The 117,462-nt window shown below is 41.2% G+C and overlaps 1 protein-coding gene across 4 annotated transcripts; it reads left to right on the top strand.

The window, feature by feature from the left end:
* Window positions 1–11,020: 11,020 nt before the first annotated feature.
* FGD3 (FYVE, RhoGEF and PH domain containing 3) lies at window positions 11,021–108,737 on the top strand. Of its 4 annotated transcripts, none has more exons than XM_041399600.1 (20): window positions 11,021–11,311; window positions 37,316–37,363; window positions 62,775–62,945; window positions 67,212–67,380; window positions 68,366–68,963; window positions 75,486–75,575; window positions 76,756–76,892; window positions 78,183–78,339; window positions 82,304–82,442; window positions 83,206–83,264; window positions 84,824–84,970; window positions 85,617–85,709; window positions 87,412–87,491; window positions 87,896–87,926; window positions 88,396–88,497; window positions 92,712–92,774; window positions 97,085–97,207; window positions 99,635–99,787; window positions 101,344–101,481; window positions 107,755–108,737. In XM_041399600.1, exons 1-20 carry the CDS (start codon window positions 11,176–11,178, stop codon window positions 107,977–107,979), a joined length of 2,859 nt encoding a protein of 952 aa, XP_041255534.1. In that variant the 5' UTR covers window positions 11,021–11,175; the 3' UTR covers window positions 107,980–108,737. The 4 variants fall into 4 exon arrangements, with proteins under 4 accessions (XP_041255534.1, XP_041255533.1, XP_041255536.1 ...); XM_041399599.1 differs by having other exon boundaries at window positions 101,341–101,481; XM_041399602.1 differs by lacking the exon at window positions 37,316–37,363 and having other exon boundaries at window positions 101,341–101,481.
* Window positions 108,738–117,462: the final 8,725 nt, after the last annotated feature.

The raw sequence follows: 117,462 nt of genomic DNA, 5'->3' as shown, positions 1-117,462 counted from the left end.
ATGAAAACATTCGTTTCTTTGACGCTTTTCTGTATAGAAAAATCCCCTCCCTAAGCCCGGGGGGAGATGTTGCCTGTGCAGAGATGGAGGGTGGGTTCAGCATTCCAGCTGCAGATGTGGCTGGAGTTGTCTCTGGGAGAGGAATGTGCCAGCAAATGTCACACTCTTGCTTGCTATGGAGTCAGTAATCCAGCAGTGAGCCTTTGTTTCTTGTAAGTGAGGCTTGAAAACAAGTTGTTTGCTTCCCAAAAGAGGACCAGGACAGATTTCTGGATGTACCGAGATGCCTAAAGATCAGAAACTTGGAAGTTCCCAGGTACCTGGTTTTGTGGGATGAAGGTAATGAAAATTAAGACTGAGGTGCTTTTTGGAGATCCCATTAGATAACATGGGAAAATTCAGCTAGACAAATAATTACAGTAGTTAGAGTTTTAAAAATATATTCACATTCTTGTGTTTTTTTAAAGGCTGATGTAGTAGATGGACCTACAGGATCAGGAAAAGGTGTTTTTGCATCCAAGAACTTTGAAGAAACAATTAAAAACAATAAAGATCACCTCTGGGAGCTCATAACTAAGAAAAGTGCTAATTAATGTGATTATTCTGAGTGTGTAATTATTTTTGAGTGCTATTTTGAATGTTTATCTATAAAAGTTTCAAGCAAACATTCATTAGTCATTGTTGGGAAAATCACTCGTACTCAAACCACTCAAAAGATAGCTTCATGTGTCTTTTCCCAGGAAAGGAGGGGAGGATACTGCTTCCCAGTGCAAGTTTCCCCAAGAAGGAAGTAATCACAGCTGAGGAGGGGATGTTTTTCCTTATCCTTACTGGTATCTCAGAGGTAACCTGAGAGCTGATCTGCCCCCTTACCTTACCCAGCCCTGTCACTTTGGGATGTGTTGCTCCTGAACTAAGCCATCAGATTTGATAGTTATCAAGTGAAAGTGTTGTAAAATGCCCTAGGTTCAGCAACTGTTAAAACACTCAAAAACCCCAGGAAAGCCAACTAACAAGCTGGATCTGGTTCTAGATTTTAGAGTACTTCTGAAGCAATACACTGTGTGGGAGCAGTGTAATGAAAGCTGAGTTTTGTGACTGTGTTGGAGAAAACCTGAGAAAAATTTTAAAATTTAGACCAAATCTACACTGATATCTAATTAGCACAATGTGTTACTTGCAGTTGAAAGTTACGTACATGAGCAAAGCTTGAGTTAGCTAGGTGTAAATGAGGTGAGTTTAAGGCAGACTGAAGTGAGTTAGTGCATGTCCAGACCTCCCATCAACCTCCTGAGAATAAGAATTTAACTAAGCTGAAAATTACTTTCAGGGTAAACCCCCCCAAATACTGTAGCTTTTGACTGAATCAAGTGTCATATTAGAAGTACACTGTGTGTAGCCAGATATGCACCTGTGTGACTATCTTTATGTTGCAAGAATTTTCAACAATTTTATGTATTTGAAGCATCTCTGATGTTACTTTTAAAAGAAATATCAGCAGGTGGACATTTGGGCTCTGAATGTCCTAGGCTAAAATACTGTAGCAGGCTTAACAGGCATATTCCATACAGGCAAACTTCCATACTGATGATTTAGTATATGGTTTTAAAGCAATCATAGGAGGAAGAAAATATGTTAAAAGAGTGAAACTTCTAAAAATCAATTTTCACTAGTAATTACACAATCCAATCTCAATAACACCATTTAAATTATTTTTTTTAACTGATAATTTCTGCTTTTCAAACAGTAATCTATTTGAGGAATTACAATTCTCCATTTTTAAGGAGAGAATAAGAAACAATTCATTTAACTATATGCTTCTTCATATTGCTTGACATAGTTTCTCATATATCTTTTCCACAAAACCTTACTCTCTATTTTTTACACAGAAATTTTCAGTTCAGCATTGTCTCAGCATGATGCATGCTAACTCAAATTTAGCGAAAACACTCAATTTGGTGGTTCAGTAATAACAAACATTTTCCCCTTAATTTTTGGTGATGAGACTGCTACCACCTATGACAGTTATTTCTAATTATATTGACTAAACATTCAGGCAGCTTCTACCAATCCCAAACGCTGCTTAGCTTTTGTTCCTCTGTGGTTTCTACTCTGGAATTCAAATTAATGCCACTCAAAGCTTTATCAAGGGATAAAGAATTAAATATTTGATCCAGCAGTGAAACATCAGCTTCCTGCTGTTTCCAGATGAACAACAAACCTTTATTGAGCCCTGTATCAGAGCCCTGGAGCTGGAGCAGAAACTTATCTCTTGTTTAGCAGCCAGATGTCTCCTTCAGGGAGCAGAAGACTGACATGCCATGCACACTGTTGGAGGGAGGTTTTATCATGTGATCTTATCTGGCTCTAAGAAGTAAAATTACCCTGCCTTATTAAGGTGGGAAAAACGTTAATTCTTTTTTAGCCGGTAATCAAGAGGTTGTTTAGTAACAGGTCTCAAAAAAACTGAGATTCAGTTTGTAAAAGTAAGTTCCTTGTGGTTTTGTTTTTTCTCCATAGGGATAGAATTCCCAGCTACCAGCTCTCACCAGTACACATAATTACCCAGTTGCTGAATGTCCAGAGCAACTCCCCTTGGAAGTCAGCTTGGAGAAATAACATTGACTGTGGTCTGCATGAAGGAAGGAGAATCCGTGGTGGGAGTTGAAAAATAGTAAGAAACATAAAAGGGATGTGGCCCTTACGCCTGAACATGCAGAATATAATTATTGGCAGCTGTGTGGAATCAGGGAGCAGTTCTGGCAAAGAACACGAGATGGCAGTGCCAGACAGGGCCAGAGAGAGACACAGAGAGCCAGACAGGGCCAGACAGAACCAAAGAGGGCCAGACAGAGCCAGGCAGGCCTGACAGAGCCAGACAGGTCCGGAGAGAGCCAGGCAGGACCAGGCAGCACCAGCCAGCAGGACTCATCAGCTCACAGGACCTTCTGCTACTTCAAGGAAAATGGGAGCTGAGAGCAGATCAAAGCTGGTCACACTTCTACACTAAGAGATTTGCCTTTTGTCTCAAGAATCCTCCCCTTCACCCTGCCCTTCTCCCTTTTGTTCAGGTTTGCCATGGTTACCCATGGTTTTGTACAGCTCACCTTGGATATATTGCTTGCTCTTTCAGCTAGTCACTGGCTTGGCAGCTGAAGAGTATGAAGCTTTATGGATGGATACCAGTGCTGCATCACATGACAGACAATAAATGGAGCCACAATTGTGAAGAAGTTGGTTTTTGGTTTGGTTTTTTTTTTTTAATTGCTCTGGTAACCCAGTTCACTTACAGAGTATTCACCATTTGTCCGTCACCATAACTATAATAATAGTTATTCACCATAACTATTCTGGGCTTGCGCAGGATCTGTTGTGCATAGAACTTGCCCTGCTTGTTAATTTCAGTGCCTAGTAGGAATGGGTTGGGGCAGCAAAAGCTGTCTTCAGCTGTGTGTTAGGTCACAGGTTTGACAGGTTGACAGCTACCGAGAGTTCGGTCTGCACCTTCCCCTTTGCCCATCCATGACCCCAAGTCTAAGAGCACTGCTTCAATCAGCGTGGCCAAGGTTGGATCCCAGCTGAGTCCAGCAGCCAGTGGCCAGGCTGGGAGATGTGGCTACCTATAAGTGAGCACTTCTGCATATTCTCAGCTCACCGCTCACTGGCACTGCCAGCTTGCAGTGGGGGCTTTGTGAAAGGTAAGAAACCAGGCAGGCAATGCTGAGTCCTGCAGCAGACATCATCCTATTGCACAGAGAGGAACAAAGCTAAAATTACTGAAATCAATCAAAAGTCTCATTATGTAAGAGATAACATGGCCACATACATGCCACATACATGCCTAGTTTCATTACTTTAGGCAGTTTTGCTGCCAAGAGCTGATGTGGAAACTACAATAATAAGTCCCAGTGGCACAGCTGCCAAAATTGGTGTAATTTCTCACTAGCAGATCAACCTGCTACATGAAAAGTAGTAAATAATTATATTATTTAATCAACAATTAAAGGTTCATAGCACGCCTGAAAATATTTGATTTCTCTCAGAGATTTGAAGGAACTCCACCAGAAACTCCACTCTTGGACCTTCAGTTCATCTCCAATTGTATTTTTTGATGTGTGAGTGAGGTCACATGGTGGAACAGTTGCTGCTGGCGGAAATGTATTTAAGCCTCACAAACGGATTGCTAGTGAAGACCACACTACTTAAAGCCTGCCTTTGCTCATCAAAGTGGCATCTAAGAAAATTTAAGTATGAAGACAAACAGTCTAACATCTCCTGTCTATTAAGTATATTCAAAATGTCTACACAAGGTAAAAACTAAATCTAGTATATATTTTGGGAGATAAATATCTAGAAATAAAAGTGCTTTGGTTAAAAAGCCACTCACAGATTGTGACTTCCAAGGAAGTTCAGGCTTTATATAATTGTACACATATAGATACATATATGTGTATATATACATGGGTTGGAATTAGATGATCTTTAAGATTACTTCCAACCCAAATAATTTTATGAGTCTGTGATTTTAAAAACTTTCTTTTTGAAAAAGTCACCTAAGGTTTTTGTGCTGATCTATCATACCCAATACATTCTGTGTGAGGGTTGGCCCACTGACTCCTTGAAGACAGGAGATGCAAACTGACTGCTTAAATAAATGAGGTTTACTGATCTGCTTTCCTGGGTACAGATGTGACATGATATCTCCCAAGTGACAGAAAACAGACGTGTCATTGCAGGGCAAAAGCTGTATGTAGACCTTTCCCTCCGCCTCTGCTTTATGACTGCTAAGCCCAGCCCAGGCTAGGCAGGACTGTGATCACCCCGGGCTGCTCCAAGGGCTGCAGGGGTGGCTCATGACACTATTGCAATCACCAAGATCCTGTTAACACATAGACCAGCCAGGTCTGTGAGTAGAGCAATTGGTGATGGTGTGAAACTTTATGAGAACCTTTGAGTAGTTTCATGAAGAGTCATAGAGGATCTGTTTTCAAAAAGTATACATTTATTTCTGGATAATTTAATAATAGATTACAGAAATATTGTACTAACCATTTTGCTTTGGGTTTTTTTCAGAGTTAAGTTTTACTAAATATTTTGGCTTCAACTAATTTGCTTGATCACCCTTCAGTAATGGAGTAATTCCATAATTGATGAAATGTACATAGAGTAACAAAAAAAAAAAGAGATGAGAACTCTTTTATCAGAATTCAAAATAAGTCAGTGTTTGTTTCTGAACCCAGATCAGCAGTGACTAGGGTGACAAAAATCAAGTGCTGTAATTCCCTCTTTCTGTTTAAAAGCTATAGCTTATGTCTGCCTGACCATTGTGGCATGCATTAGAAACCAACATTTCTGGAGTAAATTTCTAATCTAGTGGTGCCCAGGAAAAAACAGTATTCCCCTCTCCTGTTTGAGATTCCATTTTTAGTACCTTTCTAATCAAAGCAGCAATCTGACAGAATCTCAGTTTGGTTGATTGCAGGGTACTGAAAATCTTGGGTAAAATCTGCAATGCCTTTTAGATTATTTAATTTCTGAAAGGGCTTAACTCTAATTCTGCTCTTTGTTAAAAGCATTTAGGTACCTCTTTTTCCTTTTGAATAATGAGATTTGTGTTCCTGGAAGTCACTGATTGCAAAACATCACCCTTGATGCATGATTCAGTTCTTAAAACACACCTTGTTTTTGAAGGTAATGCAAAAGTCAGTGTTATTTAAAAGTGTTTAGTTGAATGGCAACAAGCTATAGCTCCTCATTTACTTTATAATGTGATACAAGAATAAATTATGAACATGGACCTGAAAGGATCTTCTGGGTCACTGAGTTCACCCCCACTGCTGCAAATTAATATGCACATCTGACAAGTCTACAGCTTTAAGTAATCCAACATATAAATGCAAACCCACAGTAAACAGAACCTAATCTCTACACTGAGGTTTCTATAACACTATTGTACTCTGTCATGAGTTCAGCCCTGGTATTCTGGTAACAGCCAGTGGAGAGACACTGACTGAACAGGTGAGGATTCTGGTGTCTGTCACACATTGTCTTGGTTTAGGACAAATTAGGGGAAATCTCTAAAAGGGAGCCCTTTAAAAAAAAACCTTCAACCACTTCTCTCTTAATACTGGGTTTGGGAAGGAATTCTTCGGAGGAGCACAGTGGAAAACAAAACTTATTTATTAACAAATAACAAAAGAACACTCCCCAATACAAGAAAAGAAAAGAAAACCAGGCAGTGCTGTGGAGGGCGTTGAGCTTCTCTCGCAGACTCCGGGGGTCCTGGACGTCCCAGGTCAGATCCGGAGCCGGTCCAGTATCTTCGGGGGGAGGGTAAGAAAGAGGGAACCAAAGAAAAAGGAAAAAAAAAACCAGCGTAGAAAGCAGAAAGCGGCAAAAAAGCAGCTAGCAGCCGAGGCAGGAGCAAGCAAGCAAGCAAGCCAGCCAAGCCAAACAGCCAAAAGCAAAAGCCAAGGTGCCTGGTCACACTCACACCCCTCCCTCCCGCCCCGCCGTGGCAAGACGGCCGGGGGAGGAGAAGGCGCAGCTGCCAGACACAACACACGATATTGGGATAAAGGCTGTCACCCCACGACACACATGTTGGCTGTTAGCTAGTGGTCAGCAACACCTCCTCATCCTCATCATCCTCGCCAGTGAGGATGGACAGTCACACATCGAGTGTAACCTTTCTGGTCAACATATTATGAGTCCCCCAATGATCCACCCTCATTTTATACCCCAGAGACAGAAGTGAATGAATCCACCACCCTCGTATTGTATCTCATTGGTTCTTTTTTTGTCAAGCAATGGCCACAGGATTACAGTTTTCCCCAGCCCAGTGTTTAAAAGGTGAAGAATGGCTCTTGTGCCTCCTTGGACATAGAGGACATTTTCAGTTGTGAAGATCGGGCTTCAAAAACAGCTGGTGCACTGATCATTCATTACCTGTTGTATGAACCTAATTCTGGTTCAGAGACCCCAGACAACAACTCTTAGGTGTATTACCTTGGAAAGATCTGAATCAATTTAAATTAATTAAAAAAAAAAAAAAGAAAAAAAAAAAAAAAAAAAAAAAAAAAAAAAAAAAAAAAAAAAAAAAAAAAAAAAAAAAAAACACCAAAACCCACAAAACTGTTAAGTCAGGTTTAAATAATACTAGTGATATTAGAAAGTCCAGGACTGGAAATGCCTCATTGCTAAGAAAAATTAACATTCAAGCCTCAGTAAATATTTATGTTCAACTACCTCATGATGTGCAGCTAAAATACTATTCCACTCTGCTATAAAAAATGTCATGCCAGAGTTTAAAGCCTGCTACAGGACTTGCATCCCAAATGGAGGGCAGCTTTACTTTTATCTGCAATTCCTTATTCTGTGGGGGTTTTTTTTCTGGATTCTTGGCTGCTGTGGTAAAAGGGGTTGGTGAATATGGAATAGACTTGCTTTTGCCTAAGATATCATTAAAAAAACACAAACAAACCAAAACCCAAACCCTACCACAGTAGAGTTTTGGCTTAAATAAATTTGCCCTTGAAAACTAGCTTTGATCAATCATTTCTTTCTGACATTTTTTTATTTTTCCAAATTTAAAAGCAACAGAATAAGTTTCAGTGCTGCCATAAAATTTATTTGTTTTTATTGCATTTTCTGGTTTAGTCTAATTGTAAATGACTAATAAAGCAGTTCTGCTTTATCTGCAAGTGCAAAGACCCAGCCTCAAATTCATGAGAATGACATTGCACAACTACTCCAAAGATGTCACAGTAATCTTCAAATCTTCATTTTCACATGAAAAATAGTCTTCAGAAAAGGAAGAATCTCCAATCAAAATTCCAAGATTTTAAATAAGGACTCTGCACAAAGGAACTCTGTGTTGGCCATGGAGTGTCATGTGCAAAAGCACATGAGGGTCACCCCGAGGATCATGTGATCCGGAGCAAAACACAACGTGCATCTCCTACAGCAAAAGCATGTCAGAAAAACCCCATGTATTTGCAAAGCCTTGGCTTTTTGGTCTCCAATGTCTTATTAAATCTAGAAGAGGTTATTCTTGCCCTCGTTAAATCTATCTTTCCTGGACATGCAGTGGTAATCCTCATTGAACTGCAAAGCCTACCATGAAGATGATTTACTTTGTATTGAGAGAGCTCATCTTGTAACAGAATTTTAATGCAATATGACAGGCAAGTTTTTTTTTATTTTTGGAGAAAAAGAATATCTTATGAACTTTGCTAACCACTCACTGCATTTATTGGCCCTTTACTCTTACCCTTGCACACATGTCCATTAGAAACCATGGGATTGAAAACAATTAAAACTAGCCCAAGGACCATATTCAATGACATTGTCCAGTGCTTTAAAGCTTAAAGAAGCTTTAAGCCCATTGTACTGCGCCCAAAATAGAAATCCCAGCTAAGATTTAATAAAACAAAGACCTTCAGGTCCTCAGTGAGGTCCAGTTCACTGCAGGAGGTTTCCAATGAATTTCTAGTCTATTTAAGAGAATCTTCAATTTCTTTAAGACTAACACTGTGAATGGCAGAAATGACAGAAATATTGACATGCATGTTACCAGCATAATAGACTTGTTTCTATTATGACTTCCTTCATAAGACATGAAGGAAAACAGCTCAGGTAATTTCTTCTTTCTTCTAACCTAACTGAGACAGGTTAGAAGAAAAGGGCTTTATAGAGCTATAGGACTTTATAGAGGATATATATCTGCTGCCTACAAATCAGTGAAAGGTGGCATCCCATGCTTGTTACTCAAGAGTCACAAACTGTGCTGTAATTGATCCCAGGCACATTTTGCTCCTCACAGTTTTAAAGGATTGCATGCTTCTTAATTCAGGTGGGAAGAAAGCTCCAGATTCAGGGGAGGTGTCCCAGCAATTTCTTTTGCTTTCCCAAATCTGCTCTGTTTTGCTCTTTTTCTGGCAGTGTCAGACCACCTTATTCTTAGCTTTTATTCCTTCCAATCCCTATCAGAGCTGCAAAGCAGAGCCCTTCTTTTCTTTGTTAGTTATCTGCTGAAACTTCTCTCTGGGACCACACAACTTGCCTTGGTTGGAGACAAGGCTTATTTCCCGGCTGTAAAGAAACTGACACTGCCCTCTGTTACAATTTTGCTGGTCAAAAGCAACGGCTACAACTTGCTTAAATTCTTAACTCACGCCAGAACAACTTAACTGATTCTAGTCAGAGAAACAAATGCTGCCGATGCCCAGACTGTAGATACTGAGTGCCTAAAATGAAAAATGACCCAATTATCTGGAAAAAAACAACCCAAAAACCAAACCAAGCCAAAATGCTGGCTAGGGTAGGGAAAGAGTTGGACAGGATATAAATAGGCAATTTTAAGGGATGCTGGTTATTTGCTGTTCTTGTGCTGTATCTAACAACTTTAAATGCTTAAAATAAAGCTTGTCTCAGCTTCACACTTTATAGCATGGACCTTGCTTACATGAGAGCAAAGAACCTGGGAAATTTCCAACAATTTTTAAGTTTCTGCTGCTCTATCTCCATTATACCTGATGACCATGCAGCAATGACTGGTGAGCTTGGCTCTGTTCTGGTGAAAGTGCTATAGAGAAGACCCACTTCATTGTCCTAAAGGACAGGACTAATCTAAGAGAGCCATATCCATTTTTACAGTAATAAATTTCTGAAATAATTTGTTGTGCATTAAATTTGTTTATGTATATTAATGCTTTAAGGTAGGATTTGAAAAGTAACAGGTTGGATTTTCAAAGTGACAAAAACATCCAGATTGGTTCATCACTGCTGAATCTGCTTTCTTACTCTGGATTATCTAGACCCTATTCATAGAGTTGATCTAGAACAGCTACTACTTTTATTCTGGAGTGATTAGTCCACAGCAATTATTTCTGGAAGTGTAACTGCAAAACTGTGTTTCCATTCCACCACACCACTGAAGCGCTCAGCAGTATATTTCCACACTAATGCCTGCATCGACATTGGATATTACAGGGGGAAGGTAAAGAGCAATGATGAGCTACAGGGTAATAAAAAATAGATGGAAGCCCAACACAGATAACTTTTCATTTTATTGCTTTGCTTGTTTTTTTCCTGAAGGTAAATGCCTTTGTGAAGACCATTTTACATGTCTTTTGCTTTCAGAGATAGATTGCTTGATAGGTACTTTTGTTTTTCTCTGTATTATTTACTCCTTGAGATGAGAAGCTGGGAAATCTCAGAAAGCTCTCCTTTAAAAATGTGCCTCACCTGAAGCTCCACCTCCTCTGTGGAAGGAGCACTTCACCAGGGCTACAAAAGAGAGCATCACTCTCCAACTGTGCTGCAATCAATCCCTCCTACCTACAGCATCCTACTCCCTGTCCAGGCACAGAGTAGCGAGTCAGGTGGGCCTTTGGTTGACTATTTAAGAAGCTCTTGTTTTTTGGAACGGTTCTGGGAGCTGGGAAGAGGCTGGCAGGGTTTGGTCCCCTCAGACAAAATTCGTATCTGAATTGATCTCTGATGCACACATGGAAGAACAGGTCAGCCAGAGAAGCCATGCACAACCCGGGGTCTCTCCTGGGCCTCGGCATGTGTCCCACAGCCTCCCCCAGCAGCTGCACCGAGAAGCTTTTGGCTCCAAGGGCAACAGCCGGCGTAGAGCCTGTAGCCCTTAGGTTTCCCTTTCTATTCCTTGTGACGTGATTTTGAGCTTCGCCACGGGTTCGTCCACTTTCTTACCTAAGGGACTCATAAACACCTTCCCTGTGGCATGCGAACGATGAGGAGCTTGCTCCTGCATCCCGGAGCTCACCGGTTCGCTTGTGGGGGGAGCGGGATGCCCCCGGTTAGCCCAGGACGGGACTGGCTCAGCGGGAGCTCCTCGCAGAGCTGCCCAGGGGCCACGCAAGCGGCCGGCGTTGCTTCCCCAGGGTCGGGCGGGAAGGGGGCAGGAAAGGGTGTTTTCTCCCCTCCCCTTGGCCCCCGCTCCCGGCCTTAGGGAGGGGCCAGCCCCGGCGGTGCGCCCTTTCCCCGCCGCTGTCCCCGGGCCGGGCGCAGCACCTGGTCCCCTGGCAGCCGGGGCGGCCCCTCCGGCGTGTCCCGTTGCCGCTCGGGTCGGGCCGGGGCGGGGGCGCATCCCGCCTCCGCCGCCTTCAGGGGCGCCGCGTCTCGCTGGCCGCGCCTCATGGCGCGATGCAGCTGCAGTGGGAGGGAGAGGAAACCCACCCCCCTCGCCCGGCGGCCGCCTTTGTAACAGCCCGGCCCAGCTCGGCGCGCAGCGGCTCGGGGAGCGCCGGAGCGCCGCGGCGGGAGCAGATGGAGCCGGAGGGTAAGGCTACGCCCAGCCCCCAGCGCCCCGGCCGCGATTTCGAGGGAGCCCCGCTCTGGCCCGCCGAGCTCTCGGTGGAGGCTGCGGCGGCCGCGGGGAGCCGGGCCGGGAGCGAGGCGGCGCAGCGGTTCCGGCGGGCCGCGGGGGTCTCTGCGGCGCGGGCGGGGAGGCTTGTTCCCGGGCCGGCCCCGCTCCAGGTGTGCGGGCCCCCCGCCGCCGCCGCCTCCCTTCCCTGCCCTCCCCTCGCCGGCTGGCGGGCGGGCGCGGTCCCGCCGGCTCTGCTGGCGCCAGGGCCCCGCTCCGCCCGCGCCCTCGGCGGGGAGCCCGGGGTCGGGCCGCGGGGAGGCGGGGGCCCAGCGGAGCAGCTCGCATGGACGCGGGGGCGCGCTCGACCAACTTTCTTTCTTTAATTGATTTTTTTTCTTTTCGTTCCCTGCCCCCGCGAGCGGCTGGCGCGGTTCTGATGCAAACCCGTGGCCCGGGGGGCCGGCCCGCCCTGCCCTCCCCAGGTTGGACACTGGGCAGCGGGCTGGCTGCCCTACCCACAGCCGCCCAGCGCCAGCTGCGGGCTCACCCCGAGCTGCCCCGCACACACACCCTGGAGCCGGCGTCCCTGTGCAGCTCACAATGGCCAGAGAATCCATGTTTGAGTAAATGCAGCACTGAGCTGTCTAAACATGTTTTTAGTTCTCCTAAAACCACACAAAATCAGTTCTGTTAAACATTCATTTCATTAAGACTGCTATTAACTGTAGAGATCAAATTTATTTCCTGCCAATCCATATTTCACAGGCACTTATGAAATGCTGAGGGTTTTTTTCCCTCTCTCCTTTTTAAATACCTTTTGGAACTGTTAGTACTCTAAACATAAACCATTTCCAGTTGCAAATTGGAAATCTCGGAACCATAATGATCTGTTATGTTTAGTTGGCTGTCTCTGTAAAACCAGCATTCTCATGGAAAAACAAAACAAAACAACCCCAAAAAACAGAATCAAGAAAGGAAGGGGGCAAAAAAGCCCAAAAACCCTTTATGAGATTTATGTTTAGAAAACTGGCCGCATGCATCGTAGCTGTTTTTTAAACCTCAGTACCTATGTCACATTTTCCGTTCCAAATATTAGGAGTGATGTAACTATGTTAAAAGGATATACTCTACTTTCCATTGCAAGCTTTAGGGAATTTTAACACAAAGGAAAATAGCTCCACAACATAAAAGAATCTTGCAGTGCCTGATACACAGCGGCACCAAGGAATGGGAGAGACTATTGGCAATTGTTAATGACCAGAATTGGTTTTGTTGAGAAGCATGCAGAATGGAAAGGGGTTATGTATGGCAACAAATACATCAAAAAAAGGATTCTTGCATTCTTTAGAAGAAGTTTGTCTTTCAGAGAAAGCTGTTTTTCACGATGCTAGGAGGATGTTTTAGAGTTCATACTCTGTTTAGCAGAGCTCTGTTTATAATATCCCTTGAAATAAGCAAGCTGGGTTATTCCTGATTTAGCTCATTTGTGACCCCATTGGTTATGTTGTAAGTGTTCTTACCTTAATAATGCTAAAGAAAAATTATAAAAATGAAATTGAGTTTGAAGGAACTCCTTTTAAAGAAATAAATTCTTGTTTTTAAAAAGTGGAAGTTTTCTGCCCTGCTTTTACTACAAAAGCTGGATCAACCTAGGAAAGATTATGGTGAGTTGCAGAGCTGCTGAAGTTCCCCACCTGCCCTGGATCCAGAGATAGTCAGGCAATCTGACTTCTGGCACTTCCTGAACTCTTTGCGTACCAATCTTCAGTACATTAATTTTTAGAGGCTGGTCCTCCCATACGGTTTGGAGCCTGCAGGAGCTGAAATGCCCATGTTATCAGCCTCCTGCTCTGTCAGTGAAAGAGCCAGGGCTCTCATGTCAGTTGTTTGTAGATTGCAGCACAAGCAGTACGTAATTGCAATGTCACTTGCTTGTAGATTAGTGCAATATGTGTCCTTCTGTATGTGTGTGTTTGTAATTTTCTTGAGTGTGGTGCATCTCACTGAAGAGCATCAACCAGTGAGCTTTACTCCTCTTTTCAGAGTCAGGGGACTCAGATTGTGGTGATATAAGGGAAATATGTAGAGCTTGCTTGCTCTTGTGGCTCTGATCTGATGTGCCCTACTTGCATAGTCCTGGCTGTAATCATTCTTGAATGGAGCTGGAATTGCTGTTGTTCAGTCACATTTGGCACAGCTTTCTGCATTTAAATGTCTAAAGCTCTTGCTGAAAGTGGAGCCAGGACTTTCTCTTTCCGGAGGGCCTTTGCCTCTTGCCGACTGTGCAGATCTGAGCCTGTCAGGTATCTTCCACAGAAGTAGGGAAGATGGAGTTGATACTGCGTTGCCCTTTCCTTAAGGAAATCCAGTGTTGTGTACTAACGCTACAGAAATACTGACCAACAGAATTCTTGTGGGTGTCTACCCAACTCCCAACATTGGCTGAGGTGACAATGTAGGACAAGATCGGGACTGCAGAGTGTATTTGGTCTTGGAGTGTCTCAGAAGTGCAAGAGAGAATATTACATTCAAAACACTAAAAGCAGTAGATTCATAGTGATGATGGTCCCCATGGCTTTTTGAGTGGGATGAGCTTCTGTAGTGATCCAGAATGAGGAAGACTGCCTTAGGTCAGTGGTAGTGGAAGTGGGATGTTGAAACCTTGTGACACCAGGAGCGACAGGCTTGGGAAGTCAGAATCCCAGGTGATGATTTTTCAGTTGTGCATTGTTTGCACTGCAGTGTTTTCAAGACAGTTTTTGTTACTGGGTTTTTGAAAGTATTCCAATGATTTTATACTCAGAGTTCCCTGATCAGGTTCAACGTGTTTGGTTTTGAGGAAGCTTTGTTCTCAAACAAGCTATGTGAGGTAGAGTGGTGTGGGCAGTGCTACTCTCTGAAATATGACCTAAAGACCAACTATTTCCTACTGGTTTTCAATAAAAAATGTACAGCTAACTTCTTCAGGAAGTTTTGGGAGCAGCCCTATCTTCCCATGTGTCTGTAAGCTTAAAAAACACTGAATGTTCCTAACTGAAGTGTGTCTGTTCCTGCTGACCGAGCTCAATAATTATAGATGCATGGGTTTTTTTGCAGATTGTCTAGTCATTTTTTTAGGGATCTTGATAAGATTATTGGAGATCAATAATGGTCCTGCTTTGGTCAGTGAGTGTGACCAAGAGGTCTGTGTGAGAATTGAAAGGGCAGGGAGTGTACATGCAGCAATGATGTGATTAATGCTTTATTCCTCTGACTGCGCACTGGTTTCTACTAAAGCGATGAACTTCTGAAATGCTTTTGAGTAAGATTAATTTTCTTCTTCAAACTGTTTTGTTGAAATTTACATTTTAATTTTTAAATTTAAATTTTTCATTTACCAAAAACTCAATTTGAAACCAAAAGAGGTGACTGGTAAAACCTAAGTAATTAATATTTCTAGCTCCCTGGATACAGGTATTGTGTTAGACATTTGAACCATTGATTGTGTAGATGTTAGCTTGTTTGAGTTGAGTGAACAGTGGCAGGTCAAAATCAGTAATAACTACTGTAGTATCCATTTGTATTGTCATTATCAGATTTTAATGTGAAATTTGATGTTTCACTTGAGAGACTGCAATGACTTGCGATTCTTACACAGTGATGAATATTGATACTCTTGAAAATATGTGTCTTGTTCCAAATACTCTGACCTAGCTGAAAGTTCCTTTTAAGTAAAAAATAATGTGACTTCATATATTCCTCAGATGGGGGAACAGAGCATATGACATAACCTGAGCTAGGATGGACTTGGACATGAGTGAGAGAGAGGAGGGGGAAAGTAGGAGGGAGCATCATTGAAGTCCTTTCCATGATGTGACTGCTCTTGAGCCATGCTGCATACCCATCATCAGCTCTCAGGGCTCCGATTTTTTTTGTCTTCTGCCAACCTGTTTGAACACCCTGTTGAGAGCTGAGCCTGGCACCCTCAAGCACATGACCCCAGGCCTCCATGGTGAAAATCCATGTGAAATTGAAAATAGATGTCTGCAGCTCAGTGTTGCTTTCTCTGGAGCACTTGGGAGGCAGTCAAGTCACAGCATGGAACTTTGGCTGGTTTGGAGGTTATGAGTCGTGAAATTTGAGACGCCTTTGTTGGTGGAACAATAGTGAGGTATACTGGAAAGTACTTCCAGGAGAAGCACTTTTTTCCCTCTCCCTCTTGTCTACCCCCTCCCATTCACAGCCAGCTCCTAAAAGCAAGGGTTGTTATAACTTGATTTACATTTTACACTTTGCAGCATTTTAAAATTTTGTGGGTCTCTGGATTTTATTTCACAGTTTGTGGCTGCTCATTCTATCTGTACTGACTATAGTTAAGAGTTCCTGATATTACAATACCGAGTGTTTGCTTTACCTGGGTACCCAGTGAGTGCTGTGCCAGCCTGTGCAGAGAAGATGTGCTGGTACAGGGTGTCCCTGCTGGCGATGCCAATGGGAGTGATAGCCTCATGCTCATCTCCACTCCCTTGGTGGTGTGGCCATTAATTTTTCTGGCAGTGGTCACCATGTCCTTCTGTGAGAAATACCCAGTTCTGCAGTTGTGGTGGGGCTTCTCAGGGTTAACTTGTTGAGTGTAAGTGGCATTATTTAAAGCACATTACCTCTGTAGTTCCTGACCACTACCTCACAAAATGCTGTTCTCCCTGCCTTTTCTTCTGGTTTTACTGACTTCTGTTACTTTTTGTGTTGTTCTGTGAAACAGTTTATTGGTATTACCTACTTCCTTGTTTTCTGGGTTGCACTTTTCTTGCTATTTGTCTGGGGTTAAGACCCTTGTGTGGGACACAAAGCCAATGATTTAACTGCTGTGGGAGGGCTAGGTGAAGAATTGAGGTGGAAGGCTGAGAAGCTGAGGTTGTTGCCATAGCATAATCTCAGTCATGCCATACAAGACTCCCTGCAGGATCCTTGTGGGGCTCATCAACTCCTCATGTATAGTCCTTCCATTAACAGAGGGACTGTGAAGCCAGGCTGTTTGAATAACCTTTCAGGTATGGGCATGATACTTTTGTCCTTCAGTCTTTCTTTTCTCCCTCTTAGTATAATTAATTTTGTGGTTATGGACTCTAAAAACCAACAGCTCTTCCACAGATAACTGTCAGCATAAAAAAGTTGCAGGAGTGCTAAAATTGGATTTTTCTCCTTTGTTGAGGAGGTTGGTAGTGCTTGAATGATGTAATGTGTATTAATGGTAGCGCTAGTAAATTTGGCTTCACTGTCACATGGCATCCCCAAGAGGCATTGCTGATCCCTCTCTGTGCTCGTGGTTAGGGACCAACAGCCTGAGAAGGATGTTTTGTGTCTCAAAGAAATATGTCACGTGTTACCAGCTTTGGTGTCTTAAATGCTGGTGACTTTTTAGAGAGCTTAGAGTTACTGGAGGCAAGAATAACCGTTTCTAAATTTTAAAATTTCATAGGCCTCTAGAGTACATTTAAATGTGCTGGAAATATTGATAGCTATTCAGAGGGCATTCTTGAGGTTGGGTCAGAAGCAGTCATTGAGCAGTGAATAGAGTCATGTAGAATTAATGGTCTTCAAATCTCTTGATTTTTTTTTTTTTTTCTAGTCATAGTAAAAAAGCATATTTTGGGATGACAGAACCTTCAAGGTGCTAGCAGAGACAGAGCAGACCACTGGCCATTGCTGTGAGAGGTGAGCTTTGAAAAGTTTTAGGTCCTCACTCATTTCAGCATGGCCATAAGGAATTACTTTACTGTAATTGCATTTTAAAATCCTGAAATGTCCCCTTTTGAAAGATTGTTCTAGTTCTTTATTTCTTCTTTATTATCGAACTTGATCCTGCCTCACAGAAATTCTTTTGTTTAATGACTAATCAAGGAGAGAGCATTTTTATGCTGGACTATTGAATGAATCAATTACATATGCAATTTGTCATTTTTCTCTGTTGAAGCATTTTGAGTAATCTCCACTGAAGTACACAGAAACACTGCTAAAAGTGTAGTACCTTTACAGGTAAGTTTTGGTACTCATTGAGCTGGTTAATTAATGTGGATGGCTAAAACACTAATAGAGAGTCCAAAGCTGACACTGGTTAGATGTCAGCCTGTTTTTGGAAGCCCAACCTCCTTGGGATGGAGCATTTGGATACAGTGTGTGCAAACAGCATACACATCTCTACATGGCATCATGGCAATCTGGATGGAGATTTTTGGAGGATACCAGTCTTCATGTTAAAGGATCTAATTTCTAAAAGTCTGATGAACCCAGCAGTCCCAGTATGTTTTGAAAGACAGGGTGACATCTAAATATCACTTGGATGTTGGAGGATTCTCCTCTTAATTTTATACTTCTGAAAAACAGGCAGGTGTCTAACTATAATGAAGGAATTTAACACTGGGCTCTAGTTTTCTTAAACTCTTGACCTCTTTTTATTCTTTCTTCTTGGGCTTGCAGGCTCTGAGCAGAAATTCTGTATTGGTAATTTAACCCTGAGCAAATATGTACATTCATGAGATTCTTGCTACTTCAGTAATCATTTTGAGCCTTGAGGTTGGAACAGGGTGAAAGTTAATGTACCAAACACTGGGGCAAGGAACTGTGAAAGGAAGAACAAAGAAGCCTCCAAACATGGGTTTACCATGTTTGATATGAATCACTTGCTAAGTGTAATTTGGTTGTTACTTCCAGAATGAGATCTACAGAGATACTGTGTTTTCTGCCACTGGCCCTATATGTCTGATGGGGGCTTGTGATTTGAATTTCACCCACAGCTTTAAGAAGCTGAATAAAACTGTTTGTGTAAAAACTGAAGGGAATGAAGAAGTAGAATAGAAGAATGAGATAGAAAAGAAGGAAAAAGTGAGTACACTGCAAAAAAATCTCATAGGGGTGTAGGAAGAGATTTTGAAGAAAGAAGGTTTTAAAGTCAAAATTAATAAGTAATCTGAATTTTGTAAAAAAGGAAACCTGTACAAAACGCTCTGGGAGATTAACCTGTGGGCACTGCAGAAGTAAGGGAAAAGTTCTCCAGGGTAACACCAACAGTGAGCCGAATAGATGCGGTACAGGAAGGAGTGATCTCTCTGCAGACCAGTGAATGAAAATACCACCAGATCTCAGCTTCCTGTGGGTTTGGTTTTTTTCCCTAGATTTTGCTGTTTCAATCCAGCATCATGCCCTGTGCTGGCTGCAGTGTTTCTGGGAAAGACAGGGGATGAGAGTGTATTCAGTTCTCAAACCTTTGGGGGAGAAATACGCGAAGTTCCTCATGGAGGCTCTTGGTAGAGGATGGAGCTTCCTCATACGAGCCCACCTTGGCTACACCTTTTGAAATGTGTTTGGAGCCCCAGGGATTTGGTAGTGGTGTCAACCACTGCAGCTCCATGCTGCTGCTGGTGAGGTGCACACAGCTGCAGGGCTGTGTGCCAGCTGCATGGGATAGCTGAACACATAACCCAGTGCAAGCTGGGCATTGTATTCCTTCTTAAATTGGATGGAAAAGGGGATTGTGCTCCCATAGGTAAAACTGTGCCGTTGGTTGATGTGATTGTACTGGAGCTGTGACTGAACCTACGAAAACTGACAGTGATTAAGGCCCAGCTCCCAGGCTGTAGTAGTGTACATCTTGGAACTCTTAGGGATTTGTATTGAAGTAACATATATAGTTTTTCTAATTTTTTTTCTTCCCATTTTTTCCTTGTTTGTTGAATATCTGCACAGCCCCTGACTGGGGGTAGATGAATTTTGCCTGGAGGAAACTTCAGCCTTTCCTATTTCCTTTTGGACTGAGGTGTGCCACTTCTGTGAATTGCTCTTACTGGCTGTGGGAGTCATCCATACAGAGTGAAGTTTCCTCGTGCTGCCTGCTGAGCTCTCCTGGATCTGTTTTACTAATTGCTATTGAAATTCTTACAGTCTGTTTCTTGGCTGTAGAAATGCAGGGCCAGATATCAACACTGGGGGGAGAAGTCCCCTTCTAATTGTTGCGTGGTCGAGAAATGCATTTCTTAAAATTTTTTTCATCTTATGCAAATACATGCCTTGCTTTGCCATTTCTAATTTACTGTTGGAAGTGCAAGTGTTCCCAGCTAGGGGAGAGTAAGATTTCCTCAAAATAATAAAATAAAAATAGTAATTTAAGAAGATCCTGTCTCATCCTTACTGTGTGGAGTTGTTGGAACTGGGTCTTTGGTTGGAGTTATGGTTGCTTGGTCTTGATGGCTGTGCAGTCAAAAAAGGTGCTTCTCTTGGAATGCAGAACAGATGCTTTTCTTATTCACTTGAAAGGATAGTCTGGTGTTTTATTGTTATTTTCCAGACCACACAAGTCCTATAAGTTATTTTTAAAAGTGCTAATCCTCTTAGGACAAAGAAATTTTGAGGATAGGAGAGCTGCTGTGTTACTTGTCCATCTACTTCGGGGTTCTGGCCACAGACCGAAAACTTTTGTAGCAAATGGCTATGGAATAACTGGCAGCAAGAGGTGGTTGTATTATTTCTTTTCTTCCCCCTACTCTCAATTGTTTAAAAATTCCATTGTGTCTTAAAGCTGGAGGGTTCATTGACTCACAGAATTAATGGCCTCCATGGAAATTGAAATTTTCTTATGGCTGGTGACAGAATTTCTAGTTCTTCAGAACAACTCTGTATACAGAGTTGTGCCACTGTTTAACTTGTATGTTTGAAGTGTTAAAATGTTGTATCATGACAATATATCATGAGGGTGCGGGGAGGATCCACCCCACACCTCTGTGCAAAGTATTGAATTTTGGGTTTGAGCTGATTTATTCAAAGCTGTAAGGCACCCGCAGGTGAGTGTAGGTGCACAGTGTGCACTGTTTTATTGCTCCCTTTTCTCTACTCCCTCTTTGTTAGATTAGGTTTCATCATGGAGAATTGAGGAGGATCTTGCTGAATGATTTTTGATGACAGCAGAGCCTCTATAGGGTGGCGGTTTCCTCTCTTTTCTATGGAGGGTCAGAAACCCAGGAGTCATAGGTGTAATTTGAGAGAGGCTTGGTGAAATGTTCTTAAAAATCTTAAACCATGAGAACACAGGTTTTAAACTTGGCTGTTTGATTCCCCTACATCTGCTTTTGCACCTGTATTGCTTGAGTCTCCCATCCACAAAGGTATTGGCTGCTACGACTATATTCCAAATTTGCCAAATGCATTAGATTTTCCTGTCTCCTGCTTCCTGATCTGTTCCATCAGCTTTATTGGATGTACATCAAACTCCTGTTGAGTCCTGGTCATCCGTTTGTCCCACTTCAAAGTGTCTGAGGCATCCTCGATTACTGCTGATGTGGCTCAGCATCAACATAGCACTGGTTTTTTGTCTTTTTTTTTCCCCCTCATTTCCAACTATTCTTGGTCTCTTCCCTCTGACATATTCAGCTCTGAGTGACACAGTTCTGTGGAAGCTCCAGGATATTCCCGATGACATCTTTTCCCAAAACGTTTCTGCTGTGACATCTGCTTGGCTGACTTATAAAAATTAATAAACCCTGAGTTACTGCAGTTTGAGCTGAACTTAACCTTGGTCTTCAGATCCTTCTGGAGACCAGGTTACAAAAATGCACATTTTTGTGCATTACTTTCAGCTCTCTAAAACTTTTAGTTTTATATCCAAAAGTTATTGAGGTTTAGATGGATTGTGTTTGTGGAGTTATGATAACTCTGTGCTGCTGTTTCCCTGATTTTTAATTTTATTTCATTTTATTCCCACCCCCCACTGAATTTATGTTCCTCTATCTTGTGATGGAAGAAGCGATCTTATGTATTAAATGAGACTTTTAAATGAGCATGTAATCTCTTGGTGTAGCTTGAAGAATTCTGGGTGTGGTGATATGATAAATAATAAAATTCATCATCGCTGTCATGCCTTAGTACCATGCATCCCACAGGGAATCCCTTCAGTCACCTGCTGAGGAGGTGCTTGGCACTAAAAGCTGATTTTTTATTTCACCAGGTAGTGGGGAAAATAAGATGAGACTTAATCTAATATCCATTTGATTAGTAAATCAATATATTGATCTATCTTTTGAAATGCATTAAAGATGTTTAAATTACATGTGCCTTAATTTCTAAAAATACTGCAGAATCATCATTTGCAGTAAAGGTCTTAAAATTCTTTGTTATGAAATAAAATTGTTTTTTCTTTTTAAAATGTTAGTAAGAGTTTTCAAAGGGAGCATAGTTACAGAAGTGGGAGTAGTTTGAATATGACTCTGTAACTTCTGTTTTGTTTTCTTTGTTTTTTTAAGACTTGACAATCAAATGGTGGTTTAAGGATTTTTAAAGTTGATGCTGGGGATTTGCAGTGGTGTTCCCTTGCTGAGAAGGCTTGTGGCAGACCTTCAAATCCAAATCCTTATTTTTCAGTCTGGTGTAGTGAAGATTACTGTCATTTATTTAACTTAGAGTAGGCTTTTCAGCAACTTTGGTGTTAAAAGACACAACCCAAAGAAATTTTATAGTTTTTCCCTTGAAAATTCTGCTTCCAGATAGATTCATTGGAGGGAGGTCGCACTTCCTGGGATTAACACAGGCTGGAGCAATATAAAGCCTTGTCTGAACAGAGTAGGCAGAGCTTTGCCTGGGTATTGCTTCCTAGATGTCTTCTAATGTCAGTGGGTAACCAGTAAAGGACTAGAGCTGATCAGCCAGATTGCATGCCCAGAGTATCCCAGAGAACGGGAATCTGTTGGCAAAATGCTTATCCAAAAGGGAGCCTGAACTGAAAATATGGTAACATCCAACTTACTGATAGATTTATAATCCGAGTTCTGCTTAAAATGATGTGTCTTAATTATATGTATTTTTAGGCTGTGTTACAGCTGGGTAATAGACTTGTGTAAATGTGTCTACTGAATGAATATGTCATTAATGTCCAGAATAAAATAAATGTAATTAACAAGATTTTTCTTCACAAGGACTGCATTTATCAAATAGGTTTGTCTTTTCTGTGTTAGCAACCTGGTCTAGTGGAAAGTGTCCCTGCCCATAGCCGGGGATTGGAATGTGGTGGTCTTTAAGGTCCCTTCCAATGCAAACCATATGTGATTCTGTAATTCTATGAATATGCAGAAACTGGATGTAGATTGTTATACTTCCTTGTTTTGGCTCTGACTTGTAGTGGGTTTAGTTTTCAGTGATGAAAATGTGTTGCTGCATCTTTAGCTGATTCTTCAGCTGACTCTGAATTTGTCCCCAGGCCCTGCACCCGGCTGGCCTATTCAAGATGTGGTGTTGAGTCTCCATTTCCACTTGCTGATATTGATTAAACTGTAGCGCCCAATTTTTTTCCCACTTCCTTTTGGAATACATGAAATGCATTTTTAAGAGCTGGATGTCGCAGTTGCAGGATTTGAACTAGTTTGTTTAAACAAAAAAACCCCACAAAAACTGGAAGTCTGTATTTTTTTCTACATTGTTATTTTTAGGTTTATTTAATGACAGTCATGATAGAGGCTGATTTATGCAGGATTTGAAGTGTAGCTCAGCTGTGGATTTCTACAGCAATTTATAGAAAGCATAGAAATGTTTGTAGAGGCTAGATAGTGACAGTGTTTGGTTCTGTTGTTTGGCTGAAATATGCAGTGTACTCGTTAAAGATATTGATATCTCTGGTCTCTTACTTGGAGTTAACCTAGCTAGGTCAGTGTTGCTCCTCTCTGTCAATCCCCCACATTGTATCTGTTCTGATTTTCTGGTTTTGTTGATTACTGATATTAAATCTAATATTTTTTTTTTGTCTAGGATTTTGTCTTGTAGGGTTGGGATTTTTTTTTAAGTAATTGCTTTTTGAGAGCAATCAGGAGTACAGCTTCCTTCTTTCTAGTTTTTTTCAGTGCTGACAATTGTCTCCTGAATGTTAGATCTGAGCTGACAGATCCACTCCATCATGTAGACCTGCTTCTGAATACATTCCTGACACACTGAGTAATCCAGAAAGTTAATGCAAACACCTCCAGTTTCTTCCTTCCCTCAGCTTCTGTCCTACTGACCATGTAGAAAAAGCTATTTGTGTCTAGATTTGATTAGTTTCCCTGTGCTAATCTCCAAATTCGGAGCACTCTAATCTCTCTTCTGCTAAAACAACTTGCGGGTAGTCAGCTCCTTCCTTTTTGGGGCTGTCCTTGTAAACTCAGCTGGGGTTTAGCCAATGGCTAAGGGTCTTCTGGCTGGGAAGATACAGAATCTTTGTTACAAGTATTGTTTGGGGGTGTTTTTCTTGTTTTTGTTGGGGGATTTGTGGGGTTTTTTTGTTGGAAGATGATGTTGTGGTTAGTTTTGTTTGATTTTTTGTTTGGGGTCTTTCTTTTGTTTGTTTGGTTTGGTTATTTTGTTTGCTTGGGATTTTTTTGAGTGTGTTTGGTTTTTAAGAAGACCTTCAAAAACAACATTATGTGTTGTATACATGCTGGAATAGCTCCATCCCAGTGAAGGCAAACAGCAGACCCTTGGCAGTATGAGCTCAGCTTTAGTTTCCATTATATATTATTTGATCCTTGGATGGACTTTCCACTAGAAAAGAAGCATTGTCTTCTGAGTTCAGACAGGCTAACCCACTATTAAAAGTTGACTTGCAGTGTTTGTAAATGTGGGCACACCATAGTTTTATATAATGTAGCCAGGATTGTTATAAATAGTGACACGTTTTCTGCTCTTTGTCGACATGCTTAGTTTCATGGTGTCATGGCTTGGGAATGGTACTCCCCAGCTAAGTGTTCCCACCAAGACTCTCCAAGCCATGCTCCACTTGCTCTCTCCCTTGTGGCAGCTGGATAGGAGAATTGGAGGCACAGCAGATAAAGATCCTGAGTTGAGAGAAGATCAATTTACTGAAAACAGCAATGAGGTTAGAAAATTAGCAGTAAAGGCAACAATAGTAATACAGAATGAACAGGAAAGAGGTCAACAATTCATGTGCTCATCACCATGCAGGACCCTTGACAATACCTGACCACACCATGCTGTGCCACCTGGAAGGGACCCCTTCTGCCATCCTGGAAAATGATGTGAAGTGGTGCAGAATAACCTCTGGGCTCTACAGTAAAAATTAACCCTGTCCTGGCTAGAACCCAGGACAAGTGTTCTTTTTGGGATGACACTTCAGAAACAAGCAGTGACACTTGAGGTTTTTAGTGCTGTAGTCAGCCTGCAATACTAAGCAGACCCCGTATAGCAGAGGAAAAATATGTTTCTAGTTAGGGAAAAAAAATATTCTTCTGAGTTCATGGGGTTTCAGTATATTCCCTTGTAGATTCAGCTTTGTAAGAAAATGGATATTTATTTTCTCCAGATTTAGGTCCCAAGTATGCTCAGAGATCTGAACCAAATGTAGAGTTCCCTAAAAGTCATGTTATGAGTATTCTTCATATTCAAATGTTGGGTAATCTCCTCACATTGTCTTTAAAAGTGTTTGAGGATACAGATTGTAAAGTAATTTTAGTTTAAGATCTGGGGTGCTTAACAATTGAGGAATCTCTTCAACATGTCAATGTCATTAGGAAAAAGCCCAGACTATTCTAAATAGTTCTTCTATTATCTTTTCCACTCTCTATTTACAGGCTTGATAGAAGTTTTATTGTTTATGTGGCATGATTTTGGTCCATAAGAGCAGGAAATGACAGGAAAAAGAAATGTTTACTGCCTGTTCCACCACTCTGTTCCAATAGGAAAACAAAAGTAGGAACAAAATTTTGCTTTTCCCCCGTTTCATCTTCCTCTTTGTCAGAGGGGGTGTGTTTGTTACAATGGAAATTGATTGAATTTCCTTTTGTGCTTCAGCTTGTGAAGCACATGGGTCCATCCAGAACCACTAGATTTCTTTCAGTTTGGGAGATTAGTAAAAAATTGCAGCAGTCAGAGAAAGGTATCTCATTCTTGAGGTAAATATAAGATGTTTAGTGATCAGTGGCTCAGGCAGTTACCTGAGGGCAAGGGAAAAATATGATGCTGAAAAGTGGGGGAATTTGGGTTCTGCCAAAGAAAACAGCTTTGTAATGGTCTTATTAATTAGCGAATAGTCTAAACTGTTGTCTCTGCAGAGTTCTGGGGGTCCTGCAGTCACGGTGGTAACAGAGGTTGTCTTGGCTTCTTATAATGGCTGATTAGGTTTCAGAGCTGTTCAGCAGTCAGTGCTCTGCTGGTGTTACAGGAAACCCCTAATTGCTAATATTGCCAGGAATGCTCCCCTGCCCCCCTCCCCCGTTACAAACTTGAGTTGCTACTGTACTGGCAGACAGCAGTCTTGGCACCAACACCAAAGGCAAAATTAGAAGGAGGAGTGTTTAAGGAATCTGTAAGATGTATGTCAGGAAAAGATTCCTTTAGCTAGAAGCTGGTGTCATGGTGGCTTTACATCTTTTTGTATTGGATAAAGTGGCATTTGATGGAGTCATCAGAAGACCACAGATCTCCTTCACTGGAAAAAGTGGGTGCTGTAGGAAACTCAAGATATAGCCCTGCTAATTCTTGTAAATCTCTCAGCTTCTTTCCATGCTCCTAAACACAGGGTTTGCAATCCCTAATTGGGAATGAGGACTGCTCACTGAAGTGGCTTTACTTGGCACTGTGGTAAGACATTCTGATGCCTTGAGCTGTAACACAGCTTAATTTTGGCACTGTTGCTGCCCTGCAGTTTGTGGAGGAGAGCTCCTCTTACTATATATGAAGAGTTTTTATTCTGCTAGGACTAATAGCAAGATCATATTTACATTGGAGCACCAGGGGTAAATGCATAGTATATTGCAGTAAACTGATTTAAAAAAAATAATAACTGCATTAACCTCTTTAGCTACCTAGAGTATTTTTAGATTTCACCCAAAACAACTGGGCATGGAACTAGGAGGTTACTGAGAGGTAAGGTGCTGCTTTAGTGTTCTAGCTTTCTCTGCATTAGGCAGACCATGTTTTGCACTTGGTTGCTTGAGGATTTCTAATCAGGAGAATCAGGAGCTTGTCCTGTTTCAAGTACTGACTTACACTGTATAATTGAAACAACTGACTTTTAGGTGTTAGTATACAGTGCTTACACTTTGACTGAATCAGCTACTTCTGAATTGAGCTTTGAGGTAATGCTTTTTGGACTTTGTGTGCTTAGTTGGACCTCAAACAGCAGTTGAGAAAGTCAAGAAGAGGATTGGCTTTGTTTCCTCTGACCTCCTGAAGCTTTTTGTCTCTTCCATAATTCATCTTGGTCAGTTGAAGACTTTATTTGGAGTCTGCAAAAAACAGGATTCGGTTATTTGAGCTGTCTGGAAAACCCTGTTGGACTTGGATCAGCTTTAAGGCTACCCAAAAGCTTGGGCTGGATATCTAGGCTAGTGTGTTGCTAGCAAGACATCTCTTGGCATGAAGAACTGGTGGTGTTTTGGATAAACTTTAAGGTTTCAGCTTGATCCAGAGTGCACAGATACACAGTCTCCCTTGCAGCTGGATGGATTCTCTCCATCTGTAGCACTGGCGTTTATTAGTGGCAACTGTGACTTGGGATGCAGAGACTAACAGTCTCTTACCAACCTTTTCTTAGTGAATGCTGCCTGTTAGAAATTCCTTATGAGAAGTCTGCTCTCACTTTCTTCTGGCAAGACTGGACTTGGTGTTGCCCTCTCTCTTGTGTCAGTTTTGGAGGAAGACTGTATTTGGCTTGTAAAGGAGGAGTATAAACAATTCTTGGAGTATTTCTGTTTCTGATTCAGGAGTGGGAAGCAGTTATAGTGGACATTGTTCCTTTTAGGATGTATTCTTAGTTTTTGGTATTTAGTGGTAGATTTTGCTTAGGTAAGATGTTTACTTTGAGGTTAAAAATATCGAGGAAAGGAAGAATAGCTTGTATTTGCTACGTCTACATCAGCCCGTGGAATTGGATCTCTGGAAGGAAGGTGATGCTGAGGATCACCATCTGCCCTGGGTGAAGGGCTTTTAGATCAGCTCACAGTAGGCCCTGAAAGACAGCTGCTGCTCTGTGCTTGACACACTCACTGGATGCCTGTGCCCTTGAGAGAGAGCAGGTCATGTGCTCCCAGGCCATGCTTGGCTACAAACCAAAACACAGTAGTATGGAGTGAGATGGGAGATGATAGCTTCAAAGGAGCCCTCTGGCTGGCACTAAAATGGGGATGGTGACACATCCCTTGTCAGCCCCTGGAAAACCTGCACAGTGGAGTTTGACAGCCAGCTGGGTGGGGCCATGACTCAAGGCCCAAACTGAGCCTTGGCCACTCTTCTCTTTGATCCCACGCAGGAAAGAAGTGTCAGAGAGCAGATTAATTCTGTGTCTGTAAGGTGTTCTTTGCTCACCATGTTGACTTTGGATAGTGATGAAATTGATGGAATCTGACTGCATAACACAGAACAACCCAGTCTAACACAGAACTCAGCCACTAGACCCAAAAAATAAAGTAGGAGAACCTCAATCCATCCTTCTCCTTCTGGTTTGATGGCAGTGACAGCAAGAGATGCCCAGAGCCTGGAGATGGATCACAGGTCAGCAGGAGAGCACCTGAAGGACAGTGCAAAGCAATTCCAACCACTCCAGCCAGTAGATAGGCTTCACTAGGATCCAGCTTAAATTCCTCTATGCACATTAATACAGCATGGAAAATAAACAAGAGGAATTAAAAGCGTACAGTCCTATGATTGTACCAGCTGGGGCTGGAGCTATGCTGAGAGAACTGGGGGTGTTCAAACTGGGGAAGAGAAGGCTCTTGGGAGACCTTAGAGCCCCTTGCAGTGCCTAAAGAATCCGTAAGAGATTTAGTGTGGGACTTTGGAAAAGGACCTGGAGTGACAGTGACAGTAAATGGCTTCCCACTGCAGAGGGCAGGGTTAGTTTAGATTTTGGAAAGAAATTCTTGGCTGTGAGAGTGCTGAGGCCCTGGCACAAGTTGCCCGGAGAAGCTGGGGCTGCCCCTGGATCCCTGGAAGTGTCCAAGGTCATGTTGGACAGGGCTTGGAGCACTCTGGGATAGTGGAAGATGTCCCTGCCCATGGCAGGAACATCTTGTTGAAATGAAATAATCTTTAAAATGCCATTGAGGCCAAATCATTCTAGGACCTTGACAAAAAAAGCCATGCTGTGGAGGCTGGGCTGCCTTCTCTGACAATGGGCTTCTGCTGCGATTTCAAACAATTAAAACTTGCTTTACTGCCATCAGTAGCCATGACCATGACCTTCCACAATAAGCGATGAAATTGTTTGAAATGTCAGGAAGATGCTGCTGTTTTTTCTGCTTCCTAAGTTGATCAACACTTTTCTTCTTCTTACAAACTGGAGTGTTTCCTGGAGGTGTGTGCCCTATTGATTTTTTTATCAAGATCGCTAAATATGTTTCAAAATCAATATCTTTAAAGTAATATGTTCATTGGAAGGGGGATTACTTTCAAAACTGAAGCATTAAAACTGATAGAGAATAATTTTGTGGTGATCCTGGCAATGGCTCTTTTCTGTTTTGGTTTTTTTTTTGGGTATTTTTGGGGGGTTTTTTTTGTGGTTTTTTTTTGGGGGGGGGCGGGGGGTTTGTTTTTTGGGTTTGGTGGTTTGTGGTTTTTTTTGTTGTTGTTTTTTATTTGTTTTGTGGTTTTTCATTTGTTTGTTTGGGTTTGGTTTTTTAAAATTTTATTCTTTGTCTCCAGGAGCTTCATTAGTAGGAGTTTCTTGTAATCTATCTTTTTCTTCTTGGCTCAGTCTCTTACTTATCTTTAGTGATGATAAAGGAGATGTCTGTTTTAAAATCATGATATCAGAGCTGATTAATGTTGGTTGAGAGAGAAGCACAGGATATATCTTTCAAAGGTACAGAAAGAAATAGGAAGTTTGATTTCTAGTTAAATATTTGCTTTTTTATTTAAAGGTTTGCAGCATCCCTGTTTGCCTTGATTAAGGCATCTGATTTTTGATTCCTTCTTTGATTTTTTTTTTTTCTGGATGAGGAAAAATAGCTTGACATTTTACCCAAGGTGACAGATTTCCTTTAAAGCTCCAGTTCTAGATTCAGGTAGTCAATTATGGATCTCAGATTAGATTAAAAAAAAAAAACGAAATAAATATTTGACTGAGATTTTTCAATGTCTTTGTTGGAGGCATACAGTTTTTTAGACAGTAATTTGTGTTTCCCAAATTTCAGAGGCAAGGTCCACCAAATACCTAGATATGTTATAAGAATCTTATGGCTGATTTTCTAAATACTTGCACCTGGCAGAGGTTTGGACTTCTATTCTTTGCATCTCTGAGGCCATAGATTGTCTCTGTTTAGTGTGGGAGGGAGGGTACCTGCAGTTTAGTTCATTTATTTTTTTCTCCCTAGCAAAATTTTTTTGTGTGAGATTCTTTGGTGCAGTTCTGAGTCAATCCAGCAGATGACACTTGATGCTTAAGGAGGACAACATGAGTGGTCCTGCATGAAAAATTCTGCATTCCCATGTTGATTTAGAAAAAAATTCAGAACATCTTATTTCTAAAATGTTTTCATTTGGTACTTGTAAATTTTGGGGGGTGTGTATAAGTGATACTCCCCATCCCTGGGAGTGTTCAGGGCCAGGCTGGACAGGGCTTGGAGCAACCTGGGATAGTGGAAGGTGTTCCTGCCCATGGCAGGGTATGGGATGAGATGAACCTTGAGGGCCCTTCCATGATTCTATACTCTTGTTTAATGAGAGGCTACTGGTGGGAGTAAAGACCTTCAGGAGGGTGTTTTCTTACCCTGTTAAAGTCATCAGAATGTGAGTAGTTTTAATATCCATTTGTGTGGTGAAGCTCTGGTGCCTTTGCAGGTTTTACCACAATATTGACTGCAATTACAAATTCAAGCTGGGATTTTGCAGGCCATAGTTTACAGGCCATGGTGTATGCATTTGTTGTGTTCTTTGCTGCCCTCCCTCTTCCCTTACCATCTGTTCCCCAAATCTTTTATTTTTCACTTTCACTCTTTTTTCACAACTTTTCTTATAATGTTCATGGTCAACCCTTTTGTTCTCTACAGTTTTGTCTCAAAAGCCCATGAAGTAATTAGATCAAAACCATAAGGCAGTAACTGAGACAAATGGAGCTTTTAAACTGTGTTCAGAAGAGATTTGAAATTGAACAAGGGGAGGTTTATGCATCCCTAATTAGAGGCAAAGCTGCGTGAGCATGACAGATTTATTGATGATAAACCTCAGTCCTGTTTAAACATCTGTTGAAGCCCCACTTAATAAGTAATAGCAGATTATTGCTGCCTCAGATGCAGTTCCTGGGTGCCTGTGGGACTCTGGAGGAACTGCGTTGTGGTGTGTTTGCAGGACCAGTCCCAACAATCCTGGGGCTCTGTCTGCTGTGCAAGGTTTTCTACAAGTGTCCAGAAAATTGTCTTTCTTAAAATCGACTTGTTTCATTCAAAAAAAAAAAAAAAAAAAAAAAAAAAAAAAAAAAAAAAACCAAAAAAAACCCCAAAAAAACCCCCAAAACCCCCCCAAAAAAAAAAAAAAAAAAAAAAAACAACAAAACCAAAAACACACCCAAAAAAACCCCACAAACCCACCACAACAACAACAACAAAAAACAAAAACAAAAAACCCAAAACAAACAAACAAAAAACCAAAAAAAACCCAAAACAAAAAACCCACAACAAACCATCCAGAATATTCTCAAGGTGTTTTACTGAAGGGGGCAAAAGATGCATAAAAATTATTTTCTTTTGGATTAAAGAGGATCTGAACAGCTCTTAAAGGCAGGCAGAAGACTCTAATGTTTCAAGGGCAACAAAATATTTATCTTAGTATGAACGTGAAATTACTTGTGTGGAAAATCACGTTTTATAGGTCGAGGAAGAGTGGGGTGGGACATCAGTCACAGAATGGTTCAGTGCGGCTCTGTTTTAGTGCAGTTGACATTAACTGAGGGCATGGGTGGTTTGTTTGCCTCCATTTGCACACATTTTCTCACTGTGGGAAACGTGGGAATTGATTGGAAGTAGTGGTCTGCCTTTTCTATCTTAACTTGTGCCCTACTTTTTTTTCTGTAGTCCAACAGGTCCAAGTTTCATAATCAGTACAGTAGTTGTCCACCTTTTTTGTACAGAGATCCTCATTTTTCATATTCATTTAACTTGGAAGGATGTTTCCTTGACAAAATGTGGGGCTTTTTGAGCCAAGAGTGCATTGCCAAATGTTTGTCTAAAGGATGTCACTAGTATGGAGGGAACAAATGATAACCATCCCAAGTCCAGACCTCTTGGCAGCAAGCTACAACAAAGAGCTTTTTGGACTGTCTTGTGCCAAACATTTAAACCTGTGTGAGAGGCTGTGCTTAAAAGAATGACATTCAAACCAGAAGCCCTGGTGCCATAAAATAGGCAACTTAGTGCAAGACAAATGCATTGTGACCTTGTTCCTCAAGCCAGGGTGCAGTTTCATGGCTATTTGAAAAATCAAAGGACTAAAGTAAATCTTCCTTCTGAAGGTACTGAGCTAGTTCTGTGTCCAGAGTATCTCAGACCACTCTCTGGTCACAGAGCAGTGCTCTCCAAATTGCCATGCTCAATGCCCAAAATAGCAGCTGGCAAAATTCAAAGCTGAGTCTCTTGATTTGTAGTTCTTTCTCTGGGTCCCTTCACCAAAAGCTTGCAAAATCTCAGCTGGGAGGAGTTTGAATGTCTGTAATTAATATATTGTTTCATGTGAATGGAAATGTTACTTCATTAAGTGCTTTGGGAATTTTTGGGGGGTTTTGAAAAACACCTATTTTATATTAATATTATTATTAAGCCTGATTAATTATGATTGAACACATTCCAAAATCCAAGATGAGAGCTCTAAAAACTACAGGCTTGAATTTATTTGAATTTTGCAGATCTTTGTACGGGCACTGATTTTGGATCAATGCAATACTGAAACTAGCAGAATTTTTTTTCTTCTTTTTTTAGATATATAAAAAAAAATTGTATCTATAAAGCTTTAACTTTTCCTTTGGTGTGGAGTGAGATGCATGGGTTTGCCATGTCAAGCAAGTGTGCTGCTGGTTCCTGGCAAGGAAACAAGGGCATTTGTACCTCTTAAGCCTGGTAGAGGAACGACCAATTGAATGAATTGTAACCGTTTTCTTTACAGCAAAGGATAAATTGAAAGGCAAAATTAAACAAAAATACTTTTGCTTTGTTTTTCATGAAAGCATGCATATGTACAACTAATTACAAAAGCTGCAGAATAAAGCTTCGAGTGTTAAAGCTTTTTTCATAAACCAGAAGTAGACCAATAGTCCATGTGAAAATTGCTGATATAATCACAGGCTCTTTGTTACTGTGCAAATTTCTGCATAGTATTTTGTCTTAACCATTTTTAGTGTTTCTGAATAAATTTGGAAACTAAGTAAGAGAAAGAAGGACCGACCCTTGGTGGTCCAGTTGTATGTTTGAGTAGAGGAAAGCAGTATAGCATTCTGCCTGCTCCAGCAGGAGATGCTGTGCTGAACCCAAAAGAAGCCCAGTGGGGAAGTCTGGTTTTTGCCTGTGCTGAGCACTGCTGAGGCTGTGCTTCAAATCCTGGGCTCAGTTTTGGGCTCCACCTTGAGAGTCTGGAGTGTGCCAGGAAAGAGAGCAGAGCTGGGGAAGGTCTGGAGCACTGGGGGCGGCTGAGGGAGCTGGGGGGAGTAAAGGAGGGTTAGGGAGACTTTGTCTCTCTCCACAACTCCCTGACAGGAAGGGGGCAGCCAGAGGTGGATCATGATCTGCTCCCAGGGAACAAGGGACAGGACAACAGGAAATGACCTCTTCCCCACCAGGGAAGATTTAGATTGACTATTAGGGAAAAGTTCCTTCACTGAAAGTGAAGCATTGGATAGGCTGCCCAGGGCAGTGGTGGAGTCACCATCCCTGGAAGTATTAAAAAAATGTTGCTGTTGGCCCTTGAGGACATGGTTTAATGGTGAACATGATGATGCTGGGTTGGCAGTTGGACTTCATGATCTCCAGGTCTTTTCTGACCTTACTGATTCCATGATTGCAGGGTTCTGTTACCCTTAGTCATGAAGAATAGATGCTAACTCAATGAATCCTTACACTTTTTTTTTTTTTTTTTGGTCTAAGGCTGCTGTATTATGGAATTTGGATGGGAATTGGCCCTTGTTTTGGACATCCCATATTTACATTATAGATCGTTATGGAAATACAGTTTCTGTTCTGGATAGTGTTACTTTGATATAAATCCTTATATGAGCCCACCTGACTCTTTCCATGTGCTAACAAGTATCTTTAAAAACAATTTTTAATGGGCTTCTGAAAATCAGTCCTAGGCACTTCTACTTGTGGAAGACAAAATCTTTGATCTATTAAACCTTGTATGGCAGCAGTGGCATGACCCTGTTTCAGTGTGCCATGAAAAGGATTTACATTCTTTGAAAAACTTGAGGTTTTGCTTGGAAGAACTGATTTAGCTGATTTCTTTCAAATACGCCTACTGCTCAGTGCAACTGAATCCATATGGGATACTACTCTTCTTTTTACTGCTTCTTGCATGAAATGATACTAACTTCTCTGCATGGTGTCAGTCTCTCTGTGCTTCTTCCCTTTTTTTTTTTTTTCCCCCTGCAGAATTGCACATTCTGTTTACATTGGGCTGTGACTAATGTACAGATTTGCTTTCTGTAGTGCCAGTGATGTTCTGCCAGTGTTTTAGTAGGGGATTCCCACAAGAATTCCCCTGCCTTTCCCATGTGGAGGAGTTGTGTGCACCAAGAACACATGTATTTCAGTTATTTACTTTGTGGAGTGGGAGAACAAAGGCTCCTATTCACTTCTTTTTGTTTGAAACAATACTACCAGCTCACTAACCAGTGCTGAAAAGAGCCCTGTCCCAGGAGTTGGGTAGGACACTGGCCAGGAGTCCATGCTACACTTCTGTTCCTGCTGTGAAACCTTGCCAACACTTAACTTTTTTATTTTTTTAAAAATTTTCTTTCATTTTCAAGCATTCTTCATTTGAACCGTGAACAAAGCCTGTTTTTAATAAGTATTTGTGCAGTGCCTATCTTGATGGGCTCTGCTTTCTTTTGGGATTCTTGGGTGCCTTTGTAGGAATAATAAAATTATAAACAGCCAATGGGCCAACAAGCTGCTATCAAAGCCCTGGTGTTCCACATCCCTGAGCTTCCAAAAAACTGTGAAATCCCTAGAAATGCAGACAGCAAGTTGCCTACTTGCTCACATATTCAGCTAATTGCAGAGATTTATTCTCCTCACTGATGACTTCAGAATGTCACGGACCTGAGCACAGTGTGCTGCTCTTGTGCACTGTCTGCTATGAGAGCAGTGATAGGGATTTTGGGAAGAAAATTGTTCAGTGATGTTATTTGTGGATAGATTTATATTAATATTTTTTCTTAAAGAGATGATACATAAAATTAATCATGAACAATTACTGTAACATTAGCAAACTGTGCCTCCTTAAGTTTGAAGTTACTAAAGGGAGTGGTTGTCGAGGTGTATATGTGTACATATATATATATGTATAGTGTATGGATGCATATATACATGTATTAAAAATTAAGAATTACATATAAAAAATTAAGAATAATTGGCCTGGCTCCTGCTCTTACTAAAGCTGTGTGGTGTTATGCACCATTCAGAGCATACAACTGTTGTTCCCCTTGCACAAAGACTACCTTTGTTTTTTGGGTGAAGTCATGGTCTATTTTAAACCTCGTGTTTTAATAATGAAGTTCACTGTAAACTGAAGGAAATGAGACCATGAGATTTTGTTCTGATAAAAACCAAACTGGAACGTGCAAAGTCAATCGTGAATAAACGTGCATGTCATAGTTTATGGTTTCTGCTTTCGAGTCTGGTTCCTCTTTTCCAAATGTTTTGGAAGAAATATACAGCTCCCATCAGTGACCTCATACAAATAAGTTCTATTTACTTTCAAAGCATTTTCTGACTATGAAAATAAAATAAAAGTGGGAAAAGGCACTTCACACCTCTCATATTTGTTTGACAGATTTCATTGAGTTGAACTTCCAGCTTCCTCTGTTCCCCACTTCATGCTGGCTCGGTTCTGGGTTTTCTCCTGGTGTGATTCCAGAGCAAAACACTCTGGGGACATGCAGCCTGAGGATGAAACTCAGAAGTGTTGTGCTTAAAGGAATGGTCAGCACTGCCTGTCTGTTGTCAGTGATGATAATAGTAATTATAACATATTATTAGGGAAATTTAATGCACTTATTGAATATGTGGTATGAAATGGATCAAAGGTCTCTGAAGACCCATTTTCTAGCTTTATTGAGGAGTGGTTTTTTTTGTTGTTGTTTTAGTAGAAAAATTACCCAGTTTAAGTAGCTGAAGTTATTTGGGTGTTTAAACTTTTTTTGGCACCATTTAGAACATGTAAGTAATTTAAACCTCTCTCTTTATTTTTACTGCAGGTCTTAATGCAGGGAGTTTCCAAAATAAGTTTCAGAAATTTGTATGACCAGAGCAAAAATTTCTGTTTAGTTTGTTTAAGACTAAAGGAGCAAAGATATTGAGTTCTTAAAGGAATAATATTTTGGCAGCAGAGGTGATTGACAGCAGAACTACTTCCATTTTCTCAGAAGTTATTTGGTTTTCAAAAGCTTGTCTTGCAACAGAACACTGATAAAATCCCCTTACTGTCTTAATGCCTTTAAGGTAACTCCTAGTGGATTGGAATGATCAAGCTTTAAAGCTGCAGTGCCCCTGTAGTGATTGCACATGCAGGGTGAAATAATAGTTAATAAACACTGTTTCAAATAGCATTTTAAAATTGATATTTATAGGAGCCAGGGTCTGTAGGGTAGCACCTATATACCTTATTAGTGCATATAAGGAATTTTTCTGCTACCATATGAGAAGGAAATGCCGGGTGTTAGCAGAGATGGCATTTAAAATGTTGAAAATTCAAGGAGAATTATTAAAAGTCATCTTTTGAAAAATCACTTCCCTTTCCTTTCAGGTGACTTGGACTAGGTTGAAATATATGGCAAACTTGTGCAGCTCACAAAAGTACTTTGAGTGTTCTGCCTTCCTAATTAGTTAGCTCTGCACAGGAGAAAATTATAAAAATACATATTGCAAACGACAGCGTGTCCCCAGATGTAACTGGGACCTCTATAAATCTCCATTTCCATGGGCAGGTGTACCACTTCACCTTTAGTGGTGTTATTTGGGAACCAGATAACATGATGCACTTGTGCAGCTCTTAGACAGATTAGTAATTGTATGTATTTTTATTGGTTATTTAAAAGATATTATTCCATTAAAAAGAAAAAAGCCTCTTTTGCTTGCTCCACTGTGGCTTGAGTGATTCATTGCATCTTCTTAGTTTGTTTTATTTTGTTTCATTTTGGTGCATGCAGCTAGTGAAAGTATGAATATACAGCAATGCAAGTGTCTGCATCAGATGTTGCAGTAAGGCAAGCTGACTTTTGTTTCATTGGCAGATGAATGCAGTTGTCAGAACACGAAAAATTAGGTAAACAAATAATAGATATCAACTTGTTCCCAGTTTTTCTGGGTACATTATTTGAAATGATAGTTTATCCTTAACAATGTCTTCTTCTTAGTTTGGGGTTTTTTTTGTAATTTTATATCTGTTCTTCCAATAAGAGGTTATCATTCATCTAAAAGCTACCATCAACCATGAGATCAACTCTTCATTTCTTTGCACATGCAGTGTTCTGATAAAAAGCTTCAATAAGATTACAGGAGGATCATGTAATAATGAATAGCCAGTCATTTGTCAGTTTTGTTCTGTTTATGTTTTTGCAATAAAAGACTGAAGTCTGTTTTTCCCCTCAGCTTTGCACATCTGATACCTTGCCTTGTTATTAGGAGATGAGGTATGACTTTTTTGATGTGTGTGTTCCTCTCCTGGAGCACAATGGTTTTAGCCACATAATCACAGAAATGTTGGCTGGTCAGTCTGTTGCTATTTAGCTGTTAGAAAGTCTAAAACAGTGATGCTTTTTTGTTTGTTCAGGGTGGCTTCAAAGAAATCTCCTGGCTGCCCTTTCCAAGACATACCTGGGTATGTACGATACATATAGAAAACAATCTATTCTTGACTTTTAATAATCAATATATGCTCTCCCTGCAATTTCTTGGCCTTCTGCTCAGCCTCACTGTATACCTTTGTCTCTCCCTAGTAGGTGCCTATTAAAGAAAAGAATAATCAATCTGAGCTGCTCCCTGGTCTTGTTGATCTTCCCTGGTAGTTGATGGTGTGGCTTTTAATCTGGTTTCCTGAGTAAGTGAGGTTTATGCATTGTGCTTTCTGTCCCTTCTTGCTCCTCAGGCTCATTTCAGAGTGGTCAATAGAAGGGGTAAGGAACTAAACAATATTTTTTTTTTTCCTTTTCCTTTCTGTTTTTCCCTAAAATTTATTAGACAGATAGACTGGTTTCTAGAGAGGAGACAAGTGGGCAGAAGCATCAGGATGACAGCTGCCAGCTGGACAGTGGACATGAGTTGCTCTGGACTAGCCCCATCCTGCACTGCTTGGTGCCTGCTGGAGCTGGGAGAGGGGCACAGTGGAAAGCTGGCATGGTGTGAGGCGATGTGGCTAGAAACATGTAAGCCCATGCCAGGCGAGCCCTGCAGAGCTGCTCTGTGATTTTGGGTTGCTCTGGTTTCTGTTTGGATTTTTAAGCCGTTTCAGCCTTTCCCCATTGCTTGTGTGTAGCAGCTAGCGTTTTATAGCGCTTTGCTGTGTTTGCATTGGCAGATTTAATTCTGCTCTTCCTTGACTTTCTGTATGAAGTGAGATTTTGCTGTGATTGAAATTTTGCTGTTGGCAGTTATAAAGACATGATGGCGAGGCCACCTGGAGGAACATGGGAAAGCATGGAGAGTTGTACTGTGTGATCTGGGTCAGGTGTGATCAGCAAAACTGATTTTTATTGTGATATCACAAAATCAGGTTTGTGTTTTATTGGTATTAGGGTTTTTGATTTGTGGCCTTGTAAAGAAATGTTGAACTCCTATTTGGCTGAGGAACACAGGTGGAAATAATGGGTTGGACTGTTTGCTCTCTGCTTCACAGGGAAATGGGCCTTCCCTCAGGTCCAGGAGGGGTTTCTCCACTCCTGGGCTGGCAGTGTGTGTTCTAGGGATTTTATATGTGTAAATGTAATGTATTAGTTCATCTTACTGCTGTGATATGTTGCAAAAAACATGTTTTCATATTTTTTTTCTTTCTCTCAATTCAGATTGGGGGGGGAAAATTGCTGCAAGTGAGAGAGGAGTCAGAAAGGGACCTAGTCTAGGTTAATTCTCAAACCAGTTCTCCCGTGGTCCCACTTGGGTAGAAGATATCAGCCATTTCTCTTGGGGCACTGGGACCTCAGTGGTGTCTCCTTTTCTATGGCGTGGGGCTGGAGAGATGAGGGAGCTCCAGGGAGCAGGCAGCCACGTGGGGGCTGGCTGGAGCAGCTGTGGTGCAGCCAAAGCCTGACAGATTTTTTCCAGCCTTGTGCCCAGCTGGCTTTTAATTGCTCTCACAGTGTCTCCACCCTGGCTTTACTCTGTCCTTTTATATGGCCTATAACTTGCTTACTTCCTCCTTTTTGGCTTAACTTCCTAAACAAGCCCATTGGAAATGATAAGTAAATAAATGGTGGATGTTGAAGTGGATTGCCTTTAGCTGCTGTTCTTTGAAATCAAAGTGATCTTTGTGTTGGTGCAGGCTTCTTGGTATCCTCTGCAGAGAGGCTGAGGAGGTAGGAGGTCTGGCTAGTGTGCCAAGGTGGAGCTCTCTATTAATTAACTACTGTTACAAAACTTTTTCTGTGTGTTCAGAGACAGTGCTTGGAGAATTTTTTGATGTGCAAAATTAAATTACATTGGTAATAGTCATTGGTGAACTGATGACTGTGGAAGTTGCTTTGTTTTGTGGCAAATATTGGACAGTGAGTATTGCACTTTGGTTGGAGCACTATGTTAATGTCACTGTAGTGAGCAGCTCTTACCTCTTTCTGAGGCTGGAAAAGACCTCCAAGATCATCAAGTCCAACCTTTGACTGAATCCTATGATGGCCACTAAACCATGTCACCAAATGCCATGTTTGCTCATTTTTTTGAACACTTCCAGGGACAATGTCTCCACCACTGCTCTGGTTTGCCTGTTCTAATGTTTAGCCATTCTGTTTCAATGAAAGAATTTTTCTAAATATGTAAAAACCACCACTAATAATATCCTAAAAATGCTAATTAAATTAGTATAAAATATAATCAGTTTGATGAAATTGTATTGGCTGTTCTCACTGGGATTTTGATGCCAGGCTTCCACCTCCCATGAATTATTTTGGTTGACTTTCCGTGGGACCCTGACAAGATGCAAGGAGGGGAAGGGTGGTGATGGTGTGAGTCAGGATCTCATGGAGGAGCACTGTGGAGCAGTGTCCACCCTGCTTTTCTTGATGAACTCTTCTCAGTTTCACAAGGGACAAGATCGCTGAGGTGATCTGTTTCATCCTATGTGCGAGAATTTTTTGGAAGAGAAACCTTGTCTTTTAATGATAAAGCGATGCTTCTTATCAAGCCTTCATGAAACTAGTCCTCCTTGCTACAGCCTCAGCTCTGCAACAGGTTCATCTTTGCCAATCAAGTTTTAATTGCGATTGAGCATTAATTCCCATCTGTGTAAATTCCAATATGTAAATAAACTTTCTTCAGCTCCTCATTGGAGGGATCTTACACCACACTTGTTTCAACCAGCATCTCAAGGAAGTTTAATGCTTTTCAACTATGTGAAATTTGGTGCAAATGAAAGGAAGTGCAGATAAATTATAGTAGTAATAGTAAAACACATTTTCTTCTCCTGGACTACACTCCCACGTAGTCTGGCTTTAGAACATCTCCATCGAGTAGCAGCAATTGCCATCAGCGAAGCCGCCTCCCCTTCCCACATTTATTTCCATGGTAACCCCGAGTAGGCATTCTGTAGCCTCAAAACTACTTTTGCTCTTTCATCATGCAAGCTGGCATTGTCAAGGGCTGAGTGTATTCCTACAGCCTTTGAATGAATATTAAAAAAAATAAAAAGCCTGAATTTGGCTGGGCAATTTTTATTTGGGAGGCCCTGCAGCAGGAAGGAGCCGGCAACCTTCAAGTGGCCTAGTGTCTGTACATTGCTTAGTAAGGAAAAAACAGTCTTGCTTCATTAATTGATTAACAGAGAGGGTGGGGGTCATCAAAATGGTCTGTCTGTGAAGCAAATGTGGTGATTTCCTGAATGCTGGGAGGTGGTGGGCAAGGGCAGATGGCTGGGCTGCCGAGCTGCTGGTAAGTGTGCATGCTGTGATCTGTTTAAACAGTGCTTTCTTGTGGAACCCGTGATGATTTTTCAGGTAGCATGTAGAAAATGGTGTCTTACTAGATGCCTGCTCCTCAACTGTGTTATGCATTAGCCTTTTCCTGGTGTCAAAGTGGGGGGGTTTGGCAGTGTTGGGCAGTGCTTGCTGAGTGTGAGCAATTTAGTGCCAGTAGTAAAACATTTGCTCTTTCTGTGCCACTCCATAATGAGCTGTATTGATTTTATGCGTTTTAAAATCCATATTTATGCAGTATTTGCATGTAAATGTTGAGAGGATTTTATGCTTTTTGAGCCAGCTAAGGCTGTTTGATTGCTCTGATGATAACAGCAGTATGTGGAATGCATAGTACTTGGTAAAAGAAAACCAATTGCTTGCAAGCAGTGTCTACAAATGGGGGAGGAACGAAATGATATTGTAAGTAATAATTGTTTTAATAATCTGAAAGCAGAAACCTGTCTGGTCCAAGTGTGTTCAGAGTCTTGTATGATAAAGGGATTGGATGGATTATTAATTTGAATTTTCCGCTGATGTCTGTTTCCATGTTGTCTGAGTATCCGATTCACAGTGCAGGAAAAGTATTGGTTAAAATTTTTCAGGGGTGCTGCCTGATCAAAGTATTTGGTTGCCATTTGGTTGGCTTGGGACAAGCTAGCAGGGTGTTTTTTTTCCCTTTCTTACATTATTTGTTGGGGAGGGGTGAAAATATACCTTTTTTCTAAATGTGTCTGAAGTACATAAATGACTGGGAAGTCACCTGACAACATGAGGACCTGGATCAGACTTCTCTCCATGCTTTTGCTGTTTTGGTTTTTTTAAAATTTGTTATTTGGGCATTCCCTAAGGTATTTGAGGGAGTATCTCACAGCTCCTGTTGCTACAGGACTTTTAATGATATCCAGCTCTTAAAGTAAATTCTGTATGCAGAGCTTTTTTTGATTAAGCTCAGTTCGATGTATTCAGTTTGCTGTACAATTAAGGTAGGATCTAAACAAGAACATGAGCACCTTCAGCAGGAGTTAAGGGTCTGCCTTTACTGCAATTTTGGTGTTGAAGATCTGAAAACTTCTGCTGAGCTCTTCCATGGTCCTGAAGATTCCAGTGTGCTTGTAGTGTTCCCATGTAGGACCCAGAGCCTGGAGATTCCTAAAAGTTATGTGCAAGGTAAGGTATAAGAGAATCTTTGTTCAGGAGTGCCTGAATTAGGGGCAAGCTCAGGGACAGCAAGAAAAAAGACTGATCACAGTCAAGAAACAAACAGTTCTTCTACCCTTCTTTGCTAAGGAGTGCTGAGTGTACCTCTCACGGAGGAAGAGGGTTTTGTAAGATGTGTTGCTGGCTGTTTCTCTGCACTTGTAGGGATGTAGTGAAGTTGTGCTGCTGAGGGGAGTAAGGTTTGTGTTCAGTTCCTTTCTTCATCACCACTTACAGATTTTGGAGTGGTGAACACACTGTGAGAAGTTGGACCATACAGGGCATTCTGAGCTCTCCTGAAGCCCTGGTGCTGTTCAGAAGGGCATTAAAGACTCCCCATGTCAGAGAGGATGCGCAGGGAAGGCAGTAGTTGCAGCACAGTAAGAGGCTTTGATGGGGAGTTGTGGAGCTTGATTTCTGGTCTCCACTGCCACAGCTGTAGGCACGTGTGTGGAATTAGATGTGCCTATTTTGTGGTTAATATTTTGGGGTGATCCAGCTTAGGAATCTTCTAGAAAAGTATTTACTTTGGGGAGGAGACATCTTACCTGATCTCTCCCTGGTACTGTCTTCTGCTCCCACCTGGCAGGGTTACTAGGGTTGGAGAGGAGTTTGTTTCATACTTGTAGCAGCAACCTATGTAATTGATAGTGAATATGGTGGAATGATGTATTAGATATTCTGTGGAGGTGACATTTCAGTGTCAGCAGAGGAGGGCAATTACATGCTTCTCAGTTACCATCATACTTGATGGGAAAAAAACCCACTGTAATTTGAGTCAATGAAGGTAAAAATCATTGCAGTTGTCATTTGTGCCTATCTAAACTTGAAGAGAAAGTAGGTCTGTGACATTTTCTGAGAATGTATGGATTTACTTGCCCTTGTGGCAGAGCTGTATCTTTCAGTATTGAGACAATTGAAAAGTAAGTGCAACATGACAGTGACTTTCACCTTGTATTATTACATTACATCTCAACATGAGAATGTGAAAATCCATGCATTTTCCTCTTGACACCCATTAATTTAATGTTCTATTTGATGCCAAATTACTTACATAAAATGACTTAATTTGGAAAAATGTTGAGTTCTGTTTATGCTGGAGCAAAATTTTCAAGTAGTGCTTAAAGGAAATTTTCTACATCTGGGTAGGATTATATCCTTTGAAGAGTCGTATGTGTGTGTGATAAAGCCTATTTTCCCTTTTTCTTGAAGTTACCTGATGTTATAATTTTGAATATAGAGAATGTGAGGAAAATTTAGACCTTCAGAAATTCATCTCAAGTATCTGAGAAAAGATTTCTTTTGATCTAGAGACTCAAATAATGAGATAAATCTGTTACGAGAAAAAACAAGTAAGAGCAAGAGACTGGTGGAGTTAGTTATACAGACTTCTGTGGTTACATACCTTGCTTTCAAGATTCTTACAGTTAGGATACATATCATAATATTTGAGGCAAAAACTTGAAAGTCCTGAATTTAGGAGTAGCTAATAAACAAAACAAACATAAACACACCCTTTCTTTCCCTGCCAAAAAGCCCCAACAGCAAAAAACAAACAAAACTTCTTACTTCTAGGATTAGAGTCAAGCTTGATGCTCTAAGGAAATTAACACCAAAAGAAATCCCTCTAACATATGAAAATCAAGTGGGGATAGGGCAGAGTGACACTGGTGATGCCATTACAGCATTCTTGGTACTTTAGGATTCTGGTAATGAAAATGATGTTTTTACTCCACCTGCTCTCAGTGGTAGTTCTCTAAGAGCTCAATGACTGTCACCTGAAATCAAGGCATCCGTATTTTTTTTCCTTATTAATTTTGTTCATTTCTAATTGGGGAAAGAAAAATCTTAGTTTCAGTCCTACAAAATAGGATTAAAGTAATTTGCAATATTTTATTAGGAACAACCTTGTTTTGCTGACTGTTAGAGACTGGCACTGGCTTGCACTGTAATCCTGCTTCTTGTCCCTTCCCAGTACATGGAGAGTGTGGATGTATGGACCGCCATGAAAAACTGCATCTAAAGTTTAAAAATTCTTTCCCACTTACTGGGTCCCATTTACCACGCCTTCAAAAAAGGAAAGACTTCATAATTCAATATTAAAACTGAATCTTGTTTTTTATGGAGCTATTGTTCTTTGTCTTGCTTTCCCACTCCTCCCCCCCCAAAAAAAAAAAAAAGTTTCTGCATATGCAAGCTCCAATAGGAAACCAAAACTGAGCCTTTTCACTTAAGCATGGGATCAGTTGAAGTTTAATTTCTCCTGTAAATGTGATATGGCAATGAAAAACCCTTGCCGCAAAAATTGTAGATGTCTGGAAAACACACTTCACTGAAATAGCTCAAGGTCTCGACCTCTTTGGTTACAAAAGGCAAACTGCTTTAACTTGTGTTATATTTAGTGAATGAGTGGTAAAATTGCCATTGTATGAGAAGGTGGAAAGAAAAAACTGGAGTTATTTTCCTTGTAAAGGTGACTTTGCTTTTAAGAGGAATAAATGGTATCAGTTTTCAAATGCTTCTTTCAATACATCTGATTCCCAGTGAAAAAGTATTTTGTTGCAGAACAAGAGGTTTTGATATATTTTTTTCCATGCCATTAGTAATAATAACTGAGATGGAGTGTTTCTGTTTGCTGACCAATTGAGTTGCAGTAAACCATGTAATTCCCAGGGTTCTGCAGAGTATGGGACCTGTTACAACAGCAGCCCTGCAGTACCACTGTAGAAGATGCCTCCAGGCCAATTCCTCTTCTGCTGCCTGTGGTCTTACTGGCTTCCACCCTGAGCACAGCTTTCACACCACTGCCCTATGCATGGGATCAGCTCAATCAATTCTGAGTTGGGTCAAAACCTTCCAAGTAAGAATAATGTAATGCCTGTGGTTGAGGGAGCAGGGCAGGAAGGCTCTTTCAGTAGGAGGATGTTAAGGGTAGTATTAAACCACACCATTAGTCTCACCACCTGTATCTTGCACCTGTGTAAAATTCTGTCCTTTAACCCAGGATTTAGCATTTTTTTTCTGCAACTAGGTGTTTGGTCTGGTTTGTTAAAATGGGAAATACTGCTATGAGAAGCAGAATGACAATAGATACAAATCATGGAACACTGGTGGTGCTCGTGTGCTGGTCTTACCAGGTGTTGAGTTTCCCTTCCAAAGGAGCTGCCCAGTGCTTGTGCTTCTTCTGACCAGCCTGGATTGAAAAAATATGAAGGGCTTCAGGACTGGGCCCTCAAAGAGTTAAATACACAGAAGTATTAATCAGTGAATATTTAGGTCATGGAGGACTGAGACTGGAGAAAGACAGAACATTACTGACAGCTGGGGGTTTATGTTGGCAATGGACTGGGGAATATCTTCTGTTAGTAGTAGCAACAGACTTTGTTAATTGTAGTTTCTGTTGTGTTTATATTCTTAGTTGCATGGCTGTTGCTTTGCGAGAGGTGAGATGTTGAATAAATCTTCAAATGGGCTTTCTAGAACCATTACTTGTGTCTTTCGTCATGTCCTCCAGCACTAGTTGGAGCTAACTTCCTAATAATCACAGACATTTTGAAGATTATCTTTAATCTTAAGGTAATTTGTAGTCTTTTCTGAGAAAATGGTTACAAAATTAAATGTCTTACTGAGTTTTTACAGGGCTCTTGCTCTCATTTTATTGCAAAAGCTCCATACCTTCTAGGTGATTTCTCATGGGCAGCTCCTAGCAATACTGACTCCTTCTTTACAGCACAGCCAACAAACTCACTTCTCAACCAGCCAACCTACTCTTTTACAATACCCATCATAATTGGTCTGTATATATATTTGTATATATATATTAGCTGTGTCCTTGTAAGGGCAGGCTTGTTCATAATTCAGCTGTAACTCCTTAGGGGTGAGATTACCTTCATCACTCTCTCTATTCTCCTGCATTCCATCCATCCACAATTCCCCCTTTTCTTTTAATTACAAAGTTGCAGTATCTCTTGAAAGATGCATTCAAGTGAATTGGCATTATAACACATTCACATATCTCACTTAGGACTAACAGTTATATGAATGCTCAGGCAACATGTCACAGTAAGAACATAGGTTTCAAAGTTCTGTTTCGGTTCTGCTTTTCACAGTCTAATATATCAACTTAAGGCTTTTTATAAACTAATGTTGTGTTTACTATATTTTGCAAGGCCCTTGGAAAAGATAGTGAACCCAGTGCAATCATCTTGTGTAATTTCCATTTAACTTTAGAATGTGTCCATGCACTGACCTTAATTCATTACCCAAACTTACATTACTTATCATCAGAAACCCTTATACTTCTAGAATATTTACAATATCAATAGCTGTACAACTTTATAAGGCAACTCACAAGAATAAGGTAAAGGCTATATATTAGGATAGCAACAAATCAACAATTACATAATTTTATCAATAGCTATGGTACTTTGAGCAACATTGATACAGTATTTGTCGAGTGTACTTATTCTTATGGAATATAAACTTTTACACTTGTGCCTAATCAAAGATTAATAGTTGCAATTCACAAACAAAATGTACACATTTTATCCACCAACAAATATACCATACTAAATAATAGAGCTACTCTTTCCCCAGCTCCCACTGCTGCTTTAATAATTCTCTTCTTCCTTTTTGTTGTATTAGTTGACTGCTGCAAGCCTCTCTTGTCCTGCTCTGTTTTCCATTCTTTTAAAGTCTTATAAAGTGATTTCCAGGTGGCAGTCAAATCTGCAGCTGCCTTGCCCCCTTTTTGATACCGTATCTCACGGTCTTTCCTCAACTTCTTTCCATGTATGTAAAACAATCTGTTCTTCACTTGATATATTATTTCCCATTGTGTCCCCAGTGGCTCATCTGTATCTCAGGTGTCAAAATCAGTCAGGTCCAGACCAGGCAGCTTCCCCGTGCTGCTCTCAGTGCTATGCTGGGCTCCATCTCCGGCTGCACCTTGTCCTACAGCCCAATTCCGAATCACATCAGGATACAATGGAGATGGCCACTATACAATTTTAGAGGGCTTCTCTTACATGTTGTCTGTGCAGCTCTGCCTCTGCCTCTCAGAGTTCCACATTGTTTTTTATCCCAGAGCTAGGCCTCTCTTACGTGTTGTCTGCTCATGCAGCAGTGACTTAGCAAACTTCTCAGAAGGCTTCTCTTCACGCATTGTCTTGTCTCTCCACAACACTGTTCAATTGCTTAATGCTGTCTCGGTGCTGCTTCTCCAAGTCTTCCTTGCCATCAAGCTTCAACTATTCTTCTTAAGCACCTGTTTTATATGCTGCAACTTCTCTTCTAATTCCTTAATCTTTTTGTTCTGTTCAGTGTTAATATATTCCCTCTCCTTCTATTTGGGTCTTAAATTCTTAATAATGGTAGAATTCTGCAGCTACTCTTTGGAAAGCTTTTTCCCTGCCTCCATTAATCCTTTGATTTGCTCTTCCCTTTCTTTTAAAAATTCAGCAGTTTCACTGGTATTAAGCCTAGTAGCCAATTTCTCTTTAACAGTCTTTACTTCCTTTTTAGCTGCATCTCTTTTTTGCAGGCTAGTTGGAGATTCTTCTCAGCACCTGTAATTCTAAACATTTCACTTTTGAAGTTATCACAAGCTTCTCCCAAGCAGGTCCTTTTTCTTTAGGGGTGGTGTTTGATATGTTGTCCAGATTTCTAGGCTCTCAGGTCTGCTTGTATTTCTTTCAAACTCTCAGGTCTGCCTGGCTATAGCTCGTTCAGCTCTTGGTCTTCCTGACGCAGGCCCCAGGTTCCTAATCTGCCTCGCTCCACTGACTTGCTGCCCTTAAGTCTGCAGTCATCTTCCTGAGTCACCTCAGGATCACATTGCTTAATATTTAAGTCCTTTTTCCCAAACCACCACAGGATCATGTTTTTACTGTTCTCTCCGCAGTTCTCTACCCAAACCACCACGCAATCACCAATTGTTGTCATTCTATTGTAAAAGCTCCATACCTTCTAGGTGATTTCTCATGGGTAGCTCCTCACAACACTAACTCCTTCTTCACAGCACAGCCAACAAACTCTAACTACTCAACCAGCCAACCTACCCTTTTACAATACCCATCCTAACTGGACCTAGCTGTGGCCTATTAAGGGCAGACCTGTTCCTAATTCAGCTGTAACTCCTTAGGGGTGAGATTACCTCTGTCACTATATCTATTCTCCTGCATTCCATCCATCCACAGGCTCTGACCCATAAATTGCTTCTCAGTGAAGTGATTTATGGATTAGAGTGATTGGATAGCTCCAATTTGAAAAGTGTGGTACACAGGCTTTGCCCTGTCCTGGAAGGCTTTGGCTCCTAAGGGCAGGGCTTTTTAGTCTTATCTGACTGCAAAATGTCATTGAACATCCACAGTGTGATCTACATAAGAATGGTAACAATGAGCTTACACTGTATGTCCCTGGGGAGAGAGGCAACTCCTGCCTGCTGTCCCTGATGCCCAGATGGTGGTGACTCTTAAAAGGCTTGTTTGCATCCTCTTTGAACACCAAAACTGCTTGAAGCCTTTGCCACTTTCAGGTGATTAAACAATCAAATTTAACAATTACTTTGTTTATTTTTTTTTTCAAATGTCAAAACCCAGTAGTTTTAATTTAACATTATCATGTGTATTTCCAATAGATTGCTGAGTGGATTGGAATTTTATGCTGTTAAATGTTATTACGATTTAGCTCCTTTAGTCAAAGAAACCAATATATTCTTATGGCTTTTATATAGCTTTAATTCTGAAAACGTTTTGAAATAAAGCATATGTTACTGTAGAGAAGAAGGAGGAGCCCTAGTGTATAATATAGTTTAGAATGTGTGATAAATTGAATTTTACTTGACATGAAGAAATTTGTATATAGAATGAATTCCTTCATGGAACTGTAATCTAGCTGTTGTAATTCTATCATCAAATGAGGTCACTAAGCTGAAGTATTTGGAGAACATCCCTGGTTGGGTCACTTATTCTGAAAACTGCCTGTTCTTTGGGTATGCTATGCACACTGGCATTCAGATGTTATTTAATGTTTTTAAATGACAGGTACAGACTTGCTACAACATGTATTGGGCAGCTGCTTGTATTAAATGCAAAAAGAACTGGAGATTGATGTACTTAATGTTTGTTACACTAAGCCAGTCACACATTCCTGTTATCAAATGTATCTCCTTGCAGAAGATTAGTAGAAGATGAATGTAGTAGTCCTGAGTAGAGTGCATCTTGTGCTCTGTGCCTTTCTGAAGATATATCTGTGGCAGGGGATGCTGCTTTTTTGTGCATCTGAGAATTTCAAACTGGCTGCTCTGAGGAGAGGAAGAGGGATCTGTTCAGCCCAAGAATGTTTTTTGTAGATATTGGGTTGGGAATGCTGTAGGAGCTGCATTCAAGTATCTGGGCAGGAAGAGAAGATGCACCATGGTGAGAAAGAAACACTCTTGGATCTGTGACCAGAAAATTGGAGAGATTACCTTGGATTTAACTTGTTTCTAGTTTTATTTTGTTTGTTTTTTCACAAGGCCAGATTGGATGGGGCTCTGACCAACGTAGTCTAGTGGAAGATGTCCTTGCCCATGGCAGATGTTGGAACAAGATAATCTTCAAGGTCCCCTCCAGCCTAAACCATGTGATTATGTAACTCTGCAGGGAGCAAAATATCCGATTCTTCCTGACCATTAGTGCAAATGGACTTTTCAGTTCAAAAACATCTTGAAGCAATTGTTTTGCTTGACAGTCTGATTTTTCCTTTGCCGCAGTACATCACAGAAACTGATCAAAGTGCTCTATTCTGAGAATACAGCTTTAGCCAGTGGACACTGGAGCTCAGAGCTGGTCCCTCTGAGTTTGTCTCTATGGAGTGTTTGCAGGAAGCTGAGGGGTGAGGCAGGAACAGAGAAGAGGAACGGTCCCACAGCACAGTGATGTGGCATGGAGTGAGCGTGGGGGAACAACAGGTCTGTGTGCTGGTCTGTGCACGACAGGATGTGCACAGCAGGCTGTGCACTTGGCCTAACTTAGAAATTGCCAGAGCTGCAGCAGTCCTGTTTGGCTTCTCTGAGGAGAGCTGTCCTTTCTGAGCAGCGCAGGTGTGGAGACATGGCTGGTGCAGACTTCGCATGTATTATGAATGCCAGATTTGAATATTGAGGGATGACACCTGAGCTCCAAGCGTCTCTGAATTAGTCTCAGTTTATTTGTGAGCTAGGATAACATGGCTTAAGGTGCCTTTGGAGCAGTAACTTTGCGTGGTGACAATCATCACAGTGTTTTGAGGGGTCTGCCCATCATATGCAGAAGCTGACCCAAGTGCCACAGGGGATTGTGGCTAAGGACTGTGCCCACAGTGTCATGATCAATGACAGTTAATGAGTTGGTGTGTATCAATCATTCCCAGAGTGGAGCAGGGTGGCCAGGGCATCATCAGACCTTATTGCTATTCGTGTATGCATGTGTTTGGTAGTTTTTGTTTTTCCTTTTTGAAAGGGCTATGGAGGGCTCAGTGGTGTTTGCTGACATCAGCATGCCGTAAAAGGAAGCAGGAAGTGTCCTAGGCAATTTGGAGATATATTAATGTTACTGTTTTGTTCTTTGTTGATAGGTGCCAACTCAGATCCCCACGTTACGTGTAAAGATATTGCACTGAAAGGTGTCTTGTTCCTCTCCTTTTGAAGTCAGCAGCAGTTAAAGCTCTCTGGGGCCAATATGCATTAAGAGATCTGAAAAAACTCCAACCAAACAAAAATGATTTATCCACGACCCATTCTAAGCAATTGATAGGATTATGACGTTATTACTAAATTACACTTTCACTGTAATTATTATAAGAACTCAAGATGGTAAATTCATTACAAGAGTCATTTATTATCTGAAATAATCTTGTAATGATCTTTTCTTTTATTATTTTTCTTCTACAGTGAAAATTCTTTGCATTTTTCTTAATAGCATCTAAATTTCTGTAATGACTTTTATTTTTACATCCCTCCAGTCATCCTTTCTTAAATGCAGCTTTGCCAACAAACACACATTGTATGCATGGAGATTTCTCTAATAATGAAAGAATAATATGGAATAATTTTGCAGAAATTATGTAGAAACCAGTAATTATTGGAACAGTGACTGTCATGCAGTATGTGCTGTTTTATGCAATATAGTTTTAAACACAAATATTCAGCCAACCTTTGCAAGTGACATAGTTTATAATTATCTATGTTAGCTATATATATATATTTGAAAATGCTAGTTTCCTGTTACATTTTATCTAATGATAGACCACACTCTAAGTTAACTTCAGAACTGAAAGCTATCGCCTAAACAAGACAGAAAGTTTTGTATCTTCACAATAATAATTTGAATGCACATTTTGGGCTAATGGTCTGATTCTGAAATTGTTGCTTGTTCCTGTCCAGCTTGAGCTTCCAATTTCTTTTTAAAAAATATTTAAAAATAATTTCTGGCACAATTGTAATTCAATTTTGAGATGACATGTGTTGTTTTTCCTTTAGAATGAAGATTTAGCAGTAATTCACTAGATTTTTTTTTTTGTGATTTATAACTGATGTCCCAAATGATAACTTGGGTTCTTGAAAAATGTCTTTGGTTTTCACATTGTAGTGGCTATGGATTGGATGAGAGTGCAATTGTAGATAACTGGAGAGGTGGAATAGTTGCTATAGATACAATTAATTAACTGAAGTTTTGTTGGATAAACTAATACCAATTCCTTTTACTCCAGTTTTTTTCTGTACTCTATATTACAGGCCTTTGATCTGGTGTTACTTTTTTTTGAGCTTGTCAGGCTGAAATAAAGGATACTTTATCCTATCCTGTGACTGGGATCTAAAATACTAGAGCTGGTTCAGTGGTTTTCAGTCTCTTCCACTTTATTTATCTGTGCATTGTTCCCACGGACACCTTTAACCTTTCCCGTGTTCTTTTTCTTGCTCTCGCTTTCGATCTTAGAGACCGTGGATCACAGAGTGAGAGGAAGCACTGATCTAAGCTAAGGAGATGGTCATGCAAGTGAAAGTATGCTCTTTGCTCTTGGTTCCTCCATCTGCAATGTACAGAATATGTTTGTGTGTCCCCTCAGAGCCGGAAGAGACGTGGAGCTTGACCTCACAAGCAGCTCTGGGATAACCTGGGTGTGTAGGTCTCTGGAGGAGCAGGGTGCAGAGCCTGAGGCTGCAGAGAAGGGTAAAGACTGTGTTCTCTAGTCAGCTGAGAAGCCAGTGCAGTGTAGCGTGGACCTTTGGTCAACATCATCGGCTGCTCTAAGTCTCCAAAAAGTAGAGACTCACAGTGGCTAGACCCCTCCAAGGCTCTTCTTGCACTGGATTTGCAGTCATTGTGTGGGATTGCTTTGTTGGAAGTATAGATATGAGAAAGCGGCATGGGACTAGGGATGCCTTTGCTGTTAGCCTCTCAGTGCTGTCCAGGCTCTTAAAGTCTCTTCCAAACTGCAGCTGTGCTTTTGTGAGCCCACATGGCACTCAATCATCCAGTCTGCAGCAGAGGCGCCACAGTGACGTGTTTGCTTCTCATTGCTGCCCATGTTCACATCATCAGTCAGAAATGGGTTTTTTTGTGTCCTTTTCTCAATAAAGGACTTATTTTTTGAGACCATTATTTATTGATAATTTACATTGTTATTTTGTTATATTTGTTTTAGAAGGGACAAAAACATTATTATACCTGTCATAATCATATGTGTGATTGACCTAATCAAACCAGGTCCTTAGCAGCCTGTTCTGAGTGGCCCTGCTTTGAGCCAACGGGATGGACTGGGTGATCTCCACAAGTCCCTTCCAACCTCAAAGAATCTGTGGCTTGGCCGTTTTCTATCAAAGCTCTCAACTTCAAGTAGGGTGTTACTGAGCCACACTGAGAGCTGAAATATGTCTTCTTTTAGTGATTATTGTGAAATTGTTCTGGATTTTGAAATATGCAGCTCTGCTGTCAAAATAGTGTAAAAATACTCCCTATGTTTCAATAATGAAGTTGTATTTTCTTAATTTCTGCAGTGTGGAGTGACAGCACTTTGTGATCACACAGAAAAGCTAGTCCTGCCCTGCAATGCTCACTTCTGTAGCAAAGAACCTGAGCTCAGTTTAGAGATACTTTTCATTTACCTGCTTTTATTTAGTACCTAAATAAACTTTTAAATCAGCAAAGGCTAATTATTGGTTTACTAAAACTAATGAAACAATTCAAGATTATAAAGAGAAAGCCAGTTGGTTGGGACACTGTTGGAGATTAATTATATTGTCATTAAATCTTAAGTGGAGGGTAATTTTTACTCATCTTGCTGGTTAAATAAGATCTTACACATTGTAATGTGTAGCACTAAGAAGATGCACAGGCACATCAATTGAGCAGAGAGATATCCTTGCATGCTACTTTTGTCATTAAGAATAATAATTTAATAAGCTTTTAGTAAGAGAAGAAATACAGCACATGAAGAATTTTTGACATGGTTTTGAATGAAGGCTGGAATTTTCTCATAGGACTCAACTGGACTGTTTCTCATAATTTTGTCTTTTAAATCACTGGAAGGTGGGCAGTGTAATGATTTTCTCTATTTGGAGAACAGAAAAACTCTTCCCTTAACTCACCAGTTCTGGGAATTGGAGATCTGCCATCTTTCTCTTTGTTCTTGGGAGAGAATCCCAAAGACAGTAAATCACACAGCTGCAGGTAATCTGAAAGGAACAAATTGAGATGGCTTTGGCTGCAGTTTGTAGACTAAATCTCGTTAGGATTTCACAGTAATGGATCACTCTGGTTTTGCAATTCCTGTGTTAAAGTAGTACAGATGTGAAGTTGCAGGTATATTATTAGGCTGAAATAGTTCATTGATTTGCAAAACCAGTATAATTATTAATTGGGACTCTTTCATCATAATGAAAAACCTTTTACTTCAGGGGAAAAAGAAAAAAGTAAACTCTGCTCATCTAAGAGGAAAGCCTCAGGAATGCTGAATAAAGATTCTGCCTGCATCCCTATATCAGGATCTGGTATGTGCATTTTAAAGGAGGGTCATCCAGTGTTGGTCATCTTAAAGGTGGTATAGGCATCTGATATCAGTGAGGGCTCTGAGGCGGTCAGGCAAAATGATAGCTTCATCTTTGAAAACCTGTGGTGAAAATGCATTTATAGTTGCAGCTACACACTGCACCTCATGCTCAGCTGCCTTTGGCTGATCTCCGAGGACACTGTAGAGAGATCAGTTTGGTATGGGGTGTTCCCTTCTGGGAGACCAGGAGCTGTCCGTGGGTAAGCATCCCTGTGTCACGGAGGAAGCAGCCAGGCTAAATGGAGACCAGAGCTAAACTAAGTTAATTACCAGAAACATGAGATGCAAAGCAAGTTTGAATGGGGAAGAAGCAGGAGGAGGAAAAGATATGTTGAAGTGCTGCTGCTGTGCTGAAAGGCCCCCACAGTGGTGGTGTGTGGGACTTGTCCTGTAAGTCATTGAAATGCCCTTGCTTATGCTCACCTGGCTAGAATGAGATCAATGAGGGTAAAATTATGGTGAGAAATACTTCGCTGTAACTAAAACTTCCTTAGAGAGAGTTCTAGCCTCTTTCAAGTGCTTACTTTATTTTTTACCCTGTGCATGTTATCTGCGCAATATTTAATCCTGAACTCCGGAGAAAATTAGAGAAAGGCCCATTATCTTCCATCTTCAATGAATCCTTTTGCAAAAGAGAAAATCAAAGCAAAACATGGTCTTATGAATTAATGAATTCTGGGTTTCATGTTAGTTATCATGAAATATATGAATGAAAACCAGTTCCCCTTTCCCCTTCTAAATTAGGCACGTGCAACAACTTAAGATGGACTTTGATATCTGGACCTTGGCATCTGCACCTTGGCCAATGCAGGCACTGAGTTTTGAAATCTACTGCTGAAGTTAAACAAGTTGCTTTGCATTTCATCACACAAAAGTAGGACAAGACTTGTATGCACCAAAGAAATTAGTCTGGCTGCTCATCCCTTCTTGCCTCCATTTCTCTGGCAGAGGAACAGTGTTTGACAGTCCCATGTGAAGGCTGAATCTGCTGACGTGTGCAGGTTCTGGCAGGGCTTTTGTTGCTTCCAGTGTCAGGCTGGCTGACACCTACCCCCGGCTCCTTCTCCTTTTCTTTGTCACTCTTTATGCCTCAGTCTTTTTATGTTATCTAACCTGCTTTTCTTACTAGATGGAAGAGTCTCAGGGGTTTTTCTCTTCTACCTTTGGTCTTGTGTCACAGAAGGTAACTGTGGTGATTATTTTAGCCTAATTAAACCGTTTCCCCATTTGAGGGGAAAAATCAGCTAAATGCTTCCTCCAGAAGAATGAGATTTTCACAGCCTCTTTGTTAGATCATAAAAGTTTGTAACTGCCTTTCATTTATGGGGATTTGATGTTCAGTATCCCCTAACATCTATTCTCTGTATTTCAATATGAAGAGGGAGCCAAATGTAAATATTGAGAAGACTATGGCTAAATGCAGGAATTTGCTTACCAATGAATAGTCTCCAGCCCTAGACAGAGATATTAAACATGTTTTTTCAAATTGGAAACCTGTTTCCTGTGTGCTTTGTCTGTTTCCTGTGTGGGAATGTCACTGGAGGTTTGAAATCATAACGCCAAAGTTTCAGGGACCAGATCTGTAAAGATATGCCAAAATTCTGACGTGTGATAGAAATGCTAATGCAAAAGTTAGTGATGGGCATCTGTGTCCAAGTCAACTGAGAGATGAAACCTAAGGCCAAACTGATAGTCTCCAAAGGGATACAAATATAAACAAAATATGAAGGAGTAACTTTGGTACAAGTTTGTCACAGGATAGCATGGAAGAACTTGGGAGTTGCCACTTAGGTGGGTGTCAGTCTCTTCTCCCAGGTAACAAGTGACAGGACAAGATTAAACAGCCTCAAGTTGTGACAGGGGAGGTTTAGGTTGCATATTAGGGAAAATGTCTTCACTGAAAAGGAGGTCAAGCCCAGCACAGGCTTCCCAGGACAGTGGTGGAGTACTCAAAAAGTGGAAGTCTTCAAAAATGTTCAAAAAAATGTGTAGAGGTGACACTTTGGGGACATGGTTTAGTGGTGAACATGCAGATGATGGGGGGGATTGATGGTTCGACGTGGTGCTGTTAGAAATCTTTTCCAATCTTAACCATTCTGTGATCCTGTAATATGGTGGAGAAGCACACAATATTGATATTGGTTCAGGACATTTACTGTGTAGTTCATTATCCCACTTAGCTGCACTGCAGAAACAGATCTAGAAATTACAATATTTGCATTAAACCACATGAACATATATGACTACTTAAAAAAATCTCCCAAGCCCCCACAAAATCCATCAGTCCTTATCTACTCTCCAGCAGAGAAGTTTATTAGCAAAGAAATAATTGAATGTGGTGTTTTCCACTCTTGGGACTTGCATCTGTCTAGTGCTTTGATAACAGTGATGCACAGTGAGGGGCTGCTTCCCCACAGTCCCTCCTTCTCTGCAGTAGATTGTCAGGCTGGACTTGTCCCTGGAGTGCCACCTGGATGAGCCAGATGCCTTCTTATAGAGTGGCTTCAGTACAACCCTGTCATTTGGGGCTGACTGCTGTGACTGAAGGGAGGCTGGGGCTGAGCAGCAGACTGGATGTCCTCAGTGTCTGTGTGGATGTTCACAGAGGATTCAATTGAAACACAGTTAGTAAAAACACAAGACCTTTTTTTTTTTTTTAACTTTGTACCAATAACCCCAGGAGCTGAAGGTAAGTTCTTGCTAACTGCAGTACCACATCCTGTTTCATACAGGAAAGAAAAATATTTTTGTTTCGGGGCTTTATTGTGCCTGTTGTTCGTCCTGGAGGAGAACATATTCTGTGGTGCTTTTTCTTTCTCATTTTCCTTTTGAGTGAATTTATTCTGTTCTCAGTATGGCTTTTCTGCTTGTTGCTTCCACTCCTCCCCATTTGGAATCCCTTGGGCTGGAAGCTGGCCCTTTTTCCCATTCAGCTGATGTGGTTTTCCCCTTCACTCATTTTTGGACAGAATTTGCTCAGCAGCCTGCTACAAAATAAAAATAAAATAAGAAATACCACTTTCCTTTTTTACTAGGGAAAGATGACCTTCCATACAGTTAGTGATAGATTCTGATTCTTTTGTTCTGGAAAGGAGTTTAAATTTTCTTTGTGGCAACTTAGCGGGAAGTTGAGTTGATCCTGTATTACATCTCAAGAGACGGTATCATTGCCACTGTGGTAGAAATGATGGGGCATATTTGACTGGCCTTGTAAGGATCCTTGCTTTGTGCTGTCTGTGGGGGATATAATGGCCAGCTGCACTCAGAGCAACATAAAACGCCTAAAAGTAGAGCCTGCTTGATTTTTTCCTGGCTTTTTTCTTTGCCCCAGTGTAAAATTGTATGTAATGACTTTATAGCAGCAGGATTTCTGAGATGTGCTTGTATTTTTGCCTTTTCTTTACCTTGTCATTTGGTAAGTATGAAGATTTTGTAAGGAATTTGGTTTGCACATCTGTGCTAAGTAGTGCTGCAGTAAAGAACTAGGTGTGGAACCTTCTCATTTTTGTCACTCAGAAATCTTCTCCTGACCATTGTAATTATATAAATGTAAAGTAAACACTTAAGAATCACTTTTATAGCCAGTTTTCAATAGCAATTTGCCAGCTAACCCATGTCTGAGGGAACGGCCCTAGAGCCTAAGCTGCCCCTGCAATGGGGGGGCCAGGAAGCCTGTATGGACACTGCATTCCTGCTTTGTGTAGAACTAACAGTGCCAGCAGTACTTCTAGCTGCAGAAATGTGGGTCTGGAGTGTGAAGTTTTTTTAATTTACATGCAAGATAGAAAATGAGAACTGTGCTGTAGTACTCTGTCTAGGGAGCATTGAGTGGGACAAGGAGTGTGCTTTATTGTTGTGAGGAAAGGGTTGATGTAGGTCTGTTGAAAAGCTAATTCTTCAAATGAAAGTATACCAGATTAAATGAGTAATGAAAATTCTGTAATGGTTTCTTTAAAGCAGTTGTGGAGAAATTCCTTGCTGCAGGATCAAGTGTGAAATATCCCAGAGGCAGAGGAGTGTTGGAAAAGCTTTGCACAGGTATCTGGGTTATGTGCTCTAGATAGGGCAATAAAAACGAGATTGCAATGACAGATACAGAGACTGCACTGAAATGAATGTGTAAAAGAGGTTTTTATTCTTTGTATGTAAAAATCTGTTCAAGAAGAACAGGAGTTAGAGCTGAAAACTCCTCAGGAATATGCCTGCTGTGATTCAGATGATGAGAGATGTAAGGTGCGTGCCAGCACTGGTAAAGCACAGCCTTTATTTGGATTAGCTTGCAGGAATGTACCATAGGAGAATCTAATGAGAATAAAGGTGGTGTATTTTATTCCAGGTTTGTGGAAGATACAATGACAATGATGTTCAGTAGTGACACTCGAGATGCTTTGAAACATTTGTTAAAGAAAGCATCCTCACCTAAGGCAGTTAAAATTAGTCAGAACAGGATAAAAGTCCACCAAATCCCAAATTTCCAAATACTAGTGTTATAGGTCTAGGAATACTATTGGTTCTTCTTGTGCTTTACATGCACAAATTTGTTAATTTCAGCAATGTTATTCTTTCATTAAAAACTTCTTTTGTGTCTGTATTTCTGTGGTGGTGTGAGATGAACTGAATAGACCAAATTTCTGGCAGCCCTGCTCAGACTGAGCAATTTGTCAGGGTTGGTCAGGTTTGTGTTTTTTGTAAGAACTCAAAGCAGCAGGCCTTCTGTGGCTGTTCAGAGATGGAGTCTGCCCTGCAATGCAGCATTCATTCAAAAATTTTAGATTTTGCTTCATCCGTTATAATTTCCCATGGAGATTCTGATGGGAGAGCAGGATAGGGGAAGAAGACGCTTTGAACATTTTCAAGACATTTGACATAAATCTTTTAGCAAGCTCCATCTCATGCTGGTAGAATTGCATTTATTGCCACTTTTTGTGGTCCCTCATTTCCCTTCTCAGACTGTGAAGGAGACTGAGAGTTTGCATGCTGAGAACTGTGTTTTTGTTGGTTTCCATGACATGTTACTGTTGTTACTGACTGTTCTTGCATTAATATAATAACTATTATATAATATTTATATATTTTTATAATAATATATAAATATATAAAACATTATACTATACTATAATAATTATAATATAATTAATATAAACTATATTTAAGCAAAAAATTTTATAAAAATATTAAGGAGGCCTATAAGAGAGCTGGAGAGGGACTTCTTACAAGGGTATGTAGTGATAGACTAAGAGCTTAGGTTTAGGTTGGATGTTAGGAAGAAATTCTTCTCTGTGAGGTTGGTGAAGTGCTGGCACAGCTTGCCCAGAGAAGCATCGGCTGTTCCAGCCCCAGAAGTGTCCAAGACCAGGCTGGATGGGACTCTGAGCAATCTGGTCTAGTTGAAAGGGATTGGAACAAGATGGTTTTTGTTTAAGGTGCCTTCTGCTCCAACCATTCTGAGAATCTATGATTCCATGATCTAGCTTTCTCTTTTGTATTTCAGAAGAATCAGGCTTCTAAACCATCAACATCCTTTGTATTGCCTTTTGGATGATTTGAAAGTCAAACCCTGCAGTAATCTCCTGTGACTTGTGCTTAGTACAGCTCCTCCATGGGCATTTGCCACGTTTATGTGCTTTGACTCACCAACCGCAGTGGCGGTCGGTCGGAAGTGAGCTGGGGGAGGTCAGTTCCTGTGAACATGGCATTTAACCCATGAAATAAAAGCTGCAGCAGGAGCTGTTCTTCCTTCTTTTTAGTTGTCTTACAGCTTCAGCAAGTAAGAAAAAATGTGTGAGTCTCTGCTCAAACACAAGTAAGTGATATGCCTCTCTTTTGATGGGGAATTGCAGTCCATGCCATATTCTTGCTTGCTCTGGAAAATGTTTGTTTGATTGCATCTGTTTCTGAAAGTTTATGGTGATAACTTTGCTATCACTCTTTTTGCTGAATGGAATGCCTGAAAAATGTAAGCTAATTGTTGTCAGTGTCACTGAGCTGGGTTCTATAGCAGGGCTGTACAGCGCTAGCACAAACACTGCCTTAAACCCCTGCCGAGGTCTCAGCTTGGCCGTGAGCAGGAGGAAGAGATGAGCTTTACGTAGGTTTGAGGAAAACACTGCTGATAAAGCAGCATAAGAGGAAGAATGTGTGTGTGAATTTATAAAATAAGGGGCAAAACACCCTACTTTGCAGTACTATAAGTAGCTCATAAGAGGTTTTAGCCTAGACAAAAGGGGTGTCTGGTGGTGCCACACATTTGAAACCAGTGAAGGAACCACTAGCTTTTGTTTTCAGTATAAATATAAGGTGGCTGACAGCAGTGAATCCCAAGAGGAAAGAAACAAGAATTGGGGTTTAATTCCTTTTGAAATTTCACAAAATTATACCAACAGAATAGTCTTTTTTTTTTTTTTTTTTTTTTGGGGCAGTGGTTGAAAAAGAATGGGGAATGCTTAGGGTAACTGGTACTTTATCCCAAGTCAGCATGGGGTAGCTGGGCTCAGCTTAGGATGTCCAGTTGGGGATCTCCTAGGGATGTGGTGCCTCAGGGCAGGAGAAGCTGTGGCTCTCCTGCTTCAGTGGCTGTGGGGCACTGTGGACGTGTCTAGCATCTACCAGGAACTCAGTGCTTTGCCAGAGCTGAGACTGGTGCTGTGCTTGTGTCATCACACAACAGAGCACAGGTTAGAGGGGTCTTCTCATATTTTCTAGAGCTATGGTAGGTGCAGAGATTTGTCCACTGAGGAATTGGATCACTGAAGCAGTTTTTAAGAACATACAATATTGCTAGATTGCATTCCAGTCACATGCTGGTGAATACCTGCTGAAATATTTGGGTCTCTTTTCTACATGCTGCCCTTTTAATTTTCCTGAATTCAGGCTTTTCCCTTGTGCACTGTTTTAATTTCTAGCTGTGTTGAGCTGCTGTTCATAAGAAAGAAGTCCTAGTCCTTCCCCTTAAAATCTGGCCTGTGGCAGCACTGCTACTGTCACAGGGAGCTTTTGGTACCCAGAGCCAAGCCATCAGCATAAATTCTGTCAGTGATGATGTGTTTGCAGTAATCTATTAATCTGCTCTAATAATCTTCTCTGTTTTCACTGCATTTTTCTGTTAAATGAAATTGTATTTGATTAGAACTTAATACTTATCATTTCCTGGTTTTAGCTGCAAGGCTGCTTTAATAGCTGGTCTCAAATCTGCTGAAAAGAAGATATTTGTGGTAGAAATGCTAATGAAGTTTCAACCAGCAGCAACTGGCAGCCATACATGGGGAATTCAGGGATTGTATATTTGGGTGGCAGAGATCAGTAAGTAGATTTGTGCCATCTGAATCTATTTTTGACAATAAAATCTGCAGTCTGCACAGCACAGACTCCAGGGGCTTTATTCAAAAATGTCACATTCTGATTTAATACCATTAATATAAATACAGGAAAATTCAGTTGATGTGGATGGGAGTGCTTTTCATTTCAGGTTTTTGATCTTAATAGGAATCTGGGTGAAAGGAGGTTGCATTTTTGAAGCTAAAGCCATGTTGTTGATGACATCACAGAAAGGCAAAGACTGTTTTTTCACCTTTAGATGAATCCTTTCTATGTGATGTAGGCCACCCTCGTCTCTGGTGAGATTCTGGTAAATTCAGCTAGTCCATTTCTAAACAGTAATAGCGAAAGAATGTTTGTCATGGTTTTTTTTGCCCTTTTTTAGTGCATTCATGTCAAATTTCTAAATTTGATGTGTTTTTCATTTCTGACTACTGCCAGGACCCCATATATTTATATGTTCAAAAGCAGCAACTCTAAACCACATTCCTTTTTCAATTCTTTTTTTAACCTTCTCATGACACACTAGAAAAGCTGATGTGAGGGTTTTATGTAGCCTTGCCACAAGTCCAAAAAAACTCCAAATCAAATACTGCAGGGTCCATGATGGTTTGTTTTCCAAGTCTTCACAGAATTGAATCAAGAATGTGAAAGGACCAACAATCATATTAATCACTTCTTTCTCTCTGTTGCCACTGGATTGTATCTTAATGGCATTTTCTACACTGGAGCTTTTGCAGGCATGTTAATCTTAAGGAAGAGTAATAAATAACTTGAGTGATTAAATCTGAAGAAATGGCACATGTACCATTCCCACCACATGGAACATATGTCTGAATCATCCTAATACAGTTGTATTTTATCAAGTAACAGAACATTATATGCTACAACACTTGTATTTCTGTTTGGAGAAATAGTTTTGAAATGGTTTTTAACTTTTATATTTGCTCTTTTATTTTGGGTGTCTGTGGTAAAGAAGTAAATAAATAATTAAAGACCGTATTGTGGAAATTGTGCCTGTCTTATCAGTCAGGCAGTTTAACAGGATTATTAACGCTGGTATATTGATTGTAATAACTTGTGAGTGAATGGCTCACCCCTCTCCTTTCCCCCTTCCCTTCTTCAGGAACTTGGATGAGTGATATACTTCCAGAAGTAGCACAAATTTTCTTCAGGATCAATAGAACAAATACTAACTTCCTTCCTTCCTTCCTTCCTTCCTTCCTTCCGCCACTTCCTTCCGCCACTTCCTTCCTTCCACCACTTCCTTCCTTCCGCCACTTCCTTCCGCCACTTCCTTCCTTCCGCCCCTTCCTTCCTTACTTCCGCCACTTCCGCCACTTTCTTCCACCACTTCCTTCCGCCACTTCCTTCCTTCCACCACTTCCTTCCTTCCGCCACTTCCTTCCGCCACTTCCTTCCGCCACTTCCTTCCTTCCGCCCCTTCCTTCCTTACTTCCGCCACTTCCGCCACTTTCTTCCACCACTTCCTTCCGCCACTTCCTTCCGCCACTTCCTTCCTTCTGCCACTTCCTTCCCTCCCTCCCTCAGGTTGCCCTTGTTCTCCTTTTCAAATCAAGTGTCACATTGACTCCAGTCCCGTGTTGGAAGCATGTGGGGAACTGCAGCACATCAGCTCAGCACAATGTCTCCATCAGGCTGGAAGGAAGCCCAAAACCAAACCTGCACTGGCCAAAATGCATCCTCTACAGAAACCCCAAGGTAAGTGGCTTTGTCCTTCTAGAAATTGTACAAGTTTATATTGCACAGGAAGTATAGTATTTTTAAATTATTGTTTCAATTTAAGTCACAGCCAAACAGTTACTTTTACATTGTAATGTACAGCTGGTATGGTTTTATTAGCTTCATTTTCCAGTGTTAGATAACCACTTAGAAAAGCCTTCAAGAAGAAATTGATTCAGCAATAACCAATTATGTAACTTGTAACTTTATATTTCTTGTCCTGTTGGTATACCTCATGCAGCTGTGAAGTGTAAGTTGAATTTAACAAAACTGTTTATATATTTTTGATAAATTTTTTAGAAGTATTTTAGGTAATAATATCTTATTGTTAAAACCTGGTCTGTTTTCCATTTATTATAAAAACTACGTATGGCAACAGGAAATGCCGAAATGGAACAAATGTATTTTGAAAATATGAAGTAGAAGCTAAACTAATCACCTGTGGGTTGTGGTACTTCCACAGAACTGCCAGCTAATAGTCAAATAGGTGGCAAACCCAAAGTATGATGGAAGAGGAGCCAGGAAGCAGCGTGTTCCAGCTGGTCTCCAGCTGCTCTTCTGGTCTCCCCAGGCTTCTGAATTCTACAAAAAAGATTGCAGGAAATTTCTTGAAAGAGTAGAAATTGTTTTCATGTTTCTTCATCAATGAAATGACATGTGGTCTGTCTTTGTAATGTCAGTTTGCCAAGAGTCCTACTCTGGCCACCCCACGCTTTGTAGAATTGATTACATTTATGTACGTAATGGGTGCTTGCCTCAAGGGAATTGGGGATGCAAAAAGCATGGAGCTTGAGAGATGTTTGGAACAAAGGAAGCTAAGCCTCAAGAAGATACTAAGCTCATAAACCAAAATGTTTAGAAGATACGGGTCCATGTGATAGATGGTCATTGTCATCTGAAAAAGAAGATATTTCTGTGTTGTACACACTAAGCCATTGCACTACCACCCCGTCCCAATTAAAATATCTATACAAAAGCAATTCAGCCTTAAACAACAACAAAGAAAGCATTGCATTTTCTGCTTCTGGAAGTAAACCTTAAACATTAAATTAATGTACTGCTTCATGCTTGAAATATCGCACAAGGTCTGTGTCTTTGTGGAGCTTTCTCCTAGAGGTCTTGGTAGCTGAAGTTTAATTAGTGATTGTTCCATGAATGTTGTTATTACTGGCAACAAAACAGAATAGCGAAAGTGTCTGTCCAGTGAGAACTGGAATTAATTCATCTGGTGCAAATACTTTGCCGTTATATTCAAGGGCACTGATTTCCAATCACTGAGGATGTAAACTGTTTTCTCTGTGTGTGTATTTCAGAAAGTTAGAGGGGCCCTAGTTAGCTTGATTTGAAGCCATGAGCTGCTGTGTAAAACCTTCAGGAGAAGGAGGAATGAGGAGATATCTTTCAGGCAGCACCTGAAAGTGCTTTGTAATATTGGTATCTTCCATGTAGCAAACTTCTAGTTTTAATTAGAGCCAAAGAATCACAGTTTGGGTGGAAAGGGAAACTTAGAGCTTACCTTGTTCCATCCCGTGCTATAGGCAGGGATGCATTCCATTAGACCAGGTTGTTCCAAGCCGTGTCCTACCTGGCTTGGACACTTTCAGGGATAGAGAAACCACAGCTTCTCTGGGCAGCCTGTGCTGGGCCCACACCACCTCATGGGGAAGAATTAATTCCTAATATCCCATCTAACCCAGCTGTCAGTTAGGAAGCCATACTGTCTTGTTCTGGTGCTCCAGGCCCATGTCCAAAGTCTCTCTCCAGTTTACCTGGAGCTCCTTTAGGCACTGGAAGGGGCTCTAAGCTCTTCCTGGAGCCTTCTCTTCCCCAGGTTGAACACCCTGTCAGCTCTCTCAGCCCATGTCCAGAGCAGAGAGGCTGCAGCCCTTGCAGCACCTCTGTGGTCTCCTCTGGACTGGTTGCAACGGGTTAACATCATTCTTGTTTTGGGGGACCCAGAGCTGCAGGTGGGGTCTTACCAGAATGGAGTAGAGGCAGAGAATCTGCATTACCTGCTGCTCATGCTATAGGTGGGGATGCAGTTCAGGACACAGCAAGGTTCTGGGCTGTCAGTGCACGTGCTCAGTGAAACATCTTGACAACCACACGCCAAAGTGCTTCTCCCTGGGACAAATCTTGATCCAGTCTCCACCCAGTCTGCATCTGGGATTGCCCTGACCCAGGTGCACTTGGTCTTAAACCAAGGTGGCCTTGAACATCTGGTGTGGCTGAAATTTTGCTTGCTAAGTAGTCCTCAGTAGGGTTAGTGGCTTTGCCTCCATGTTGAACTCTTAATTTCTCAACATTACTTCAGTAGGTAAAAATTCAGAATTAACAAAAGTATTTTCCTGCTTCCTTTTGGTCCAGTGCAGTGTTTTGTCTGAGGTGATTCAGATGAATCCACTAACAGGAAAGACATTAAATGTTTACATGCACAGCAGTGAGACCTAGTGTAAATGCTTTGATATTATTGTAAAACCTTTGGGTGTATGGATCAGAGCCAGCTTTGAAGGCCTGATGGGATATGTGTGGTAGGTTCTGACATGTCTGCCTGCTGTATGTCCTCTGAAAGGAGCGCAGAATTTGTCTTTGGTAGATGGGCCAGATGGCTGTGTGGATACTTGGATTTAGGTTGGGTTTTTTTATTTTTACATGGAGAAACATGGCCAGACACTCACTGCATGGTGTGCACTTAAAAACCTGGGGAACAAAACACAGATCTTCACCATCCCATTTATATGCAAGAAGATTTTTTTTCCTGTTTCCCTGTTATTCCTGTGGAAGATAGGGTTTGCAGAGGTCTTTTCAGAATTGGACTTTTAACACCTTTATTTTATGATAGGAATTTCAGATGGTTTTGGAGACTGGGCAAATCAGTCCTCTTATAGGAAGTGTCCTCCTGAAGCTCAAATCCTTAAAAAAATTTATTTTATTCTTTCATGCTGAAATAAACTCAGTAATGTAGGAAGTTTAAAATCTGACCTATACTCAGAACTCCACCTTAGCCACACTGTCTGGCTATGGACTACTATGGCAGCTGCCCATCTGCTGGAGCAGGACAGACATCTGGGCTGATGTGGATCTTAGAACAGATGCAGAGCCTTCTGCAAGGAAGGGACAATTGGAATTGACTTATTGGGTGCAATAAAGTAAGTAACCCTGGAATTACATTCAGAACAGTTGTTAACTCAAGCCCTATTACAATGCTGATCACATGTCCCAGCTGGATGATCAGAGTTAGAAATGGTTGAAAGAAACTGGTTTTGAAGATGTTTTGTAATACAACATGTAGTTAGAATTTCCTCATTTAAGATGTCAACTCATTGGACAGCCTGGATTGGAGGGCACACTTGGCAGTCCTACTCCATGCAGTGTATGCTTTGGGAACAATCCCACAGCCAGTTTTCCTGCCTTCCAATGTCAGTTCTTCCTATGGGAGTTGTTTTCCCTATATAAAACCATGACAGCATGGGAACCTGTTGCCATGAGTTACTGCCTGTGTATGCTAAATCATTTACTCTGCAACCAATGGAAGATCTGAATAATCTTTTTAGAATGACATTACATTTTAATGCCATATTTAAAAGTACTGTATTAAACTTTGTACCTTGGCCTCCATGTGAGTCCTGATTATAATACCTGTTTTATTTATACTGTTTGCAACACAACATAGAACCAAAAGAGGAAGGAAATTTGAAGACTAGTACACCACAGAAGAGAGGGGGGAGGGACAATGAGAGGAAGAAAAGCCATTATGTTCAGGCTGTGGCATTTTGGACCAAGAAAACGCGAGGCACTGAAATCCATGCTAGCGTTGGGTTTTGAGGGTTTATTTTGGGATGTGGTTCATCCCTCTACCTTTTTTTCCCAGTATAAGACATTCAATCAGGTGCCAGAATTTTGAGAAGTCGTGGAAGGGGAAGCTCATTAGTGTGATTGAGATAGCAAGCAAACTTGCAAACTGAAGCGTAAGCTGTGCATCCTGTTTGGTAATGAGGAAGCAGCTCAGTGCTGCAAGCCACTCGGTTTGTTAGCACAGCTAAGCCAGCTGTAGAAACACAAAATAGCAGCCTGTCATTTTTCTTTAGCAGCTTGCTTTGGTGTAAGCAATGCTTCAGGACTGCACCTGTGCCGTTCATAAAAAATGAGGAAAGAATGCATACCTCTTGGTCTGGATTTTGTTCCCAGTTTAGGATAAAGAAGATGGAGATTTATCCTCCTGTTTTTTCCCTTCTCTTTCATTAGTACCTCCTAAGCCTGTCCATCTCAAACCTGGGCAGGAAAGAATTCCTCCTGCACCATCTCGGCCTTTGCCAGCTGATCCCAAGTCATCAAGGAGCTTAGCACCTGGAGAGGAAGAAATACCAATATCAGCAGGAGTCAACACGCTCATTGAGAAATTTGAAAATATTAGGTAAATATGGCTTTGCCAGATCTGCTCTCTTCTCCCTTTTCTGCATTTTTAACTTAAAATATAACAGTAGAAAACATTAACTGTATTTTAGTTTATAACATGCAGTCATGCTTAAGGAGCTTAAGACCTGCTGAATTTGGTAAGATACTAACAGAGGCAAGTAGCCCAGTCTGCTTTCAGTAAGTTGGCTCGATGTGGGAATTGCATCATAGGAACTTGATTGCTATGATATCAAATAATTGAATTTTCTGTCCAAGATACAATAAACATCAGATCTTGCTTCTTGGAGGCAGGGAAGGGTATAGGGTACTGTGAAACAATGTCATGTAGAACAGCAGCTGTTGTAAAATTTTGTAATGAAAGACACTAAATTGGATAGAGTATATATATTTTGCTGTAAAACCAGCTCATTTTACAAACACATGAGAACTATTTCAAAGAACAAATCTGCCTGATGGAGCTAAGTGATGGGTTTTTTCCACAAAGAGGGAGATGGAGACAGGCATCGTACTGTGCCTTGGAGTGTTATCACCTGGGTGAACCTGGTGTCTTTCAAAAAGAAAAAGTAGTGCCTTCTCATGCTTCAGTACATCCTCTCTGGCAGAAAATACCTTGCCAAAAGGGCTTGGTTCTGTTGAAGAATGAGAGTTTCTGTTTAAATGAGTCCAGAACCAATTGCTTCTTTTTAAAGGTGATTTCTTCTTCTCCAAACCCTCAAACCAGACTGTTCTTCAAGGTGACATGGAAAGCACTGAAGGCCCAGGATTCTGGTGGTGCCATTTCAGTAGAATGTAGGGTTGATGTTTTTTCATTGGGTGTTGTTGGGTGATCATTATTATTGCAAGGTGCACACTCTTGCCTTCTGGGATTGTCAATGGGGTGCAAGAAATACAACTTGAATCAAATGGCAATCACACCCTCTCTTTCAGGGCACTTGTGAAACCTGAGCATTAATATCACTGTGGTGCTTTCTCTTCACCCACAGGCAACCTGTACATATTCTTCAAAGAAACCAGCTAAATTTAGCTCTTAAAATGGAACCTGGCCTGGACTCATCCAAGCAGATGAGCTTGTGTGACCGTGACACAGTGGCTTCCAGTGACTCTTCCACAAATGACAAAACTGAATTGGATGAAGCTGAGCCCAACATACCGTGCAGCATGGATCTAACTAACACAGACATAATGAAAATTAAAGAGCTGAGCATAGGTGATAACAAAAGCCATGAAGACTGTACTGCTGTGACTGTGAGCAAAGAGTCCCAAGAAGAGCTTGGCAATAAAGACTCAACTGAAGAACTGAATGGGAGTGGTAAAATTCCCAACAGAGACAGTGGCATTGACAGTCCTTCTTGTAGTGTGGCCGGGGAAACATTCCCCAGTGAAGAAGGGGCAGAGCAGAAGAAGCCCAGCATGCCTGGGAACCCAGAAGAGATGGAACCTGACCGAAGGGGCACCAAACCTTCCTCTGTGGAGCAGAAGAGAGACTCCACGCAGGATGACGACAGTGACATTGATGAAGGAAGCAGTGAGGAGCAAGAGATAGCAGAAGTGCCAAAGTTAGAGTATTTGGATGTAAACAAGGTAAGGGAGCTTATTTGTTGCTATTGAGTGCTCAGAAACCAGTTCCTGACACTTGCATCACTTTAATACATTGTTTGGATAATTTGTTTGGTTGGTTTTTCATCAAAGGATCATGACAGTCAGTACTGTTTCCTGCGCTATGCAGGTCCTAACTTGTTCCTGACCTCGATAGGTTTTTAGAAAGGTTCCCAGCTTGCTTCAAAAGGTTTAATATAAGACAATCCATCACAGCCCAGAGGTTAGCTGTTAAAATTCAAATACTTTTGTGGTCAAGACTCCTACCTTGTGTTTGTTGCTTGGGTTTGTCTAGGTTCAGCTTGTTAGAACATGTTCTTTTCCATTGAGCTTTGTGTTATTCAGAGAGTTAATTGGATAGTGCATCTTGCAGGGTCAGGACCTTGTGTCCAACTAGACCGGGCAGGATCAGTATCTTGTCTCACACAAAATTCAGAGTGTTTTTTTTACAGAAACCTCTGCTTTTGTTGGTGTGACCACTTCTTGAGTGCAAAGAAGTTGTTTTCATGGTAGTTAGGTCAAATTACTCTTCAGGAAACTGTAGCTGGAAAAGAGATTTTTCTTTGATTCCAGACTAATGTAGTCCCGGCTGTTGTGTTTGTAGCAGCTATGCAAGATTAATGACAGATTCCTTTGATTATCATCTTATCAAGACAGTTATTTTTAGAAATAGTGCTGTTAAAAGGGATTAGATTTTTCCAGAAAAACAGAACAGAATATTGCAAAATATCTGCAAAATATTCCACATTTTGTACTTTTTGTTTGGTGGCTCTTTTTGTTTGTATTTGCAGGTGTTTGGGTTTGTTAGGGTTTTCCCCCCACCCAAGCCATGATGACAGTAAAGTTAATATGTGGGATTTTTGTGTTTTAAAGAATATGATGAGCAATTGCAGCTAATGATCTGTAGCTACAGAAGTGCAGTGTCCAAACCTCAGTTTTTACAGATCAAGTGGTTCTGTTGAAATAAGTATATAATGATTTGTGTTGGTCACAATGATTTGGCCCTTGGGAAATGTGGACATTAGAACGTATTTCTTAGTTTCTAGGTCAATCATCTGGTATAAATAAAAGAATTATGAAAATGACATGCAAGTTCTGTACCTCAGAGCTTGACAAGTGTGTTTATACCTACATACACACACTGTGACATACTTTAATTGTTTTATATTCATAATGTGCATGTATGTGGATATGTGCCACTGAAATATTATTTAAAAGATATATTATTAGTTGCAACAGGCCAGCAAGAAAGTCTAGAATTGTAGAATTTCCTGAGCTGGTAGGAACCCATAACAATCATCAAAGACCAACTCCTGGAAAATAATATATTACATTAAAAATCTTTAATTTGGAAATTAAATTTACAGTTTGGACTAGGAATGCTGTATCAAACCAGCTGTGACAACCCCAAGCTGAACACTTTACCATATGATTAAGTGCTTTGTTGACAAATACCATTGTTTCGTACGACATCAATGATTTGATGGCTGTTTTTGAGTCTTGTTCCTTAGGTTATGTGTCCATATTGTAGGCAATAAGGATGACAAAACACAAAGTTATAAGGCTGTAATCCTCTGGAGCTCACTTGGTGAATTTATGAGGGATATCTCCAGAAGAAAACGTGTTTGTTTTGGTTTTTTTGTATTACCCTTCCTCCTGAGGTGCATTTATGTGATGCACTGCAGGTTTTCCCATGCAGTTTGAGTTGATTTCCCCTTCCAAAAGGAAGTTTTGAGGCTCTCCAAGCTATACCAGGTCACCTGGTTTTTGCAGTCACATGGAGGAGGAAGGCTGAGAGAGCAGATGCCTCTTCTTCAGTGTAAAGATTGTGCCCTCTTCTGGGGACACATTTAGTGAAGCCATTTTCTGTGTCAAGTGTCCACATAAAATCACAGAATCATTACGGTTGGAAAAGACTTCCAAGAGCATTGAGTCCGACCACTACTCTAACACTGACAGGTCCACCCCTACACTCTGTGTAGTGTCTCTAAGAACCACATTTACTGTTTTTTGAACACTTACATGGGTGGTGACTCCACCACTTCCATGGGCAGCCTCTTCCAGTGCCTGACCCTTCAGTGAAAAAACTTTTTCCTAATATCCAATCTAAACCTGCCCTGGCATAACTTGAGGTCATTTCCTGCTCCCTCCTTTGATTCTGTTGGAGATTTGGGACACTACAGACTCAGGGTTAGAGTGAAGGGCCATAGTTTCCAGTGAGGAGAGCTAACATAGATTAAAAGTTATGTTCCATGGTTATTCTTAGGCTGGAATTTCACATCACACTTGACAAAACGGATAATTTTCCTGCTTGAAAGAAGAGAGAATTCAGCTGGCATCAGCTGCTGGCTTGGGAGCTGGGAAACCCTCATCTCCTTCAAAAAGCCTTAAGTTGGGAAAGTATTTTTCCTGCATTCCCTCTCCTACCCCTAGTACCAGGCTTTGCAGCTGCACCATGAAGGCAGCCAGTGGTCTCATTAAATATGAAAGCTGTTATAGTTGGAGGAGGAGCATAAGTACAGCTGCAGAGAGATTTAATGATGGCTCAGTAACTCCTAGGATATCAGTGTAAGTGAAGATCATCAATAACTATTGTTTTCTACTTCAGTTATCTCTCTGTCTTCCACCTAAGCCTGCACACAGCTCATGGCTGGGAAAGGTAACCTTGCCTGATACGTGAGTGGTATCGTTTTATTTAGTCTAGGCTTAGCTATGCAGTGATTCTTTAGGAGTCTGCAGCAGTCTAACAGGGCTCACTATTAGCACAAATTATGTTTTAAAATCTCAGGAGTGACTTACTGGGATTTCCAGTTATCTTTTATCAAAATAAAAATGAACCAAGGGGAGGTTATTAATTTTGATAATGTCTCAGAAAGTGTCAGGAGCTCCAGGAAGTGATGCACATTAACCTGGATGGTTACAAAGATGTTTGCAAAGAAAAGGAGCGACATGAAAGTGAGACTAAGGGACTGTCATGCTCCAAAGTCTCAAGACTTCTGTTGACTGCCTGAGAGCCTGAGTAATGCTTCTGGGAGAGGTATCAGTGCTTCATAGGGTTTTTTTAAGGCATTTTTTCAGTAAGAGTAATATATACTCAGTTGTAATCACCAAAGAATGCTTTTCTCCCTCTGTCCTGCTTCCTGCTGTGTAAACAGTAACAATGGAACCCCACTTGGGTCTCATGCATTCATGGACAAGTGCTTCCATTCTGCCTGTATGTGGCTGGAGTTTCACATCTGATTTCATTGTCCAGTGTGTGTTGTAAAATTTGGCCTGCAGTCCTGTTACTATGACCTTTGGGTGAGATTATCTCCATGTATATTCTGAAAAAAAAAGTCTGTATGTCAATGTTTTAGTCATAATGTTGGTTGAGAAAATTCAGATATGCCATCATCATCATATTTGATTTAAATAACTTAAGGAAAATGTGATTTCAATGCAACAAAGACAACCAGGCATAGGATAACTTTTCTGTATTGTTTTCAGCACTGTTGAGTAGGAAGTGGGCTATAATCTTCTGGGACTTTTTGTGGTCTTTGCAGGGCTGACTGGTGGGGTTTTGAAGCATAACCATGTATGATTTTAACCTAAGCTCTATCCCAGCATCTCTCTTGCAAGATTTGTTGAAAGCCCTATGTGAGACAGATGCTGACTGAATGTAGTTGTGCACACCTATTGTACGAAAAATGGTTGCTGCAAGATTTGAGGTGCAAATGCATTCCAAGTGTGAATCTGACCTTTGTGAGAAACTGGTTCTGTTTGATTTCGGGCTGTTGTTTCTTTTTATTTAGAATGTTTTATGGGCAGTTGCAGCTGAAAATCAATTTTTGAATCTTTCACAAAGAAGTGGAAGTGCATCATGCTGCTTTGAGCACTGGAGTGAACTTTCTGTGTTGTGAAGTCAACACCTCTCTCTTCAGTTTTCTCATCTTTCTTGTCACCCCACCAGCCACCCTGTTCCATCCAGCCTTTGCAGTAGGTGTAAGGTTCTAGCGAATGACTGCACAGGAGATGCTGTGGCTGTGGCAAGCAGCCACCCAGCAAAAGCACTGTGCCAAGCAGAGCATAATCTCAGTTTGCAGGTTTGTTTTACTTTTCCTTTAGAAACTTGGACCATGAAATTTCTTGTTCCTAGTGAGCTGAATGATGGCTCAGGCTTTGTTAAAGCTATCCCACCATGGCACAAAATGAAGTTAGAAGAATGGGACTGCCTCACATTTAATTAATCTACAATTTCATTTAAAATGTTATGCCCATTGAAAGGCAAATATGTTGCAAATTTGTCTGAAAAATGTGCCTAGCAGAGAGAGCAACTGAAGATAGAGTCACTCTGTAAAACTGAGCTCAAGCTGAGTCTATTCAGCACTTGTTTGGTATTTAAGCAGATGTCAGCAAGTTTTCTTGAAATATAAACTGAATTGCAGATGGTGAAGGTCAGGAGGTTAAAAAGTGCCTGTGCTATGTAAAGATTTACTTCTGAGTACAAATGTATTTGGTTGGAAATAAGTATTTTTCCAATTCTGAATTCAAACAACTCAAAGGATACTCTTGGTGGCTGGTATGCCAGATGGTTACACCAGTGCCTTTCATTTGAGTGCTCCTTTGTGCCCAGCAACACCAGCAGTGTCTCAGTGAGAGATCCTTGTAGTTATTGGGCTTCACTGGCCAGCAGTGCACTTCAGTGTAAACTGTAATAAGATGTATTTGCTTGGAACAATTTCAAAACTTATTGTGCTGTGGTTTGGTTTTGTTTTGGTTTTTTTTTCCTTCACTTCCCCTAAATATTAATACATAGTGAACAGAGCAGGATGTTGTGTAGTATGCTGAAAGAGTTTAAAGAGTATTTGAATTGACTTGGAATAATTTGAGAGGCAGGGCAGAGAGCATCCATGTCAAAACTTCACTCATGGCTTGTTTGTCTATCTTCAGATTTGTGCCTGGAAATAGAGGGATGGCTTCAAAGGAAGTCTGGTGTTGCTTCAAATAAAGGAAAGCTATTCACTTTCCTTCAATAATACTTACATCATGGAGCTATGGGTACTTCATGCCAAGTGGCACCTCATTCCATGTGGGATAATTGTGGGTCTGATTTGTTGGAGTTCATGGCTTTCTTTGAAAAACCTTTGAGGTTTTCAGTTGTACTACAGTTTGTCTGAATGTGTGTGGAGGGGGGGTGTTTAAATTTTGCTCATCAACTTTATTTGGAAACAAAACAAGGTAATGTTGAAGAAGCTTAAAGAGAACTTTTATTTGACATTTTCCAACCATCTGATGGTGGCTCACAGGGTTATATCTACAAGTCCTTGCCCCAGATGCAAGCACCAGAGACAGGCATTTGGGATGGAGCACTGCTACTGGTGACAGGCCCAGGTGCTTCCTGAACTGGAAATTGCCCCATGTGTTTAATAGACTTCAGCTGAATTTTTCCTCTATGGATATATCTGGTTCTTTTGTGAACCTGTGTGAAGGTTACTGCCGGCAATGTTGTGTTTCTTGAGGAAGCAGCCCCTGAAGCAGCACCGTGGTGATTTTATTTGATGGTCTTCACTTTTCCCATATAAATAGTGATTAATTGCACCCAGTCAATATTCTCCCTTCCAGGAATCATCAATGCACCTCTTACCTTCCCTGCATTTGTCTTTTTTTCTGGATCCAGCCCAGTATAGTTTCCCTACATTTGATCATCCTTGATGCCCATTTTCCATGCTTGTATTCCTGAACACAAGCCAGCCAATGCTCTGTTCTGGGCTGGTTTCATGATATGTAGGCATGGTGTTTAAAGTCTAACACTTTAAAAGATTGTTGGAAAGCTCAAGCCTGTATTCTAGTAATTCAGGCATTTTTAAGTACTTAGTGAGTGAAGGGTCTATGTAGCTTTTGGCTGAACAGTGCCTAAAGTCAGTGCTTTAGAACTGTATTTAGAGTTTTTAGTAGTCCTTTCTCAATTTTTTTTTAAATGAGCTTAATGAAAGGTTTCACTGAATAATTTGGGTTACCTTGCTGAAAATTCTTTCCAGGGAAGTGGTCTGTTTAAACCTGCACAGAAGTCTTAGAAATATGCCATAGAGAGTAATGCTGTGCTGGCAAGGGTAGAAATCTGGCCAAACAGCCTGGTTTCTAGTTTTCATTTTAGTTAGAGGACCTGAGTCCAAAAAGGAGAACAGTTGATTTACAGTATATTGCCTTATTTTTCAAATTAACTACACTTATTTCAAGGTTTAGAAGATGTTTCTGGTTCTTTTTATAAAGCCATAATGAACTCAAGTGAAGTCCTGACCAGCTACTGATGACATTACTAATTGCTTTCTCAGAAAACAGCATTAAATGCTCTCTGGAGCAAAGTGATCTTTTGAGATGTGGAGCAGATTCTGAAATGTGTTAACCTCTTTCACTCCAGGCTCCTCTGCTGGTAGGATTTTGGCCACTGACAAAATGAAAAACAGAACAGTTAGTGGAACTTAGATGTGGAGGTGCAGATGGATTGTGTAATTTGTAACTTTTTTTCAGTGTACAGAGCCCCAAAAGCTATTCAACATCGCCAATGAGCTGCTCCACACGGAAGAAGCATATGTTAAAAGACTCCATCTCTTGGACCAGGTAATTCCATTTTGAATTAACTCTCTTTTCAGTGAGTAGCAATGATGTCTCCTGTCCATTGCCTAAGTTATACCTCAATACAAACACTGTGTGTAGGTGGAGGATGGAGTTTGCTTGTCAGGCTGCATGCTGTGGGTCAGAGATGCGAGCTTTGGGCAAGAGGGTTCTCTGAAAGGAACCAGAGGATTGGGGTGGCAGAAAGGGAAGTGGGAAAGCAGCAGTCCAGGACACAGACACTGTCAGCATTTGGTTCCTCCCTGGGTGTATGGGGAGAGGAAATCACAGGGATAATGAAGGCACTAAGAAATTATGAAATCTGTGATTGCTTTTTGGTGTGCAAGAAATTGAAGTTTTACTAAAATCAAGCCACATGTGTTAGCCCTGTGCCTACAGCAAACTACTTTTTTACCACTCTGTTTTGTAATAGTTGCCCATCATGTTTACACGTCGGGATGAAGTGAAACTATTGTGATGAGTCTGAACTTTCTTCCCCGTAGAGTTTGAGTTGACGCCACACAATTCAGGCATTTCTATAATTATCTCAAAGAAAAAACCCATGAATATGCAGGAAAGAAATGAGGATGAGACACATTTCTAGCCAAGTGCCTTTTAAAAATGAGTAGAAGAAGAAAAAATAGAAAACTGTCACCTGGCAAGAAATGTTGTTAGAAGCTGTTACTTGGAGAATGCTTCACCCTACAACTCTTGGAGCTCTATGGAAGATTTACAGTGCTTGTATTAGATTAACAGAAACTGTTTCTAGGCCATAGAAATGTCTTTCCCTTTTGTTCAGTATAGTGTAATTTTTCCTACTGAGAAAAACCCAATCACATTATTTATTTTGCTTTGTGTAAATAATTGTAAATGCTTTTCAGGGACTGGATGATCCTTTCAGCTTGCACTCAAATATGTCTGATCTTCTCAGTCATTTCAATCTTTTTTGAATTACAGCTCAGATTTTCCTAGTTTTTTCAAGAGCCTATAGTGATATATTTAACCCTGGATGACAGTGGGCTTAAATTTTGTGAACCTCCTTAAGACTCCAAGGACTGGCTACCAGGGGTCAAAATCTGCAGCTCTGTTCTAAGCAGTCAGCTTTGCAAAATTGCAGTCTAAAATTGGCATGTCTAGGACTGGTTTTCGTTATAAAATGTTGGTACTGTCTTGTTGCCTTCTGCAGGTTTTTTGCACTAAATTATCCGAAGCAGGGATCTCATCTGAAGTGATAACAGGCATCTTCTCAAATATTTCTTCCATCTATTGTTTCCATGGACAGTTTCTTCTTCCTGAGCTCAAAACAAGAATTACACAAGAATGGTAGGTAGCTATCATTACAATTATTTTAAAAATACATTTTCAAGAAACTGTAGCAACCATAAGGCTTAGTTTAATTCAAATTTTTTTATTGTTTAATGCAGTAGTTACAATAGTTATTTACTAACTCTCAAACATTTCTGAAGTCTCCCAAACATTTCTGACTTAAGGAGAAGGCCTGAGCACTCAAAACTTTCAGAATATATTGTGAGCATTTTTTTAGTAGGAAGTATTACCAGAGCTGTTTTCCTTACTGCATTCCCACTCTCCCATTATTGCAGTACTATGAAATTACAGTACTAGGAAGGAATGAAATTTCTTCTTTTGGCCCCATAGCTGAAATAAATATTTTCAAATACCAATTAAAATTTGGCTACTGTAAGGAGTTGAAGGTAGGACTTGTTGGTTTTAGAGGTTTTTTCCAACCCTAATGATTCTGTGATTCTGTAAGCTGTAGATAAGGCAGAAACACAGTGATAGGTAGAAAGGTTAATTCTAAGTCAGATCTAGGAAACCCAATTTGAGGGGACACATTGGCTGCCTGGTGTCCTGCAGTGGCACGTGCAGATAGTGCTGACCTTTCCAGATACCCTGACTGATCAAGACAAGACCAGGGCTTGCCTGTCTTGGATGAGTCCAGTCTTCACATGTTCATCAGTGACCAGAAGGAGTCAATGAGTCTCAGCACCTCTGAGACTGATTGCACTTGCAGGGACAGCTGTAACAAAGGGGAGGAAAACTGCAGAGTCTGGAAGTCAGAAGAGGATAGAAGCTTGTCAGCTGGCTAAAGAGGGTCTTGCAGGCAGACTGGGGGAGAATGGCTGGCTCTCTGCCTGGCCATGACTTTGGCAGAGAGAGATGTGTGGCTACTGCTGCTCCAGCCTGGGGTTACTAGCCCCTAGGGATTACCCCGCTGAACTGAACCATCTCTTTGCATTAAAACCAATTCAGATATTTGGCTGTGGTGGAAGATATTATTTTTAATATGTAAAAGTTTCCCACAATATTTTGTGTTGGGCAGAAGTTCCTTTAATGATGTGTACTCAGTCTGCTCTTCACTTAAGACAGTGAGGGCAGAAATGTCATCCCTTGTACAACAGGATTCATGTTTGAAGATTCATCTAGGATATTGCATAGATTACCTTGAACTAAACTTAGCCTGTCTTGATTGCACATATGTGTAAGTGCTTGTGCATGTGGGAGACAACTGTGGAAATCTTACAGCTGTGTTTTCTCTCTGAAGATACCATTGATTTCCAGAGATTTCAGTACTTACCTGTATTTTTACCATAGGAGTGTCAACCCACGGCTAGGAGATATCCTGCAGAAACTTGCTCCTTTTCTGAAAATGTATGGAGAATATGTAAAGAACTTTGACAGGGCAATGGACATAGTGAACACATGTATGCAGCGGTCCTCTCCCTTCAAAGATGTTGTTCAGAATATACAGGTATGTTTTTAATTGGCATAATAGGACTTGGAGATTGTAATGGTTTAGGAATGATACTCCTCAGTTTAGAGACTCCAAAACCACACTGCTACTCTTTTGCTTTCCTCCTCTGCCTTTTTCCCCTCCCCCTGGAGCATCTGAAGAGAAGAGCTGGAGGCACAAAAGGCAAAAATCATGGGTTGAGGTAAGAATAATTTACTGGAAACACCAATGAGATAAGAAAACAAACAGTAAGAGCAACAATATTAATAATAAAAATAAAGGTGTACTAAAAAGAGAGTGCAGAGCTCAATCCAGCTGCAGCTACGTCACCCAAACCACTCCCTCCAGTCAGGACCAGCATCACTCAATCTGCTCCATGTGCCACGCTTGCTCCATCATAAGGAACCTTCTCCTCTGAAATGAGACCCTCTCTTCCAGCCTGGCAATGACCTGAGGTGTTATCCAATAACACTGGGGCCCTGGCTACTGGAAAAAATTAACTCTCTGCTGGCTAGAAACAGGAGTGAGAGGTCCTCACTTAATTCAGTGTATTTTTTTGTTTCCCAGTTTATGACACATGTTGTCAAGATAATAAGACATAGTAAAATTAAACAATTTTAGTGGTACTCCTTTCTTCTCTTTTTCTGGTACACAGATTTCACACACAGCTTTTATTCCATTCACACTTAAGTTTTTTTTTGGGTTTGTTTTTTTTTTTTTTTAAATACGGCTTTAAACTTACAGAGGGCAGGGTTAGATGGGATGTTGGAAAGTAATTCTTCCCTGTGAGGGTGGTGAGGCCCTGGCACAAGCTGCCCAGAGAAGCTGTGACTGCGCCTGGACCCCTGCAAGTGTTCAAGACCAGACTAGATTGGGCTTTGGAGAAACTTGGGACAGTGGACAGGGGTTGGGCTGGATGGTCTTCAAGGTCCCTTCCAACCCAAACCATTCCATGATTCTATGATTTAAGGAGTATCAGATCACAGAATTAAACTTCACCCTTGGCCCAGTAATTCTGACTCTTTTGGATTTGTCTTCCTCATTTCTAACTTTAATTCTTTTTTAAAATAAATACAGTTTCATTCTGAGGTGGGTGTGCTTAAGATTGGATACGTCACTGACAGCATCTGCTGTTTGTCTGGTTTTCCTGAGGTTTCCAAAGTTGCAAGCAGCTCTCGGGATCACAGCTCCACAGGAGGATGCTTAACACAGATTTCCATGTGTTTTCTCATAATTGCACAAAAAGCTGCTCAGGGAGAGGAGAAGAGCTCCGGTTATGCTGATGTATCCATAAAACTGCTCTATCCTGCTCATCCCCTGGGCCAGCTGAAGGGATGCAGGCTCCAGGATGCTCATAAGCATCTCTGTGCTAGTCCTCGGAAGGCAGATACCATCCTTTGGGAGGGGAGGACTGGCAAGGAGTAGGTTAAGCTGAACAGGGAGCGCAGCTGCCTGCCTTAAATGGGAGGACTGTGGCTGGGCCAGCTGTCAGGAATCAAGTAATCCCCTAGCAAGCTGGGAGAGGAGAGGCCCTGTGTGGAGGTTTAGGGCTGTGTCAGAGACTCAGACAGAAGTTTGGAGAAGCAAGAACTGGGGGAGGTCCTTTCCTGCCACGCTGCTGCTCCACAGGGCCTTTTCTTACCCTTTTTCTCCCTGTAGCCATCCTGCTCACACTAAGGGCACACACATCAGCACTGTGTTTTGCTGTCCTCAGCCTGTGGCAAGCCATGACTTTCTGCAGGGCAATCTGTTTGTGACTGTTTTCCCTACAGCACAGGCAACTCCCTTCTTTAAAATTCACCTGTCTCTTCCCACCAACGAGCTTCCAGCATAAATGATGTATGTCACCTGTCAGTCTGCACCAGTTCCAGACCACAGGCAGCTCTGCTGTTGCTTGAGCAGAACTCTTGCCAGGCAGTGCGGACACTGGCAATGCAGGCAGAAGATGCACTTGGAAGCCTGCTGATGACAGAATTGCACTGCAGGTTATTTAGTCACACCTACACAGCACCTTTTGCTCTGTTGCTCAGTGATCATAGCTGCAGGAGGCAGAGATTGGACCCAGAATGCTTAGTTCACTCACCTGACATAGCTCTGCACTATCTAAAGCCGCTGGTAGTTTTCAACATACCAGTTGAAATGTGTTGTGTTCCTTCAGGGATGCACTATCTACCTAAGCTGCTAATGGAATAGTGTATATATAATATACAGCACAAGGCATTCACTGTTACTAATTATGTTAAATTAGGGAAAGCAGAAAACAAAAATCAAATGTTACTAATAAGTTGATGACTGTGACTTATCAAATTTAGTCCTTTGAATTTCTGGAAGGATGGCTAATATTTTTCTCTCAGACATTCATCTCATTATCTCCAGTCTTGCTGTGAGAACGAAGCGAGTCAGCAGTGTGGTGTGGGCTGGAATATTTATGAGGAAATTGCAGATACTTGAAAGAAGTTCCTTTCTCTGAGAAATGCACAGTGAAATTAAGATGGTTGTAGAGAGGCTGTTTACACGAGAACAGACCACATTAGTGGGCTGATGTAAAAATAATGCTGTGTAGAAGAGCTTGTGTGTGTCTGTGGTTAACATGCTGCTGTGGAGTCAGATTACATTGCTAGCAGAAACTTCCTGTGTGCTTTAAAACAAGTTACTGATTCTTACTAAGATTCTCATCTCTCCTCTTTTAAACGGAAATATTCTTTTGCTTCACAGGATCCTATGAAAACAAGCACACTGCAATACTCAGTGCCATTGTAAGCAGAGCACATTGGTGACTTATTGGATTATGTTTAGTGTAACGAGACTCAAACCTCTTCCCCTTCTTGGCCAAGTGAAAAAGAAGCAGAATTTGAGACAGCTCTGCCTTTCAAAGCTGATGTGTGAGCAGTGTGTCTACTGCTCATACAGTGAGCTCTGGCAAGCAATATGTTCCTGGGAGCATTCTGATTTTGTGAAGTTGGGAGAACAGTGCTGCATGGGGCCATGGATGGGAAGAGCTTTTCTGAGCTTTCTGAAAGAATATACTTGCATATTGGCAGAAAATGCCAGACATGGGATGAAGATTCACATAAAACCTGCCAGCTCTGATATCTGCTGTCAGGCTCTTCAGCTCCAGAGAGGCTGGATCCGAGGCCAGTGATCTGAGGTTGAACAAGGCCAAGTGCCAGGTCCTGTCCTTGGGTCACAACAGCCCCTGCAGCTCCAGGCTGAGCCAGAGGGGCTGGAAAGGGCCAGCAGGAAAGGCCCTGGGGGTGCTGGTGGCGGTGGCTGAACAGGAGCCCAGGTGGGTAAGAAGGACCAGGGCACCTTGGGCTGTTCAGCACTGGTGTGGCAGCAGGGCCAGGGCAGTGCCGATCCCCTGTGCTGGGCACTGCTGAGGCCTCACCTCATATCCTGGGTTCAGTTTTGAGCCCCTCACAACAAGAAAGAGCTTGAGGGGCTGGAGTGTGTCCAAAGAAGAAAACAGAGTTGGGAAAGGGGCTCAGCCTGGAGAAAAGGAGGCTCAGGAGGGACCTTCTCGCTCTGCACAACTCCCTGACAGGAAGGGGCAGATGGTGGGTAGGTTGGGCTCTGCTTCCAGGGAACAAAAGACAGGACAAGAGAAAATTACCTCAAGCTGTGCCAGGGGAAGGTTTAGATTGGACATTACGTAAAATTTCTTGATGGAGAAAGTTGTCCAGCCCTGGCTCAGACTGCCCAGGGCAGTGATGGAATCACTGTCCCTGGAGTGCTTTAAAAGACATGCAGATATGGCACTTGATGACTTGATTTAGTTGGCCTTGGCAGTGTTAGGTTTATGTTTGGACTCGATCATCTCAAGGATCTTTTCCAACCTAATGAGTCTGTTGACCCATGATGGCTTGAGAAGCTCCTGTATACTCCTCTAGCTGTATGTGAATGGTCATTTTTCATTGCTGTTATGCACCAAAGGCAGGAAAAAAAATCAAACCCTCCTGTTCTTGTTTTCTCTCCATTACAGAAACAGGAGGTGTGTGGAAACCTGACTTTGCAGCATCATATGCTTGAACCAGTGCAAAGGATTCCTCGTTATGAGCTTCTCCTGAAGGACTATTTAAAGAAACTTCCAGAAGAATCTCCAGACAGGAAAGATGCTGAAAGTACATGTAAACGCCTCTCTGTCTAAAAGCACAATGAAATCTTGGGCAGTTTTTCTTCACGTGTTCTGATAATTAGAACCAGGACTATGGTAGAAATGGAGATTTGAATTAATCAAATTATTGCCAAACAAAGGGATTTTGAATGCTTTTGGAGTTGAGAGGAAAAGGGTTGGAATGCCTGCTCTAGGAATGAAAGCAGCTTTGGCAAATTAACAGTAACAATATGTTGTAGTAGAACATCTAACTTTTTTTGTTTAATCCATTGTGTGGCTAAGGACAAAGACAGGAAGACATCCTCGCAGTAGCCAGAGGAAGAAAGGAAGAAAGGTTTTAAATTGGTATTGTTTTTAAATGTGTATTTCTTGCCAAGAAAGCCAGGTAGACTCTGTTATATGGAGAAATGGACTTCTCTTGATTACAAGGAGTTTTTGATCTCAACCAAAACAGAGTCCATATCACCATCAAGCCCTGTTTTAGGAAAACAGTCTTAAAAATATGCTTGGGAAGACATAAGTGAGACTTGACTTTTAATAGTGATTCCTAGAAAGTGAGGGTTCTTTGTCAATGTGTGCTTTGGCTCATCTAGATTTTTAGGAGAGAAAGATGAAACATAGATCAGTTGAACAGGTAGAACTGATTGTGTCTATAATTGCTTACGTATCATCAGTTTTGAAGGAAAAACTACTCAGGTGACCCTGTTCCCCAAGGTGCTATTAAAAGATATAATCTAAAGAATGCATAACTGTTGGTACCTTTATTGCAGAGTCTCTGGAGCTGATATCGACAGCAGCAAACCATTCCAATGCAGCCATCCGGAAGATGGTGAGTAGCAATTCCAGAAGGGAATTGTGATCTGACTGAAACACGTGGCTGAACTGGGGGTCTCCCATTGCAACAGGTCCAGTACAGTAAATGGAGAGGAATATCTGCCTATCATTCAGGCTTTAAGCATGTGTTGGATGTCTGAGTTCTTTTTGTTGTAAATGCAGTTTTCTGTGGCTTGTTGGGCTTAAATTCCATCTCCCTCATTCTGAAGGACCCAATTAGCTGAAAAAGGAAGTCTTCATAAAACTCGTTATTTGCTTTTCCTTGAAAAGTGTTGAAAGTGTTATAATTAACCCCATTCACAACATGTCCTTGAAGATTTTTCACACTGTTTTTTTAGTCCTACAGTTCTTAAACAGAATTAGGGTTGTTTGATTTGATTTTGACCCATCTTAAGTGCACAGAATGTGCATTTTGCATGCATCAGTAGCTTCAGAAAGCTGTGCTTCAAAAGCTGGGCAATCAGACTGTGAGGATTTTGGACATTAGCACATGTTTTACTTATAGAAGAGCTAGTGCATTACCATTAAAGTAAATGGGCTTTACAGCTGCAGATGTTATCCCTTTGGGACACCCAGGTGTCTCAGGATATTTTGTATCAAACAGACCTGAAATGCTGTGTATCTAGCTTAGCACCCATTGAACATTTGGGGGTCCAAGGTTTATATTCACTTCCCTATCAGGCCATTATTTCCTCCCCCAGCTGGTGGGGACACCATGAGACCACATTTCCTGTGGCTGCTATGGGGAAGTAGCCAGCTGATGTCTGTGTATTGCCAGTACGTCTGAAAACATAGTTAGGAAACCATCTGTTTCTATTTGAGTCTGGCATGTTCTCTTGATAAGGATATATTTTGGTGGAAATTTTTCTGGTTTCAGGCCTCTTAACAACTCCTGGGGGCTTTGTACAGTATCTCTGCAGATATCAGAAATATGAAACAACTTGTTGCCTCATTGGTTTCTGTGTCGGTTGCTTTTTCTGTTAGTACACAAGAATCCATTGGAAAAGGCTGCTATAATAATTTTGCTGCATGAGGTCCAAACCAGACTGAAAGTGAATGCTGTAGCAAAATCCCCAAAAGTTAGTGAAGGGTTGAATTAATTGTTGGCTGCTTACTCCTGTTGTGGTGCAGTAGAAGAAATAAATCGTGCTTCCATTATTTGGTAACATACAGGTCTCCAACTCGGCCATTGATTTTACTGGACATAGCTTCTAAAGCTCCAAAGATTAATATTTGGACTTGATGATCTTAGAGATTTATTTCAACCTTTATGATTCTATAATACATATTTATTGTTGAATAGTAATAGTCTAAAAGTATCAAATAAATTTATCTTAAAGTGTCATTAAATGGTACAATCCAAGTATAACTAATCCAGTATGACTAATTCAGAGTGGGGAAAAGCACTGAAGAGTATGAAAAGCAATAGTGGAAGTGAAAGACTGTTTTCTTTCAACTTACATACATTTACAACAGAAATTAAACAGTGGGCAATAGACCACATGGAATCATTTTTTTTTTTAAATTTAAACTGCTGGGGGTTTGTACTGGCAGGAAAAGATGCACAAGCTTTTGGAAGTCTATGAGCGCCTGGGTGGTGAAGAGGATATTGTTAACCCGGCCAACGAGCTCATTAAAGAAGGACACATTCAGAAACTTTCAGCAAAGAATGGCACAGCTCAGGATAGGTATTTATTCCTGGTGAGTGTTTCAGTTGCTCTTTTATTTTCAGGGCTGTGCTCAGGTTGGATGGGCCTACGAGCATACTGGTCTAGTGGAAGGGGTCCCTTCTCATGGTAGGGGGTGGAATGAGATAGGCTTTAAGGTCCTTTCTAACCCAAACCATACTTTGTATCTATGATCCTGTGGTACGTTTCCATCTTCCTAAGCTTAAAGACAAAAAACATTCACCAACTGAGCAGCAGTTGTCTCTTGTAACTTTTTCCTCAAGGATTTCCTTCTTTCTTCCACGCTGTGCCTTTGCTGGCACAAAGAGGTCTTTTCCATCTCCCCTCTCAGAGGCTGTTTTTGCAGAGTGCCACAGGAAGTGGTTTCCAGCCAAACCACCTTGCTGCAGGAGATGGCCAGCTCTCACTGGCACTGGGAGAAGGGCTCTCGTCCTTTCAAGGCAGTCCAATTCAGAGGGAGGGGCAGAAGGGAGAAGTGACTGTCTGAAGTGTTTCTGTCTGCCCACATTTTTTGGTGACGATCCATCAGCCTCACTTTCACCTTACATCTCTTCTTGAGAGCTATGTCTTAGAGTAAAACACACCAGCGCCCTAAATTTTCATAGTGCAGGCTGTGTCCAGCATGTAACTGCCTAAGCTAAACTGTTGCCTCATTGCAGTTTAACAGCATGGTGCTGTACTGTGTGCCAAAACTGAGGCTGATCGGCCAGAAATTCAGTGTCCGAGAGAAGATTGACATTGCAGGACTGCAGGTTTGCATCTCTTCTTTTCCCTTTTTTTAATATTCTTGATAGCTTTGGATCCCTGCTGAATCTACATACATAACATTACATGAATGTAAAAACATAATAGAATCCTAAAACCCGGCTTAGCCAGGTGAGGGTTGGCTTCTTCTCATGGGTGACAGGATGAGAGGAAGCGGCCTCAGGTTGCACCAAGGGAGGTTTAGGTTGGTTATTAGGGAATATTTCTTCACTGAAATGGTTGTCCAGCCTTGGCACAGGGTGCCCAGGGAAGTGTGAAGTCACCATCTCTGGAAGTGTGCAAAAAACCTATGGATGTGGTACTTGAGAACATGGTTTTGCGGTGAATGTGATGGTGCTGTTTTGATGGTTGGACTTGAGAATCTTAAAGGTCTTTTCCAACTTTAGTGATTCTATGATTCTTTCTCTTTTCGGGTTTTTTTGGTTGGTTGATGTTATGAACCAGTTTAATACAGAAGACCAAAGGAAACTAGGCCTCTGTGAATAAAATGGATTGAACCCAGAAAGGTTTGAAATATACCCCAAAACTTGATTAAAATCAAATGAAGTTAGATGTTGGTGCTGAAAAAAAGTGGTATATTTTATTTAATAGTAAAAGAGGCAAAGAGAAAGAAAGAGAAAATAAGTACAGAAATAGAAAAAGAGGTTTCCATGAGTGGGAAGAAAGGGAGAGGGTAACATGGGTTAGGTGGAAGTTTATCACCCTTCCCAGGATCCCAACAACGTTTCATTGCTCCCCTCCATCTGCTCTTCTTGGTGGTGAGAGTCCCCCTGCCACGTGTCACTGGAAAGTATGGAGTCCAGTGGATTAATAAAGTGGTTTGGGCCAGGTGGGAACTCCCACACGCCTCCCCTGAGTAGGGCACGTTTGACACTGTCCTTTGCAACACTATGGATCTGTTGCATCATCTCTGGTGCAGGGTCTGGGGACCCCTCTGGGGGGTGTCTTTGATGGGTCATGACTCTGCTGTCCTTCATGTGGATGCCATGTTTTTTTGCCAGGTTGAAGGGGCCCACAGCTGAGCTCCTCTGCACAGCAGAGGATGGGTGTTCACTGCTCGAATCAGAGGCTTTTTCATCTCACACCCAAAACCTCTCCTCCCCCTACCCTTTGGTGTGAGGGTCTGTTCCAGTCTGGCAGCTGACTGGCTGTGACCTCTACCCTGAAGGTGCTAAGCTTGATCCCTCTCTGAATGTATTCTTCTCCCCTGACTTTATCTTATCTTCATCAGTGAGCAGTGTAGGGCTCCATTCAGGGTTTTGGTGGTTTTCTCTGCAGCTTTTGTACAGTTCTGCTATAACAAGCAAAAGTCTTTCATGGAGATGTTTAAGACATAAATTATAACATTTCAGCCTCTGACACTTGGGCTTTTAAAATTTTTATAAGAATCATTCAAAGGGGAGCACAATAATGGTGACTGTGTGACATGTTTGGATTGAGAGCCTTTCCTTGTCCCCTGGCTGGCACACCTCCCCCTACAGTTGTAGGAGTCTGATTGGTGATACAGACACACAATTTCTGTAGCAAGACAGGTAACTATGGAAACAATCCCTTATTTTTTCTACTTCTATACTTTATTCCACGTGATCCTTTCAACTAAGCATTTCAAAGAATGACTGTACTTGTAAGTCATTAAAAATGTTAGAAAGACAAGTTCAATGAGTAAAAAAGCTGATGTGGTTTTTACAGGTCCAAGAAATTGCCAAGCAAAATGTGGCTCATACATTTTCCATAACAGGAAAAAAGAGATCATTGGAACTACAAGCCAGGTATGATATTTGTTCTGTCTTTGAAGGTTTGTGAATATGTGTGGAGAAATTGATCTACGGGCTGTGCTAGTGTGACAGAGCTTTAAATCATAAGGTGAGCAGCAGAGGTGGGTAACTTAGATATGTAAGAGAATGTTGGTCTTAAGTCAAAATGTGTTGATTGCCTTTATTGAACGCTTGCAGTGTTTATAGTAGTGCTTGTAAGGTCCACTGTGTCAACAATTCAAGTATTTTTGGCATTTGGTAATAATTACTGTCAATAATTATCAATAATGTTTTTAAAATAGTGGGTAGCAAAGCTAAAAATCTAATGGATATAAAGCTGTGAAGCTGTGAATTGAATTTACTGAAAATATTTTAAGTAGAATGGTGATGTTTTCTCTGTTTTTCTTTTGTTTTAACAGGACAGAAGAGGAGAAGAGGGAATGGATTCATGTTAGTACAAAGCACCAATGATAAGGAGGGCAATCATCATGCAGGCAGCATTTGAAATCATTGTTTTGGGGTTCTGAATTAATGTGGCTGTGCAGGGAAGCTGGGTGGGCTAGTGTGGTGGAGTTGCTCATGGAGAAGTGTGGAGCTCAGTCAGGGTCCCAGTGCTGACCAGCTGGCCCCAGAAAGTATCTGGGTGCTCCAGCTGGGCTCGCCTTTCCTGCATTCCTCAAGCCCAGTGAGGCATCAAACCTTGAATATTCCAATTTGACTTGTAAAGATACTGCCTGGTGGCAGTCTTAGTTTTTCACTGAAGCAATTATGGGTTTAACGCCACCACTTAAGGTTTTTAAGTTTCCCTTTCATTTATACAAGTGTAAGGGTTTTTCACCAAATAACAATCCCACCCATCTTCCTATGAGAGAAATTTTTTTGGTGATGATTCTCATCTTTGCTAACATCTTTGTCTCAGGTCATTCAAGCCACAATAGAAAAGCACAAACAGAACAGTGAGACCTTCAGAGCTTTCAATAGCTCTTTTTCACAAGAGGAGGAGCATCCTCCCGATTCCTCAGTAAGTACCAGTGTTTTGTTCTCCTTTGCCAGAACAGTTTTACCAACAGTTAAGACTTGCACAGCTAATTTTAAAATAGTGGAGTCTTGTTCTGGATTTTTATATGACATTACAGGGCAGTAATCTCCATTTCTCTGGCTCTCAAATGGGTATCAGTCACAGTTACTCAGCCGTGAAGATACAGAATTAATTACCCAGGACAATTCAATTGCCAGAGATGCACCAGGCATGTTTTCCAAGCTGGTGGCTTTTTTAACGGAACAGGTATAATTCCTCAATGTTATGAGTGCTTAGTTGTCTGGAATGTTATTTGTGTCCCTGGGGGATTTTGTTCATTACTTTTCCCCATCTCATCAGAGATGAATTTTGGGATTATTTCTTTGATGTTATTTTATTATTATTTAAAATATTTTAAAGACTCAGAAGGAAAATTATGCATTTATAAAGGATCTTAAAATATTGTCTTATAGATAGTAAATATATTTCAGAAAAATACTCTTCAACTAAATACGTAATATAGTCTTGAAAGTTTATTGTTTCTCTACAGCCATAAGGTATCACTCTGTGTTTGCTAGGAACTTTGTTTTAGAAGTATTGACATCAGGACGACTGTATCTCTCCATTCAGCTTGAAAATTATGGTGATAACCTTAGTCACAGGCATTTGCTACAAACTAAAGAGGAATGGGGCCTGAGAGAGCAAAATATTTAGGAATATCATACAGTGCTGCCTGTGACTTTTATGACTTCAGACATGGTAGATCTTGGAGCAGAGGAAGAGAAGGTCCATCTGCAGAGATTGAATTTTGGGAGCTTTTTATCTTCCCCATCCCTTGCCTTCTAAATTATTTGTTTGGTTTTTTTGTGGTTTTTGTTGTTTTTTGTTTGTTTGTTTGTTTGTTTGTTTGTTTGTTTGTTTTAGTACCTAACCATTTTTGACAGCTCTTGGAGATTCAGGACTGATTTGGTGACTCAGATAAAAATTCTGGATTTTTTTATCTGCCTGATTTCCCAGGGGCTTCAGGAAAGATGTTGGGTATGCCTTTCATCCCCACATAATCAGATTGACAGTGAAGATCTTCTCAACACTCTAGAGTCTAGAATCCTGCTGATAGCTGCCAGCAATGAGCCATTTTCAGAATCTGGCATTGTTTACTTATCCTGAACTATTCATCAGCTAAAAATACTTGGGGAAAAAAAACAGAAAATAGTCAATTCATGCCTATATTTTTCAGTTAACTTATGGCAGCATTCAGAGCCAGGATGCTTTGATGGAAAAAAATATTTTCCTAATAAGCAAACTAATAAGCACACTTATTTCTGTATAATAAAGACACAGCATCTGGTCAAGTTCATTGTGATTATTATTTTGCTTTGTAAATTCAATTTGATTTTGCTTCTGTGTTCATGGTGTAGCCTCATATTTATACTCTATGTAAAAGCCAAGCAGAGCAGGAGTCTGGTTTATCCCTGGCTGTATATTAATGCAGTCTGTACTGAAATTTCTTTAATGCCAGAATACTGACCTGCATTTTTAGATTATCTTCTCTAGATAATCAGCTTTGAAACTGATGTCACAGCTAAATGTGACAGAAATTGCTGTCAGTTAAAACAGGCTGAAAGTATTTCTGTAAGGAAAATTGGACAAATACTGAGAACATTCTAACTGCAATACACCGCACTAGGTAGCATCCACCAGGCATATCATCTATGGAATACTGGGCAGCAACTTTAGAGGAAAAAGCAACCCTTTTTTTTTCCTCTCATGAGTGGAGAAATGGATATGTATTCATGGATTCCTGTCTGGATCTGTAACAGCTACTAGAAATTAGCCTGTACAAAAAGAGTCAAATTGGTTTTTTCCCATCCTTGGCCATACATTTTCTCTCTTACAGTGCTTAGGACTGGTTGCAGTTCATGACCAGTGCATGCAACTCTGACCATGCTTGTGTTTCCCTGCTGACTCACATAAGCTCATACCAGCATTTTGGGATGGTGTCAGCCTGAAATCTGCCTACAGAAGACTTGTGGTTTCTGGGAGGTGGAGAGATCTGAAATTTGACCTGCTCTTAAGATTATGCCTGTGCAGGTCTTCAGCAATTAATGAACTCTCACCTCTCAGGAGGGGAATATCCAGTGTTGTTGCAAATCAATGCCAGGCCAGGTGATGGTAGCAGTAGGAATTTTTAAAAGGGTTTTTAGTAAGCTTTCAGGTTCCTTTGTGGTTTAGTTCCTCCATTTTCACCTGCAGCATTTCCAGGCTATGTGAAAGGTTTTTAAAACCATCTAAAAATGTTACCAAGGAAAAGGACCTCTTTCACCACTGCTTCATCTCAGAAGAGTTGGAGGCTCCTGGTGTGGTGACGGACCCAGTTTGTGCAGTCTTGGAAGGCTGGCAAGGAAAAGTGCTGCAAAAAGCTGAGCTCTGTGGAAGTGGCATCCCTAGGATTTGAGATTGAGAATGCTTCTGTTAGATAAACCATGAATGTTAGATGGCCCTGTTTCTTTCCCCATAGATCTGGGCTGGTTCTGACAAACATGTCAATAACTGTATTGTTACCAGCTCTGAGACACTGTGAGTGGTAATGTAACAGGGAGAAGTCCTTTTGAAATATTTTCCAGGTAAGAGTAGAGGGTATTTGATTTTTAGCCCATTATTCCAAATAAACAAACAGACATGGGGATCTGAATAGGCAACTGGAGGAATTTACTCTTTTCCCTAAATTTGCTGGGGTTTTTCTCAAGCTCTTCTTCAAACCCTGTTTTTCCTCCACATTTTTCTTTTTCCAAGTCCCATCACAGCACACAGATGTCCTTTTACTAAGCAGAGTAAAACCCTGGGTTGATTAGGATTCCAGTGAAAAGAACCCCCTTTGCAGAGGACTGAGGAACAGATGATGTGAACACCTCAGGGTTGCTGGGTTTTTGCAGAGGCCGAAATAGCTGGTTAGAGCTGAGTAGTGATGCTTCCCTTAATTCAATTGTATTCCCTGAAGAAGTGCTCTAGGGTGACACAGCCCTGGCTCCGAGGGATGCATTTGCTCCTTTCCTTGTTCTAAAGAGTTGATTGATAGTATTAGAATATAAATAATCTGATGAGGCATCAGAATGAATAGCTCTTCAATTTGGCCACTCAAACAGAGATTAAACCTTCTTGCTTTAAAATGAAACCAAGCCGGTGTGCCAAAATGCACTGGCTATTGGGATAATCTTGAAATAAGAGATGTCCGATTGGCAAAGAAAGAATGATTATGGGAATAACAGGAGAATTTATCATAAAGAATCTAATCATTTGAACACCTCGTGTAAACTAGCAAACTCCCTGTAAATTAATTTGCAGATAAGGTGGTTTTCCATTCTTTTTAGAATGTTGCCTGTGATTTTGGTACTCAATGTACAATGCTTATTTGCCCTTTATATGTATTGAATACTATTGAATGTGTATATATATCCATATATATGGCATACATATAGATATATGAATATTATATATGAACCCTATAGGAATATATATCTATGTGTGTTTAGTACATATACATCTCCATAACTGTATAAATGGAGATGCCACTTCACATTTATTTAGGGATTGAAATGCATTATGAAGAAGAGAAACTTAACTCTGAGTGGTGTTTTAATAGAGTAAATTTTGTTCCTCTCAGAATCTAGTGCCTTCACACAGCTTTTGCTGGTCTGGCTGGCAGGCTCCAATAGAGAAGTGTCCTTCAAACTTTGGCACTGGCTTTCTGCAGCATGTGAGGGACAGGCACAGGTTACACCCAAAGGAAGGTTGGCAATTCAGTGCCATCTGTAAAATCATCCACATCAGAGCCCACCCCATATTTGAGGGTGGCTGAGCACATGTGCAACAGGTGCACCTGGGGTAGTGGAAGGTGTCCCTGCTCGTGGCAGGGGGCTGGAGCAAGATGAGCTTTAAGGTCCCTTTCAACTCAGACCATTCTATGATTCTGTGATCTGATTTTATGAATTAAAGTGTGCTCACAAGCAAAGAACTGAGGGGCTGAAAGCAAACTCTTTTCCTTTCTCTTCCCCCCACCACCACCACCTTGGTTTTCTTTTTTTTTTTTTTTTCTTTTTAAATTTCTTTTTGGTTTTTGGGGGTTCTTGTTTGTTTGTTTGTTTTCTTTTCAGTGTTTAATATAATTGAGGAAGAATGTCGATGTTGAAACTGTTCTGTGTTATTCTCTTTCTCCTCAGATAGCCAGCACCAGCTCAGTTGAATCAATGCCAGGAGCAGATGGTGGTGGTGCAGTAGGAGGGGTGAGTAATTTGAAGCTAATACTTTAGTCAGAGCAGTGTTGAGGGGTGGGTTATGTTTCTTTTATAGCAGGAAAAAATAATCATATTCGATATACGTTTTACAGGGTTTCTATCCTCCTGTCTGTGGCCTCAGCTGTGCTGTCATTAGTTTCCTGGCTAAGTTATATCCACAGATAGTTGCTGTTTGCAGCATCGGGGAATTTGAATCCTGCTCAGATGTGTCACAAAAACCAGGAAATAAACTCTCCAACCAATTTGTTACTTTATTAACAGTGCTGGATGTGAGGGGGTTTGTCCTCAAAGCATGAATAGACTTCTTAAAGCAATATAACTCCTTCGGTAGTGGATATATGCTGCACGCGCATCAGAGTTGGTTTCTTCAGTTTGTAGCACTGGGTTTGGAAAGGGGGAGAGTTGTCTGGGCTTTTTTTGTTTGTTTGTTGTTTTGTGGGGATTTTTGGTGTTGTTTTTTTTTTGTTTGGTTTTGTGTGCATGTAATTAAATTGTGATAGGGAGCTATGCTGATTGAAAGGAGAAGGGCAAAAGATACCAGGAAACTTCTCTGATTAATGCTGTTGCATTGTGTAACTCAGGATTTCATCTCTAGAGCCACATTGTGAGTAACACTTCTTCCACAGTATGCTTTCCATGTTTCTGCTAGTGCAGAGGAAGAGGTGATAGTACTTTCGTATGTCTCCGGCCTGTAAAACATTGGCTGCCACGAAAGGAAAATATACTTTCAAAGGTATTACTCATTTTGCTCAGTAAAATGGCTGTGACTGTTGCTGAATCAAACTGAGGGTTTGAGTCCTTAATAAGGTCTGTTCTTTATTATTCTTATCTCTCTCTTCTAGACTGAAAGATTTTCAGGAAATGCCTAGGGTCAGTTGAATTTACTGAAAATTAGCCTCAACAAGAACAAACAGCCACCAAAAATACCCTTACCTGTAGAGATGTGCTGTAGGATGTTATGTATTAGCATGATGATTTAAGGAACAAATGAGTCATTTAGCAGCACCTCCACACCTGTGGCCAAGCTTGGAACCTTCTGGTAGAGTGCATAGTGTCAATGCAAAGCTGTTAAACAAGGCAGCAACCTGACCTATTAAAAAACCAAGTTATAAGTGTTTGTGATTAGTGTGCTCCTTGCTGGTTATTTTCTGTCTTCACTTAATATCTTTGATTAACAATTTTTAATTTATTTACAGTCAGTTTTGTGATTAGTGTTTTCTGCCTTTAGTTACAAATGCTGTATTTAGTGAGCTACTTAAAAAAAAAAAAAGTTTTATAGTATTAAAAAGACCCCAAGCCTACATAAAAATTTTGGTTGGTCTTAAGTATATACATTTTATTTGTAATTAAGTAAAAAACTTGTATCTTTTTAGCATATGATAGCATATCTTGATATGTTAAGTAACTTTCCTTAAATCATGTATTTAAAGAAAAATTTAATTCCTGACATAGAAAAAAAACGGAGTTGATCAAAAACACAAAGTTAAAAATACCTGAAATTGTAGTAGTATTGATTCAGGGCTCTAATTTTGCTAAAAAGGAATAATATCAAGAGAATAATGAATAAAAATGTTAGTTGCAGCTTCAGAAAAGAAGAGTTTTTAGTGTTGACATCCCTTTAGTACAGCTCAGTGAGAGCACAAGCAATACATTGTGTGCTCAACAGCTTCACATGCAAACCACTTGGTGGTAGCGGTGGCCGTCACACTGGGAGCTCCTTCCTGTGCTTCCCCAGCCTGCCTGAGAGGCTTCTGGGGTTTTCTTCAGCATTCACGTTCACATTTGCGTTACCAGACAATGAAGTCCTACTGCAGGAAGGATCATCTGCTTGTCTATAGCATCGTGGTACCTCTTTGCTGAATTGTCTGGCTGCTCTGCACTGCTACTGCAGGTTATGCTCAGACTTCTGTATGCAGGAGGAAATATGAGCCTGTGGAAAATGTCTTACACATAGTCTTGCCAGTATAATGTTGGCATGTAGAGAAACAAACTAAAATATTACAAAGTACAAAATCTGCTATATAATTTTAAATTATTTTTCACTTATAGTAAGCATTTCCAGAATTTGCTGGAAATGCTGATTGCAACCCCATTGTGGGTTGCTCCAGGTAGTTAATTTATAAATGGAAAATACACTTGTAAGAGCATAATAAGAAGGAAAATAATTGAAACTGCTTTGTAGTTCATGTTACAGTCAGACTGTATTTCTGAGTTACATGAACAACCTGCTGGCCCAGACAGAATGAAATACCTGGCACAGAGAAGCTGTGGCTGCCCCTGGATCCCTGGAAGTGTCCAAGGCCAGGTTGGACACTGGGGCTTGGAGCAGCCTGGGCTAGTGGAAGGTGTCCCTTCCCATGGCAGGGTGGGACTGGATGGGCTTTTAGGTCATTTCCACCCCAAACCATTCTGGGACTGCGTGATTCTCCGACTGTATAGCAAGTAATAAATAATGTGGTGACATTAGTCTCCTACACCCACTGCTTTTCTTGCTGTTCCTACCAGCTTTTAGGTGATTCTCCCCTGCATTTCAGAAGCAGATGGAGGCTGCATAGTTCACTAAGTTCAGATGTCTGCTCATCTAAGAAGGCCTGCCACAGGCCTTCATCTTGCAGCCGCATGAGTTGTACCTCTTGCTGGGATATATGCTATTTCACCACCAAAATTTTAAAATCCAAGGAAACTGTCAAGATTTAGAGAGTTAAATGCAGTAGAGTAAAAGCAAATTAGCAGTCAAAACAGCCTAGTCTGAAAGAAGTAGATCCTGGCTCTGAACAGATTTTATGTGAGTGTTTTTTCCTGTCAGACTCAGCAGCTTCAAAACGGAGTTGGGTATATTGAGAAAGATGAGAAATGTGGCAATTATTCAAGCTCATTATTGTCAAGATGCTGAAGTGAGGGCAGCTCTGTGTTAGCACATCTTTTAAAGGGCATCAGCAGTAAATAAAGTAGCTTGTGTAATAAAGGACACAGTTGCAAAGTGACTGTTAAATTTATCTACAATGAACAATGTGAATTACAATGCATGTCCTTGTTTGCTACAAAAGCCTCTTTGTTCAGAGGATGTGTTATGAGTATGTGGTAAGGTCACCTCAGCCATCACTGGGCAGGATGAGGGCACCGCCAGCGCAGGAAGGTCTCTTCTTTTTCACAGGAACAGAAAGGAATTTTTTTTAAAATTCTTTTTCAGTCTCAGTAGTTAAATAACTTTTAGTTGAAAAGGTCTTTCTTCTATTATAGCTCTCTGGAATTTGCCAAGTAATAAAGACTTTTTCATTTTTATTATCTTTTCTGCAGCTCCAATAGCAATGTTTCAAACTCTTCTGTTCTCACTGTATTTTGACAATGTTGAGAAATACTATGAAATATTGCTGGCATTCATCAAACACTTAAAGACATCTTTATACAGCAGATTGTATTTTTGTGATCTGCACGTGATCTGTATGTTAATCATAGAATCATGGAATGGTTTGGGATGAAAGGGACCCTAAAGATCATCTCATTCCAACCCCCACCGTGAGCAGAGACACTTTGCACTGGACCAGGTTGCTCAGAGCTGAATCCAACCTGGCTTTAAACACCTCCAGGCATGGGAAGTCAAGCTTATGCTGGATCCAGTAATGCTATTCAGTTTATCAGGAAATTGTGCAATAGGGTTTGCTGAGTAACTTCAGGTATTGACTGGGATTTAGAGGTTAACCTTGCCTGGCCACCTAGACAGCAGGTTCCAGATAGTGCAGGTCCCTGGCATCGGTGTCCCTGCCTTCCTGAGGAGCCTTATGCTTCATCTTTGGCTGGGAGGGAGACTAAGAAAACTCCTAAATTAAGCATTTGAAGTTGGGTGGTGCAAAGTCCACTCCTAACACCATTCATTTCTTCAGTTAAGCCATTTTCCCCCAAATCTTCACATCTCCTTCCCACCAAGGGAGGGAAGTTTACAGCACACTCACAAAGTCAACATGTATCTTGAAAAAGGAAGAGGTGAATGCTGAAAGGGAAGTTTTCTTGAGATGCCCACCTTGCCTATTCCTCCACCTCTGCACTGCCAGACAGGGAGCAGAGATTGCTCCGTGGCAGTAAGGAGATGAGTGGGCAGAGAGGGGCTGAGACCACATTATGTCCCCCTGAGACCCCTTATGGTTGAGCCAGCCCTGTAGCTGAAGCAAGCAGCGGAGCCATGCAAATTCTTTCCTAAAATGGTGTGAACCCCAAAGAGGGTCTTTGTCAGTAGAACTCTATGAACAATGTTGCCATTATTTTTATTATTTTTAATCACATACATGTACTTTTAATTTCAGAGTGATTCCTCTAGGAAATCTTCCAAATCCAAGCGAGACAAAGAGAAACAGTCTTGTAAGAGCTGCAGCGAGAGCTTCAACTCCATCACAAAGAGGCGGCACCATTGTAAGCAGTGTGGGGCAGTAAGTATCCCAGCACGCTAAGCTCTTGAATTTCTTCTGCGGAGACCATTGAAGACAATTTTTTATTTTATCAGTGTAGGGATTAAAAGACATTCTGGTTCATGGCAAGTCATTGACAGAGCAGGTTTTTACCCTTGCTTCACTCTCTGGATATCGGGGGAAAACAGCAAAACTGGTGCAAGGGTCCTAGTTTGTGCTGGTTTAAAGGCAAATTCAGTGTCTCAGTGGATAGAAAGAAAGGTGGTGCTTTTCCTGGGGGTGGGTGTGTATCAGGGGAGGGGGTTGTAGTTTGTTTGCAGAAACAATGGCCTTAAGACAGCCTCACTTCACCAGACAGTAGCTCTTCTAAAATGAACAGCTGAACATGCAATATTAAAGATGGTATTAAGCTATTAGAGAGCATCCAGAGGAGGGCAATGAAGCTGGAGAAGTGCAGCCATGTGAGGAGCAGCTGAGGGCACTTCTTCTCTTCAGCCTGGAGAAGAAGAGGCTGAGGGGAGACTCACTGGGGTCAACAACTTTCTCTGAGGGGAGGAGGAGGGGCAGACTCTGATCTCTTTCTGTGATCTCTTTCTAGAACCCAAGGGAAAGGCCTGAAGTTGTGTCAGGGGAGGTTTAGGGTGGACGTTAGAAAGATGTTCTTCCCCCAGAGAGTGGTCAGGCACTGGAACAGGCTCCCCAGGGAAGCAGTCACAGCACCAAATCTGCCAGAGCTCCAGGAGAGTTTGGACAACACTCTCAGGCACAGGGTGTGGCTCTTAGGGATGCCCTCTGTGTGGCCAGGAGCTGGACTTCGTGATCCTTGTGGCTCCCTTCCCACTCAGCATACTCCGTGATTCTGCATTTCTTTCCCTAAAGAAATGTTGTGCAAAAGTGTTTTCCTCCTGCTTGAAAAACCAAAGAAAATCCATCCCAGAGGCTGGGTTACTGAAGGCCCTTAGCCACCTCCCCTAGAGCCATTTATCAATGGCTGAATTCCCTTTTTTTTTCTGGTAAATCACAACCATGACCAAGATGAGATGGATTTCTGCAAAATGATTTGAAACCTCATTCAGTGTTCCTAATGCAACTAAGAGTAATGTTATTTAAATAACATTAGTCATTTGAAGTAGAGATAAATTTTCAGATGTAGAGAGATCTAAATGTATAGTTAAGGTGTTTAAAGAAACCTCAGTCTCAGCAACTGAAATTAAATTGTGGAGGAGGCATTTCTACCCTAGCGTTGGGATTTTCAATCTTCTGGGTTTGCTTTTATTAAATCATGAAATACATTTCTGGGGGTTTAAAACATCCCATTGCAAAGTCAGTGTTACTAAAGAAATGAAATAATGGCTTTCCCCCAGGAACAAAGAGATAACAAGAATTACAAAATGAATAATTTATCGTTAAACCATCATTTGTTGTGCAATGCCTTGTGCTCTCCCTTTTAACTGGGGGGCAAGAGCATCCTTTGAACCTGCCAATCACTCGATGCTCCCCTGGAATATCTGGGTTGATAGACAGTGCCCAGCAGGAGTCAGGGCTGGGGAAAGGAGAGGTGATTGACTCGCCACCTGGGAAAGGAAACTTCAGGGGAGGGATCGGGGAAACTGAGGCACACCATGACAACACACCACAACAGGAAAGACTATCATGTTGTTAAAAATGCTGTCTTGCTTTTGTTTGGGTAGCACTTCCTCAATTAAGGCAGTCCTCTTTATATAGTAATTAAATTCTTACAGTGAACCATGTAACATATGTGTGTGCTGTGGGTTTTTGGTTATTATTGTACAGAAATTCAGAATGGATGTCCATCAGGCTGACACCCTGGAGACAATTTGTCTCCCTGGAACAGGTGTATTAGAGACAAATTTTTAGCATGAAAACAGGTTCTGGAGCTGAAGATCCAGCATTGTTTCCAAGCTCCGGTTCCTCGGGCCCAATGTGCCACTGCACGCTCTTGGCAGCCGAGGCAGACAATTAATTTTTAATGGATAATATATTGGACTATGTTCTTAAAATAGTTGGTACTTTCTGGATTACTCAATTCTCCAGGATGTCCTTGATTGATGAGGAATGTCAGCCACTTTCACTCTGTCCTTCTTAAACCATTGAAAAGCACTAATTGCTTCATCAACTTAAGCTCTTTTTGACTTATAAAATCTTGTAAGAAAAGGCAAGAAAAGCAAATTTGCATGCTGTTAGTCATACAGTATTTCCCCAAAGACATACGTTTTCCTTAATTTGGTATTTTGGTATATGGCATGGGATCACAAGCATATTAGTTATTAATGGAGGTAGATATAGTAAATATTATATCGGTCTATCTTACATTTACATTAGCTTTCATGGAATTTTGCTTTACTAGCAACCATTCTGCAAGTCAATCTCTTTGATAAAGGGTTGTGTTTTAAACATGACTAATTAAACACCATCTGTCTGTTACAGGTGATCTGTGCAAAATGCTCTGAGTTTAAGCCACTTGCAGACAATAGCCGCCATAATCGAGTGTGTAAAGAGTGTTTCCTGCAGCTCCCAGCAAGCCCCTGCAGCCCTGGGGTGGAAGGAGTTGGGGAACAGAAGAAAAGACTAGCTGCAGAGGTACAGTCTTTGCCTAAGAAACATTGTGAGACTCTCTCTTTTTTTAGTGTATTTATTAAAAGCTAATCAAATTAGTTTTCTTTTCTGCCCCACCATGGGATTTAATCCTCTGACCTATAAATCTCATTGAACACATCTGCAGCTGTAGATGGCGAGCATTCATCATCGGATGCTGATCACACAGAGATGCATACAGGCTTGGCAGCTAAGCTTCAGCTTCCAAACTTACAAAAAAGAGGGAAAACCCTCTGACTTCTTTTTATTATGGTGCATTTCCAATCTTGAGCTGTGCACAGTAACTATTCAAAAAATAAGATCTTTTTTTTCACTTTTAATTCCATGTAGCAACTCTGTCGCTTGGGGGCTTTGTCAGCTTTGTACCTAAACACGTCCAGGATCTCAGCAGCAGGGTGGGGTCAAACCACAGGTCCCCCTTGGCCTGAGCTGCCAGGTCTGCAGAGCACAGAAAAAGTTCTGGATCCGGAACCTGACCCCATCAAAACCTTCAGATATGGTATCAAATATTGCCCTCTGTGGCAGGGGGTTGGAATGAGATGGGTTTTACAGTCCCTTCTGACCCCAACCATGTGATTCTGTGATGCATGCTCCAGCCGTGACTACAGGTGATGAGCTCTTTATAGGTGCCACTATAGCCTGTGACAGCTCATGACAAACTTTCCTGTTTCAGTAGGGAAAGTGCAGGTCCAAACCTGCACCTTCCCTACTGGTGCACAGTAACACAGGGAAGAGAGAGCCCTGTTAATCGGAAAAGCCAAGAGCCAAACCAGTGAAATGGGACCCATGGCTTTACTTCAGAAAGCAGATTACAACAAAAAGCTGTAAAAACTCAAGGAAACATGTCATTTTTCCCTCCTCTACTCAGGCTGCTAGTTTCTTTGTAAAATCTTCAAAGGATGAGGTAAAATGCAAGAAAGCCAGTGTATAGAAATAAAAGATCAGAGTCAGGCTTTTTCTTTCCCTTCTATTTATATTAAACTCTCTTAACAAGCTTAGTAGCAGCTGAAGAGATTGCCACTTAACAAATGTTATTAGCATCTGCCAGAAATCTTCAGAAGGCTTCTGTGCAAATCCTAATGCAAACAGGAATTTTGATTTTCTTTCCTTTTTATCAGAGCACAATTTCTTCCATTTTTTTTTGTGCACTCTGATTTGGCTCCACCATGCACAAGAGGTTCTGTTAATAAACCCTTTGCATTAATTTGAAGACATCTACCTGCCTACTTTGCTAAGCAAGAAATGAGCTGCATCATCTTAATTACCATTTTCAATTTACTGGGTGGAAGTTGAATTTAGCTTCATGTCCACTGGGAATGGTGGTTCAGCCTCTGCCTCTGTTACATGGAATTATGCTATTTCTTAATTGTATATAATAATTATTAATTTCTTATTTGGTTATGGCCTACCCAGCATTTGCTCTCAAGTGTTATTTGACTCTGCACCATTTGAGTATTTTATATTTAATTCTAAGTACTTCACACACTTCAACATAAATGGAAATAGCTCTGTTTTATTTTTTTTTCCCCTTCATCCAGAAGCAAAGCATCCTTGTGGCTGAAAACAGCCTCTTCAGCAGCTACCTCCAGTTCCTTGAAAAAGGGAAGACTTGGTACAAAATGTGGGTGACCATCCCCAAGAGTGAACCTCTTGTTCTGTATCTGCAAGGAAGCAGCCAGGTAAGATGGCATTCATGAGGGCTAACACACAGAAAAGAAAAGCATAAGTTTAAACATGTTGAGCTGAGAAATGGGTCAAAGGATTTGGCTTGGTTTCAACAACAGAACTGAATTTTCTATTCTGAATATGGCACAAAGCCTCAGAGATTTTAGGTTACCCTGTTACCTGTACTTACTGCTGATACAGTTGTGAGCAAATGTTAAAGCTCGTTGCTTTTCCATTCAAATTTTTGGCAAAAAAAGAGGACAAACAAGGATAATTAGGTTCTGCTTTTTAGCTTTTTTAAGGTTTCAGATAGGTGTAGTCAAGGGTTTTATTATGCTGTCGTTAGGAAAAGCACTTTCCTGTTAAATATATAGAGCTGCAAAGGAGGCTGGATATTGCAATTGCTGGAGCTGCTGGTTCAAGCTTCTTTTTTTTTTAAACCTAGTTCTGGTTTGATGGGATAGAGGAATTTGTGAAAATGTAGTTGTTCTTCAGCCTGAAAAATTATAAAGTTCCTTGTCATAGCATCATAGGGTTTTATCATTAATTGAAATACTTACATTTATAAGAGGTTTTTTCATCTCTAAATGTACTGTTGAAGCTAACTAGCATTTTTGTGTGATGAAAATCAAGGGATATAAACATCTATATCCAAACTAGAAATATCTGTCATGCTTCCTTAGCATTGAAGAACGACAATGCTGAAAGGAGATTCCCCTTATCCAGTTTTGCATGTGGCATTTGACACATTTATACACAGCTTTTTATATCTCCTGTGTGGGATGGAAGTAGTAATGGAACTGAATTCAGCCAGCAATTACCCTGCTGTAGTTGTAGTGATAAAAATATTTTCTTTTTATTAGCATCTGTTTGTGGCTAGGAACAGTCCAGGAAATAAATTTTCCCTGTGGTTTTATAAAGCATTTCAGAATAAAGCTCACCCTGTATCTGATCGACAAATACTACACCTTGTCGTTAGTACTGTGTTCATTTTGCAGCTTGTCAGGAGGAGCACCTCTGGCTCTAAGTAAATTTGTGTAATATTTTAAACATAGTGCTCAGAGGCTGAAAGCTTGAATTTGGAGCTTCAGCCCCCTTGGCTCCATCTGTGGTTCCAACCCCACAATGGGTAAGCCTCCAATTTTTCCTGCAGACAGCGAGCTGCCTGGTTTCCCTCCTAGTCAGCAGGACATGAGTGGCTGAAATTACACATTGGAAAAGCAAACAGCCTCAGACAAGGCACTAAAACAAAGGCAGCAAATCCACTCTTTGGCTCTCTCTGGAGCCAGGGTCTGGAGAAAGGAACAATGCTTTAAAAAGCCACACAGAGAGAACAGCTTCACCCGCAGAACTTTTGAACTGACGCGTAGGCTGTGCCTCAGCCAAGGGCCAGTGCAAGCCCTGCATCCACACAAAGCAAGCCAGCTTGTCTCATGTTTGGGCAAGGAGAGTGGAAATAGAAGGAGAGAAGTTTAAATTCTTTGGCCTTCCTCACATAGAAACAACGTGTGTCATCTAAGAGGTGGCAGGGGTGAGAAATTGAGAGGAAGCAACACCCTGTTGTGGTTCGTTTTGGGGTGGGGGCACCCCGGGGTGTCCCTGGAGAGCCCCCTGGGCTGGGGGTTGGCTGGCAGCAGCAGGCAGGCAAGGAGACTCCACACGGCTTCCGAGGGTGCTGATTGATGGGGGTTTATTGGGGGTCCCACACCCAGGAACAGCATGGCAACTGAGGGAAGAGCGGGGAATGGGGAAGGAGGGGGAGCCTGGGGGAGGGAAGGGACAAGAGGGGAAAAGGCTGAGAGGGGGGAAAGGCTGAGAGGGGGGAAAGGCTAAGAGAGCGACTGGTCTCACTAGCACAGCTTAAGAGGGAGATTGAAGTGGGCGCAGAATCACATTGGGCCAGTGGGATTACAGAGACAGGATGGTTCAGGGCAGGACCACAGGCTTGGGATATCCCATACATTTCTGAGGGATGAGACAGAATAAAATAAAATTAAAATAAAATAAATTACATAAAATGCAATACTACACCTCACCCCTTACACAGTATGATTGAGAATTTCTCCTACTGCCCAACTGATTGTTGCAGTACAGCACAAATAATAATCCATGGGCATAAATCACCTGCATTCAGTGCAAATTCAGTGATGCTTGATTCTGCAGGCGCCACCTAACAGCCCTGCAAAACCACAGATGGAAGCTGGAGGAACTTCACTGCTTCAGTTGCTGTGTACTTTGTCCGTGTCCTGCCAAATTTGATCTTGAGCCTCTGCTGATATTATTAGTAAGATGCTATTTTTTTTTAAGGGAAAAGTGTGCCTTTTGCACTGATTGTCAATTTTATGACAGTTAAATTTAGAGGTTAGTGTTCTCAACTATTTTAGCGGTGAGAAAATTCTCCCAATAAAGTATCAAGAAAGCAGAAGAACCAGGTTGTTTATCTTACATTCCAAAACCAGCATTTACTGTCAGGAATGAGACTACAAAAAAAAAAGTTATTCCTTTCTTCAAGGGCCTGCCATTCCCATTTGTACACTTCAATTTGCATCCAACTGCAAGAAAAAATTAGGAAGTCCAATTTCTTGATATTAATCCAACATTCTTGTTAATTCTGGTTTGCATAGGATATACTAAACTTCTGAGGAAAATCTCTTCCAGAGCTTCATTACTGGTGGCTGAATGTCTGGAATCATTTGGGAGCAACTCATACGCTTAAATATTCTTTTCGCAGGCATAGTTCTGTTTTGCATAACCACCTCCATGGATCTCACAGACCTCTTTAGACCTGCAAAGAAGCATTTCAGTGCCTGAGATGTGTATTTTGGGAATAATAATGCCAACAACAGCATTAAAGGTCTTGAAACGTAGAGTAAAGCATGACTGTAGAAGTTTGAAAGTCGGGGGATTATTGTTAAAAAGAACAAAAATAATAGCTGCCTCTTGGGAAGAAGGAGCAAACCAAGCTGAATCTGGAGCTTTGAATACAGTGAAAGCTTCTTCGTCTGCACCCCTGGCCCTCACACCAAAGAAGGGATGCTAGTGCAGGTAGAAACATGACTCACAGATTTAAAATAGCAAGAAAACTGCTCTTTTTGCTCTTTTGTTCCAGGAGAATGAATTAATCCCCTGAGTATTCACAGTTCAAGTCTTGCATAAGACCTTATGCATGAGAATTCCCAGCTTATTTAGGTTTGGGAATCGTACCAGTTTGATTTGTCCTCAAATGGAGTCACAATTTGTACAACTGTTTGTCGTGCTTATCTCAGTGAAATTATAAGAGTTTCCTTATAAGCAAAGACCACTTCAAGTGTAAGGAGAAGCAGTTTTAAGATAAATTAGTCTTTTCAAGGGCTCCACCTGGACCTTCTGCCCCCATTGGCCTTGTAAAATGCACAGCTACTTGCAAAGCTCTGACATGAACTTACCTGACTAAGACGTGCAAAGGCTTCCCGGATAGCTGGAAAAGTAATGGATTTTGGAGAAATATGAAGGGTAAAACTAGTATGGTTAGAGTTAGTATATTTATGTATATATCAGATCAAGCTTGATCCAAGAGAAAATTTTGCTTTATAAAGAAGAGAAATTTTCCACTCGTCATGTAAATGTGATTTACTTTTAGAAAATAAGGGAGTAGCGGAGTTTGAAATTGAGCTCAGGGTTTTTGAGAAGTATTTTTTTTTTGCTTGCCTGTTGATCCTGTTTAGTAGAAGCTTTACTTGGCCCTGCACTAACCTCTGCTTGCCCTTTTTTGATCCTGAAGATTACAGGAGTCTCTCAATGACTTCTGTAAGGTTGGGGTTAGATCATGAGTGGATAAAGAGTGGAGTTTGGGTAGAAAAAATCCTGGATTTTCTAAGCCCACTCGGAAATAGGAGGGGGAAAATGCCATTGGTGGGTCATTGTTGTCCAAAAGGGCTTATACACTGCAAAGAGCTGTGCAGTGCCAGAGGTGTGTCTGTATGCAGGGGTGCCTGAATCAGAACTGCCTGTGTGGTGGCACTGAGTAGTCTGTTCCCAAATCTTAAACCCTGGATGTTGCAATGGCTGTAACAAAGTAATAAATACATGCTGCTCTAATGACCTAGATAAATAACCCATTTGTGTTGTGCTGCTGAGAGTCAGGATGAGTGCACTATCCTTGTGATTGCTGACATTATTACACATCCATAAATTTTTATCTATCACTCACTCACTGTCTGAGGAAAATTATTGTAATCAGCCCTAAAGTGAAGCTCTTTCAGCATTGGATATTTTGGTTTGATGAAATACCAGTATCATGCAGTTGTACTATGTTGCATGCAGAAATATTTTTTTAAAATACGGTCCAACCAGCCAAATCCTGTAGGCTCTCAAAACGAAAACATGAATTTCATCTCTCTTATAAGGCCTGTAAATCCTACTTACATGCTCAGTATAAGGCTGGAATTCCTCATGGGTGCATAATAGCTGCTGGATTTACTGGGCTTTAGGTAGGAGGAAAGGGCTCAGCAGCAAAAGACATCTACAGATGCTGCTGGTCCCAAAGAGAAGTCTGGATTGGGGGTGGGGTATTCCTCAAGGCCAAATGCTTCACCTTTACCTCTCAGTAGTACAGTTTTTCAGAGATAATGTAAATCCCTTCCTTTTGGATCAGGCAGGTACAGACAAAGTGTCAAGGGCAGCATATTAAGGGAGGATGCAAGACCAAAGGCAGACTGCTTAATTTGCCTGTGTCTGCACATGTTGGGTAGGTGCAACACATACAATTCAAACATCAATTTGCTCTTACAGTGCACTTCGTGGCTACAAATAACATCATTTGTCATTGTCATGGGCAACCTACAATTTTCCATTTGACAAGTCTAAATGTCTACTCTTCCAAACCAAGACCAGTGAAACAGGCATGGTTGAGCATGCATGTGCTCTTGTCCATTTGTGTTCATCGGTTTCATGTTTGCTTGCTTGAGCAGTGCCACGTGTACAGGAGCTGCTTTGTACGTGCCAGTTCTTCTGCATGGGCAAGACCTTCCTGTTTTTAGGGATGTGGCTGTGGTTTCAGGGAATAGAAACTGTGCTGCATTTAGGACAATTAGTTACACAAATGGGAACTGAGTGTAACTTAAGTGTTTGGCCTAAAGCTGCCTTAAATCTCCTTGAACAGTGCTTGATCTTTAAGCAGTTGGACTCTGGCATTTTTGCATGACAATAACAAGCAACAGATGAATAAATCAAGAAGCCTGTATTGATAAATGCTGATACATTTTTTACTGTATTTCTTGCCCATTTAGTTAATGTATGTGTCTTCATTGATGTGAGCAGTTTTGATATTGGAATTACTTTAGACAAAGTGTGAGAAAAGTAGGCATCTTTTTTGGCCATTGTTCTCAGAGTTTTGGTCCTCTTCCAGATTTACCAAGGCATCTGCATTTGGTATGGGCTGACAAAAGAATGACTTTGCCACTTCTCTGTGGGATGCTTCGTTGGCTTTGGTATGGGGCTGCAACACAAGCAGCTCCTACAGGTGACAGCTTTGTACAGATGCTTGATGCCTGTGTGATTCAAACTTCAGTTTGGGGACTCATCTTTAGAAACACTTTGCTGGGAGCAGTTGAGGAGGTTGCTTGGCCATGGCACACCTTGCCTTGCTAAAATATATCTTTCTTGAGAGCTTAGGTGAGGAGTTGGTTGATGCTCAAGATGTGACTGTTAGAGAGCTATATTGCTCCTTAGATCTGTGAGTCAATCTGGCTTTGAAAGGATGGTCAAGAATTTGAGCATTGGCTTTCTTGACATCTCTCAAAGGCATCATAAATTACTGAAAATCAAAAATTGTCTTTTCTTTCAAAGACTCTTCCTTTGCCCTTTAGTTGCCTTGGTATCTCTCAGGGTCCAGCTTTTCTTAATTGCTTCCTTTTAACCAATCCTACAAAATATCCCAAGATGTTCAAAAGGGACAACATCAAACTCTTCTAAGCTGGCTCCCATTGCCTGTATATAATGCAGAGGAAATTTTGCAAAAGACACACACATAAGTTACATGACATTATATGAAAATCCCCGGCCATATTTACTGTGAAAAGAAATCAGTGAAAGAAGAACAAAGCACCACTAAGTCATTGCTTTTTTGCTGGTTTGCAGTCAGTACTGCCTTGTCCCCGCTTCCTTCGTTGCAGCGCTGAACAAGGAGCCTGGGACTGCGTCTGTGTGCTTCCTGCAGTGTGTGCCTGTCGGCTCCATGCAGTGTACCCCGCCTCCTGCCTCAAACTGCACTTGGTCCTAAATCCTTACATTTGTTTTCTCTCCTTTAGGATGGACGAAGCCCACGTCCAATCCCTCTGCCTGGCTATGAAGTCAGTTTACCAGGTTCTGGTGAGAAGTTTGATGTGAAGCACGTTTTTAAGCTTTGCCAGTCCCATCAAACTCTCTATTTCAGTGCAGAAGATGAAGAGCTGCAGATTAAATGGATGGAAATTCTCACCAAAGCTGCCAAAGGGGAGACTGAGGATACAGCTGAAGGGCTCAGCAACCCATAGAGCAAGATTCATTTCGTTTCTTTCCTACATGCTATAAACCATCACTTGAATTTGGTATTCATGGCACTTTGGAATCTATATGGCTTTATATTTTCATGTGTTTGCATAGGAAGTTCAGTGGGTTTTCACCTTTTATTGTACATTTTTCAAGTACAGTAGTTACCTGCCATATATTATGTTAAAGAAAAAAGTAGTTGTAGTTGTTGATGGTGTCAGTGCTGGTTTTAAAACAAAAGACAAGGAGCAAAGCATTAATTTTAACAGAGGTAATGGAAAATCATCAGTCTTGTTTTCCTAAATGTATATTTTCCAGTCCTTTTGATTGCTGTTGATGAGTGCAGGATGTGTATAGTCTGTGATTAGTTCTATAAATGCTGCCTTTTAAGTTAAATGTTGTAAAGGCTTGTGCTGGCCACTGACATTCCATTCTCTGCCTCGCCCTCCTGGTAAGGTCTTTGTGATATGTGAGCAATGTACTGAGTATTTTCCTGTTACTAAAACCATGTCTCTGCTGTTTTGAGATGAGCTGTTCAAATGACAAATACTGTAGAAGGGACTTTTAAAAATGACTGCAAATGGTGCAGAACAGAACATTAAGAAGTCTCATTGATTTTAAGCATTTATTATACTGATTGCTTTCTTCTGGAAACAATACCTTCCTTCTTTCTATTGGAACCCATTTTGATGTAAGTGAACAAACATTTTATACTGCAAACTGGGTTATGATCAATAAACAAGAACATTTTTAGTACATACCATACAAAAAGGTGACTTTTTTGTTGTATTGGTTAATTTAAGTGGCCTAAATTTTATTTATAAAATTTGTAAATAATGTTTCATAAGTATTTTAAGAATTTTGAAAAGACCTCAGCTAATTAACATGATTTAGTACATAGTGTAAGAGATATTTGTATGAACTGAATTTGTTATTTAATTTTCTTGTTCACCTGTTTTTGTCTTATTTTCAAACATAAGTGCTTATCTATTTAAATAAAAATTCCTGCAGTTAACTCCTGAGCCAGATTTCCAAGGCACAGCAAAGTTTAGGTCAACATTTAATATAGGTTAAAAAAAATTATAAAAGTCTAAAACAAACAAGTCTAAAAAAGGCATGTCTGTTCCTAGTCGTAGTAAGCATGTAGTATCGATCAAAATTAAATAAAATCTGTCACAGTACTGTATTTTTAAATGGTTTGGTTTAACTTTTGTTTCCTCTTCAGCCTTCTACATTTTCTGATATTGATAGAGAGGAAGAAATGCTCCATACAGACAGAGTTTTTTAGGATTGGTGAAAATTAGTGATCTGCATCAGTGAGTATTTTTTTGGACCTACAGAAAGGGAATTAGCCTTGTTTGGGGTTTGGCTTATTTTTTACACTGGTGAATAAATCATGTATCTGAAGTCCATGATGTTAAAAAATTAGAGGGCCTGTATTTGATTATCTACTGGGAAATTGTTTTGAGACTTGCATCTTTCTTTCCTGCCCACCCTCTCCCAACACTCTACACAGAAAAGATTGTTTTTACCATGAAAAGGAATTCTTTCCAGTGTGTGTTATTTCTTCTCCCAAGCTTCCTTGAAAATGTAATGTAGAGTGCTTGCCTTGAAAATTTACTCATTTAGTAACATTTCTGGTTTGGAGGTGGGTGTTTTGTTTGTTTGTTTGTTTACAATGTGTTAACATTCTCTCGTTCTATGATTTTAAGCAAATCAAGGGAATTGTGCTTAGTGAACACATTAACAAACCAACATGCTGTAATGCAAGAGCAAAGCACCCTCAGAGAACAGCCCCAGGCTACAAAATGCTGGTGTAGGAGAGTCTCTCTTGGTTGGCATTGATTGACCAGCACAAGGTCCCAAAATACAGTGCTGCTGTGAAATCATAATCAAATGGTCTGAGAAATAACCACACATCTCTGAAGGCTTGTCCTGAATTTACAGCAGGATCTAATCTCGTCCAGATCCAAAGCTGGAGTGTTAGGACCTTTGTTTCATTTTCCTTCCTCGTCTTCTCTCTTTTGGAAGGAAGTAGGAGCTTCTAAAGCTGAAGAAATAGGTGTTGCTGGCACTATTTGTCATAAAAGCTGCTAGCTTTAGACTTTCCTTTGTCATAAAAGGAAAGTTTTTCTGAGCTCAGCCTGCTTCTGTGCAGAGGGTTAGCACACGGATTAAGCATCTCATAAATACTATATACGCCTTTGTATTAGTGCATAAATAAGATTTAAGCCACTAATAGCTCCTTTCTAGCTCTGCACAGAGCTGAATTATATATGCTGGCCATGATAAGACCAGAGAAAAAAATTTAGATGTGGCAGCAGCAGTTAAGTTCAACCAAGGGACTGAATTTTGATGAAGTGGGGATGAAAAGTACAATACCCATAGCTACGGTGTCCTGACATCAGCACATTTCACAAAAGATGCCCAAATATCATGATAAGCCAAGAACCTTCCCTGTGCATGAGGGATGTGGCCTGTGGAGCTGCACCAACAAATCTTCTCCACTTTGCTGCTTGCAGCCATGAAGTAAAACCCACCAGGTCTTTCTGACTCTGCCTGTCAGGTCAAGGCACCAGACCCTCCCTGCCTCACAGACATAACATTCCTTCTCTGAGCATGGCTGGGGCAGAATTAAACCAAGCTCTGGTGCTCTGGGCTCTCAGGCACTGCAGGATGTCAAAGTTCTGCTGTGTTTGGGAGCTGAACCTCACAAATCATGAGAGAGCTTGCTTGGTCCTTCCTGTCAATGCCGGATAAACCTTTCCTTTGCTTCTGCAGGAGCTGTTGTCTTTCTCCAAGGTGCCCACCATCTCTTAAGGCCATCTTAAGGTGGCACCTTAAACTGCTGTCTACCATGTTTTTCTGCATTTTTTTCTGTAAATTGACAATCACAGATTAAGGGTTTGAACAACCTTGGATTTGCTTCAGGAAAATTTCATTAACAAATCAATTAGCTGTATTTAATTTCATTCCCACAGATTTTTCATTCTGAGTGTTTCTTTATTAATTTTCCTATTAAAATGTGTTGTTACGCCTTCAGAAAGAAGAGTTGGCAAAGGCAAAAATACAAAGAACTGGCAAGGGAAGAAGACAGTGATGGAGCAGATGGACGGGGCCAGTCTCCAATTATTTTTTTCCTTCCTAGAGGTGGGATGCATGTTGGTGGGTGGCTCATTTTGCAGGTGGTGAGAAAGTGAGGTGATCAGGATGAAGAACAACATTAAACTACGACTCGGAGAGACATAGCATTCCAGAAATTATCTGGATCCAGTTGATCCACCTACATCATCTCATCTCCACCTACATTTAAGCCTTTGGTATCATACAAGCAATACCTGAGCTCTACTGCTGTCATCTTTGAGCTTGGACAAGACTCACACCAAGACTACACAAAATCAAACCAGTCCATTAAGAGGCTTTATTTGAAATCAGTGTCTCCATTCAAAATGATGAAAAAGGAAGCTGTGTTTTTGCTAAATGATGTGTGACCTTTTAATATCTCTGGCCCCAAATTGCACATGAGTATCTAAAGGATCAGGGGTATTGTCTCCAGGGTCCATCAGGGGCAAAGTTGGCATGGACAAATCTACTGAGAAAGAGGAAAACTGTGAACTGGATGGTCCTTACCTGCTGTGTCTGCTGCGGACCATCAGCACCAGGGAATCTGGGCCAGCTTTTCACAGCAGCAAGTGGGACTGATACATTCAGATGGACTATTTATTATTCACCTTAATCTCTTATAAAAAGGCTAGATTTCAGTGTGCTCATTTGGTTTACTCATTTTCCAGCCTCTGTTGGCTGTGATTGGTTACACGGGGTTCACTGACTGAGGGTTTAAGAGAACTAGTGCCACCATATCAATGCCTGCTTATGATCAAGTAAGGATTTTTGCTAAATCATACAATCACAGTATCGTTTGGATTGCAAGGCACTTTAAGATCATCTTGTTCCACCTCCTACCATAGGCAGGGACATCTTCATCTATCCCAGGGTGCTCCAAGCCCCAACCTGGCCTTGGACTCTCCGAGGATGGGGCAGCCACAGCTTCTCTGGGCATCCTGTGCCCAGGCCACACCACCCTCACCAGGAAGAATTAATTTATTTCTTGAATCTGAACGCCATGAGTCCTGACGAGGTGAGCACAATCATATACATGTATGTAAAACTGCTTCTAAAGGTGATGCGGGCAAGGGAATGTGAATCCCAGGTCTTTTTTTCTGTTTTCATAAAATTCTTTGTCACTGACAGATGCTCACAGCTGCTTGAGAGAGAAAGATGACAAACCTGTGAGTTTCTTGTTTCATGCTGGAACTGCTCAGAGAGACAAAATACAGCAGAGCAGTGAAAATGAGGGATATGTTTTTATGTCCATTATAAGCATCTTCAGAAACGGAACAAAGTAATCACTGTGCTGGAGCACACTGGCACTGTGTGTTATGTCTGTCTCCCTTCTCCAACAGTGATGTGGAGATGAGGCTTGTGGATTTGGGTTCTGTACCCTCCCAGAACATACAGCATAGCCAGGTGAGGAACCTGTCTCCAGCCATGGCCATGGCAGATGTGAAGGAACATGTATGGATGTGTGACTGCCAGCTGCCCGACACTCAAAGATATCCCAAGCTAGAGATGGTACCTGGCCTTTAATAATCCCTTAGAGGATTTTTGACTTAGAACTTAGCCGATGATATTTTTCACTGTAAATTCTTTTTTTTTTTCTTTTTTTTTTTCTTTTAATATCCACAGTATCGTGTGTCAAAGAATTCTGTACCTAAACCCCACCTTGGCTAGAAAGTTTTTTCCCTTTTTTGAAGCTGTAGTGCTGGCACCTTCCAGGTCTGGCCTGGGAAGCAGCACTGAACAGCTTCCCTGTAAACTTCCTCAGGACCCTGAAGTTGCACAGAACTCTCCTGGGTCTTCCCAGGTGTCTCTTTCTGCAGCTAAAGAGTCTGTTTCTTTGTTCCTTGCTGGGTAGCTCTGGTCACATTTGTTTCTCCTCCTTGAGTCTCCTTTCTTTGACCACACAGGACATGAGGTGGGTCAAGGGCAGATGCTGGGGCAGGGAATTTTTTTTCTCACATTTCTGTCCCAGACTGTTTATATAATATCTGGGGCAAAGAATACTTTAATATTTTCCCTTTTCAGTATCTTGTGCCATTTTGACTGTCTTGAGCAATAGTGATGTGCCAGGACTTTGCTGGTGGGCAATATTTCCCTTGCTCAGTCCCTTAAGCCAGCTGGAAGAAGAAATATTAACCAATATCAGCTCAGTCTGTTTTGAAGGTGATGCTGGACACACACACCCTTCAGTCACTGCCCTTTGCTAAATGAGCAAACTGACAATGTTGCAAAGCATCTGCAATTATATTTGAATCCACCACTTAGAGACTGTGACAAATCCATTATGTGAATTGAAAAGTGCAAAAGCTTAAAATAAAAATTACTTAATAGAATTGTAACAATCCATTTAAAACTGCACAGGGGAAATGCAGAGCTGTGAAAAGCACTGAACATCCACCATAAAATAAAATAAATCTTTATTTGCTAGAATGGACACTGGGCAGCTCCTTGGGTGGTACAAATTAGATGGATTTAGTTACATCTCACTGTTAAATTAGTGAGGTTCCAACCATATAGCTTTGTTTGATCTTTAAGCATTTCTGCTTCCTGCCAAGACTGAGATAATGAGCGATTTACAGCACAGCTTTTGCCATCCCTAGATGCACAGGAAACTTGAGCAGGATGTCCACTCCACATTTGAAGACAAGGCCCAGCAGGTTTTCAGTGGTTTTGGCTTGCAAATAGTTAATGTTCTCCCTCTACAGTGAATTTCCCACCATTTCTCCTAGCACAGAGAAAACCTGACACTACAGTATTATTCCAATAGCTTCGTTTTTTTGGTTTGTGGTTTTTTTTGTTTTGTTTTGGTTTTGTGGGGTTTTTTTTGTTTGTTTGTTTGTTTGTTTTGCCAGATATATCAATTTTGTGTCAAATTTGTGGCACGTTAGCAATTCTTCCCTGATTTTAAAGTATGGGGGTTTTTTTGCCTGAGAGATCAATTTTGTGTCAAATTTGTGGCATGTTATCAATTCTTCCCTGATTTTGAAGTATGCACTAGGTTTAGGATAATAATGCATTTCTGTAAGTCTGTAATGAAATTGTCACTCAGGAACAGCACACTGATGCTTTACTGTGCTCCTTAGAGATTGCTTTCTGTTGCTGTTTTGAAGGGATAAAAGCAAATCTAACATGCATCTCATGCAAGGGTCTAAAGCAGTTGCTGGTGTCACACGGGCTCAATCCTCTTCTGAGTTATGCACATCAGATTCCCCGGGATTTGATCACGTGTGCCAAATTCACACAAACCTTACCACAGCGCCATGGTTCAGGACAGGTTCTGGCCAGGTTCCACCAAGTGAGTGGTGTTTCTCTGAAATGAGGGGAATTTACTTGATATTCACAAGGGCATAGAGTGATAGGACAAAGGGAAACAACTGTAAACTGAAGGAGGGCAGTGTTAGACTGGAATAAATATTAGGAATAAATTCTGTACTAGAAGGGTGGTGAAGCCCTGGCACTGGTTGCCCAGAGAAGCTGTGGCTGCCCCATTCCTGGGAGTGTCCAAGGCCAGGTTGGATGAATCTTGGAGCAGCCTGGGCTAGTGGAAGGTATCCCTGGCCATTGCAGGGGGTGGAACTGGATGGACTTCAAGGTCCCCTAACCATTCTGTTTCTATGTTTAATTGAGGCTTATAAAATACAAAGCTCATCTCCGGTAGAGAATAACCAGGTATAGAATGAATATCCTGACATTTGTAAAAAGTAGATATTAGGAGAAGGACATCCATTTATTGAATTTGGAAGGCCATATCAGCTTAACTGGAATTGTGCTGATTAGCCCCAAACAATGCTGGAGGAGATAGTTTTTGTGAGTGTTCACAGCAACATTTTATCTTGCATTGAAGACACAAACGGTTGTTCTCAGAGTGTTTGTTTTTCCAAGCTACTGACAAACAGAATGTGTATTGATGCCACTTGGCCTGTCTTTATTTATTCTGTATTTATTCATTTCTATAAAAGAAGGAACAAAAAAGTTCCCTCCTCCTCGGATTAGTTTAGCATTTTCAAGCTCTGATGGGATATATGTACTTGTGTGCTGCTGTGTTTTTCTACACTGTGGCACTGGACTGCACTTAATGGTAATACAAGAAAATAGTTCCTGAGCTGTGGCCCCAAGCTGAATCCACCACGTCCCTAACACCTACTAGAAACAAGGAAAACACACTGGAGTTTGCAGCAGGTAAGCAGATCACATGTTATCAGCCATGAGCCATCTTTTCATGAGCATGGCAGAGCTCTGTGCCACTAATAGCCCAGGGGAGTCACTGGAAGAGCCAAAATGGAGCTGGGTGTGGGCATACAGCATGTCCTTGGCAGAAAGGACTCTCCAGGTCCCTGCATGGAGTAGTCCCTTGTACAGAACCAGGCTGGTTTCTTCCACACCGGGGAACATCACTGCTCCCTGCTGAGAGAAACCACACTTTGTTCCCACATCTATCATAAATCACAGAATGGTTTGGGTTGGTAGTAACCTTAAAGCCCATTTTGTTCCACTCCCTGCCTTGAGTGCTGTGTCCAGTTCTGGGCCCCCCATTTTAGGAAGGACATGGAGGGGCTGAGCATGTCCAGTGAAGGGCAACAAGGCTGGTGAGGGGTCTGGAACACAAGTCCTGTGAGGAGCAGTTGAGAGAGCTGGAGAAGAGGAGGCTCAGGGCAGACCTCATCACTCTACAACTCCCTGACAGGAGGGTGCAGCCAGCGGGGGGCTGGGCTCTTCTTCCAGGCAATCAACATGAGGATAAGAGGACACAGCCTTAAGCTGCACCAGGGGAAGTTTAGGCTTAACACAAGGAAAAGATTCTTCACAGAAGGAATGGTTTGGCATTGGAAAGGGCTGTCCAGGAAGGGGGTGGAGTCACTGTCCCCGGAGATGTTTAAGAAAAGACTGGATGTGCCACTCGGTGCCATGGTATGGTTGACAAGGTGGTGTTAGGTTATAGATTGGACTAGGTGATCTCAAACGTTATTTCCAACCTAGTTAATCCTGTGATACTGTGAGTGAAACCTATATCTGGGAGAGGAGGAAGAGGAAAAGTCAGGGGTCAGAGTGAAGCCATCTCCCAGAGCCAGCAGCACACCACTGACCCAGTAACAGCAACAGATCTGACAACCCAACACATCACTTCATGTCAATTCTAAAGGTCACGTTTTTCTTTCAGCAAGCTAATTGCTGAGCTTTTAGCTATCACACCTGTGTGATCTGATTAAACAGAAGCTGAGGCTGAGAGCTACTATTCTCCTTTTCAAGAGTCACAGAACAAGCAACGGGGTCTGCCTAAGGCTCTGAGCAGTGTAGGCAAACCCAAGAGTCACTGCCTGGGTCTGAAGGGCTGATGCTCAGCTGAGCCAGCCAGGAGAGGAGACAGGGGATCAGCTTGCTGCTGCTGGAGGCTAGAAAGCTGCCATCACCAGGCTGGGATCTGGGAGCCTGTCCCTGTTTGGGTGGGCAGTGAGGGGCAGGTAGTCCTTGCCTGGCACCTGCAGCCATCCAGGCAGCTTTGCTGGGGACTGTCACTTCAGTAGTCTTGTGCCCTTGGCATGCCTGGGGTCAGCTCTAATAACTAGGATTTAAAGAAAGGAAATGTCTTAGGGCAATTTAGTGAAATCCAACAGTTAAATAATCCCTAAGAAAAAGCAGTGTGTGGCTGAGGCTGCATGGCTTCTCCTGATACTGAAGATAAAACCAGAGGCATTAAAAATTATGAAAGCACTCACCTGCAGCTAGGGAGGTGAGTGCTGTTCTGGGGTATCACACCACAGGGCTGCCTGTGGTGTTCCAGGACACGTGGAGCAAAACCAGTGCTGTTGGGTTATACATTCCCTTACAAAGCAAATCTGAATGCTGCCATGAGGTGAGTGGAATTCAGGTGCTGCTGCTTAATTTGCTTCTGTGAGTGCCTGTAAGGAAAGATTTGACTTGCAAATTACTTTTTCTCTTACTTTTTCCCAACTCTCCTAAAATCCTCTAATCCTATAGATTCCCACAATGTTCAACTTGAATTGTGTAACAGCAGCTGCAGGGGTAGTGGCTTACAGAAAAAAACTACTTCTCTGTCTTTGGTATTCCTCTGGTTTCACTGGACTTGACTGGAAGAGCTACAGTTTCTTGTTGACTTTAATTAGATTGATTAATATTTAGCATTACCGGAAATACAAACCTAATTCATAAGCTGCAGCATTTTCAAAAATGCTGGGGTTTTGCTATAACATGACCAAGCATTGCTTTTTGAATATGATGCAGTAGTAGAGATGGAAATAGCAGTCCCTTCTATCTGCAATATTCCTGAGGCCTCCCTGACATAGGAGTCATAGCTCATAGGAAAGAGTGCTGTGGCCAGCAGCACACTGAGCAGTGTCACCATCTCATGT

The sequence above is a fragment of the Onychostruthus taczanowskii genome, unplaced genomic scaffold (assembly GCF_017590055.1).
Source record: "Onychostruthus taczanowskii isolate IOZ18803 unplaced genomic scaffold, ASM1759005v1 scaffold166, whole genome shotgun sequence".
NCBI lineage: Eukaryota > Metazoa > Chordata > Aves > Passeriformes > Passeridae > Onychostruthus > Onychostruthus taczanowskii.
The sequence above is the reverse complement of the archived record's forward strand: the minus strand, read 5'-3'. Positions and strand labels throughout refer to the sequence as shown.

Coding starts and splice junctions, on each gene's coding strand:
- FGD3 (XM_041399599.1), top strand. CDS start 11,176: ATGCAGCTGCAGTGGGAGGGAGAGGAAACCCACCCCCCTCGCCCGGCG. Junction 83,265..84,823: donor ATGCAGCCATCCGGAAGATG/GTGAGTAGCAAT, acceptor TTGTACTGGCAG/GAAAAGATGCACAAGCTTTT. Junction 85,710..87,411: donor TTGACATTGCAGGACTGCAG/GTTTGCATCTCT, acceptor TGGTTTTTACAG/GTCCAAGAAATTGCCAAGCA.